Raw genomic sequence first — 121,896 nt, 5'->3', positions numbered from 1 at the left:
ACCAGCTCGCGCGGTGCCTCGCTGACAACTCGGGCCTCGACTTTGAGGGGTCTGCTTCACACACTAACCCTACCATCAGCTCCTACCAACTGGAGTGGGGACTCATCCGACAAGTCCACAACTGTCCAGTTGTCTAGGGTACAACCGATATGACCACGGATCCAGGAGAGGTACTGTAGTCGATGTCATGCTGTTACCAAAGGCACTCACTCATATCGGTCGTCTGCTGCCATAGCCCATTAGCGCCAAATTTCGCCACACTGTCCTAACGGATACGTTCGTTGTTCGTCACAGGTTGAGTTCTGTGGTTATTTCACACAGTGTTGCTCGTCTATTATCAATTACAACTCCACACAAACACCACTGCTCTCAGTCTCTAAGTGAAGGCTGTCGGCCACTGCATTGTTCTCGGTATTCTCAGCACACTTCTGGCACTGCGGATCTTGGAATACTGAATAACCCAACTTTCCCCAAAACTGAATGTTCCATGTGTCGAGCGGAAACTACCATTCCAAATATGAATTCTATTAGTTCACCCTGTGTGGCCATTATCACAGACCCCTTTACACATGAACCACTTGAGTACATATGACAGCTCCACCAATGCACAGCCGTCTTATACCTTGCATACGCGATACTACGCCATCTGTATTTGTTCGTAATGTTGTCCCATGACAAATGTCCTCCCACTGTGAACCTGGAACATTACATTCACACTCACTCTGTTTCTGGTCTCTAATAGGTAGCGCCCCTCTCCCCCCCCCCCCCCCCCCCCCCTCTCCAAGAGAATACTCATCCTGTAAGTCTCTCCTAACACGCATTTCTGGTGACTTTTCCAAAATCTAACCCTTTTCCTAGGCCTGTCCAGTCCTTTTCCTTCACCCCTCTTCCTTACCCTTCAACCCTTTTGCCTGAAGAAGGGAGAACTGGCTCCAAAAGCTTATCTAATTATAACCTTTTTTATGTGTGTGTTCTGCCACTGCTTGGTGAGTAGATTTTTTATCTATACAATTACATCATACTCTTGTTACAGATGATGTCACAACAGGAAAAGCAGAAACACTAAAATGTCTTGTGCCATCACTTAGCAGATAAATTTCACTACAGTTTGTTTCCTTTTTACACCCAATAAATAAATAAATATTCAGTACAAAATCATTTCCAACTGAAGCATTATTTTATTTACGTTACATTAATACAATATGGTGCAAATAAAAGCTTTATTTATTCTACTTGTTTGTAACAGTAATTACAAAAGTGCTTCACAATTCTCAACTTTTTGAGTATAAAAAAACAAAAGAGCTCAAAACATTCTCATAATTACATAAATATTTTCAGTTTTCTGGTAATGAAGTAACAATGCACATTAATTTCATTTCTGATGCCACATAATATTTAATATTAAACGATGATTAATATTTAATATTAAACAATGATTAATATTTAATATTAAACGATGATATAAAAATAAAGAGAAGTAACCAACACAGGTGATACTATTACTGCCTGTTAAGCAGGAGCTTTCGAAAGGATTTCTTTCTCCCTTACTCGAGGGTCACAATGACTCTGGGTTTGCATACCCTACACAAAAAGCTATATAATGTGTCTTTGCCATTTGTTATCTTATATGGCACTACGTAACTTTTCATTTATATTAAAGCACGTTCTAAGCTGCCCAAGCAAGTCAACAATTCATGAAAAGCAGTACATGTTTTGCACCATACTAAAAAATTTTAATAATCTGAATTTCATTGGTGCACACACATTCTCCACCAGATCAAAAATTATAATAAGTACATTAAGCATTTGCTCATATATTTAATACTGTACTGTTCCAGTTATATTTATCAGACAATAATATAGTTTCTTACTAAAACTGTGTTCTTCCTTTGTTGTTTTAATCAGCATTCCTGGAAACAGACAGAAACCTCATTAATGCCAGTCAAAACCATCTCAAAAAAGGAAACAAAAATGAAACATGAAGCAACATTGAGATACTGTATCCGACTACTGAAGGACGCCACCAACATTCCCAGTTTAAATCAATAAACATCACTGAAAGTACTACAAAACAGTTAAGGGCAGTAGGACGTCAAATGGGCCAACTTGGAGCAGGAGAGCCACCGCAGGACATTTTGATTTCTACTGTCTATACTTTTAAAAATAAAATCATAAAACTTTGACAGCATGACCAGGAAGGATTGAGGACTCACACTCATAGCAGTGGAAGATCAAAAACTTAGCAAAATACCTTTTTTTATATGTGAAATGTCATCATTTTTTCACTTGCTACTGTCTGCATTTATTGCTTCCTAAGTAAGAGAGATTCTTCAATGAATTTTGCACAGCATATGAACAGTACTTACAGGTGAATGAAACTCTAGAATTTTCCAAATCTATTAAAAAACTGTGGTAAAAATTGAGATAATTAACTATAAAATTTCAGTTTTTTCTAAACATGAAATTTAAAATGTAACAGTTCATTCAGTTTTTCATAAATTAAATAAATTCTAGAGTTTCATACACCTGTAACTATGGTTTGTATGCTGTACAAAATTCATCGAAGAATCTCTCTTACTTAGGAAGAAAAGTATACCTATAGCGACAAATGCAGCCAGTAGTAAGTGAAAAAATGATGAAATTTCACATGTAAAAAAAATGTATTTTGTTACATTTTTGAGCTGTCACTGCTATGAGTATGAATCCTGAACCTTCCTCGTCATGCTGTCAAAGTTTTATGAATTTATTTGTAAAAGTATAGGCAGTGGAAATTAAAATGTCCTGTGGTGCCTCTCCTGCTCCATCTCAGCCCGTTTGACGTCCTACCCCCCTTAACACCATTAACTGCTCTCACATAGTACCACTAGTATCACAAGGAACAGACTTCGTACATTATGTGATTTGTTGGTAAAAGCATCCAGAGGCAGCTGCATACAATTTGCATTTGTACTCAAAAATGAATCAATTTAGCAACAGTAGTTTTCTCAGTGTCAGCACATTTCACCTAAAACTACATTTTGGCCATCAAACTTTATGACAGTATTACCTGTTTGGCAGATCACACACTTGCCAATCCTATGATAACACCAAAAGAAAGTCCCACATGACAAACTCTGTGACACATAGTGATTTTTTTTAGAAATTACCGAAATGGAAAGCTAGTGTAGTTTCCACAGTTAGAAATAGCACGTGGTTGCCACAAGGTTGTTTACGCCAGTTACAATTTGATGTTCTGAGAGCGTATTACGCACATATTTAAAGACTTTTTGAGATGCATAAACGTTAGATAAGTAAGATAGCTACTCACCATCCTGCAAAAAAAAGAGCATAGTTTGTCCTGATTGCACATCTTCGCCTGGGGCGGGAACCTACAAAAGAGAAAAGTTCTACGTAAAAGAAGTGCACCATTTTTCAAGTGTAAGTTCTTCATAAAATTTGATACAAGTTATTTTATAAAGCTCAACAGTAGCAACTGATTTATTTAATGATAGTAAGGAATTACTGGCTAAGCTACAGTAAAAAACATTTAATGATGCATATCAAGAACAACATGTACACCAAGTTTGTTAAACAGAACTAGAATAGTGATTCCCCACATCAGCAGTGCTATATGAATCTGCCGGGTTAAATTTAAAATGGAACATGACTTTGAACGAAGCCAAACTGAAGACCTCAGTGCAAAAAGAGGCTAAGTCACATTTTACAAATCCGAAGTTCAAGAGTGAGAGTGGTCTCATTACTGCATCTGGACTGTGTACATTCAGTGCAAAATAGGACTATCTGTAGTATTTATCACATTCTTCCAACAAAGTGATAATGGGATATGATTTTGAAGCTTATAGGGTCTGATGCGTGTCGTGGGAAGAAGTGCCTGTTACGGAATAAGCCAACAGTAGCTGCACAGTTTCATTGGATCACCCCCTGAAAATGCTGATGTAGGTTCTATCCTCAAAATAAATAGCCAAAAACTCCTTTGTAAATTCACAACTGGAAGTTTACCAATCTTTAATCACATCTTTAAGATCCTACCAGGTCTCTCACGTTTACAGACAGGTAGGTAGTACGGACTTAAGCGGAGCATAGTAGTTTTTATTTCTTCAAAAAAGAAAGATTTCATACAGTACAGGTGAAGTGATCATTTGTTGCTTCACACACAATTAAATACAAAAAGTCACAGAACTGTTACTGCACTCACAAATATTATTCCTACGAATCAAAATACAAATTTTGAGATATATTCCTAATACCTAAAAAACATCCTCTCAGCTTCAATTAAATGAACGAAGACAAAACACAAATGGCCCCTTGGCTGGGCTTAAAAAACCCAGACTAGATAACCTTGAAGCTGTACCAAAGACTAAGAACAGACGAAACAGACTAAGAATAGACTGGCACTCAACAGAATGAGTGTGAGTGATAGCACAGACCACAGCAAGAGTAAAAATGGAGCAAGCATCAGCCTTATAAAGACTTGATTCATTTATAATAGTTACAAATTCTATAAATAATTACAAATTCTATAGGTCATAAAGTTCATTTTTTATTCACTATCGGTTTTGTTGTCATATTTTGATTGTACATTATGTATCACCAGCAGCATTTATTAAAATACGGAATACTAATTTATGCTTACACAGAAGGGAATCCCAGGTTTATAACCACTGGTCATTAAAATTCAGTTACTGAAAATTTAGTAATTTTTAATTAAACTCCATTGCTCATTCTGGTAACTGGAAACAGATAGGAAACCACAGGCCGACCGGCCGAAGGCACCAATGATCAGTCACCCAAACCCACAGAAAAGGAGCTATGGACGGCAACGAGGATGACGACAACTACGAACAGACACAGTGACGACGACAAGAAGAAGAAGAAGAAGAAGAAGAAGAAGAAGAAGAAGAAAATGGTGAAGAAGAACGTAGCGAGATTCAGGAACCAACACTGATGCGTACGGTACAGAACCAACAATGATGTGTACAGCATGGCTGACTTCTGAGCCCATGCGCTGCAGGCTTTACAGGGCCCCTCTGAGTGGTGACGGGCAGGCATGGCAGCGACAGCACTGTGGCAATGACAGCAGTGCTTGCCGGTTATACGGGCGCCGCCTAGTAGCTGTCATCTACGTCCGTGCCCTATGGTGAGCCATCCAAATTGTCGTACCAGAATACCAGACTCACTAAAATGGGTGTCAACAGATTCAGAAACATCAGGTTATGAAAAGCATATCAACAAATCCCTGAAATTTATAGTATTCTTTTGTAATTGGCGCTGAAAGGTTTGACTAGGTGAAATCTTTAATTAAAAATATCTTTTTAACTAATTATTTGTGGGTTAATGTAAATATGAGGTTCATTCAAATTAAACCTGGTCAGTGCGTCTACCTTTGCCTCGCACATAAGGTAGCGCCACGAAACTGCGGGTATGGTGGCACCATTTATTGGTAGAGAGACTGACACGTGCGCACTGCTCGAAGTTTCAAAGCACCAGTGTGGTTTCACACCGAAGAGAAGGTGGTCACAAAAGTTATCGTCCACTACCAAACACTCAGGCCAGTAAGCAGGAACAACGAGGAGTGATTCGATGTTTGGCGGCAGAAGGAGCTGGAGGCCGTGAAATGTATTGACGGATGAAGGCTGTGTACAGTAAATACAGTCTGAATCGTTCAAGTGTTGTGTGATGGCGGAAACAATTCCTCGAGGGGCGCGAGTCACTGGAAGACGATGCTCGTCCTTGACACACTCGTCGTGTGATCGCACCGGAAATCGTTGCGGAAGTGAATGCTTTAGTCTTAGACAACCGCAGAAACACCGTGGACGAGATCCATCAGTTACTGGGTGTTAGTGTGGGCACCGTATTGTCACGTATTGTCACAGGCGACAAAACGTGGTGTCACCATTTTGAACTAGAAAGCAAGCGTCAGAGCAAGCAGTGGAAACGTGCGACTTCACCACCTACACAGAAATCGAAGGCTGTGCACACTAGTTCTGGTAAGCTCATGACGTCCTCTTTTTCTGACCACAAGGCACTGCTTGTCGGAGGGGAACCAGCATCAATGCCCAGTGTCATCAAGCCACTTTACAGAACCTTAGACAAGCCATAAAGTTGAAACACCAAGGCATGTTGTCCAATTGCATTATCCTCCTGTATGATACTGCCAGCCCACACCCGGCCAATGAGGTGAAGACAACTTTGCAGCAGTTTCGGTGGGAAATGCTCGAACATCCACCGTAATGTCCCGACCTTTCACCGTGTGGCTTTCATGTGCTCGGACCTCTAAAACAAGCTATTCGCGGACATCGATTCGCAACAGACGACGCAGTGTGTGAGTGAGTCCGGGCCTGGATCTGACAGCAGCCTACTAGCTCCTTCGAGGACGGAATCGACCGGCTAGTGTCGCAATGGGATACATAGGCCAACCGTTTTGGCAACTATTTTTGAATATGTGTACTGTGTATATTTTTGAGTTAAAATCATTGCCGTTACTTTACACTAGTGACTGAGTTTCATTTGAATGCCCCTTACACTTTTCAGTTCAGAGGAAAAATAGCTCTTCAATTTGGAAGTGGTCTTTCCTTCTGAATTTACCTATTAGCACAGATTTTCCCCTATGGCTACATGTATGAAATTTTATAACTGCAATAACTTTTGATTGCCATCATTTCTGATGGAACTAATTAGCTCATTGCAGCCAGGACATCAGACTTAATTATCTGAATAATAATGTTTTCTGAGTGGAATTTGTTTCTACCATTTTGGTCATTTTCATACTTTGTGCTTGATGTAGGAACTTTAACATTGGAATTTTGAAGAGAAAGTGGTATATTTCTATAGACCTTAAGAAACAGAACAGAAGTGCATACAAAGGACGATGACGTGCATCAACCTGCTTTGTCAAAATGCACGTAAAGTGATAAAATTCAAAATACTACTGATACACACACTTAAAAATATGTGGTGGTGTCCATAAAGTCACTCTACAATTTCAATAATCTATAACAAAGGTAAATGAGGATGTCTTTATTACTTTTTACTACAAACTCGGTGGTTAACAAATTTTTGAACAGCATTTCATCTGTGTGTTTCAGGTACACTGTTGCTAGATAAGATACTGATAAACACCACACAAAACAGCTACTATTCAACAGAAGGCACAGTTTGTATCACTGTTTACTGACACAAAATCTGACATGCACACTTATTGCAGAGGAGATCCGGTGTCACGTGCACAAATTCGTGTACGGCACAAGATACTCGTGGACAGCGGCAGTGTTTGATAAGAGGACAGCCGAGGGAAATGACAGTCGTGTGGGACTGCCTCTGACTGTGCCCCCAGGACTGCCACACAGCTTCAGCTGCCACATTCCACAGTGCACCAAGTTGTACACGCCCTTCAACCACTGTCAATGGGGTTATGTTAAAACTGTAGTGTTTCAATCAAACATATGGGACATTCACCTCCTGCACAGTGTTACTGATTACTGCTGCCACCACAGAAAGGGTCGCTACAGAGAACATGACGAGAAAACTAGTACCCTAGAGAGGTGTATTAAATAGGAAAAAACTTCATTACGTTTCATTTTGTGATAAATTTTGCATATCTATTTTTTCATCTACCTATGTAACAATTTTTTTTTAAATCTGTAAACAGACTTCACACAGCTCTGGTATAATAACTACCCCTAGCTTTCAGCACTTAGTTCTTTCCCCAGGAAGAAAAGGAAAATAGGCAGTGAAAGGTTAGAACAAATGGGCAGATCGTCAGACCTGAGGTTCACACACGCTCACGTTTTACGAGGACAAATGGAGGGGAGAGGAGGAAGACTGGAGTTTTGCACGCTGCCGGTGATGACGTCGTTAGAGATGGAGCACGAGATCGTGTCGAGGAAGGAAACTGGCCTTACTGCAGTGCCACTTTGCTTTATAAATTACTGCCAAGCATTATGTAACAAAACACTTTGGGATTACAACACATGCCATAATCCATTTTAGTCAATGTTTAACTGTTACTAATGCAATGAGCAAGTCTCGAAGAGCAATGATGTTGAAATCACAGATTTAAAAAGTTATATACGTACCCTGTTCAGTTTCAGAATGGGGTGACTGTTCTCTTTCCACATCAGACCGAGGTGACCTGTACAGAAAATTTAACACAATCAGGTTGTGAGCCAACACATAATCAAGAGGAGTCAAATAACTTCGACCGGTTGTCACTACCGACCTGAGCTAGCAGACATCACCACACTTAACACATGTACCATATCAAAAACGAGAGAACTTCAAATTCAATTATGCATAACACTTCAGTGCAATCACTCTAACACTTTCACAAGCATAGAAACACTAGGGCAGTGTTGGCTACTAGTTACAGGCGACTATGAAATAACCATGAGTGACAAAGTATTTGTTTCAAATACAAATACATTCTGATGATAGAAATACAATTACGGACACGAAAGTTAATACATTTCTCGGATGGCTAATAACGTTCCTAATGCAATGAGGATCACATATACCTGAAGCAATGAAGTAAAGGCTTTACGAGACAAATACATCAGCACAAAAAATAAGAAAACTGCTATAGTATCTAACATACAGTGACTGCTGGGTAACGACTGACGGCACAGCACTCCCCCTACAATACAGCAAGAGAAGTAAGATCAGCGAGACAACGCGCTTTGCAAGAGGAGATGAAATCTACGGTGAATTCTTCGAATGGCAAATGGGCTACATCAATTTTATCGTATTTCAGTTCAGTATCAAGTACAGATTCTAATCATATTTATTTCAATATTACTTCAAATTCTGAATAAAGACCTCTTGTTACTAACTAATCAAAGTACTGAGATCAAACAATGGAAAATCCAGGATGGAATGTCAGAATATTAAAGAAGGAAAACTGCTACTCACCATATAGCGGAGATGTTGAGTTGCGATAGGCACAACAAAAAGATCCACACAATTATAGCTTTCGGCCATTAAGGCATTTGTCAACAATAGACACATATATACACAAGTGTGGTTTCAGTTGCCTGAGACTACAGACGTGTGTGCAAGTTGTGTGTGTGTGTGTGTGTGTGTGTGTGTGTGTGTGTGTGTGTGTGTGTGTGCGCGCGTGTGTGTGTGCGAGCGCGCGCGTGTGTTTGTGTCTATTGTTAACAAATGCCTTAATGGCCGAAAGCTATAATTAAGTGAATCTTTTTGTTGTGCCTATTGCAACGAAGCATTGAGAGCCAATATTTGTATGAAAACATACATGATATCAGAAGATAACCATTATAGAGTGGCAACTTTTAAGACAGAGAACTTCATGTCTTTCAACAAAAATTTTACCGTCCGTCAAAAATCATTACTAAGAGTTGCAAATATATAGCAACAGCTCCTGTCATTGGACAACAAATAGTACGCCTGACATTCTTTTACTTCTTGCAGAGTACACAGTGTCAGTTACATGTGATAACTTTAAACCGCTTTTTTAAAGAAGGAACATGTATAATCAAAATAACATATTTCCTGAAATTTTGAGAGAACTGCCAGATACCTGTCACCTGCCCCCCCCCCAGAATATTTCAGCTCAGGCTTCTGGTGACCTTTACACGGGTAGTAGCCAAACACACTAAGATTCTCACTCCATACCCTGCCAATGCACACATCCGTTCTCTCCAGCAGCTGCACAGACATTACTGGAGAGCGTGCGAGATTTGTCATCTCTAGTGAAAGCTCACTTTACAGACATCAGACTGATAGTGTTCATTCAGTAAAATGAAAAAATAAATTCTTCTTCAGTGCATGCAGTTTTGATTCTGTGTGATATCTGACTGGAAACCGCTCGCCTGATTAATCAGCTTATCACGTAATTATTAGACCAACTACGAGACATTTTCAGAAAATAAGTGTACTAATTTTTATATATTTTTACAAAAGTGTACAAGAAAAAAATTACAAGGTACTGTTGCTACACTTGTTAACCTTTTTTCCACATAACAGCCATCCCATTCGATGCATACATTGTGAGCCGTGGCAGGAGCTTCTTTATGCTTTTTTGAAGAACTCTCCTGCGAGTTCCTTTCTGCACCTGCTTGTCAGTTGAGAATTTAATTCCACTTGTGTTGTTTCAGGGAGGTGAAAATGTGATAATCTGAAAGTGCCAAGCCAAGAGAATACAGAAGGAGAGAAGGGGGAGGGGCTTTAAAACATCCCAAACCGAATATGTCCAAGAGTGCTTCGGCAGCTAACACTGTGTGGGGGCAAGCGTTGTCGTGCAACAAGCACACTCCTTTCATCAGCATTCCCCTCCTTTTGTTTGGGAATGCTCCCTCTGAGTTTTTTTAGGGTTTCACGATATCACTTAGCATTGACGGTCTCCTCCGGAGGCACAAATTAGATCAAAATGACGCCTTTTTGGTCCAAAAACACTTATGCTATTATTATTTGCCCAAAATTCTGGTCTTGAATTTTTTAGCAGATGGGAAACTGGTCTGGCATCGCTGTGACTACTGTATTTTTGTATCAGGTGTGTAATGAGAGAACCACATTTCATCTCCAGCCACAACAGAGCTCAGAAAATTCACATTCTCCAACTCAAGTCACTCGAGAAACTTGTAGGTGCTACTGGCAGTTTTTCCTGTGCTGATCTGTCAGCTGTTTTGGAACACCACAAGTGCACAGTTTCTGGTATCTCAGTCTTTCTGTGAATGTCTAATAAGATTTATGGAAACTTGTGGAAACGTAACAGAAATTTCAGCCACTGACAGTTTCCTTGATTTTCTGCACAAACTCATCAATCAAAACGGAAGGTCATCCTCAGTTCATCATGAACATTTATTTTGCATTCACTAAAATCCCCACATCACTTAAACACACTCGTTCTGTTCACGACACCTTCACCATAAACCAATTCAATTCGTGAAAAAATTTCGAGAGGCATTATCCCTTCTGTGGGTAGCAAGCACACTTGGCGGGGCTTCTTACCAACCTTTCCCACATGTTGCAATGCTTGCTCTGGTCAGGGGATCCCCTCTACCACTAGCGTTGCCAACCAAATTTTTCCGTATACATCAAACTTACAGGACTCCATCAACAAGGAACCAGTGGAAATATTGAGCTCAGTGAGGCATATTTCACTCTCATACAAATGGTAGAGTCAAGGTCAATTTACAATGGATGTCAGCAGAATCAGTCGGCAGCATCAAATGGTGATGTTTCACACTAGACCAAAAAACCAACAGAACAGCATATCACTCAGTCTGATGAGTGAAAGTGAGGTAATATGAGACTATTCTGACTTTTGTGGGGCAGGCAGAGTGTCAAGGAACTCCCAATACCAGTCAATTTTTTTGATGGCAAAAGAAGCATTCATAATGGGTGTTCTTGACAACCTATATGTTAAATTCCACACACTATAAGAATCTGAAAGAACAGGAAATCTATCATACAAAATATCAACATTTAGTTGCTCAAGAAAATACATACATAGAAACACATTAACGAACACAAGGTAGTAAATATTGTCTTTTCACTTTATCCATCCTGTTTTCTTTCTACCTGCAAAACAACAAAAAACACACTCACTTCTGCAATGGAGCTAGATGTTTCACTGTTTAAGTAATTTTCATTAAAACACTTATCGATGCGCATTGGCGGCTTTATTTGCATGCCTGAAGGAACACGGAGTCCTCATGCTATTTCATAATATGTCTTCAAATAAACCAATCAATAATAGCAGAATTAAGAAGTCACAACAGCTTAAATCCCAGTACTATAACTCAAAAGATCACAACAATAATAGGTTAACTTCTGATGCTAGCAGAATACATCACTGGCCAAAATTTCTTCCCAAGAAACAGCGACAATTACATTACATTCGGCAAACTGACTGTGTGAAGATATCTACCTGAAATGCACTGAGGAGTGTTCTGACCTATTCTATGACACCAGTGAATCGAATGTTAAAGCTAGCTAATATTTTTGTCACTATATGTCTCACACAGTAGTATGGCCCACAGTAAGTCAACTGGTGATGCTTTGTGAAAAGGAAGTTAACTGAAAACGGTCAGACAATAAATAGGCAATTGTTAAGAGTGTGTCTGACTTCAACATTTGCGTGGATACCCTACAGCAAAATCACACTCTGTTCCTTAAGCAACAGTGAGCACTAAGTCTAACATTAAGCATCAGCAAGAGCACTCACCCACTACACTTCTCAGGGCTGTCCACAGAGGCAGACGCCTTCCTTTTGCGGCTGCTGGATGGTGTAGAAACTGGATCTGATGGCTCTTCCTGCAAAGGTGAAGCACATGCTTTTCTTATTAACACTTTCAGTTCCAGCCCTATTCTGTCTATCCGGCTCCAAAAACCAGACAATTTTATCAATATTTAGATACCTGCTGTGGTGGCATTTGTTAATATATTTTGATAAATAGCCCACCATTTAAATTCTACTTCCTTCTACTTTTAAATTATGGTGACATGTTTATGGCGTTTTTAATAGTGTTTGAAGGTAATCACATAATTAACTGCCATGTTTTTGTAAATTTAAAAAAGTCGTATATTCAAATAAAACACAGTAAAAATTTTATAAAGTGAAAATATTTTATTTATATCCACTCTTTATTCCTCAACTCAATTCTCACGCAGAATCATAATGTTTCTTTGTGTGGTAAATTTTGAAACACAGTTCCATATACAATGCAACACCACACTGCTCACATTGGTACCACATTTCTTTGCGGGAAGCTTTTCCAGTTCCTTTCTTGCTCCTGGAGCTGCATACATGGCACACACGTGCAACGTACTGCTTGGATGTTGATGGTATGTGCTGCAGAAATGCCTTTGTGATAATCTGCCCACAGTTCCACTTTGAACACTTGTACCAGTGACTTGTTGCACTTCCTCCTGAGTGAACTCAGCTGTAAGTGTTATAAAAAAGTCAGTGATTGTCATTTTCTTCTGGTGCACCATATTGTACAACAAGAATGAATTTGGCACTCCCATAAGCAGCAGGTGAAAATACAGTTTCCTCCACCATTTTACTGTCCTGTGTCGAAACACATTGTACTGTAAGCGTTGGTCTGCAAGGTCGACCCCAGCCTTGTTGCAATTGTAATCTAGAACTTGAAGCGGCTTCAGTAAAATGAACCATTCCTTTTTGTGTGTGTACCAAATGATGTCATTCCTACTTGATAATAAATACACATCCCTCTTGTCCTTCCATTTCATTTCAAACACATTACCTCCACGTCTGTAGGTCATTTCTCCCTTCTGTAGTTTAGTTGCTACTAAATCTTGGGGCATCGATCTCCTTTACTTGCTCAAAGTGCCTACAGCACCAGTTCCTGCTTGAGCCAACTGCTGAAAAAGATCTGGACTTGAATAAAATCTATCTAAGTACACAGTGTGAGCTTAATGCAACAGATTGCCTTCAGACAGGAGCCTCAAGACAACTGCTGATGATGCGTTGTCAAGCGCCTGCTTTCCAGCATACACTTGAAAACTGAGGACATAACCACTGCTTGTCTATGCAACAGTGTACAGCTTCAAGCCATATGAATGATATGCTTAAATACAACATTCCCTCAGCCTGTTGTAGTAAGAAAGGATTTTGAAGAGTGGATGAAATCCTTCTCCTGGCTTTTTTTGCTTACAGTTATCAGTGAGATGTAAGCAACAAAGTATCTGATTATACCGTGAACAACTCATTACATGTGGACAGAAATTGCAACTTACAACGGGATTAGAGCACCAGTGATCTGGCATTCTTGGCCTTCTGGAAACGCACATATGGTGAACGATACCCAAGAAACATCTCATTTCAGTCAACGTAACTGGCTTCCATGAAATCAATAATGAATGATGTTTCAGTTCATTTTTACTGTGTTTCTTTATAATTGTTTGTGCTGAATATAGATTTTCTTCTGCTTACAAGTCTCCGACATCATCATCCGTCAGAAAAACTTTAGCACAGTCAAATGCCAAACTTGCAGAATTTTCTCGGCATTGTGTTGATAGGTGAAGATGGTAAAACATCAGTTGCACTCCAGACATCAGCTTCAGCAACAGAAACATCAAGCAGTGTGTACTGAAATTCCTCGTTGCTTCCAGCCCCTTCTGATGAGCTACTTTCGTTCAGATCGTCAACCGAAAAGAATAATACAGCCTGTGACAGTGTGGTTGAAGCAAAGCCTAACAAAATGCATAACACGGTGTAAGTTTCTTGTGTAAATAGTAACACCACCACGTAATGTATAAGTACTAATTCATGTACCTTCAAAAATGCCATTGTCTTCCTCATCCTCTTCTGCACTCTCTGTATCATCTAAAACCTCTTCCATCATGAGTAAGTCACTTATTTCCCGATTGGATAGTACTCTCCGTGTCATTTCGAACAAAGTTCACAAACTACAATTCGCCCATGTGCCGGCGTTGGTGCGAATAAAGCGTTCCGTGCAAACGTTGGTGTGAAGATATATTATCCTCAAATATCCCTGAGAGAAAGATACTTCTCACACCATCTGTGAACACAAGCCTGGATTAAGATCCTAGGAAGCCCATACCACTGTCCAAAACCATCAGAATAGTGTCAAAGCGATGATACTCAACTAAAACACTGTAGCCCGTAAATTCTATGGGCCTGGCGATTTTCTGAAGTCCCTCAGCCCATTAATTTTAGGGTCTTGGCATGGAGAGTGTTAAGCAGAAAATGACTTCTTTCTTTATAGCAACAAGCAATGAAAATCAGATAAATCAGACATATTATGTTACTTTGGGAAGGAAATCAAAAAATCGATACAGGTATGCCAGTAAGCCCACAACATTCTGAAAAAGAAATATCACAGGTCATTTGCAAGATAATTCTGACTGGAAATATGTGTGTCCACGAGCAAAGTTAAGAATTTCATCAGTGGCTCGTAAACAGAAACAGACGACTAAAATAATTGGCAGCAGACTGACTGACTGAGTGGTTGAGAGCGAGACTAATTCCCTATGAACAAGTAGGAGTGAGACTAAGGGAACAGGACTTGACTAGCATTCAACACGAGTTGCTGTGCAACAAATATGCTCATAAAAAGCAGTGGTACTGATTGTGCTTTTGAACTTTCATCCTCCCCTGACCAGAAAGTTTGTTTAGACTTATAGAGATATATAAAAAAATAGCGAAGGAGGAGGGAGAGGAGTAACAACCCCATAAAAAATGGAGTTCATCTAGCTCTGGACAGTAGCAATCATAAATGGCCTCTTCCTAGGACAACACATGAAGTCCAGCAAATAGTATGTCAGGTGAAAGAGGAATTTGACTTCCCAACAGCAAAGGCAGTGACAGAGAGAGAGACCAAAATGTGTCACTCTGTCTGTACTCCACGTTAAGGGAAGCGACCAAAGGTGTCTTGCGTGTCCACATCAGAGGCAGTCTGAATTCAACTACTGGGGGTAAAAACCTCAGTCTTAAAACTAGATGGGACACTAGCAATCCAACAAATATTCCTTTTAGATCACAGAACGGACTGACAATCCAAATGAGATTATCCCAAGCGGAACAAACCCTCTCAACCGAGGTTGATGTGAGCAAGCATCCTGAATCTGGGGTACTTGCCAGAAACGGCATAAAGGAAGAATAGGAGCTCTCGAGAACCAAGATTAAGGTTAAGTGGATTTTCAAAATGGAGACCATAAACAGGTAGCAGATGGTATGGAAGCAGCAAAGAGATACAGCAATGCAAGAGACAAAATACAGCACAGTCAGAAGGCTTTGTAGTTCTGAAAGGCAAACTAGGAACAGGAGTGAAAAAGAAAAGATACATCCCTACGTACTTTTTTATGGGGTTCATAGTAGGCCAGATGTGGCATAACTGAAGTGAAGAGTAGGACACAACAGATGATCTCAAAGCTGACCATCTGGGCAAGGAACAAAACACACACAACAGAAAACGGACATACAAAGAAAAATGACAAGAACAGGAAGGACCCAACAGAAGTACACAGTTTCTAGAAGTAGGCATATCCCTGCTGAAGAGCCACATTCAGAGTCTGATCCAGTCCTGGAAAGTATCCTGTCACAAGTGGGGCACTTTTGTGGTTCTTCTGTGGGAGGTTCTGGGCTTGAGGGGATGAGGAAGTGGCTCTGGTTATTTGCTTCTGTACCAGGTCGGGAGGGTAGTTGCGGGATGCGAAAGCTGTTTTCAGATTGTTGGTGTAATGGTTCAGGAATTCCAGACTGGAGCAGATTCGTTTGCCACGAAGACCTAGGCTGTAGGGAAGGGACCATTTGATGTGGAATGGGTGGCTGCTGTCATAATGGTGGTACTGTTGTTTGTTGGTGGGTTTAATGTGGACGGACGTGTGAAGCTGGCCATTGGCCAGATGGAGGTCAACGTCAAGGAAAGTGGCATGGGATTTGGAGTTGACCAGGTGAATCTGATGGAACCAAAGGAGTTGAGGTTGGAGAGGAAATTCTGGGTTCTTCTACACTGTGAGTCCAGATTATGGAGATGTCATCAATAAATCTGTACCAAACTTTGGGTTGGCAGGCCTGGGTAACCAAGAAGGCTTCCTCTAAGCGACCCATGAATAGGTTGGCGTACGAGGGGGCCATCCTGGTACCCATGGCTGTTCCCTGTAATTGTTGGTATGTCTGGCTTTCAAAAGTGAAGAAGTTGTGGGTCAGGATGAAGCTGGCTATGGTAACGAGGAAAGATGTTTTAGGTAGGGTGACAGGTGATCGGTGTGAAAGGAAGTGCTCCATCGCAGCGAGGCCCTGGACGTGCGAAATATTTGTGTATAAGGAAGTGGCATCAATGGTTACAAGGATGGTTTCTGGGGGTAACAGTTTTTTCGAAATTTTCCTGAATTTCTCGACCCTTTAACGTGTTTTGGCGGCAACACAACCACCTAACCTTTGTGCACATCGTTGTCTACCAATCCAAGTTCACCACAGGATCAACATAGCCCAGCTTTAACCAGCACTTTTTCGCCTTTTTTCACATCAGATCTCCAGTTGCTTTCTAGTTCACCTTTATCTCTCCCCATATATTTTTATTTTCATTTTCATTTCAGCCTCATGTTACACTTTCCACCTTCTAATACCAAGTCACCCTCACAACACCCCCACAACAACCCCATTAAGTTTTACTTACATTCCCTCCACAAACATGCCTTCGCCCTAGCCAGGTTACGCTCCCATATTTTATTTTCTCAGGCTTGTCTGACATTTGGCATTACCCCCGAAGGCCTCACACTTAAAGTTCCCATCTCTGGCTGTAACCCTTCTTCCCATCAGTCCCTATACCAATTCCAAACTGAACAATCCATTGCCCTCACCCACCTAATCCTTCACCTACACATCAACTCAGCCAATGAACACACCCGTCAACTCCTATCCTTAATAAAAGTCCTCAGTCTTTCCTCTCCCACATCCACACCGGCTGTTCGGAGCACCCTCCTACAGGCCAACCGCAAATTAGAACAGCATGCCACCCTCCACCTCAAAAAACTATCCAATCTCCTGGTTTCCCACCTCCGGAAAGGCAACTCAATCACCCTTCACAACCTTTCCAACAAACCTCAACCTCCTCTCATTGCACACAAACCCAGTCTCTCCCATCTACTCAATCTCCCACTTCCAGCTCCACTCCCTCCAAAACCTCAAAATTCCAATCAACACAATCTGGAACCACAACACCCTAATTCAGTAGTTAACCTTTTCTCGAAACCTCTCTCCCAATCCGAAACCTCTGTCCTATGTAAAGGCCTCACTTTCAGCCCCACTCCCAGATTCAACCAAACAGCCCTTGTCAAAGATTTACTGTCCTACACTCGTACTCTCTCCTGGAAATATCACTTTGCCACGAAGAAAAATGATCCTAATCCTACTCCTAATGATCCAAATCCCCAAGACACTATCCAAATCGAACCCTGCCTGGAACAGTTCCGTCCTCCGTCACAGCGGGCCCACCTCCTCAAAATCACCCTCTCCAAACCTTCCAGGAATTTCTGACTTCCAGCCTTGCCTTTCAATCCTTCTTAAAAAACCTTAATCCTACTCCCAACATCACCACTGCTGAAGCCCAGGCTATCCGTGATCTGAAGGCTGACCGATCCATCGTCATTCTTCCGGCTGACAAGGGTTCCACGACCGTGGTACTTGATCGTCGGGAGTATGTGGCTGAGGGACAGCGTCAGCTTTCATACAACACCACATACAAAGTTTGCCAAGGTAATCCCTTTCCTGATGTCCAGGCAGAGTTTCAAGGAATCCTCAGAACCTTAGGCCCCCTACAAAACCTTTCACCTGTCTCCACCAACCTCCTGACCCCAGCAACACCCCGCACCCCTTCCTTCTACCTAAAATTCACAAACACAATCATCCCGGCCGCCCCATTGTAGCTGGTTACCAAGCCCCCACATAACGTATCTCTGCCTACGTAGATCAACACCTTCAACCCATTACATGCAGTCTCCCATCCTTCATCAAAGACACCAACCACTTTCTCGAATGCCTGGAATCCTTACCCAATCTGTTACTCCCGGAAATTATTGTAACCATTGATGCCACTTCCTTACACACAAATATTCCGCACGTCCAGGGCCTCGCTGCGATGGAGCACTTCCTTTCACACCGATCACCTGCCACCCTACCTAAAACATCTTTCCTCATTACCATAGCCAGCTTCATCCTGACCCACAACTTCTTCACTTTTGAAAGCCAGACATACCAACAATTACAGGGAACAGCCATGGGTACCAGGATGGCCCCCTCGTACGCCAATCTATTCATGGGTCGCTTAGAGGAAGCCTTCTTGGTTACCCAGGCCTGCCAACCCAAAGTTTGGTACAGATTTATTTATGACATCTCCATAATCTGGACTCTCAGTGTAGAAGAACTCAGAATTTCCTCTCCAACCTCAACTCCTTTGGTTCCATCAGATTCACCTGGTCAACTCCAAATCCCATGCCACTTTCCTTGACGTTGACCTCCATCTGTCCAATGGCCAGCTTCACACGTCCGTCCACATTAAACCCACCAACAAACAACAGTACCTCCATTATGACAGCAGCCACCCATTCCACATCAAACGGTCCCTTCCCTACAGCCTAGGTCTTCGTGGCAAACGAATCTGCTCCAGTCTGGAATCCCTGAACCATTACACCAACAATCTGAAAACAGCTTTCACATCCCGCAACTACCTTCCCGACCTGGTACAGAAGCAAATAACCAGAGCCACTTCCTCATCCCCTCAAGCCCAGAACCTCCCATAGAAGAACCACAAAAGTGCCCCACTTGTGACAGGATACTTTCCAGGACTGGATCAGACTCTGAATGTGGCTCTCCAGCAGGGATATGACTTCCTCAAATCCTGCCCTGAAATGAGATCCATCCTTCATGAAATCTTCCCCACTCCACCAAGAGTGTCTTTCCGCCGTCCACCTAACCTTCGTAACCTCTTAGTTCATCCGTATGAAATCCCCAAACCACCTTCCCTACCCTCTGGCTCCAACCCTTGTAACTGCCCCCGGTGTAAAACCTGTCCCATGCACCCTCCCACCACCACCTACTCCAGTCCTGTAACCCGGAAGATGTACACAATCAAAGGCAGAGCCACGTGTGAAAGCACCCACGTGATTTACCAACTGACCTGCCTACACTGTGAAGCTTTCTATGTGGGAATTACCAGCAACAAACTGTCCATCCGCATGAATGGACACAGGCAGACAGTGTTTGTTGGTAATGAGGATCACCCTGTGGCTAAACATGCCTTGGTGCACGGCCAGCACATCTTGGCACAGTGTTACACTGTCCGGGTTATCTGGATACTTCCCACTAACACCAACCTGTCAGAACTTCGGAGATGGGAACTTGCCCTTCAGTATATCCTCTCTTCTCGTTATCCGCCAGGCCTCAACCTCCGCTAATTTCAAGTTGCCGCCGCTCATACCTCACCTGTCTTTCAACAACACCTTTACCTCTGTACTTCTGCCTCGACTGACATCTCTGCCGAAACTCTTTGCCTTTACAAATGTCTGCTTGTGTCTGTGTATGTGCAGTTGAATATGGGTGTGTGTGTGTGTGTGTGTGTGTGTGTGTGTGTGTGTGTGTGTGCGCGCGAGTGTATACCTGTCCTTTTTTCCCCCCTAAGGTAAGTCTTTCCACTCCCGAGATTGGAATGACTTCTTACCCTCTACCTTAAAACCCACATCTTTTCGTCTTTCCCTCTCCTTCCCTCTTTCCTGATAAAGCAATCGTTGGTTGTGAAAGCTTGAATTTTGTGTGTATGTTTGTGTTTGTTTGTGTGTCTATCGACCTGCCAGCGCTTTCGTTTGGTAAGTCACATCATCTTTGTTTTTAGATATATTTTTCCCACGTGGAATGTTTCCCTCTATTATATCCAACATTATTTAATGATATTCTCGTATTGATAATCTGCAGCTCAAAAGCAAAATGAATAAACTTTATGTCGCAATGTCAGCCACAAACTACAGTATGCCCAAAATGAACAGAAGTTTATTCTTCCTCCACATACAAGTGAACAACAGTTAAAAACATAGACACAAACATAGAATCAATCCAGGTACTGATACAAACAGTTGCTGACAATAAGTATGGCCACAACACAAGAGCGAGTGCCTTTGAGACAGAGGGCTCCAGCAGATGTCTCGGCAGATGCTGCGCTATGTGCACGAGTCGTATGGACCGCAACAGGCAGTCTCTCGTGGCCAGGTTGCACAGATGCTGATGGCGAAATATTCAACGTTTACGGTGCCAGCAGGTTCCATGTTGCATATCCGAGTATTATCTACAGGGTGGATATTACAAAATGGGTTGGCAATATCTATCACCTCGCAAATCACAAGTAGCCATATTTACACGTTAATGTTTGCAGCACATCGGTCCACAGATGTCAGGTTACAACAACACGCCTGTCACCTGGACTGCACGATTCCTGGGACTAAGCTATAGCTCGTGCTGAGTGCCCAAATCAGACATCTGCATACAAGTCTAGAAGCAGTATAAACATTCTACACTTGTTGGACCGTACTCAGTGGGTATGCTTGTCAGGTCGATGCACACCTTGTACTGATTACTGTTGGGACACCGGTTAGATCGGTACGCTGTATTTTTACCGTGGCGGCTTCAAGTTAAGTTTTTTTAAATTGACAAAATACACTACTATTACATTCAAAGCTGCATCAGAGTAATGCCTTCGGCACCAACCAGTACTCTGCTCTCAGAACCAGTGGCAATGTGCCTTCACTACTGATAGCACTTTTGGGCAGACATATTTATGCTGCAAAGTAACCAAACTTGTGACCCTCCAATCATCAGAAGCTTGTTGACCTATAGATGCTTCTTAAAACCAGTTACTGTTTCTATTTTGAAAAAAAAAAAGAAAAAAGTGCTCTACTCAAGGTGCAATGCACACAATACAGTGACATACTGTGATCCAGCAGGCAAGGAGCACAGATGCAGCACATACAGGATGTGGCCAGAGCACACTGCAGCAGTGTTGCCACGATACGTTAGGCGTCGCGCTGCGGATAGTGTCAAATAAGTTGTTTCAGACAGATAGTGAACGGCAATTACAAAAAAAGTGAACTACTTTCACAAGAAATGGCTAACATAAGTTTTTTCTAACTTTTTTTTTTCAGGGCCATATGCCCTTTGCTGTATGACTGTATCTCCTAGTCTGAGTGCAGGATCCCAGGCCCCGCCAATGTATTATCTCCTGTCACAGTCACTTAAACTGTCTTCCTGCTGTCTTTATGGATTCTTTTCTGATACGGTCTGAAGTCTGTATCGAAACCACTGTACAGTTGTCTGTGCCACGTAGCCCTGAGAGATAATGCTCTGTAAATGCAAGACTTGCTTTCACACAGTAGTTTAAGATGTCACAAGTGCTTACAGGAATAGTATTCAATAGTATAAACATCATCATACGTGTATCACACTGCGCTGGGATGTGACTATACGTAAGTGTACGCTGAGGTTGCCCTTTACACTACACAGTAGTTACAGTGCAGGAGAAAACTGCTTTAATCCAGAGTCCCTTTAGAATCTGGCAATTTTTTTCCTGATAATGCACCACAACACAGAAGAGATGCAGCAACTACTGTGTCTTCGTGTCCGCTCTTCTTTTCCTCTGGCTGTACTGTCAGACGGGGGCTAGTGCTTGCGGAACTCGGGACAGAGTGGCAGCAGACATGCCACAGGCTCCTGTCAGAGGGGGAGGGCAGCGTGGACATAAAAGACCCATCTTCACCCACCTGCAGTCATTTTATTGGTGCACCTGATGAGGACACATACCGAAACTGTGTGCTCATATGATATGAGAGGTCCGGTCACATGTCTATGAATTTTTCTCTTACCATCAATGATGTGAGAAAATGAAATCCTGGATTTTTACTTGCAAGGAGAGCTGACTATTTCAGGCTCCAGTAAGTACTATACTTGCCTTATTCTGCGGTGATGTGAGAAAATGAAATCCTGGATTTTTACTTGCAAGGAGAGCTGACTATTTCAGGCTCCAGTAAGTACTATACTTGCCTTATTCTGCGGGGCCACGGGCCTCTGAGAGAGTGCTCCACTGCCTTCAGAAGAGTGTGTGTCAGAAGAGGTACGTGGAAAGGCTCCCGACAATTCTGGTGGCGACACCTGAAAGAACTCGCTAATTAGCACACAATTCTGCCCACAGCTTTTACACTACATTGTGTGGTCTTAACAGTACAGTCATGCAGACAGTGACTAATCAATAAAATAAAACAGGTACTATGATTACAGTATCAGAAATGTTTCTCCATGACAGTGACACTACGTCGATGACCACAGCCGGTCACACATAATTATTAATGGGATTGCACTTATTGCTTATGTGGGCAGGGCACTATACATCTGGGACTCATTCATCATCCTTCTTTGCTTCAAGTCTAACACAAAACTATACATTGTAAAATAAAATCTACTACTGAGAGCATTAGTGCCCATGTCATAATCTTAGAACACTAACCAGAAGAATAATTTCAAAGTGACTATACATTAAGCCCAATCGATGGAGGGAAAGAGCTAAATATAAGGAATTCCTCTCTGAGGAAGGTCCTCAAAAAATGTCTTAGAGACAGCAGAGGTCCCAAACCGAAGATTAAATGTTCGACGCCACATAGCTACGATGGTTAAGAAGTTAAATGCAGTTGACAGCTGTGAGTCATTCGCTACAATGGCTGATAACTCAGACACCAAACACACACTAGAAGGAACGGGTTAAAAAAAAAGGACATTCAGTCAGGAAATGGCGAACCATCGAAGGTTGACAACAATGAGGATAATGTGGTGGGGGATCACCATTTAACAAATGGCAATGGCTAAAAGGACAGTGTCCAAACCTTTCCTAATTTTATCTACTAGCAGTCAGTCTGCTGATATTCGTTCGTTCTCTCTCTCTCTCTCTCTCTCTCTCTCTCTCTCTCTCTCTCTCTCTCTCTCTCTATCACCAGCTGTGTAGATTCAACAAAGCACATAAATCTGTTATAGTTACACACACCCAAAACGCAAGCCACGCAGTTCCAATAAATGGGTTCTACAGCAATTCCACATTATTCAAAAAGGAATACCACATCTGATTTTAAGGTGAGATTTTTATCCAAATAAGTCATTCGAAAAATACAGGGTCTTCTTACATTTGTACATTAAACTGCTGCTGCGGAGGTCAACATTTTTATGTTGTATAACAGATTAATATTGGGGGCCATCTCATATTTATAGATAAAGCTTGGCACTGAGGTCACATGCAGATTTATTTTTACGGCTGTACAAGGGATACTCGCACTCAAATTGGATCAAGATTTCTCAATATGTCACAGCTCAGACCATCACATAACATTTAATCATGCAGCACGAGTGAAAGTGAAACTATAAACTAGCCACAAACAGAGGTCTTAACTCAGCTTAAAAACTGACAATTTCATAAAACACGGGAGGAAATATCATTCAGTCCCACCGTTGTACAAACTCTTAATCTATTTCAGCAAATTTCCAATAAGACTTTTCATACATCATTAACGTGTATTAATACATAAACATTTAGGCTGATTTTAAAGTATGGCTGAAGTCAAAAAGGAAAATGCTGTCCTTAGAAAATATTACTTATATCTTAATCCGGTACAATATTTTATTTGGTTACTAGGAACTGTAATAATTTACCAAGAATGTAAATGAGCATTTCAATCACTGTTCACATTTTTTAATATCAAGTAAAAATGAAACCAACTTTTAATGAGTTTGAAAACAAGACTGAGTCATTTAGATGAAACAAGAATGAGTTAATCAAGTTACACTGATAATTGTTTCTTCTTATAACTGGTTTGTGTATCACTCTCCATGTTTTATACCTCCTGATGTAGCCTTGTCAAGTACTAATTTTATTTTATTTTATTTTATTTTATTTTATTAGTTTTGTTTATTAATAGAAACTTATGTAGGCATTCTGCTCCTATTTTGGGTTAATGTTTTTCCCGTTTACTCCATTTTTATTTTTTACTGTTCACTTTTTTACTTTTTCATTGCATTACCACCACACTGTCAAAGGTGTTACTTACTGTATGTTTTTGCTTCAGTGTACACGTATTACTTCTCTTCCAATGTTGTTAGCAAACACTGTAACTTCTTCAGTGACAATACTCAGTAAATGTCTGAAGAGGGCCCAAAAACCGGTTAACATGACCAAAGTAATATTGTAGAACAAAAGCAAACTGGTGTTTTTCATTTATTATAATGTTGTTCCACCAAGAACCGATGGAAGATTCTGTTAACATAGTTACTCAAGTATTAAATCAAAGAAATGAGGGCACATTTTATTTAGTTGTCACTTTTTCCCGATTTTGGTGTTTTTTCTGATGGCTTATTTTTCTTTCTCCCTTCTCCACACTGAGATGAAAAGATTGGCCTCTAAGTGGGAGATGTGGCAAGATACGTCAAAACCAGTCAGACACTGACAAAGGAGTGGGAAAGGTGACAGAGGTGGCAGCAGCACTCTATAAGAGGACAATAGAAGGATGCGACGCAGGCATAGAGCCCCTGGCAGTTACCGTATTTACTCGAATCTAAGCCGCACTTTTTTTCCGGTTTTTGTAATCCAAAAAACCGCCTGCGGCTTAGAATCGAGTTCAAAGTAAGCGGAAGTTCTGAAAAATGTTGGTAGGTGCCGCCACAGCTAACTTCTACCGCCGAATATATGTAGCGCTGAACAGGCATGCTTTGCAGGCACAAAGTTAAATACTGGTGCCAAAACCTATGCGTCAGTAAATAAATTTTAAAAAAATGTGGAAGACGAGCTTTTTTCACTGCCCCGAGTTTCAACCACTGTATTTTCACACATTATCCAACAAAGTAAGTACAAATTCCGTATTGTTCATCTTCGAACGCATCAGCATTTCATTGTACTACGAAAATCCAACTGGCAAGACTGTTTGGTATCTTTGTCAATGTGGCCAACTCTACGTTCTGAATTTTTTCCTACCTGTGAGAAGAGATGGTTGCTAACAAGAACTTTTATGAATTGTGAATCACGTCTAGTATTCTCTTCACCATAAGAATAATACGAATATAAACATTTTGCCATGTATTCTTTCGTGTTCGCTGCTATCTAATTTAAATCCTATCTGCCTAATAAACTACGAAATTAGAGTGAGACAACAGTAAACGTGGAAGAATATATATATCATGTCATGTTTATATTCGTATTACTCTTACGCCTAATAGTGATACAGTCAGAAATAAAGCATGGCAACTGACTACATTTTTAAATCTAAGATGACTAATTTCTGTGCAGATTGTGATGTACTAAAGAGGCGTCTGTAAAGATTTTCAAACGGAGAAAAATTTTCAATAAACTCTCGTTCAGAACATCTTCTATCATACACAGTCTACTATTTGGTTGTTGATATTATCAAAGAAAGCAGCAGTGTAAGTAACAACAAACAGCAGCCTCTTGCCATTGCTTCGCTAATGAGATGCTCTCTCTCTCTCTCTCTCTCTCTCTCTCTCTCTCTCTCTCTCTCTCCTCCCCCCCCCCTTTTTTTTTTAAATTTAATTGTAAGCGGCGGTAGCGTGCACAAAAGCAAGCCATGCCGCGAGCGGCAACAGGACGTAAACACCCATTATCAGAATGCGACAAACAATGCATGACACAGTACAATACTGCATTTTCAGCTTAGAGTGACGTAAACACCTATAACAAAGAGAACGGCATTTATCAGATCAAAGAAAAATAAGCAATCGATTCAAACCAGACGAAGCACGTGAAAAAGAAAGGGTACCCATATAAATACGGACGGAGCGCCTGATGCATAGCAATGGTTGCCTGGTAAAGCTTAACTGCGAAGCTTACGACTCTAACCAAACTACTGTAGCTGTATCGTCATTCATTCGACCTAAATTGTGTCTCAAATTACAATGGACCAACTTTGTTTCGATTTGGAGGTGCGGCCTAAAACTTTTCTCTCCCTTTGAATGTCGAGTCTCAAATTTCAGGTATGGCTTAGACTCGGGAAATTTTTTTTCCCTTGATTTCGAGTCTCATTTTTCAGGTGCGGCTTCGATTTGAGTAAATACGGTACGCATGATCACATTCAAAACACATGGATACACAGTGTCCAATGGAGCCTCTCATCTCCTTCATGTTATAGTGGGCAATGTCCCAGTTTCAGCGTAACTCCATATACCATTAGTGGGTGTCCTGAAGAGAGACAGTCTGTGTGTGCCACAATTCTACAGATAAAATACACCCAAAAACTTTCAGACAAAAAGAAATCAAGCACCAAATGGTTAACAATAACAACAGTTATAAAGAGAGTGTGAGGGGGGAGGAGGAAGGGGGAGGGCGGGGGTGAAGGTGGAGCATGTTTTGTTTTACGACCAATTTCGGCATCCCTTTTTGTGAATTTTGGTGTTATTTTCTCATGGCTTATTTTTTAAGTACTGTACTGTCTGTTATTTAGTTTTGGCTTACTTTATTGTTTTTCAGTGTTAATTAAGATTTACCTACAAGTCACTAATATACACAGAATATTACTCAGCACATTTTGCAGGGAATTCTGGGAGCATAACTAAGCTATTACTACCTAACATATGGAAAGCAGGGGTGGGGTGGGAGTTGGGGCAGGGATAGAGGTGGGCAACATACACTGAATTTTAACAGTATACCAAACCATGATGATGCAGAATTTAGTATCTGCCACTGGAATTGGCTGGCCATTTCTGTGACATTTTCATGCATATTATATGAAGCTGTAAGGAAACAGATTGCTCTTCTTTCAATCTTTCTTATTTGCTCTACGCATCCTAGCTGGTACAGATCCCACACTGTCAAGCAATATTCAAGCATTGATCTGACAAGGGTTTTATAAGTTACCTCTCTTGTGGGTGGATTACATTTACAGAGGATTCTTCCAATGACTCCCAGTCTATCATCTGCCTTACATGGCATTATCTTTGGCGGCAATGTATATTAATGTCAGGCGTGGCCACCAACACTTCACGTTTCACTTTTAAAATTGCAAACTATGGCCATACCCTACTAATGCGCGTTGTTATTGGCTCAGGGAGGCACATTATAGCACGGTCACTATGATTTCCACTTCGAATCCCATTTGGTTACATCTGCCGAATGATGGTTACGCACGTGGTGCACGGTGAAAAAATATTTGTGTGCAGGCTCTATGATGTGCAGTACTGAAGCCCCACAAATAGAACTCTTTACATCAAATGGAAATTATTGTATAGTGGATCCATTTTGTAAACAGATCAGATCTGGGCTGAGTGCAACATTAACAGTTTCTAAACACAAAATGTTTAGAGAGGAAACAGCCAAAAAGTCCAAACAAATCACCACCACCACCACCACCACCACCACCACCACAATGAAATGTTCACAAAAGCATTGCTTCCAATCTTTACCATTTCTGAAGCAGAACAGATCATTGAGCAATGTCACTCCATTATTTCCCTCAATATTGTTCTAGTTCAAAACTCTGAAGCACAAGACACAAAATAGACAGAATAACGTACCTCATTCTGTCCCGATGTGGTTGTATCGCCATTATGCAGATGAGCAGGCTCTGGCTGGGCAACTAAAGTGTCATCAGATGCACTTGCGTCAACACCTACAAAAAATTTACACAAATCTGAGGTCAGCAAATATACTAGGGACAAAACCGATTTCTGAAAAGACGAAAATCTGACTTCATGGTTTTTAAATACATCTTTATTCCATATTTCAGCACACAAACCAGCTAATAACAGACACCAGGAGTTTTAACTGGTTATCTAGATCATGGAAAAAGAGTGAGGCAACCGCACACTCGTAGTACAATGACGTGACAAAAGTCGTGGGATAGTGATACGCACACACACAGATGGCAGTAGTGTCACAAGCACAAGGAAAAAAATAACACTTCACTGGCATAGCTGTCATTTGCACTCAGTTGACCCGTGTGGAAAGGTTTCTGATCTGATTATGGCTGCAAGACTTGAATTAACAGCCTTTGAGTGTGGAATAGTAGATGGAGCTAGAAACATGGAACATTCCATTTTGGAAATAGTTAGGGAATTAAATATTCTAATATTTGTGTCAAGAGCAGGCGCGGCTTGTAATTAAAGGCTCTGAGGCGGAGCCGCCCCAAAATACAAGTTAAAGTAAATTTCGCAAGAGCGTATTACATAATTTAAATTATCAGGACGAATTTCGCACATTTCCCATTCCGATTAAAATAACGACGATCAACGTTTTTGGAACTGTTGGTATCGCTAGATGTTTTCCGAACGGTTAGTAATGTTTAGGCTGGACCTTGGAATGTCTGTAAGCTGCATGTAGTAGCGGTTTGGGGGCGTGGCTTCTACATAGTACTGCTCTTTATGGGTGACCCGAAGGCTCAGAGCTTGCAGCCTAAGGGTGTCATACCAACCATCACACGTTTTTCACGATCCACTATCTATGTAATAAAGGAATGTAGAGTGGCCGAAACTTCGCTATCCAATCTCTGTCTCTGCACATCTCTACTACACTTCAATGCGTCATTAATCGACGTTTAGTCTTATTGTTTTGATAATGTTTTACATAGTTGTTTTGTTTCCGCCATTGGCTATTTTATCTACATTTATAATAAGTTTGCAAATATCCCGCCAGAGTGCACTAAACTACAGTAACATACCAGTACTGCCATCTAGCGAGAGTTTCATAAGTGATTAGAGGACAAAGCGCGCGAAATTTGTCCCCTTTACTTTACTTTACTTTCCTTTCCTTGCTTGCTGATGCTGACTGCTTTTGTTGATATTAGCAAGTTTCTTTTCCGGAGTGTATTTTGCAAGATTTTAGTGATTTTTACTTGCTTGTGAATATCTGCGATGCACCGCGAGTATGAAACCAGCGCAATACGAATTCAGTGTGCAATTTAATAGGTAAAAACTTGGAACACGGCCATAGGATGAAAGTGAAAGAACTTGGTGCACCCAGACCCGATCTAACGATCAATCAAGAACAGAAACAGTGCAAATCTAGGCAAGAGTACAAACACAGTTTTCACAGAGCAGTGTACGATGCAGCTGAGTGGTTGTGAAGTGAAAAATGCATTTTTCTGTTTCACCTGTCTTCTTACAAATAGTACTGATAGTGCCTGGACTGAAACTGGTATCACTGACTTAAAGAATCTTCACGCAAAGGTGAAAAAACATAATTCCAGTGAAAACAATAAATGGGTTCATTGAGTTTTCAATGCTAGGGAAAGTGGACGTTATATGCCAATCAGACAGTGCTTACCGCCGTAATATAAAGATATATAATGAAAATGTATAAAAAAAATCGGTATATTCTGGGTAAACTTATAGACTGTATTAAATTTTGCGGCAAATTCGAGCTTGCCTTAAGGGGCCACGACGAAACAGAAGATTCCAAAAACCCAGGAATTTTTCGAGGCTTAGTCAGTCTTATGGCAGAACTGGACTGTGTCTTGAAGCAGCACATTGAGAAATCAGAAAACCGTGTTTTCTTAGGCCTATCAAAGACAATTCAAAATGAACTCCTGGAATCAATTTATGAGGTATGCCTCAATCTCATCAGGAGTGAACTGTCGAAGGCATTCTTTCTCGCAGTAGAAGTTGATGAAATTACTGACTGTGCAAATTTGTCACAATTGGTCCTAATAATTTGCTATGAGATACTGGGACAAATAAATGAAAGATTTATTTCCTTTGTACGCCCAAAAAGTCACAGTGCAGACGATGTAACTGCAGATGTTCTCTGCGAGCTAGAGAAAATGAGTGTACATGATACACCTGAAAAACTGATAACTCGTGTTATGAGGAGTGGCCATAAAAGTGGAGTTCAAACTAGAATTAGAGAAATGTACAGGAATGCTCACTTTATTCACTGTTACGCCCATCAGTTAAATTTAATTGCTGAACATTGTGTGACGGGAATAAACAAGTGCGGATCTTCTTTAGCAACTTGGAAGGAATTTCCACCTTTTTTCCCGGTCTTCTAGGCGTACAGCCATTCTTGATGATGTAGTGAAGAAGCGTATTCCTACCTGTCCTCAGTCCATCAGATGGAATTTTAAATCACGGAGCGTAACCACTGTGTACAAATACCAAAAGGAAATTGTTGAGTGCCTAGAAAGAATTACTGATGATGATGCCAGTGATTACAAGGCAATAAACAAGGCCACGGGACTGAAGGGTTTCCTGCAAGACGAAGATTTCCTCTTCTGGTTAATTTTTTTTTAATACAGTCATGCCTCATCTCATTGTGACATTCTCTTTAATCAATTGCAGCAGAGGAATATTGATGCAGTGAAAACTGTTGAATATGTATCACACTTTGCAGATTCTGTCCAGCAAATGAGGGCCTCACTTGAAACTGACGATCACTGGGGACAGGTAGAACCAACTGCAAAACGGGGACGTTTCACAGAATCAAGAATAGTATGTGCACGAAACGTTTGCAACCTCATCACAACTCAGATCAGGGAAAGATTCAGTTTCAATTATCACTTATCGATTGCACAGCTGTCTGATTCATCGTTGTTTGCAAAACATCAAACTATTTTTCCCTTAAAATAGCTGTTAATTTGTTCAATTCACAGTCTTCAGATCTACATCATGAGCTGAACATGTTGTACAGCCGAAAAGATTTTATGAAGGCATCAGGTGCTTTGACCTTGTTGGACTTTCTTTGCGATAACAATCTGGCTAAAGCTTTTCCTGAAAGTGTAAAACTTCTGCAAATAACAGTAACCTTCCCTATGACGACTGGAGAGGCAGAACGCTGCTTCTCTACGTTAAAGAGAGTGAAAATATTCATGTGCAACACTAGGAATGAGGACAGACTTTGTGCGTCTGCAATGTGTTCCCTAGAAAAAGAATTACTGAATCCGCCAAATTTCAATGAAATGGTCATAGACCAGTTTGCTCCGCAGAAGGGGAGACGAGCTGACTTCGTCTATATACAAATGAATTCAGGTAGGCTAAGCAAAAGTGCAGTCATAATTGATAAGAGGTAATTTCTTTATATGAAGTCCTACTTAGCCTATTAAGTGAAGTGAGTAAAAAAGGGTAGTGTCATGTTTGGCCAGTCATAAACGTGATGACATTTTCCGAAACAAATCACTTTTGGTGCTGGTACAGTGTGTTGCGCTACAGTGTCACTTTTGTGTACTTTAGCACAACAAACCGTACTAAAAATGACGTATTTTGGAGAGATCTTTAGTGCATTATTTCACATAAATGCATATTTTCATAATACACAATAAATACGAACTGTTCGCTTCTCAAACATGTGAATTAATATGGCAGTTGCACGGATTGCGCATGTCACCCAATCACAGCACAAGACCTGTGACGTCACGAAAACATCACAGTATCGTCATGCAAACTCGTAAACTTCGAGCTTTGGAGGTAAACCACAACAAACGCCTTAAGTTTAGAACTGAAAACCCCAAAAATATTAAGCAGCTGCAAAGTTAACATTCACCGCATTAAAGATCTCTCCGAAATGCGTCTTTTCATATGATTTGCTGCAAAATGTCAGAAAATGTAATGAGGACGTATGAAAACACTAACCAAAGATTTTAACTCGAAGTTAGTTTCTAATGATATTTAATACCTGATTATAGAAGAATTATGGACAGAGAGTGATCTGCCCACCCCCCTCCCCCTGCATTCTTAGTTGTTTATATCAGACTAATCCGTAGCGTAACGCGAGGTCTATGTTGGTTCCGATCGATAAATGCCGCAGCCTTCCCCAGTACAGAAACCACAAGCCGCGCCTCGTCAAGAGTGTGCAACAAATATCTAATTTCAGGCATTATTTCTCACCACCGATAACGCAGCAGATGACAACCTTCCCTTAACGACCGAGATTGACGGCGTCTGTGTGGAGTTATCACTGCTAATAGACAAGCAACATTGTGTGAAATAACTGCAAAAATCAATATGGGACATACAGTGAATATATCCATTATGACAGTGCAGCAAAATTTGGTGTTAATATGCTACAGCAGCATACAACCGACACGAATGCCCTTGCTAACAGCGTTACACCACCTGCAGTGCCTCTCCATTGGACACTGGACGACTGGAAAACTGTGGCCTGATCAGATGAGTCCCAATTTCAATTAGTAAGAGCTTTTGGTAGGTTTCCAGCATGGTGCAGACCCCACAAACCCATGGACCCAAGTTGTCAAGAAGGCACTGTGTAAGCTGGTGGTAGCTCCATAATGGTGTGGGCTGTGTTTATATGGAATGGATTGGGTCCTCCGGTCCAAATTAAGTGATCATTGATCACAGACTAGAAATGGATACGTTCAGCTACTTGGGGGTCATTTGCAGCTTTTCATGGACTTCACGTTCCCAAAGAAACGATGGAATTTTTATAGACAACAATGCGCCATGTCACTGAGCCACAATTGATCGAGGTGGTTTGAACATTCTGGACAATTTGATTGAATGGTTTGGTCGTGCAGACTGCCTGACGTGAATCACATCAAACGTTTATGGGACACAATTGAGTGGTCAGTTCGTGCACAAAATCCCGCACCAGCAAACTTTTGTAATTATGACACAACAGAGACAGCACGACTCAGTATTTCTGCAAGGGACTTCCAACAACTTGTCGAGTCCATGCCACATCGAGCTGCTGCACTGCACTAAGCAAAAGGAAGTCCAACGTGATATTATGGAGTATCCCGTGACTCTTGTCACCTCAATGTATAAAAATGGAAGGTTTGTGTAAAAATCATAAGAGAATAATGTCACTGACAAAAAACTGTTTAGACCAAAACGTTATGCATTTCTGCTTCATAGATGCATCATGTGATTAATAATTACACACAAAGCTGGGAAACTCTCAAGGAATACTGACAAAACATGATGAAGTGTTGGAACATCTAATGTCACTTTACCACCTGCCACTCATACGGAAAATGTGTCAGTATCTTATGAGTATTATATGCTTTGAGAAGCAGATGCGAATAAAACCAGGAACTACTCAAAAAATCTGCAAACAAGCACAAATCACACAGCTACTTGAAAAGATAAAGATAAATAAGAAATACACATTAATAATATACCATTGGTGAAGTTTTGACATCTTCCCCAGGCATAGTGTGATTAACTGATCACTCTCAGATAATGTCTGTGATGATATAGCAGTATAAACACAAAATTCCACTGTGGTCAGTGTCAAACACATTCTGAGATGAAACTTTTTGGCAGATTAAAACAGTGAGCCAGACCGAGACCTTTGCCTTTCACAGGCAAGTGCTCTACCAACTGAGCTACCCAAGCATGACTCACGGCCCATCCTAACAGCTTTACTTCTGCCAGTACCTCATCTAGTACCTTCCAATATCCGTTCTTACAGAGTGCTGGTCTTACAAGTTTCACAAAAGAGCTTCTGTGAAATCTGGAAGGTAGAAGATGAGGTTGTGGCGGAAATAAAGCCATAATGTGGATCAAGGGTCTGCTTGCGTAGTTCAGCCAGTACAGCAATTGCCCGCAAAAGGTAAACGTCCAGAGTATGCATTTTGGTCCAGCACCCAGTTTTAATCTGCCAGGTAGTTTCACATCACTGCATACTCGGCAGCGGAGTGAAAATTTCATTCCAACAGAGCTATTAGTGTTTCCATGAGTTTAAGAACCCCTAAAACCACTAATTTATATAAATTATGCCTATTATTTTTCTTTTTGCACTTTTTGTTATATTTTTAATATCAATTTATTTCCTTTTTAATGATTATGATTAGCAGCTTCTAGCAAAAGCTGAGATATTATGAAGCCTGCAGACTTCCTTGAAAGTCAATGAATAAAATTATTACCTGAAAAATACATACAAAATAAAATAAATGAGGGGAGAAAAGTGATACAAAATTAAAAGGAAGCAAACTAAATCAAAAGTTCCCTTCCACAATTCACCACCCATTCACAATTTAGAGGCTGACTTTAGTCGACCCCTATGTATGTCTTAAAAACAAGGCACGTACTGAACCTAGATATAAAAATTTCAGGCATCTTACGTTTCAGCCATAGTGTTTTGAGCAATGCAACATTTTGTTATTTTTCCTTTTACATGTTAAAGAAGAAAGAGGAAATGTTTTACTTACCTGTTTCACTTTCACTGCTTGGCATTGCTTCCATCTCTGACAGAATTGTCTGAAAAAGCATTAAAGGACCTATTTTTATGTCTATAAAGTAATGAAAAGTCCTTGGTGGAATAGAAATAATGGAAGGGGTGAAGGTAACAACACCCTGTTCAGACAAATCCTCCTCCTACAGATTCAAAGGAGGGATCTTTCACTCCCCAGCAACACGCTCAGCCTCACTTACGTGCCTACCGATAATTTGACACCTCAGCTACATAACGAGTTGTTACCTTTACTCCTCCTATTATTTATAGTCTTCTGTTTCACACTTTTGGAGACAAGATATCTAGTAGTAGTAAAATACAAGTTAATGTTTCACAAGGATCACACTGCTATAAGATATATTTAAATTTCTGCAAGTCTGACAACAGCACAGCAGTCTATATTTGCAGCTGATGTTATACTGTTCAACCTATGGACTTCTAATATTTTTCCCCCATCAACCCCAAATTTACCACTTCACTCTACAGAAATCAGCATTTTTGTCTGATGCACTTTTCTCAAAATTATATAATTTTTTTTTATATGAATTCTTTATAAATCTTATCTTACTATTTATCGAAGTGACTAGGAGAGAAGACAACACAGTTTTATAAGTTTTTGTTGGTGTAGTACACCTGACACATCTAGACACGAGTAATGGCGCTCCATGTTTCTGACACTCATACCGTGTGTCACTCTTCTTACTTGCTTTGCACATTACACAGTGTCTGGCACGATTTCTTAATAGGATTGGGACGGGGTAGATAAACCTAACAAAATTTGACCAATGAGGGAAATATCAGACTGGAGGCGTCCACACCTAGGGTAGTCTGGTAAAGTGACCTGATCTATTACATCCTCAGCCAGCTGAATTATAAACTGACTGAAACAAGATTTTTTTTTCCTTCTTACTTCATTTAATATGACATATGAACTGAAAATACAAATGTCCATTAAGTAAAGGAATTTTTCTTATATCCTTTGGCATATCTTCTCAGGAGAAGAAAAGATGACAACTGTGGTCCTGTATGTAAAATGCGTTCATTGAACTTTTGTAATGTGCAATTCCTTGGGACTTCTGGACTGGGGCTATCAGTTTTTCCTGTTGTGGTCATACTGACATCTGTACAGATAGTGAACTTGTCTGAAAATGATACAAGTGTGGATTTAACAGTCCCTACTGCATCTGTGTCCCTTTCAGTGAGGAGAGATATACTGTATGGCCACCAACCAAGTAAGGCTGCATGAGGTCCTTAACAGGAGTTTCACCAATCAGTGTTCGTTTATTGCTCGGCTCAGGTTTTTTTTGTATAAATATCAAATTCTGAACAGTGGTTCACAAATTTTGAAGAACTTTCTGAAAAATGCCTCTATTTGGGGATTGGATTGGGTATAGCAGTCTAGCTCTAAATTTCATGAGGCTTTTATCAAATGCAACATCATCATCATCTGGGAAATAAACACTTTGGAAATTTTGTTTCATTTGGCCAGTGCAATAGGTTGCAACTTGCTCAGACAGTTTTCAGAATCAGCATTTTCATTATTTAAAAAACGAAGGAACCTAGAAATATGCAAGAATCTACATAGCACAGCGTCAGAAAAGAAAGGAGTACAAATTGAATTTTTTAAGGACCATTATGACTGAAGTGTTGGCCTCTTCACCTGTGCCATAACAACACATAAAGCAAAATATACTTGAATTTCATCAGATATAGTAGTAAACCTAGCATTGTTTGATCTCTAAGTAGCACATTTTTTGTAACCATCTGTTGCATATCTGTTTGGCTCTACTGCTACATCCACCTAGAAAGACATGTGGACCATTTTTCTGTACATATCTAAGGGGGTTAGTTGTTGAGAATGTTGTCTCTGAACTGGAAGATTGATGCCACTAAAAGCAGAAAATGAAATTTTGTAAGGTTTATACTGATTTATTCCCCATTTCCATTTTTCTACCTTCTGTTTTTTAGCAACACAAGCACCTGTTGCTGCAACACATGCTATCTGCTTCATTTGCCTCTCTGTTATCACTAATATTGCAACCTCTGACAATAAAGATCGGTGTATAGTCCTGTAGCATGAACGTAGATGAACTGTGAACTACAGTAACCTTACTGTACTTTGAAATAGTCACCTCTCATAGCAGTGCACCGCTGAGCTCTGTGATACATGTCCTGGAAACTTTGCAAAAAGTCTTCCTTTGGGATTGTGTTCAAAGGCTATGTACCGTTTTGTATGTCAGTAATATCACCAAACCCCTTTCCTTTCAAAGCAAGCTTGAGTCGAGGGCATAGGAAGGAGTTTGGAGGATTGAGATCCGGCAACTATGGTGGATGTTCAAGTTGTGCCGCCTCTTTTTTTTCCAGGAACTGTTTGACAATATTGGCTGTGTGTGGGCAAGTGTTGTTGTGAACAAAAAAACAGGAACCTTGTTGTGCATACTGAAGTCGTACTCTGCATAGACATTGCATGAAAAGGAACAAAATTTCAATGTACTGTGCAGTGTTCAACGTCGTTCCCTCAGGTAGAAATTCCTTGTGGATAATGCCTAAACTATCAAAATCTTTGATGAGCATCGTTTTGATGCGTGATTTTTTGGCTCTGACCTTTTTCAGACAAGGTGATGTCAGAACACCATTCCAGGCTTTGCCATTTCGTTTCAGGGTCGTACCGGAGGCACCAGGTTTCATCCTCAGTGACAATACAGTTCAAGAAATTGAGTGTCACGTCCACCGTTTCGACAAAATCCTGTAAAGCCTCTAAACGTGTCTGCTTCTGATCGCCAGACAACAACACGTTTTCCTCTTCCCTAATTCCTGAGTAAGGATTTGTTGCACGGATTCATGGTTCATCTGCAGTTATCCACTATCATGGGCACAGTTAATCAATGGTCATTTGTGATTAATGTCCTCACTTTCTCAATGCTTTCGTCACTGACAGCAGTTGCCGGTCGTCCACTATGGGGATTGTCAGTAATACGTTCCTGACCTCCTCGAAAACGGGCGAACCGCTCGTATACACACCTCATGGACAGTGCTTGATCCCCATAAACGCATACCAGCAATGGATGTGTTTCCTTTGGTGTCTTTCCAAGCTTAAAACAAAACTTTAAATTCATCCTTCGCTCATTCAGTGTCCTGTTCTCAGTTCAGAACCAACGCACTTCATCCAACAGGTCTAACAACACACGCAATGCTCAACTGAATCACGGTGAGAGCAGGTTATCAACATCGGCTGCTACACAGGTGCAGTGTTTTGAGTCGCCAGTGTTGCCCAATCAACTGTTCTGACTTCATTCACCAAACTTTATTGTCAGAGGTTATATTTCCCTCAGTGTCTTCATTATCTGACCTATCAGAAATGTCACTTTCAGAAACATCACTGTCACTTTTATTTAATGAACTTTCCTCTTCTGAGAAAAACTTTTTAAGGTATGGCACTGATCGCTGCTACAAAGCTTGTGAAATAGCCCCAAAAATGATTGCTCGTAGCTCCCAAAATGTCTAAAGAAATGGAGCATGATATACACCACCAAATAGATCAATTTATCAGCTTTCTGACAGCATGTAACATGCCATGCGATCTATTGACAGAAAAGAACGAACATTAAGAAGAAGCTATAGCTGCTCGGCCCGTCTCACACACAGCAACGTAATAATGGACTTGGAACCTATGGCCAGCTCTGAGCCACATGTATAAGCAACTGTCGCACATGATGCAAATCCCCACCAGTGGCCTTAGGCGCAGAAGATGAAGCAGCAGTACACAGCCAGCATGCAGTACCTCGGGAGGCAGCAGAGCTCCACCTTCATCCTCAGCAGCCGCCCCTTCATCGGCCGCAGCCCCAGCTGGGTGCCCACCACCACACAGTGGAGACGGAGAGAGGGGAGGCGGCGGTGGCTCGGCGGCTTTCTCACCCACTGCTTCTTCCGCACTCACTGTGAATTCTCCTTGCTGAAATCATGATGTTAGTGGGCAATGAAAAATTTGAATTTGTGTCATATGCAAGTACAGGTGCAAATTCTGCCTCAAAATGCGAATAAATGCTATTTTGTAACAAAGTGTGTCCAAATGAATTATTTTATCAGAGTTTGAAATGGCTTTATTTTCTGAATACAAATATCAAAAATGTAACCAATTTGCTGTCGCCAGTACCACACATCACCTGGAGAAGTTCAGTTTGTAAATGATATGTGTAAGAATAAGCATGAAAAATAAAAAGTAAGCGGATGTAATGGCGTATCAGTGCACTCTGACTTCCGATGCCCCCCGACTGTGGGTGATCCGACACAATCAGTACTAGACGTGTACGGTGTAATGTGACATGGGCCTCAGTTAAGGGACCCAGAATCTTAGAACAAAGAAACAAACACATCTGTCTGCCAGCTAAAGTTCAAAACTCAATATCATGCGAACACTTTAACGTCGTAGTTTAGGTGGCCAGTGTTCTGACCACGGGTTGCTTCAAATACCAGTACAAGTCGAGCCTTGACTATTTCGTTTAGGACACTGTGAACCCCAACAAGCTGTTGTGTAGTAGCTATTACCAAACGTTGTGTGTCACTTTCTTATTTTGAAACGAGCTAAGACACTAAGCCCAGTCCACCATGGAGTCCAATTACTATGCTCAACATGAGAATGGATCGGCAACTCTATGACCACGTGTCAATCTGCTTTTACCTAAATACAGAACACTTGTGTAGAATTTCTTGATTCAAAAACTTTACCAACAGCCGTATGTTTTGGTTTATTTTATTTTATATCTCAAATGTCACCAGTTTCGGCAAATCAATATTGCAATCTTCAGGCCGCATACGCTATTGCGTATTAACAATGTTATCAAATGGTTCCATAAAACTGGAATCGTAGATCCGATCACTGACTGAGTCAGTGTCAACCATTCACAGGAATCTGATGCATAACAATCACCTTTACGATTCCAGTTTTATGGCACCATTCGATAAGATTGTTAATACGCTAATAGCGCTTGGGGCCTGAAGATGGCAATATTGAGTTGCTGAAACTGGTAACATTTGAGATATAAAATAAAATACACCAAAACATATGGCTGTTGGTAAAGGTTTTTGACTCGAGAAATATGTACCAGCCGATGTAACATAATGGACCGACAGAGACCTGTGTAGAATGGCCGAGAGAGAGAGAGAGAGAGAGAGAGAGAGAGAGAGAATTTCCCTGCACTGTCCCTCCCCCTCTGGCAGTCTTAATTGTAGTGTGTTTACAATTGTAGCCAAGAACCATTTACAGCCAGTTAGTGTCCATACTATAGTGTCCGGAGAACAAAACTTGTGAACATATATCAATTGTGCTGAGAGTCTTCACCTAACGTGAGATTTTCAGTTCTACATAAACACTAAGTACATCTACATGTTGCACTGTCAAGTACAGGTCACACAACTATGTAGCCTAACAACACAAAAGATTGATTTTGGTATTCAGCAGATTGTATAATCCATCAAATTTAGTGGGAAAAGAAAAATAATGTCTAGAGACACCTTGAATCAGAGAAGTATTTTGTTCACCAGTGGGAAAATGATGCTGTTTCTTGACAGAAACAATAATTTGTTGAAAGCTTAAACAGAGTTAAAATAAGAAACCAAGTAAAGACAACTTCAGAAGAAATGTTCTAGCTTTCTGCAAAAGCAAGCATTCCAATCAAAAAGTTCCCAATTACCACTTCTTTTAACAGTCAATTTACCAAACTCTAAGACTGTCTTCCAGCAAGTGGCATGACACCCTTTCCAATTTGTAAGTCTAATCATCTAATATGAAGCTGCCAATATAAAACTTTCAAAAGTATCAATTTTGATGGGGTTCTTACCAAACTGAAACAGCTGAATTTCTCAAACAGATCAATATAGCTATCTCAAAATCTGTGGGTCAGAGACGCCATGATCAAGAAATGTGCTGCCTGGAGGCCCTCAAAGTTCCATTCTCAACCCACTGCTTTTCCTGGCATTTATCATGGATGCTTCGCTCTTATAACTACTACTTTTATGCTGACGATACCCAGTTGTAGGTGAGTGCCAGCCCTCAGAACACTGCTGCTGCCCTAACAGTTGGGATGATCTTTTCTCTATATCACGATGGGGATGAAACCTAAGTCCTAAACTAGACCCTAACATGTCACAGGTCACTATCAACTCTCATTGAAAGTCAACCAACTGACATTTTCGCAAAACAGTCCCTCTGATACTCCTCAATGGTATCCAATTATCATTTCAAGAAACGGTGAACAACCTTGGCATAACTTCAGCTGCTGCAACTTGCAATTTAGAAGTTTAGAAAAATATTTCCACCTCAAACAAAACAAAAACTAGTTCTGTGCTTTATCCTGCCAAACCCTTACTGATGTGATGTACAATAAAGCAAAAATAATGAAAACTACAGACAACTCCTTGTTTGATTGTATTAGTCCTTCCTACACTCAGTTAGGTTAGATGTGACTAGATAGACGGCACTATTTTCACACTCTTTGCTCCACTTGTTTATCAGTCACTGGTGCTCTCAATACCTTTCCTCACATAAGAAATACCTACATCACTCTCCAACTGCAAAACCAGATCAGACAAGTAGGCGTATCAGCTGCACCTCTCTGCAACTAGACGACTGTGAAACAAACTACCCTGTGACCTCTGTCTTACCCGAAACTACTCTGTATTCAAGATGAGGTTAAAGCTTATTCTTCTACCACTGGTGTAGCTTCCCTCACTATACCTTGCCCATTCTGTTTTATTAATGTTTTCTTCTTTCCATCTCCATTGCTAATCTTACCCTACTGCTCCTTGCTCTTCCTCTGGTCCATTATTTTCTTCTGGTCTGTTACGGTATGTGTCTGTTAGACGTGATTACACTTGTTCGCCAAGAACATAAGGAAATTGTTTAATGTTAACAAGACTGAAAGTCCTTAAATTCTATGTATTAATTAATATACTTATTGAAATCATCCTAATTATATACTGCTCATGAATCACACAAATAGCAATGTTTACTTGCATAGGAAATCTGGATAGATGCAAAGAGGGGCCTGAAGGTCCTAATCTCAGGAGGGAGAAGAAATAAAAACATTGATGTTTCAAACAACAGGAATTCCATGTACGAATATCAACAACGTAGTAGAAGATAAAGACTGCTACTTACCGTAAAGAAAACGTGTTTTTAAGTTGCAGAAAGGCACAATTGAAAGACATTTATACAAGGTTTTCAGTCACAGCCTTCAGCGGCAAAACAGAAAGGGATAGACACATACCATTCATACATACATACAAGCAAGCACACCTCATGCACACACACGACTGCTAACTCCAGCAGCTCAGGCCAGAATTCAATATCACTTGTAATGACAGCAGCACTCTGGAGGGGGGGGGGCAGGAAAGAGGAAGGGACTGCAATGTAAGGGTGGAGTGGTGGGGCGGGGAGGGGGGGGGGCGGCACAGGAAGCTGTATGAAGTAGCGTGCAGGGAGTAGAATGCCAACAGGCACAGTGTCAAGAGATTGTGTGGCTGGGTGGTGGGGAGGGTGGGAGCGTGGGGGGGTGGGGGTGGGGAGGAATGAGAGGAGTGGGAAAAGATGGGTGGGTGCATTGGCAGAGGGCAGCAAACCAAGAGGCTCGAAGATGAGAATGGGGAAGAGATAATAGGACAGAGGGGACAGAAGCTGTTGGATGGAGTGTGTGGGGACTGTGTGTTACCATAGGCCGAGGCCAGGATAATTACAGGAGTGCAGAATGTGCTGGAAGAACAATTCCCATCTGCACAGTTCAGAAAAGCTGGTGGTGGAAGGGAGCATCCAGATGGCTTGGGTAGTGAAGCTGCCATTGAAATCAAGCATGTTATGCTCAGCTGCATGTTGTGCTACATGGTGTCTATTTTGCTCTCGACTACAGTTTGGCGGTGGCCGTTGATCTGGGTGGACAACTGATTGGTAGTCATACCAATATAAAAAGCTGTCCAATGGTTACAGCACAGCTGTTGAATGATATGGCTGCTTTCACAGGTGGCCCAGCCCCTGATGGGGCACGATAAACATGTGACAGGACTGGAATAGGATGTACTGCATAGGTGGATTGGGCATGTCTTGCACCTCAGTCTTCCTCAGGGATATGATCCTTGTGGCAAAGGGTTGGGATTGGGAGAGGCATAAAGGCCGACTGAGATGTTACGGATGTTGGGAAGGCGAGGCATCACCACGTTAGGAGGGGTGGGAAGGATCTCTGATACAATGTCCTCATTTCAGAGCATGAGAATAGGTAATCAAGGAAATGGCAAAGGATGTGGTTCAGTTGTTCCAGTCCAGAGTGGTACTGAGTGACGAATGGGGGCACTCCTTTGTGCCCTGTACTCTGGGAGGGTGGGAGCGCTGCAGCTGCGACGGGAAATGGCATGGGAGATCTATTGTGGACTACCTCTGGGAGGATAGTGCCTATTTGTGAAGGCCATGGTGAGACCCTCAGCATACTGAACAAGGGAGTTATTTCCAGTGCAGATACACTGTTGCCAAGTGCCAGGTTGTACAGGAAGGATTTTTTGGTTGATTTTGGGGAGGGGACCAAACAGTGAGGTCATCACTCCCATCAGATCAGGGAAAGATGGGGAAGGAAACTAGCCATGCCCTTTCAGCCCTTTCAAAGGAACCATCCCAGCACTTGCCTGAAGCGATTTATGGAAATCACGAAAAACCTAAATCAGGATGGCCGGACGTGGGTTTGAACTGTCGACCCCACGAATGCGAATATAGTGTGCTCAGCACTGCACCACCTCACTCAGTGGATTTTTGTTTTTGTGTGAAAGGGATGACAACTATCAAAATGTAGGTACTGTCAGTGGTTGATGGGTTTAATATGGACACAGGTGCAGATGGAGCCATCAGAGGTGGTGGTCAACCTCTAGGTGCATGATGACCAGGTGAAGTGGATGGCAGGAAAAGTGTTGAGGTTTTGAAGAAATGAAGACAGGGATAGAAGTTGGCAGTCATGTATGTAAAAGGTATGCCTGCTTGTGTGTATGAGTGGTTTGTGTGTGTGTGTGTGTGTGTGTGTGTGTGTGTGTGTGTGTGTGTTTTGCTGATGAAGGCTGTGGCCAGAAGCTTTGGTAGGTGTCTTAATTGTCCCTGTCTGCAACTTAACATGTATTCTTTATGGTAAGTAGCAATCTACCTTTTCCTACACTGTTGTTAAACACTGAGGATCACCAGTCTGCAAAAGACTTGGAAGAGCAGTGAGCACAATGCACAGTGACTTGGAGAGAGATAAGATGAATATCAACAACAGTAAAACATCGATTTTTCCCACGTGGAATGTTTCCCTCTATTATATACAATAAAACATCTAATTGAAATAAACCATGTGATGCTGAGGGTAATGGATTAGAAAATGAAATATGGAAATAGTAAATGAGTTTTGTTATTTGGACATTCCAATAACTGAAATGATAACAAGTAAAGAGGATATAAATGAAGACTGGTAATAGTAAGAAAATATTTTCTGAAAAACATAAATTTTTCTAACAAAGTGAAGTAAGCATGAGGAAGTCTTTTTGAAGATATTTATCTGCAGGGTAACCATGTGTGGAATGGAAATGTGGACAATAAGTAGTTCAGGAAAAGAAGAGCCTAATAGTTTTTGAAATGTGGTTATACAAAAAATGCTGAAGGTTAGGAAGTTAGATGACATAATTAATGAGGTGGTAACGAATCAACTCGGGGAGAAAAGAAATTTGTGGTATAACTTGAGTAAAAGAACAGACTGATAGAACACATACTAAGGCATCTAGGAATCTTAAATTTGACAATGAAAGAAATGTGGATGTGGCCGACAACAATGACGATGACGACAACCTGCTGATGCTCCTGCTGCTACTACTACTACTACTACTACTACTATTGTATTGTCCCAAACATATGTGACTGTGTAACGTACTTCAGCAGGTGTGAGAACGGGCGGCAGTTCCTGGCAGGGTCCCACTTCAGCCTCTGGCCCATCTGATGGAGCTGCACCGGTATCTTCCGACTGCGAGCCACCGGTGGCCTCAACAGCCACAGCTACTGTGTCAGCTTCTGTAGGGGCAGGCAGCACGACACCTGCCCAGCCTGACGGCCCTGCTCGGGCAACATCCAGACCCGCTCCGTCGCCCTCCTCTCGGACTGATGGGTCGGCGGTACTCCCCTCTGTGGGCTTCATCTTTACACCTGAAACGTAGTGGCATTCCTAGTAGGCTGAACTGGTGCACAGTGGCCTGTCCAACTACAAACAAATTCACATTTCTTCAGCAGCAATTTTTCAACAAACACTAGAAGGTGGGGTCGAGGTAAGCAGAAAGTGGATTGACAACATCTGCTTTATTGATAGTGTGGTCCTAATCACAGATAGTATACAGTGTGAACCAGAACTCCACCAACAAACTTGCAGAGGTTGTTCAGGGATACCTTCTGAGTATTTTAGTATAAGGGACCCATGGTCCCCAGTAGCTGATTACAGAGTAAGGCTCGTTTCACACTGGGACACTTGTGACGGTCACCGGTGATGGTCACTGATAGAGATACCTTCGTTTGAATTGGAGCATTCACACCGGGACACTGCACTGAGTCACCGAGTCACGGTGACCCAGCAGTGACTCACCCTCGCCACATGTGACGGACACCGACACTGTGTTCGCTGCGGTCACCGCCGTACATGCATTAGCTTGTTGTATTGGAGTGTTCACACTGGGACACCGATCACAGACACAGCAGTGCAGAGTTGCCAACAGACAGGCAGCCGTTGCTGAGCCCAGTGGCTCTCCACACAGTGCAGCCATGAGTTTAGAGTTCATCAACACAGGAGCTTTTATAAGTGAAGTGGAAAGTCGTCCCGTTATTTGGGATATGAAAAGCGATGACTACAGTAACAAAGTCATGAAAATGAAAGCGTGGCAAGAAATTATTACGAAGTTTGTGCCTGATTTTGATGAAAAGAGCATAGATGAAAGAAACAAAATTGGTAAGTTCTATATTCTTTTTTCACTTTAATACCGTATTTTTCGGACCACAAGAATAGCGAAATATATTTTCTACCCCTGTACGAGGCAAGGAGGTTAATAACCTACAAGGAGAATGCTAGTAGTTCATCAAATGAAGTTTTTGACATTCGAAAATACTGAAAAAACTTCTTCTCAGATTGTCTCAGATCGTCATAAAGGGTGTAATACAATCCTTTCTCCAGCCGATCACGTAGCAGTGGATGTATGTGTAATGAACGTTTTGTCTTCATTCTCCTCCTCCTCCTCCTCCTCCTCCTCCTCCTCCTCATTACAAGTACTAACAACAGTTCCTCCTCGCTCGAGTCCATTTCACCAACTAATCAGTTGGCAATAGCTGCAGTGTGGGACACCAGTGACCCAGAACTGTTCGCCACAGTCACCGGTGACCGTTACAAGTGTCCCAGTGTGAAACGAGCCTAATAAAGCAATTAGGATTATTCAGTTTACTACCACAATCCACCTTATTTCTGTGAAAATACCTTCCAACAGTGAAAAAAACCGTAACACGTAACAACTGAATTGTACACCACACAACACAGAGTAATGTAACAACCCTCAGACCAATTCCGAAGTACTGTGACGCAGCTGCCGTCAGAGCAGAGAGTTCAGCACAGGGTCACCGTGCCACTCGAACACCGCATTCCGTGAACCCGTATTTGAGCTGCATATCTCCGTAAGAAAACCCTTCCAAGGTGCCATGTATTGCAACTAACTACACCGGAATATAAAACACTAGACAGAACCGAGCAGTACTGCATGCAAAGTTGAGGGCAGTGAAGTAAGGAGGGCATTACTGTTGTCAACAGCAGGTACCACAAGTTAATAAAACGAGGCACTGAGTACATTCTGTCAATATTTACACTGTTGAGCACTATTTTCAGTGCAATACAGATACAAAGCTAATTGGGACAAGCTCAGACGGTAGAGCACTTGCCCGCGAAAGGCAAAGGTCCCGAGTTCAAGTCCCAGTCCAGCACACAGTTTTAATCTGCCAGGAAGTTTCATATCAGCGCACACTCCGCTGCAGAGTGAAATCTTATTCTGGAAACATCCCCCAGGCTGTGGCTAAGCCATGTCTCTGCAATATCCTTTCTTACAGGAGTGCTAGTCCTGCAAGTTTCGAAGGAGAGCTTCTGTAAAGTTTGAAAGGTAGGAGATGAGGTACTGTCGGAAGTAAGGCTGTAAGGACAGGGTGTGAGTCGTTTTTAGGTAGCTCAGGTGGTAGAGCACTTGCCCGCGAAAGGGAAAGATCCCAAGTTCAAGTCTCAGTCCGGCACACAGTTTTAATCTGCCAGGAAGTTTCATATCAGTGCACACTCCGCTGCAGAGTGAAAATCTCATTCTGGTCAAGCTTTGATTATTTAAAAATTTTTAAATGTAAAATAATGTAGAATAATGTAGAATAAGCTGTGGCCAATCAGATGGACGACTTCATGAAAGGGAACTGCACTAGTCAGTTGAGCGAGTACGTGCAGTGAGCGAGAAGCGCGGCCAGGGACGAGCAGAGGGACATGGCTGGTACAGATGCGAAAGTGGACAGGTCGCCTGAAGACACTGAAGGGTACAGTTCGGACTGAGACGCGAAAGCAGACAGTCGGTCTTTAGGCAGCTAGGAAGTGAAACGACTTAAAAAATTTCGCTTTGTGTGGTATCGTGGGACTTAGACTCTGAGCGGTGTAAATATTAAGGTGGACTTATGTTTCGCAATGAGACTGTTAATGATCAAACTGTGTCAAACGGATATGCGCTCACGTGTAATAGTAATTCTAAATATGACCACTTTCGCTATTAGTTTTCTTTCTGAATAAACATTATTCTAACCAAATCGCAACTGTGTGGCTTACATCATTTATGGGTTGTTAATTTAGTTACCAATATTATTATTAGTACTGTTATATGTTACATTAACTTCGTTTCATACAATTTCGCAAACTTGGCATCAATCAGACAATTTAACCACAGGGTCACAAGTGTCTAATTTAGGGGTGTAACGCGACACATGCAGTTCAACCCCTAGACGAGTTTGATCCAAGATATTTCAATGAAGAGGAACCGCATGTGACCCCGAACACCTTTGGGATGTTCGCTTGCAAGGAAAAATAGAAAGGTGGAAGGAATATTTATAGGATCTATACAAGGGAGATGAAGTTAAGATAATAGAAAGGGAAGAGGATGTAGATGAAGATGAGACAGAAGATACAATACTGCGAGCAGAATTTGATAGAGCACTGAAAGACCTAAGTTAAAACAAAGCACCTGGGGTAGATGACATTCTGTGAGAACTAGCGATAGCCTTGTGAGAGCCAGCTATGACAAAATTATTCCACCTGGTGTTCAAGATGTATGAGACAGGTAAAATACCCTCAAAGCTCAAGAAAAATGTAATTATTCCAATTCCAAAGAAAGCAACTGCTGACAGGTATGAATATTACTGAACTACAGGTTTATAAGTCACAGTTGCAAAATACTAACACAAATTCTTTACAGAAGGAACCAATATTTATGGCATTTGTAGACTTAGAGGAATGCTTTGACTAAGCTGAGTGAAATGATCTCTTTGAAATTCTGGAGGCAGCAGTGGTAAAATACAGGGAGTGAAAGGTATTTACAACTTTTACAGAAACCAGACGAAAGTATAAGAGTCGGCGGCATGAAAGGGAAGCACGAATAGAGAAGGTAGTGCGACTGGATTCTAGCCTGTTCCCGAAATTTTTCAATTTGTACATTGAACAAGCAGTAAACGAAACTAGAGAAAAATTCAGAATAAGAATTAAATTTCAGGGAGAAGAAATAAACACTTTCAGGTTTATCAATGACATTGTAATTCTGTTAGAGGTAGCAAAGGACTTTGGAGAGCAGTTGAATGGAATGGACAGTGTCTTGAAAGGAGGATATCAGATGAACATCAACAGAAGCAAAACAAGGATTATGGAATGTGGTTGAATTAACATTAGGTGATGCTGATGGGATTATATTGGGAAACAAGGCATTAAAAGTAAAAGTAGTAGATGAGTTTTGCTATTTGTGCAGCAAAATAACTGATGGTAGAGAAGAGATAAAAAGCAGACTGGCAACGGCAAGAAAAGTGTTTCTGAAGAAGGGAAATATGTTAAAACTGAAGATAGTTTACCATGTATGGAAGTAACAAAAACAAGAAGAGCATAGAGGCTTTTGAAATGTGCTGCTACAGAAGAATGCTGAAGATCAGATGAGTAGATTGCATAACTAATAAGAAGTTACTGGACAGAACTGGGGAGACAAGAAATTTGTGGCACAAATCCGTCTTTGAATTGAAGACAAGGATGATGATGACAACACTTGTGCATCTACATCTGTCCTGTGCTGCTTTCACTGGTCAAACAGCCAACTGTAGTTAATTACTTACTAATCTCCACAAACACACAAAATAGCTAAATGAATGCTGACACACAGTATAAATTACCATAATGTCAGGTGACACAATTGAACATTTGAAACAGCTTGCACACTTTCCCCCTCTCTCACCACAGTGCCAAATAATGCACAGATGTTACTTACTGGTTGCTGCTGCAGGCTCCTCCAGTTTCGGAGTCACCCTATCCCCAACCTGAAAACAAGACAAACCAATGAATCAGTCACCCTCAGTCATAATTTTTTCTTAAAACAAATTTTTTCAAAAATGCTATCAACGTGCATATCTAACATTACAATTTAATCATAAATGAAATGAGGCTGACTGGGCCTTTATAGGGAATCGGTGCCACCAATTCTAAATAAACAGCACAATAATGGTAACAAAAAGTCTTTTGTCAAATACAGTAGAGACGACAGGAGCCAAAAGCTATAACTGTGTGAATATTTTTGTTGTGCCTATCACGAATCAGCATCTCCGCTATATGGTGAGTAGCAACTTTCCTTCTCTGGTATTGTTACATTCCATCCTGGATTTTCCATTGTTTGATTTTCATCTTTAGAAATGAATGTTTTCATTGCCCAAAAACATGCTATAAGATAGTAAGTGGTGCTTAACCACAAACATCTAGCAGGTGCATTTCTGAAAGAAATTTATGCTATTTGACTGTAAATTACTATTAATTTACTTCACACATCATGATTTCGGCTTTACAGTCATTCTCAAGTGCAAGTTGAAATGTCACAAAATATCTGACATGCCTAAATGATATGTCATCTTCAAGGTAACATAATATCTGTATTTATAAACCTGTCTTATCACAGAATATGAGTACATATCAAAGATACATAATAAGAATGGCATTATGTACAGAAATTAAACATTAACACATTATAATGTGTATTTGACAGCCAATACATTGGTGGGACCTGCATTCATCAAGTCCATACATGATGTCTGTCAAACATGCATTACAATTTGTTAATGTTTAGCTGAGCACAATGTTATCCTTATTACGTGTCTTTGAAATTAATTTTTGAAAATTATATATATATATATATATATATATATATATATATATATATATATATATATATATATATATATATATATATATATATATATATTGTAATTCAATAGATAAAAAATTTACTCACCAAGAAACAGCAGGAAAATACACAGATAAAGCTTTCAGAGCCAGTGACTCCTCCTCCTCCTCCTCCTCCTCCTGGCAGGAGGGCTGAAGGGGAAGAAAGAGCAGAGAAGGAAAAGGGCTTGTGAAGTTTAGGGTAATGGGGAGAGTATGCAAAGATTACCTAGAACCCCCGGGCCAGGGGAGACTCACCGGACATGATGAGAGGGAAATACTGTTGGGGACTGCATCAGATGAGAGCTTAAGGGTGTAAGATAGAGCAATATGCAATACAGAGATTGTGGATTGGATTCTTCCACCAGACAGTAGTTTCTCAGAACTCCACAGGTGGGAACTGACATTACAACAGTCCTCAGTTTTCGACACCCACATGGCCCTAATTTAGGTTAATTTCTTCAGTCTCAGTATTCCTCTCCTTTTAGTTTTCTATATCCTTTCTTTTCCAAATGTGTGTATTTTTCCCTGCCCCCACCTCTTTCACATATAAAAGCACTTAGCTTTCTGTTCTTATTAACTTGTGCACCATGTTTTGACAGTAATCTCTGTATTGCATATTGCAGTATCTTCCACCCTTTAGCTATCAGGATACCAAATCTCGTTCAGTGCAGTCTTCAACAACCAGTCATTCCTTTGTGTCCTGTCCATCAAGTCTCCCTGAGATGGGGTTCTGGGAGAGTTTTCCAAAGTCTCCCTATTCCTAAACCCCACTAGTCCTTTTCTTCACTTCTCTTCCTTCCCTTTCAACCCTTCTGCCCGAGGAAGGAGCCACTGGCTCCGAAAGCACACCTAATTATAACCTTCATTTACGTTTGTGTTCTGCTGCCCCTTGGTTAGTAGATTTTTTTTATCTATCCAATTAAATAATTTTGTCAAAAATAATTGTTTTCATTATTGTATTAGCCCACATCACCATCATCCTTTTACATGCAGTCCTCATCGTCTGTCTCGTTCAAACTGTCATCTGTTTTCTATTTTACGTGCTAATGTGTTTGTTTATTTATCTGTATCACCAAGATTAATTAACATTTTGACCCTACTTCTTTTCTAGTACTGAATTCCGTGCACACAGGCAGGTCCATTTTTATTTGCATATAACAATTCCATTGTTATTTACGAATTTCTATATAATAATTTACAGTTCAGTTCAATACACTGCAGGGCCTTCTCCTGATCGTCTTTCACCAACCTGTCACAACTCCGGAGATGGGAACTTGCCCTTCAGTATATCCTCTCTTCTCGTTATCCGCCAGGCCTCAACCTCCGCTAATTTCAAGTTGCCGCTGCTCATACCCCACCTGTCTTTCAACAACATCTTTGCAGCTGTACTTCTGCCTTGACTGACATCTCTGCCAAAACTCTTTGCCTTTACAAATGTCTGCTTGTGTCTGTGTATGTGCGGTTGGATATGGGTGTGTGTGCGCGCGAGTGTATACCTGTCCTGTGTTTATAAGTAATTCCTTCATGTTTTTTGTGCAATTGTTTTTCACCAGACCACTCTGATCGACTTTCACTGCCGTCTCCCACATCTCTCTAATTACTATGCTAAGTAGTTTACATTTTTATCCTGTGAACCTCTTTCTGTTTACTCCATTTTTAAAATTTTGTCTGTTTTCATGGCTTTCCCAATTTTTTTTCCCCCCCCCTGCTTCATATAGATCATCCCCTCATTACCTCCTTTCTGATTTTTCTGAATTTTTTTCCTTGCTTTTCTTCCATTTTTCTATCTTTTTCCAAACTCTGCTTTTCTTTTTTGACACTCCTACCATTTCCAACACTCCAGACCATTCTTTCTTGCTGTGTTGCACCCCATTACACATCAGTTCTTTTTGAAAACATGCTTTTGCACTATCAAAATTAGTGTCCTACAGTCTATTTCTTGAAAACTACTTATCCCTGGGAATTACTCCCAAAGGGTTAACACTGGAAGTCCCTGTTTCTGAATGTAATCCTGCTCTACACCAGGCTCTTTTACAGTTTCGAATGCAGCAATCTCTTACACTTATCCGCCTATTCTGTGACCTGCATCCCCCATCTGCAAATTTCCACTCCACAAGACTTCACTCCTCCTACAAAATCCTGCAGTTTTCTATACTTCATGTTTCCTTGGATGGTATCACCCACCAAGCCAACTTCAAACTGCATCAACATACCAGACTTCACCTTAAAAAAGCTATCCCACCTTCTCCTACACTACTTCAACAGTGGTATTTCCCTTCCAGACCCTCTGTAGCTCCCCAAACAGCCACACCATCAACCAACACTCCTCTCCTACAAACCGAGCTTGGCCAACCTCCTTAACATCCCACAGCCTTCACCACTGCCTCCTAGACTAAGAACAACCCATAATACCATGAACCAGTCACAGCAGTACAGTGTCCTAAACCTCTCATCTAAAGCACTCTCCCCTCCTGAATTATCTGTATTATCTAAGATCTCACTTTAAGCCCTAAACATTAATTTGATCATGCTGCTTTGGTGAAGGATCTACTATCCTTCAATTAAAATGCCTGGGAAGTCTCCCCCAACTTGCAGTTCTGGGTGAGGAGGAGGAGGAGGAGGAGGAGATTAGTGTTTAACGTCCCGTCGACAACGAGGTCATTAGAGACGGAGCGCAAGCTCGGGTGAGGGAAGGATGGGAAAGGAAATCGGCCGTGCCCTTTCAAAGGAACCATCCCGGCATTTGCCTGAAGCGATTTAGGGAAATCACGAAAAACCTAAATCAGGATGGCCTAGTTCTGGGTGACTTTCCCGAAATCTACCCCTTTCCCTAGACCTCTCCAGTCCTTTTTCTGCACCCCTCTTCCTTCCCCTTCTGCCTGAAGAAGTAGCCTCTGACATAAAACTGAGTACCAGTCTTCTTTTTTTTTTGTATTCATGCAAATATTGTCCATAGGTACTTATTGGATAAATTTCATGTATTTGAGCCTCCTGAACACACAAACCATTGTTTGCAGCTATGGGTACAGATGTGGCAGGAACGCAGAATACTCTTACAAAATCTGAACAGCAGGTACATATGGGAATGTACCTTATCAGCTTCATACACTTACCAATGACATCAGAGCAGTGTTGACAATTTGCAAATTGATGAAGGCTTGCTCATTCTATGAGGACAAGATGCGCCGGTTCCAACACACACCTAATGTGAAATATTGGAAAGCTGTTTTCCAGAAGAACTTGGCATCTTGTCAACCTACCAGTTGCAGAAAGTGTCATCTGTTGTGAAGAACTAATTCTTATCCTTACTCACTGTAAAAATGACACGCTTTAAGCCAAAGCCTTCATCAGAAAAGAGAAACACACACACACACACACACACACACACACACACACACACACACAAAACCACTGTTGCTGGCTGCTTAGGACTTCCCCAAAAGTTTTATGTGTAACAGTCTTCTTCTTGTTCCTGTCTGCAACACAATGTGTCATCCATACGATGAGTACTAATCTATCCTTTCCATATCGCTGAAATTCCAACCTGTACTTCCCATTGTTTAATTCTTTTATACCTTTTTGGAAGGTGCCTGTCAACAGTCGTTAAGTAATGTATGAAACGCATATCTGTACCATCAGCTGTTTTTATTTTAAACCAAAATATCTACCAGTTTCGGTCTTTGACCACCTTCACGGGTGAGGGTTAAAATGGTTCAAGCCACCATACTGTATTAGTCATTACTTAAAATGTGTGCATTTCGTATACTTAAATTGTGCACATTTAGTATTCATACATTTGCTTTTAAAGTCCTGTGTCATATATTTACATTCATAGCATGCACTGTGGATTTTAAGTAATGACTAAAACAATATAGTGGCTTAAACCATTTTACCCCTTTTTATGAAGATGGCCCAAGACCGAAACCTGTAGATATTTGGGTTTAAAATAAAAAAAGCTGAGGGTTCAAATATGCATTTATACATTTAATTCTTACCTTTATTAAACAGTGCTTTAAGAGAAACTTTGCAACCTTATCTAAGCGATAAAAGGACTCATTTTAGGCGATACAGTGAAGAAAGAAAAACCCTCTTTTATAGCAAAAAAATGGTTCAAATGGCTCCGAGCACTATGGGACTTAACTTCTGAGGTAATCAGTCCCCTAGAACTTAGAACTATTTAAACCTAACTAACCTAAGGACATCACACACATCCATGCCCGAGGCAGGATTCGAACCTGCGACTGTAGCGGTCGCGCGGTCCCAGACTGTAGCGCCTAGAACCGCTCGGCCACTCCGGCTGGCCACACTTTTATAGCAGTTGTAGATATTCTACAAGCTTCTGACACTGTCAAAAACCAGTTTTGAAATGCTGAAGTAGTAATAGCAGTAGTTGAAGACTGCTTTGACGCAGGTGGTTTCCATGTTGCTCCATCCTATGCAAGCCTGCATCCATATGTAACTCCTCTGCTATAAATCAAACAATCTAAGATCCAGGATGAAATGTAACAATATTAGAGAAGGGAAGTTGCTACTCACCATATAGCATATAGCAGAGATGCTGAGTCACATTAGGCACAACAGAAAGATTCACACAATTATAGCTTTCGGCCATTAAGGCCTTTGTCAGCAATTTGTTACTGTGCTATAAATCCGTTTCAACCTGCTTACTGTATTCAAACCTTGGGCTCCCTCTACAATTTGTACACCCCACCCCCAGTCTGGTTCATGATGTGGGTTCCTGTAGTCATGTCCTAGTTCATGAACCACGGGCAACGTATGAGTGGCCAAGTAAGTGGTCCCGACAGTCGGGATACCAGTTACTTTGGAATAAGGCTGGGCACCTCGGACATATTCTGAGTCGTGGTCACCTTTGCGCTCATACGGCAAAGACTACGAAATCCACCGGTTAGTCCCTCAACCGTTGGGGGTAAAACCCAATGGGACTCGGGGCAAGTAAGGCTAGCAACCTGCTTCCCTGGTACTTTAAATATGATGCTGGCAACAATCAGAGCAAAATGCCTCGGACCTTTGGAGGTGACGGAGTCCCACCTCTAACTGACAAAGCAGGGACTCCTAAGATACGACTTGGCAAACAAATGGTAATGATATGGGGAGCTATTAATATCAATGGGGGCTACTCTGGAAAGAAGGTAGAGCTGGCAGAGTCTGCAAGTAAGATGGGGCTGGACGTTTTAGCTGTTAGTGACATTCAGGTAAGGGGTGAGAAAGAAGAGGAAGTGGGAGAATACAAGGTCTCCCTGTCAGAAGTCAAAGAAGGAATAGCACAATGGGGTATAGGGCTTTACATCAGGAAAGAAATGGAACCCAGTGTACTTGCAATAAGGTATGTAAACGAACGACTGATGTGGATAGATTTGACAGTGTCTAGCAAGAAAATTAGGATTGTTTCAGTATATTCGCATTGCGAAGGGACAAATCAAGATAAGATGGATAGTTTTTATGAGGCACTCAGTGAGGTAGTTGTTAGAGTAAAGGACAAGGACAGTGTTCTGCTCATAGGTGATTTTAATGCCAGGATTGGAAATCGAACAGAAGGGTATGAAAAGGTTATGGGTAAATTTGGAGAGGATATGGAGGCCAACAGGAACGGGAAACAACTCTTGGATTTCTGTGCCAGTATGGGCTTAGTAATCACAAACTCCTTTTTTAAACATAAGAACATTCACCGGTATACTTGGGAAGGCAGGGGAACCAGATCTGTCATTGACTATATAATAACAGATCAGGAACTCAGGAAGGCTGTGAGGGACACACGTGTATTCAGGGGATTCTTTGACTACACTGATCATTATTTAATCTGCAGTGAAATTGGGTTTGTGAGGCCGAAAGTGCAGGAGGTCAGGTCCATATGTAGGAAGATAAGAGTGGAGAAACTTCAGGATAAGGAAATCAGGCACAAGTACATAACAGCGATCTCAGAAAGGTACCAGTTAGTTGAATGTAGTCAATTACAGTCATTGGAAAAGGAATGGACAAGGTACAGGGACACAGTACTAGAAGTGGCTAAAGAATGTCTTGGAACAGTAGTGTGTAAAAGTAGGAGGACGCGCACAGCTTGGTGGAATGACACAGTCAAGGCAGCCTGTAAAAGGAAAAAGAAGGTGTTGTGACTCGCCGATCATTCAAAGTGCCGCCGCGCAATTACGCGCGTCCTCTACGTGCGGCACTGTCTGCCAGCCATGCAGCAGCTGCGCCACCTAAGCGGCCAGCCGAGCAGCGGCCGCTAGACTGGGACTCAGTGCTTACTCGAATGCTAACGAATACACATGTCAACTTACTCTGTGACTTATATGTGTTGTTGTGTCGTTCCGAAATATATGTGTTAAACTTGAAGTTCTAAAAATTGGTGACGAGGTAGTGGATTTTTTCCTTTTCACCGTTGACTCACAGGGTTCCATGGCTACTGTCGAACAACTCTTGCAAAATCTCCTTGAACAGCAAACACTTCTAACAGCGGCGATTCGTGATTTCGTCGCGGCGTCAAATGCGGGGCGTTTCTCGTCATTGGCTATACCTCCTTTTCCTCCTTACAACGAGACGGCGGAAGACTGGTCTGATTATGAAAAACGTCTTCGACAGCACTTCTTGGCATTTCATGTCACGGACGAACAACCATGTAAGTCTCTGTTCCTCTCCTGGATTTCACCTCAAATGTATCAGTTGTTGTCGCAATTGACTCCTTTGAAGGATCCTGCGTCTTTGTCCTTCGCTGAAATGTGCTCACTTCTGTCTGTCTATTTTCAAAAACAAACGCATGTGGTAGCCTCTCGTGTTGCCTTTTATCGTTGTCAAAAACAACCAAATCAATCCTATCGCGCTTGGGCTGCTGAACTTCACGGCCTCAGTCGAAAGTGTCAATTTGTTACTGACATTCACAAAGAATCTTATGCTGATTCCATGGTGCGGGATGCTATTATCCGGTCGGCGCCCGACAAAGAAGTTCGGCAACGTACCCTTCAATTGGCGAAACCGACTCTAGATGAAGTTCTCTCCATTGCGCAGTCTTTTGAAATTTCTCGCGCCGCTGGGGCGCAAATAGAAGCGTGGGGTGATGTCGGGGAAATACAACCTCTGTGCGCTGTTGACGACGCGTGCGGCACATCCCCGCCGGCCGACGTGGCGGCAGTGCACTCCCACGCGCACCATCGGCCTGGCCGTAAACAACCCGCTAAGAAACTGCAGCAAAACCCCCGGCAACTTCCTTCATGTCCGCGGTGTTTTACGAAACATTCACGCGAGGATTGTCCCCAACGTTGGGCTGTGTGTCACAATTGCAAAAAGAAGGGTCATGTGTCTTCCGTTTGTAAATCCGACTGACATACATGATGTTCATGAACATGACACTGATTCTATTCTGTATTGTCTGTTAATTGCACTTCTTCCCTTTCAGGGAAGTTATTCCTCACTGTCCACATCCTTGGTCGAGATGTTCGCATGCAAGTGGATACCGGTTCTGCTGCCACTATAATTAATTCTCAGACGTATATCCAGCTGGGTTCTCCAATCCTGTCCCCTGTCACTCGGCAACTACGGACGTACAATAAACAGAAGATTTCTCTCTTGGGACAGTTTAATGCTGAGATATCTTACAAATCCGTCGTTCGCACTGTTCCCATATTTGTAGTCAACCAGAGCAACACAGAAAATCTTTTTGGTTTCGATGCCTTTCGCGTTTTAGGGTTCTCCATAGATGACTCTGTCAATATTGTCTCTGACGCTATTCCTTATGCTCAACTGGATTCCTTGTTGACGACATTTTCGTCCCTTTTTTCTCCTGGGTTAGGCCGTGCAAACGACTTTGAAGCTCATATCACGCTCAAACCCACTGCTCGGCCTAAGTTTTTTCGGGCTCGGCCCATTCCTGTGGCCCTTCGTGATCAGGTAAAACGGGAGTTGGATCGTCTCACTGCGTCAGGGGTCTTGCTTCCTGTCACTTCCAGTGAGTGGTCCTCTCCTGTCGTAGTTGCTAAGCCAAATTGTGATATTCGTCTCTGTGGCGATTTCAAAGCCACTGTAGAGGCTCAATGCCTCATCGACACTTACCCTATGCCCCGTCCTGAAGAACTGTTCACTAAACTTGCTGGAGGCCAGTGTTTTACTAAAATTGACCTGTCAGAAGCTTATCATCAACTTCCTCTCTACGCTGCTTCCCGGTAGTTTCTGGTCCTTAACACGCCTTTCGGCCTCTATCAATACCAACACTTGCCATTCGGGGTTGCTAGCGCCCCTGCTCTCTTTCAGCGATTCTTGGAACAATTATTGCTCCCTGTCCCTGGGTGTATCAATTACATGGACGACATTGTTGTCACTGGCTCCACCACTGAAGAACATCTTCAAAATCTCCGCACGCTTTTTCATGTCTTACAGACTGCCGGTCTTAAGTGTAATCTTCAGAAATCACAATTTTTTCAGGCATCTATCACGTACTTGGGGTTTCAACTCTCTCGGGATGGTATTCGTCCGCTTCCACAAACTGTCGCGGCGATCGATGCCCTTCCTCGCCCTACATCTGTTAAGGAACTGCAGGCCTTCTTGGGGAAAATAGTATACTATCACAAGTTTTTACCGTCTGCGGCTTCGGTGGCTCAGCCGTTGCATCGCCTGTTGCATAAAAACGTGCCTTTTCACTGGTCCGCGTCATGTGAAATGGCTCTGAGCACTATGGGACTTAACATCTGTGGTCATCAGTCCCCTAGAACTTAGAACTACTTAAACCTAACTAACCTAAGGACATCACACACATCCATGCCCGAGGCAGGATTCGAACCTGCGACCGGAGCGGTCACGCGGTTCCAGACTGATGCACGTCATGTGAAACGGCTTTCCAGAAATTAAAGACTATGCTGAAACAGGCCCCGTGCCTGGCTACTTATCGACCTGGCCAACATCTTGTTCTTGCCACAGACGCCTCTCAATACGGGGTCAGTGCAGTCCTTGCGCACCGTTTTTCTGACGGTTCGGAACAACCCATTGCTTATGCCTCCAAAACGCTCACGGATGCCCAACAAAAGTATTCTCAAATTGAGAAAGAAGCTTTGGCCATCATTTTTCATAAGTTTGGTGTTTTTCTCTATGGCTCCAAATTTCATCTTGTTACGGATCACAAACCACTTATTTCCTTGTTTCATCCATCAACGTCACTTCCCGACAAGGCTGCACACCGCCTCCAGCGTTGGGCTCTTTACTTGTCCCGTTTCAATTATGAGATTCATTTCCGGCCAACTGCTCAACGTGCAAATGCTGATGCTCTGTCTCGCCATCCCATGGGTCCTGATCAGGCATTCGATAGGGACGAACTTCTGTGTTTCCATCTGAATGTTGCCGAGCAGCGGGTTGTGGACGGGTTCCCCATCACTGGGGACAGGCTGGCGGCTGCTACGGGTTCTGACCCTACCCTCTCCCGGGTTTTACGCTGTATTCAGAAGGGTTGGCCAGATCGCCCGTCCGCTAAGACTTCTGATCCATTGCGGAACTACTACGCTTTACGCTACTGCCTCCGGCTAGGGATGGTGTTATCCTCCTCTCCACTGACAATGCTTCGCCGCATGTTGTGGTACCTGCGTCTTTGCGTGCTTCGGTCTTGCGCCTCCTTCACCGAGGGCACTGGGGTGTGTGTCGCACAAAATCTCTGGCGCGCCGTCATGTGTACTGGCCTGGCATCGACTCTGAAATAGCACACATGGTCGCTGCCTGCGGCCCTTGTGCGTCACAGGCCGCTGCCCCGAAGTCATCTTTGTCACCGTGGCCTTCGCCTGAGAAGCCCTGGGAGCGCATTCATGCTGACTTTGCGGGACCCTTTTTAGGTACTTATTGGCTCCTTGTAATTGACACCTACTCTAACTTTCCTTTCATTGTACGTTGCACATCACCTACCACTGCAGCAACCACCAGTGCTCTCGCCCGCATTTTTTCTTTGGAAGGCCTCCCCTCTGCTCTTGTTACTGATAATGGTCCGCAATTTGCCTCTTCCGAATTTGCGGATTTTTGTGCTCGTCATGGCGTTATGCATGTCACGGCCCTGCCGTTCCATCCACAATCCAACGGTGAGGCTGAACGACTGGTCCGCACATTTAAGGCTCAGATGCGGAAACTTCTGACATCTTCTGCTGCTGATGAGGCACTTCTCCAGTTTCTGGCGTCTTACCATTTCACCCCCATGGGCAACCACAGCCTGGCTGAGCTCTTTCATGGCCGACAGCCCCGCACGCTACTTCATCTTCTGCGGCCTCGCACCTCACAGCCGCGGGTGCCTTCACTTGGCCGGTTCACCGCCGACGACCTCGTCTGGGTACGGGGATATGATAGGTGGCCAAAATGGAGCCCGGGCTGCATCTTAAGACACCGTGACAGACGCCTGTATGAAATGCAGACGGACACGGGTGTTGCAATGCGTCATTCGGACCAGCTTCGGCCTCAGGTGCCAGCAACGCCTGTTCCGAATGCCGTCACACCACCTTTGGCTCTACCTGATGCTCGGGATCTTGGCATCTCTCAATACTCACAACGCAGCCCTCTCATTGTCATCGCGATGCCAGCACCAGAACGGATGCCACCAGGAGACGTGCCCATGCAGGAACCGGAGGACCATCCTCTGTCTGAGCAAATCTACTCGCCTCCTCCTCCAATGGACACCGACACATCGCCCATGTCTCCTGTCATATCAACTGGACTTGCAACAATGGGCAGATTGGTGCATGGGGCCCCAGCAGATTCGACCCCTACGTCTCCTGTCATCTCGACCCGTTATCATTGGGGACACTTCCATCCGTACGGGAAGCCGCCTCCTCGAGACTTTACGGCGAGTCAAACAACGCCTATGGACGTTACCCATCTCCAGGACACCTCCATCAAGACCAGTGCAACAATTTCGAAGGGGGGAAAAGTGTTGTGACTCACTGATCATTCAAAGTGCCACCGCGCAATTACGCGCGTCCTCTACGTGCGGCACTGTCTGCCAGCCATGCAGCAGCTGCGCCACCCAAGCGGCCAGCCGAGCAGCGGCCGCTAGACTGGGACTCAGTGCTTATTCCAATGCTAACGAATACACATGTCAACTTACTCTGTGACTTATATGTGTTGTTGTGTCGTTGTGTCGTTCCGAAATATATGTGTTAAACTTTAAGTTCTAAAAGAAGGCGTATCAAAAATGGCTACATACTAGAACTCAGGTAGACAGAGAAAGTTATGTTGAAGAAAGAAACAAAGCCAAACAGATAATTGCAGCATCCAAGAAGAAATCTTGGGAAGACTTTGGAAACAGGTTGGAGACTATGGGTCAAGCTGCTGGAAAACCATTCTGGAGTGTAATTAGCAGTCTTCGAAAGGGAGGTAAGAAGGAAATGACAAGTATTTTGGACAGGTCAGGAAAACTGCTGGTGAATCCTGTGGATGCCTTGGGCAGATGGAGGGAATATTTTGAAGAGTTGTTCAATGCAGGTGAAAATACGATCAGTAATGTTTCAGATTTCGAGGTAGAATGGGATAGGAATGATGATGGAAATAGGATCACATTTGAGGAAGTGGAGAAAATGGTCAATAGATTGCAGTGCAATAAAGCAGCTAGGGTGGATGAAATTAAGTCGGAACTCATCAAATACAGTGGAATGTCAGGTCTTAAATAGCTACACAGGACAATTGAAATGGCCTGGGAGTCGGGACAGGTTCCATCAGACTGGACAAAAGCAGTAATCACACCAATCTTTAAACATGGAAACAGAAAAGATTGTAACAACTACAGAGGTATCTCTTTAATCAGCGTTGTGGGTACAATCTTCTCAGGTATTGTTGAAAGGAAAGTGCGAGTATTAGTTGAGGACCAATTGGATGAAAATCAGTGTGGGTTTAGGCCTCTTAGAGGTTGTCAGGACCAGATCTTTAGCTGTTGTTGTTGTTGTTGTTGTTGTTGTGGTCTTCAGTCCTGAGACTGGTTTGATGCAGATCTCCATGCTACTCTATCCTGTGTAAGCTTCTTCATCTCCCAGTACCTACTGCAACCTACATCCTTCTGAATCTGCTTAGTGTATTCATCTCTTGGTCTCCCCCTATGATTTTTACCCTCCACGCTGCCCTCCAATACTAAATTGGTGATCCCTTGATGCCTCAGAACATGTCCTACCAACCGATCCCTTCTTCTGGTCAAGTTGTGCCACAAACTTCTCTTCTCCCCAATCCTATTCAATACTTCCTCATTAGTTATGTGATCTACCCATCTAATCTTCAGCATTCTTCTGTAGCACCACATTTCAAAATCTTATATTCTCTTCTTGTCCAAAATATTTATCATCCATGTTTCACTTCCATACATGGCTACACTCCATACAAATACTTTCAGAAATGACTTCCTGACACTTAAATCTATACTCGATGTTAACAAATTTCTCTTCTTCAGAAACGCTTTCCTTGCCATTGCTAGTCTACATTTTATATCCTCTCTACTTCGACCATCATCAGTTATTTTGCTCCCCAAATAGCAAAACTCCTTTACTACTTTAAGTGTCTCATTTCTTAATCTAATACCCTCAGCATCATCCGACTTAATTCGACTACATTCCATTATCCTTGTTTTGCTTTTGTTGATGTTCATCTTATATCCTCCCTTCAAGACACCATCCATTCCGTTCAACTGCTCTTCCAAGTCCTTTGCTGTCTCTGACAGAATTACAATGTCATCGGCGAACCTCAAAGTTTTTATTTCTTCTCCATGGATTTTAATACCTACTCCAAATTTTTCTTTTGTTTCCTTTACTGCTTGCTCAATATAGAGATTGAATAACATCGGGGAGAGGCTACAACCCTGTCTTACTCCCTTCCCAACCACTGCTTCCCTTTCATGTCCCTTGACTCTTATAACTGCCATCTGGTTTCTGTACAAATTGTAAATAGCCTTTCGCTCCCTGTATTTTACCCCTGCCACCTTTAGAATTTGAAAGAGAGTATTCCAGTCAACATTGTCAAAAGCTTTCTCTTAGTCTACAAACGCTAGAAACATAGGTTTGCCTTTCTTTAATCTTTCTTCTAGGATAAGTCGTAAAGTCAGTATTGCCTCACGTGTTCCAGTATTTCTACGGAATCCAAACTGATCTTCCCCGAGGTCGGCTTCTACTAGTTTTTCCATTCGTCTGTAAAGAATTCGCGTTAGTATTTTGCAGCTGTGGCTTATTAAACTGATTGTTCGGTAATTTTCACATCTGTCAACACCTGCTTTCTTTGGGATTGGAATTATTATATTCTTCTTGAAGTCTGAGGGTATTTCGCCTGTTTCATACATCTTGCTCACCAGATGGTAGAGTTTAGTCAGGACTGGCTCTCCCAAGGCCGTCAGTAGTTCCAATGGAATGTTGTCTACTCCGGGGGCCTTGTTTCGACTCAGGTCTTTCAGTGCTCTGTCAAACTCTTGACGCAGTATCGTATCTCCCATTTCATCTTCATCTACATCCTCTTCCATTTCCATAATATTGTCCTCAAGTTCATCGCCCTTGTATAGACCCTCTATATACTCCTTCCACCTTTCTGCTTTCCCTTCTTTGCTTAGAACTGGGTTTCCATCTGAGCTCTTCATGTTCATACTAGTGGTTCTCTTATCTCCAAAGGTCTCTTGAATTTTCCTGTAGGCAGTATCTATCTTACCCCTAGTGAGATAAGCCTCTACATCCTTACATTTGTCCTCTAGCCATCCCTGCTTAGCCATTTTGCACTTCCTGTCGATCTCATTTTTGAGACGTTTGTATTCCTTTTTGCCTGCTTCATTTACTGCATTTTTATATTTTCTCCTTTCATCAATTAAATTCAATATTTCTTCTATTACCCAAGGATTTCTACTAGCCCTCGTCTTTCTACCTACTTGATCCTCTGCTGCCTTCACTACTTCATCCCTCAAACCTACCCATTCTTCTTCTACTGTATTTCTTTCCCCCATTCCTGTCAATTGTTCCCTTATGCTCTCCCTGAAACTCTGTACAACCTCTGGTTCTTTCAGTTTATCCCGGTCCCATCTCCTTAAATTCCCACCTTTTTGCAGTTTCTTCAGTTTTAATCTACAGGTCATAACCAATAGATTGTGGTCAGAGTCCACATCTGCCCCTGGAAATGTCTTACAATTTAAAACCTGGTTCCTAAATCTCTGTCTTACCATTATATAATCTATCTGAGACCTTTTAGTATCTCCAGGGTTCTTCCATGTATACAACCTTCTATCATGATTCTTAAACCAAGTGTTAGCTATGATTAAGTTGTGCTCTGTGCAAAATTCTACCAGGTGGCTTCCTCTTTCATTTCTTAGCCCCAATCCATATTCACCTACTACGTTTCCTTCTCTCCCTTTTCCTACACTCTAATTCCAGTCACCCATGACTATTAAATTTTCGTCTCCCTTCACTATCTGAATAATTTCTTTTATTTCATCATACATTTCTTCAATTTCTTCGTCATCTGCAGAGTTAGTTGGCATATTAACTTGTACTACTGTAGTAGGTGTGGGCTTCGTATCTATCTTGGCCACAATAATGCGTTCACTATGCTGTTTGTAGTAGCTTACCCGCATTCCTATTTTCCTATGCATTATTAAACCTACTCCTGCATTACCCCTATTTGACTGTGTGTTTATAACCCTGTAGTCACCTGACCAGAAGTCTTGTTACTCCTGCCATCTAATTTCACTAATTCCCACTATATCTAACTTTAACCTATCCATTTCCCTTTTTAAATTTTCTAACCTACCTGCCCGATTAAGGGATCTGACATTCCACGCTCCGATCTGTAGAACGCCAGTTTTCTTTCTCCTGATAACGACATCCTCTTGAGTAGCCCCCGCCCGTAGATCCGAATGGGGGACTATTTTACCTCCGGAATATTTTACCCAAGAGGACGCCATCATCATTTAATCATACAGTAAAGCTGCATGCCCTCGGGAAAAATTACGGCCGTAGTTTCCCCTTGCTTTCAGCCGTTTGCAGTACCAGCACAGCAAGGCCGTTTTGGTTATTGTTCAAGGCCAGATCAGTCTATCATCCAGACTGTTGCCCTTGCAGCTACTGAAAAGGCTGCTGCCCCTCTTCAGGAACCACACGTTTGTCTGGCCTCTCAACAGATACCCCTCCGTTGTGGTTGTACCTACGGTACGGCTATCTGTATCGCTGAGGCACGCAAGCCTCCCCACCAACGGCAAGGTCCATGGTTCATGGGGGGGGGATCTTTAGCTTGCGGCAAATAATGGAGAAGTGTTATGAGTGGAACAGGGAATTATATCTATGCTTTATTGATATAGAAAAGGCATATGACCGGGTGCCTAGGAGGAAGTTATTGTCTGTTCTACGAGATTATCGAATCGGAGGCAAACTTTTGCAAGCAATTAAAGGTCTTTACATGGATAGTCAGGCAGCAGTTAGAGTTGACGGTAAATTGAGTTCATGGTTCAGAGTAGTTTCAGGGGTATGACAAGGCTGCAACCTGTCTCCACTGTTGTTCATATTATGTATGGATCATATGTTGAAAACAATAGACTGGCTGGGTGAGATTAAGATATGTGAACACAAAATAAGCAGTCTTGCATATGCGGATGACTTAGTTGTGATGGCAGATTCGATTGAAAGTTTGCAAAGTAATATTTCAGATCTAGATCAGAAATGTAAGGACTATGGTATGAAGATTAGCATCTCCAAAACGAAAGTAATGTCAGTGGGAAAGAAATATAAGCGGATTGAGTGCTAATTAGGAGGAACAAAGTTAGAACAGGTGGACGGTTTCAAGTACTTAGGATGCATATTCTCACAGGATGGCAACATAGTGAAAGAACTGGAAGCGAGGTGTAGCAAAGCTAATGCAGTGAGTGCTCAGCTACGATCTACTCTCTTCTGCAAGAAGGAAGTCAGTACCAAGACTAAGTTATCTGTGCACCGTTCAATCTTTCGACCAACTTTGTTGTATGGGAGTGAAAGCTGGGTGGATTCAGGTTACCTTATCAACAAGATTGAGATTACGGATATGAAAGTAGCTAGGATGATGGCAGGTACTAGTATATGGGAACAATGGCAAGAGGGTGTCCACAATGAGGACATCAAAGAAAAACTGGGAATGAACTCTATAGATGTAGCAGTCAGGACGAACAGGCTTAGATGGTGGGGTCATGTTACATGCATGGGAGAAGCAAGGTTACCCAAGAGACTCATGGGCTCAGCAGTAGAGGGTAGGAGGAGTCGGGGCAGACCAAGGAGAAGGTACCTGGATTCGGTTAAGAATGATTTTCAAGTAATAGGTTTAACATGAGAAGAGGCACCAATGTTAGCACTGAATAGGGGATCATGGAGGAATTTTATAAGGGGGCTATGCTCCACACTGAACGCTGAAAGGCATAATCAGTCTTAAATGATGATGATGACGATGACCCCCAGTCTCCTCTGTTGCCGAACTGATGACTCCTTGATGCCTCTGAATGTGTCTTATGAGCCTATCCTTTTTTCAGTCAAGTTATGCCACACATTTTGAGAAAGCTTTAGGCAATGTTGACTGGATTACAACCACTGACATTTTGAAGGTAGAAAGTATAAAACACAAAATGAAAGATTATTGACAATTTATACAGTGACCAGACATGAGTTATAAGGATGAGGGGCATGAAGGGAAGCAGTGGTTGAGAAGGGAGCACGACAGGATTGTAGTCTACCCCTGGTGTTATTCTATACACAACACGAGCTAGCAATAAAGAACACAAGAGTAAATTCAGGAAGGGAATTAATGTTTAAAAAGAAGAAATTAAAAATTTGAGAATTGCCCAACAGCACTGCAGATCTGTCGCGAGTGGCAAAGGACTTGGAAGAGCAGTTGAACAAAAGGGATAGTACTTGAAAAGTGATTACAAGATGTACATCAACAGTAGTATGACAAGGGTAGTCTAATTAAAGCAGGCCATGCTGAGGGAATTATATTCGCAAATGAGACATTAAAAGTAGTAGATGGGTTCTGATATGTGGGCAGGAAAATAATAGATGATGACCAAAGTATTCAGAAGGTGTAAATGCAGAGTGTCAATAACTAGTAATGCATTTCAGTAACTCCTGTAAGTTACACATGTTGCTGGGCAAGATTCAGTACTTGCTGATAAATAAAAATATTTGCAATCAAGATTGTGAGTTTAAATTTTTTTTTCTCCGTGACCAGTATCGACAGTGTCTAACTGTCATCTTCGGATTTTCTGGAAATACGTATAATTATTTCCAGAACCAAAGGGGACCAACTCTGTCAAAACTGGTCATTGAGGAAATAAAAATATTTCAAAATGCGATCTTTGCTCCAAAACTTCTTATCTCTCACTAAACATGCTATTCAATTTTTTTCTTTGGTAAGATGATTTTTTAACTTCCTCTATCCTCATATAGATCTAATTCAATAAATACCTTATAAAGATGACTTATACACATCCAGATCAGTCACTGTGAGAGGGTGCCCTTTCATTTTCTGAATCACTAAATCTTACAGAAAACTGGACTTTAACCTGAATCAACACTACAATAAACTATATTTGGAAATGAGGAAAAAACAAAGGAAAAACACAAACTTCATGAAAAGCATATCATTTAAGTTATTCGTAGTCACACAATAAAGAAACAACTTAAAAATATGAGTGGGAGCTGTGGGCCTGGGGACTGTAGAAGATGTAACGAGCTGAAAGATAAGTTTATGCATGATAGTTGGGGATTAGTCAATCCATGTAATCAATTGTACTGAAGGAAAATTGGGTTAACGGAACTAATAAATAACGAGACAGAATTGCCTGCCAGTACTTATCCTCACGAGATGAAACGTTTTAGAACTGCTGACAGACCTAGCTTTGGGAGCTGATAGTTCCTTCCTCAAGGAGCAGAGAGTGATGGGTCGGGGAAGAATTAAAGGTAAGAGCGAGTCACCCAGACTGCAGGATGATCAGGACTCACCTGTACTGAGGACGGGGGGAGGAAAAGGTGAAGGGGGAGGCATCAGACTACAAGGTAGTGTGTCACTTGCACTTTTATAGGCGTGTATCAGCAGCACTACATATTCCATTCCTAAAACTAATTACTGCTCAGAAATTCTGTCTCAGATTTTATTAATCTATTCACCGAGTGTCGAAATGTTTGTGAATAAATTGTTAAGTACACTGCACAGCTGCACTATGAGCAACAGTTCATCACAGATACCTGCCACTACACAGAAGCTGGAGTGTCTCAGAAATTCCTGAGCAACCGCACCCCGATCGCATCCACCTTCAGAGGAGCTCGGTACCTCATGGTAGGTTAAACATCCCTATGAGTAAGAAACTGTATGTGTACTTCAGTAAATGCTGAAGTGTCAGACATTTCTGAAACACTACTCTGCTGCCTCCAACTTTCAAATTAACTGATGTGCCAATGCAGTCCCTTTACCTGTAAAGGTTTGACACAGTGACTGAGTGTTTAGGACATTGCAGCAACAGAATAGTTCTCAACTCCTCATCCAATCATCCTGCTGTAAGTTTACCACAGTAAACTTATATCATTTCCAGAAAAACTTACAGTTTCAACACTGCACAGATAATTTCGTAACCTGTATTCCTTTAATGAACAACAGCATTCTCTCTCACTCCTACACCCCAAAAAGGGAAGAAAAGGAGATAATTTGTAAAGAGAGGGGAAATTCTTGCACCTGTGTGTATCATTAAGACACATCCTCAGTGCATTAGGCTGCATAATAATACGGATACTTCTTGCGCAGTTCGAACACAGATCGGTTTAATAAGTAGGTGAGACCTGAGAAGTGTGCTAATTTTGACTCACGAACACATACCTGCACAGTTGTCGAGATGTCTCTCAGCATTACGACTGGTGTGCGTACGCCGTCTGCTTGCGAGGGCTGAGATTCCTGCTCCCTTCTCTGCTGTTGCTGCTGCTGGTGCTGTGTTAAGGACAGCCGCTGCAGCAAAACAACTGCAACGAACCGTATATTTAAATTAAGTTAAGGAAACAACAAAAAACTTGCCAACTATTCTCTAAGTCTCATATACTAAAAAGTATATGTTACTCTATCATCAAAACTATTTTCAGAAATCCTAGACGGAGTTTTAAAGCCTTAAAACCTATGGAGGGGAAGGTGGGGGTGGATGGTGGAAGAACAACACGTAATGAAATTTACGTTAGCCTCTAATGGGCTGTTTGGCTCTAATGCAGATAAACTAAAACAAAATGTAGTTCAACTTAACAGAGCCAGCTTGAAAATGGTACTGAAAATCAATTATGATAGAACTAAAATAAGATATCACAAAAACACCAAAAAGAAAATATTACAAATTAATGGTGAAATTGCAGGACCAGTTTGCCATTTTTTTGTAGGTGGGAGGTTGGCAGGAAATGCACCCCAGTGAATGAATGGAACATGCACCGAGGAAGTTCTTTGCTGGATTCCACCACATAAGAAAAGGGAAAGGCAATGACCAACTGGGAGGTTGGTACATGACATCAGAAAACATGCAGAAACAACAATATTTTTCCCAGTATATAGAAATCACACCGAGAACCCACTTTTACCATTACTTTCTAGATTCCTGGAGCGTGTATGTAACTAAAGGCAATAAGAATCGAGCCTCCACTCACCTGCCTGCAGCATCTGGTGAGAGGAACCGCCCCTCCGGTTCTGAGCACCAGCCCGCTCCTGCCGACAAACATCACAAATACCGGTCATGCGAGATTCCCACCATCTGCGCACTGTCGAAGAGATCGAGAGGAAGAGACAAGACGAGACTGTTACCAACTAGAGGCATAGCTAACTAGAACAGTTACACTTGCCACGATTCCACTTCTTATATGGTTTTTTCCCTGCAATGCATGTACTGTGAGCACCTAAAATTGCTGACTTCTTAACCACACGGTCTTTACAGAGTGCTGATGACAATACTTCTAGTAGAAAAAACTTCTTTAAAGAAATATTCAAAATTTACGATTAACAAAACTCTTGTGCTCTTCAAAATTTGACCCCACTGATAACTGTTTGTTTCAAGACCAAAACAGCTTAGTTGAAAACCTTCATTCTCTGCTTTGCAAGAAACATCTTACTTTTTCCAAAATCTATTTCATTCAAAAGTTAGACTTACTGAAATTTATCATTTTCTGCAAGACACAAACCTAAAAAACGTAACCCTGTCAAAATTTTACTGTTACAATTTAGCAGACTTAACTTTCCTGTTTTCAAAAATATATAACTTTCCTAGAACAATATGACTGACAGCATATTCAACTTAGCAAAATTAACTTTAGAGACAAGTTATGGAAAACCTAGTGCACATTAAAACCTCCACATCATAAAATAGTGACTGTAATTTTGTCTTTTTGTTTTATTATACAGCTTTCCTATGCAAACTGGTGAACCACAGGAGACTTTCTTCAGTGGAGATGTGGTTGGATGACATTTGTGTGCAGCAATGAATTTTTTCCCACCGTCTTGAAGCATCAGTTGCTGGTAGTAAACCTGCAAGCAAGGTCCATAGTGAGCCAGATTCCAGCAAGTTGTAAAATGAAGGAAAAATTGAGCAGTGATATGGCATCAAAATTTACCAAAAGCTCTGAGACACCCAAATAGAACCCTTTTACAAGATTTAATAGGCTTTTGGGGACAGTGTCACAGGTGACTCATAGGTAAAGCAGTGGTACCAGCTCTTCGAAGACTGCTGCAAACAGGCAGATGGCAATCCACTTTCAGGCAGACCCACACCGAACCAAAATGGCAACCCACTCCTGGAAGGCCTTTGTATCGTATTACAATAACTTGTGAACAAGATACGGGTAAGCCCTCATCACCCTGTGGGGTACGAACTACCTGACCTCCAGAAACTACTTGGCAGCACAATCATGACAACATAGCGCCCTGTTCTACTCATTCAGTTCAAACTTTTTTCACCAACACAACATTCCTGTTGTATGTTGGGTTCCCTACTCCCCTGAAATGACTCCATGAGACTTTCGCCTATTTCCCCAGATGAAGATGCCCCCCTCACCCCACCAAATGCAATTTGAGTCAACAGAAGACATCACGTGGAGTGCAACAGCCCAGCCTATCACGGTTCCAAAAGACATTCTCGGAAAGTGTTTTCCAAGAGTGGTAGAAGTAGTGGGAATAGTGTGTGCATTACCAAAACTGCTATGAATGGCATTACAATCCTGTATCTCCAAATAGAAAAACTGTTTGTGCCTACTGAAGGTTCAATACTTTCAAATACACCTCGTAATTGCAGCTGTAACGAAAATGCAGCAGAGGTGTGTGTGGGGCACGCAGCTGACGAATGAAAGGCAGGTGAGCCGAGGAAGTTTCTGCCAGATTCTAGGAGAGATGAAAAGGCCGAGACAATGATCTAAGGGACGACAGGCAGATAATGTCGAAGTACAGGACTGACGCAGGTGAAGATTGCAATATGTGAATTAGTAGACGCAAGTGAGAACTAGCAGCCGAAGTATGCTTAATGTACGATGCTTTTCTGCAGCATCTGAGCAGATCTTGTGCGTCGGGTAGTATGAACTGTGAGAGCAGCAGCCGGCTACAGTGGGAGAAACACTTCACACATATCAGATAACATAACTCATGGAAAACAGTACATCTACATTGGAGCTTTGAAAACTTCCAACAGTACATAATACCTGAAGCCACTGCCCTTCCCTCTCAACCCCATCAACATTTCCTTTTGGTTAAACCACCTGATTATCTAGCATGCCAGGTAGCTTATTTATTCCAATCTTATGTCAGATAAGAAAAAAGAATTAAACCTATTTACAGTGTTGAACAAACAGTTTCTTGCATGTGTCCCCCCACCCTCTGCCCACACCAGCCATTACTGTGGGTGAACTGCCATTGTGGTTGTCACCAATCCACCTAGAAACATTGAAGTCTTTGGATTCCACAGGAATTTCAATCAATTGCAATTATATTTACCAAGTGTGTTCTCCTGCCACCTCCTGGTGAACAGATTTTTTTATCTATCCACCTACAATATACTTCTTCTGCTTGTGAGCAGCTGAAATATTTAACTGTGTGTCTTATTCTACACAGCTTGCATGTACCAAGATATGAATTACTTCAAAAGCAGTCAAGTGTGGTATAAAATGACAACATTTTCCAGGACACCACCGTTCCGAGGTACTTTCACCACAATAAAAATAGCCTACTTCACACACACAATGTAAGCCTTGTGTCATTTTAAACTTTAATATCAATCTGTCCGAAACTGGCAACATTCCAACTTCTTCTTAAGAAAAGGATTATTAACATAGTCGTTATCAGTTTTTTCACAAGAATTGACACACATTTTAGCATACTCAGTCTTGCTATGCCGATTTTTGAGAAAACAGCCTTCCATTTTATTAATCCAACAAATGTCACTGCAATCTGAGTGATACATTTAGAATCCCACCATGCAGCTCGGCTTACGAAACGTGTCACACTCGACAAATCAAAGTTTAGCGACCAGTTATCGTCATCCACAGAGGCATCGAAGCAGGCCATAAAGCGACTTTGCACACAGAGCATTACCACGACGGCAGCCTCCTGCCGCCTGCGCGCACCGGGCCGGGACCGCGGCCGGACGACGGCACGGTGTGGGCGCCGCTCCACCCTCTGCAGCCGCCGCACTGGCACCCGCTGGCCGTGGCCCGGCCGGTGGGGGTGGGGGTGCGTCTCCTGCAGCGGCTCCGGCGTCTCCGGCTCTGTCTCGCGCCACCACGGCTCTCTCCTGTGCCCTAAAACCAGAAGCGCCAACACGAATCGACATCACAGAATGAACTGCGCAGACTAGTGAGCACCGCTACAATACACTCCCAGATATTAAAGATGCAACACCGTGCAGACGGCACCTGACAAATGGAATACATGGCTTTACGTGCAACTGGTTTCCAATCGTATTTAACAAACTGAATGCAAAATGTTGTGCCGAGTAGTCCGAACAATACTGAAATGAAAGAAAATTTTAGTTAATGGGGGGAAGGGGGGGGGGCAACATCAAGGGAGTCCCACGAGATTCAAATCTAGGCCCACTCCTTTCCCTTACATACGTGAATGACCTTCCATTTAACATTCACCAAGCAGAATTGGTACTTTCTGTGCTCAACACTAGTGTTATAATAAACCCCATTAGAGAGAATGCAATACAAGAGATTGTTAATGATGTTTTTCAAAGAATTATTACGCAATTCTCTTAAAATGGACTCTCTCCAAATTTTAAGAAAACTCGCTATACTCAGTTTTATATAACAAATCATATCAACAATTGACGTAGCACATGAACAAGAGTCCGTAAACAGAGTAGAATGCTGGAAACATCCCCCAGGCTGTGGCTAAGCCATGTCTCTTCAATATCCTTTCTTCCAGTATTGCTATTTCTGCAACGTCTTCAGGAGAGCTCCTGTGGATGGATCGTGAGTCTTCTTCAGGTAGCCCACAAAAGGCAAAGTTCCCAAGTTCTGGTCTCGATCCAGCACACAGTTTTAATCTGCCAGGAAGTTTCAGGTTGGAATGCTATTCATCGTTTGATATACATCATGATGAAAACAAACTGGAAGAAGCATATTACTGTGCTGCTCAATTAAGTTAAGCTATTTTGCTCTTTGTATAATTGGTAGTCCCAGAAACAAATAATTCAACTTCTTGACATATTTTGCTTAATTCCTTTTAATAATGTTTTATGGAATAATTTTCTGGGGTATGTCAATATTTAGAAAGTACTGATTACACAAAAGCTAGCAACAAGAAAAATATACTGCAATTTTAAGGTCAGCAGTGCAGACACAGGATATGTGGAACACAGCCCATTTCTCCAAATACGGTGAAACTAATCGGAGTGACGTGCAAGCCAGAAAGATGGAACGTGACGCGTACTGTGTGGAGACAGAGACGAGAGAATACTCTGTGATATCGCCAGTGTGCTCACATCTTCATCTGCCTCGGGCCATGCACTCCAGCTGCAGCATACTCCAGTAACCGACAGTGCCGGGTAAGCGCTGCATCGCACCGCTGTTTTTGCTTCTGACTGACTAGAAAAACTTACATGCTCTGGACTATTGCTGTCACTCGCTAACATAATACTTTACATGTTTGATTTATGCTGTCCGTAATAAACACTGCAATTGCTAAATACCCTCAACGTGCCTAACCTGAGATGTAAACTGACACTAAATACTACCCCGAAGCATGTGCCACAGACAGCTGCAGTAGAATGATGCTGTCGACTGGAGAAGCACACTGCTCTTTTCTACTGCGCACCATAGCACCACCTGCCTTCTTACATGTGCACAATTTTAGGAGACGCAAATGAACAATGCTTTACACAAACTAGGACCAGGAAAATCATGCCATTTTAATACTATCATCAGTAACGACAGGTCTTCAGCCAATATGAAGTTTCTGAAAGGTAACATTGTTCTATCACTGGCTCAGTTTTATAACTATATACTCAAAAAATGGAAACTCCAGGACAGCATAATGGCAATATTATAAGGACAGGTTGCTACTCATCATATAGCGGAGATGTTGAGTTGCTGATGGGCATTCTCGGCTAAAACCAAGAACCCAGAACTGGATAAAGAGGAAAATGTGCCAGCTAAGTCCCTAGCTTTTCTTACCATCGTTGGAAACATTTCCTTCAAAACAGCAAGAAGCTTAGTTATTTTCAGGTGAAAGTGAATTTCCGCCCAGTATCTAAGATTTCAGACCTGCTGGGATGAGTGAAGGATAATTTGTTATTGTGGAAGGCAAGAATTTATAAAATAACTTGCCAGTGTGGTACAGCCTATATAGGAGAAACACCACACACAGTGAAAGAACGTTGCACGGAACATAAACATTGCACTTGCTTCTGCAACCCAGCGAGTCTGCAGTTCCAGAACATTGTACCTCCAATAGATATTCAATGAAGTATGGCAAAACATCAATTTTGGTCACAGCAACAATCTTTTTGGGGCTCCATTATAAAAAAATTCATTGAAATATACATTGCGGAAAATCTAATTAACTGTGACAGCGGCTACCAGCTGGATAATGCATGGAGTCCCATCATCTCCGAGATTTGCTCCAGATGAAGATGCCAGAATACTCCACTGACTGCAGCTAGCAGCAACACCAAGTACAGCTGATCCTTGCAGTTCCACCACCGAGAGCACTGCTGCCGGGCAGTGCACTTCTCCTGTCACCGTCACTCTGACGCATGCACAGCAACACTATCAGCGGACTATGTAAGGTGGAGCAGATAACGTCATTAGTCTTCAATAGCTCACCTGAAGATGACTGCCACGTGTCCAGCTGAAATATCGTGGAGTGAAGTTTACAACGACCACTTGCAATCCTAATATCTCTTTGAACAATATTATAGTGTTATTTGATCTGTCCCAGTGAATATGAAGACAAAGCTACTAAAAATACCAGAACTGGTAATCGTCCAAAAATTTGCATTGTGATCCTGAAGCTGAATAAACACTCTTGTTAAAAATGAAAAATGGAACAGGGTTTTGTAAGACAAAATGTCATTTTGCACCACAAAATATATCAGGCCATTCCACAAAACTACCTATAACTTTCACAATTTTAACATGCCTACTTCCTTCCAGGAAACCATCACATAATTTGTGACCAACAATGCTGGTTACATCATTGTAGGTTAATCAATTTTTCCATCATGCGAAGGACAGAGTGAGTTAGTAAGCAGAAGTCTGATTTGTAATGCTCGACACCACAGATTATAAATTATAAACGGTACTAATGCAACTCAGAATTCCTTAGAAACACTTGATACCAGTACGTACCATGAATTCTGTTTGGCCGGTGCCTGTGGGAATTGATATTTAACCTCTGCAGTGGCACAATTATGCGCCTTATGGGAAACCCACGAACCATGGGCAGAACAGAAGCTGTCTGCATTTGTTTCTTTGCTGAAACATAAGAATGGAGAGAAATACATGTACATACATACATACATTTTGCTGTTAAGTAAAAACTGTAAAACAAATGCTAGTTCTGAGAAAACCTTCAGACTACTTGTGTACTTCTCCTCCTTTAAAAATCTCAAACAATAAATTACTTTGAGTACATAGTTTTCACAGTCAAAAACAGACAACTGTCACAGTAAACCATGAATTTGCAATGAAATGCTTCTGTGTAGCCTAAAACTGAAAAGTCATTACCAGGTCTAATTTGTAGGAGCATCCCACAAAATCCACCTATAATGTATTCCACTATATAATAGATAGTAACTATGTTTCCAAAGAAAGTACTGATATACCATCAGCTAAAGTAACAGAACACTTACCAGGGGGCAGCGGACAAACAAGTGTCAGCTATAAGGTTGTTACAAATGAAGAGTGGAAGTGGAACACATTTTAAGTGTAATTTTTTCACAAAATGCATTTTCAGTGTTGTGTTCTCAGTACACTGTTGCACGTCTCTAGGCTTGGGGAAAATGTTTCAAATGTTTGTTACTGGATGGAGCCCAACAGTGCTTCCCAATGGAATTCTAAGTGCTATGTATCAAGGTCTCCTCCATTTAGCCTGGGATGGTTTGAAGAGATAACACACAATTTCTTGGTGAGAACGCACAGCTTTTTCATCTGTGGTAAAGATTTTGGAATTATAGAAAAATGAAGAAAAGTAAGAAAGCATTTGCTGTGCAATATTTACACAATATTGTTGCATCAGCAAAAGTTGTGAACCCATTCCACGCAATTCCAATGCTTACAACAATTTTATTTTAAATATGCTGCTGAAAGACTGTTCTCGATGCAGGTGTGAAATATCTGCAAGTGCAGTATGATCAAAGTGTCTCATACTCACCCATTTCAAACAGCTTGATAAAAGACCTTTATGTTGCCTTTTCTTCCTCAACAGCACATGGTGTTCTACAGTACCTGTGACTCCAAGAATGGAGTAGTGTAAGAAGCAGAAGTCAAGACTAGGGGATATTTTCCTTGAATTGAATTATATTATTCTTGTCTAAAAAAATTAAAAGAAATGTGAAATGGGATTTGTTGACTACAGTTCTATTAGTTAAAATATTGCTATTTCTTTCTCTGTGTTATCACAAATGAAACTTTCTGCCCCTGTATTAATGGAATTTTAAACAAAAACTTTCTTATTGGCACTTAGAGCCAGTCAGTTTCCTGGTACAGCACCTACGACGTTCTTAATAAATTACTTATTTTCTCATTTGTCTCACTATCTTTGCAGTTCTGAGGTGGGCATTGTTATTCTGTGGTATTAGAATATCTTCTCAATTTCTTTGTATACATATAGTTACGTACAAAAAGATATGCATTGCTCATTTGATTCTGCTGATAAATGTGAGATTCAGCAGTTGAAACCTTTTACATTCCCATTCTTCAAATTATTTGCACTATATGGCACTACTGACATGTGACAGTACTATTCTAAAATTTGTCATTTGTTGCTGTTAATGCAATGGCAGCTCAGGATTTTCAGAATTATTTCGTTTACAGTAAATATTTGAAAATGGTGTATTGTGAAAAATGGAAATTTCACAGGAGGTTTTTCATAGGATTTCCCTTCCCCCACCTCCCCCCCCCCCCTTTCCAAAGTAAAGACCTAACTCAAAGGCATGTGTCTAATAGCTTTGTTTACATTCAGAAAGGACTATTTACAATTGCTATGCAGAATTTTACTCTGGTCAGCAACCAATTGCATAAAAGTTCACCAGCTTCAATTGTCGTTTCAAAATAATAATAATAATAATAATAATAATAATAATAACAATAACAATAACAATAACAATAATAATAATAATGGCATGTGACTTCCTGTGAGATGCAGCCACCTTCATATTTAAGACTGCTCCAGATTCAGTTTTCCATAAACATTTAGCTGTGAAAAAGATCCATCAGCACTGGATTCCCCACAATGTGGCTGTAGCTCAGAAATAAGCTCATGTCAGTTTCTGGAAGAAAATACTCAAAAAAATTGAGCAAGGAAATGTAAAATACATGTAACAGACCGTAAACTCTGACATGTTTCTATGAGCTGTAAACTGGGCAGCAATCAACTGCCTGGGTGTACCGAGATGACTAGTGGTTCATTCACAAAGCACTTCTGAGAAATTGACTTCTGTTTCTTCGGCTACACTCCATACATTTAGACCATTGCTTTCGAGTGTTGAACTGTTAATGCTGAAGAGAGACAATAATTTTTTTGAAGAAAGTCAATCGCAAAATCTGGAGAAAATACTAAAAAGTTAACATTCTTCACCACTGCAACGACAGCTGTCACAAAAACAGTTGATTATTTGATGGAAAGAAACATCTAATGTCATGTGTCCCTTATTTATTACAAAATGACTCTTTTTTTGTTCCCGTATATCAAAAATCCCCCCCATGAACCATGGACCTTGCCGCTGGTGGGGAGGCTTGCGTGCCTCAGCGATACAAGATGGCCGTACCGTAGGTGCAACCACAACGGAGGGGTATCTGTTGAGAGGCCAGACAAACGTGTGGTTCCTGAAGAGGGGCAGCAGCCTTTTCAGTAGTTGCAGGGGCAACAGTCTGGATGATTGACTGATCTGGCCTTGTAACAATAACCAAAACGGCCTTGCTGTGCTGGTACTGCGAACGGCTGAAAGCAAGGGGAAACTACAGCCGTAATTTTTCCCGAGGACATGCAGCTCTACTGTATGATTAAATGATGATGGCGTCCTCTTGGGTAAAATATTCCGGAGGTAAAATAGTCCCCCATTCGGATCTCCGGGCGGGGACTACTCAGGAGGACGTCGTTATCAGGAGAAAGAAAACTGGCGTTCTACGGATCGGAGCGTGGAATGTCAGATCCCTTAATCGGGCAGGTAGGTTAGAAAATTTAAAAAGGGAAATGGATAGGTTAAAGTTAGATATAGTGGGAATTAGTGAAGTTCGGTGGCAGGAGAAACAAGACTTTTGGTCAGGTGATTACAGGGTTATAAATACAAAATCAAATAGGGGTAATGCAGGAGTAGGTTTAATAATGAATAAAAAAATAGGAGTGCGGGTTAGCTACTACAAACAGCATAGTGAACGCATTATTGTGGCCAAGATAGACACAAAGCCCATGCCTACTACAGTAGTACAAGTTTATATGCCAACTACCTCTGCAGATGATGAAGAAATAGATGAAATGTATGACGAGATAAAAGAAATTATTCAGGTAGTGAAAGGAGACGAAAATTTAATAGTCATGGGTGACTGGAATTCGTCAGTAGGAAAAGGGAGAGAAGGAAACATAGTAGGTGAATATGGATTGGGGGGAAGGAATGAAAGAGGAAGCCGCCTTGTAGAATTTTGCACAGAGCATAACTTAATCATAGCCAACACTTGGTTCAAGAATCATAAAAGAAGGTTGTATACCTGGAAGAATCCTGGAGATACTAGTAGGTATCAGATAGATTATATAATGGTAAGACAGAGATTTAGGAACCAGGTTTTAAATTGTAAGACATTTCCAGGGGCAGATGTGGACTCTGACCACAATCTATTGGTTATGACCTGTAGATTAAAACTGAAGAAACTGCAAAAAGGTGGGAATTTAAGGAGATGGGACCTGGATAAACTGAAAGAACCAGAGGTTGTAGAGAGTTTCAGGGAGAGCATAAGGGAACAATTGACAGGAATGGGGGAAAGAAATACAGTAGAAGAAGAATGGGTAGCTCTGAGGGATGAAGTAGTGAAGGCAGCAGAGGATCAAGTAGGTAAAAAAACGAGGGCTAATAGAAATCCTTGGGTAACAGAAGAAATATTGAATTTAATTGATGAAAGGAGAAAATACAAAAATGCAGTAAATGAAGCAGGCAAAAAGGAATACAGATGTCTCAAAAATGATATCGACAGGAAGTGCAAAATGGCTAAGCAGGGATGGCTAGAGGACAAATGTAAGGATGTAGAGGCTTGTCTCACTAGGGGTAGGATAGATACTGCCTACAGGAAAATTAAAGAGACCTTTGGAGAGAAGAGAACCACTTGTATGAATATCAAGAGCTCAGTTGGCAACCCAGTTCTAAGCAAAGAAGGGAAGGCAGAAAGGTGGAAGGAGTATATAGAGGGTTTATACAAGGGCGATGTACTTGAGGACAATATTATGGAAATGGAAGAGGATGTAGATGATGACGAAATGGGAGATAAGATACTGCGTGAAGAGTTTGACAGAGCACTGAAAGACCTGAGTCGAAACAAGGCCCCGGGAGTAGACAACATTCCATTTGAACTACTGATGGCCTCGGGAGAGCCAGTCATGACAAAACTCTACCATCTGGTGAGCACGATGTATGAGACAGGCGAAATACCCTCAGACTTCAAGAAGAATATAATAATTCCAATCCCAAAGAAAGCAGGTGTTGACAGATGTGAAAATTACCGAACTATCAGTTTAATAAGTCACAGCTGCAAAATACTAACGCGAATTCTTTACAGACGAATGAAAAAACTGGTAGAAGCCGACCTTGGGGAAGATCAGTTTGGATTCCGTAGAAATGTTGGAACACGTGAGGCAATACTGACCTTACGACTTATCTTAGAAGAAAGATTAAGAAAAGGCAAACCTACGTTTCTAGCATTTGTAGACTTAGAGAAAGCTTTTGACAATGTTAACTGGAATACTCTCTTTCAAATTCTGAAGGTGGCAGGGGTAAAATACAGGGAGCGAAAGGCTATTTACAGTTTGTACAGAAACCAGATGGCAGTTATAAGAGTCGAGGGGCATGAAAGGGAAGCAGTGGTTGGGAAAGGAGTAAGACAGGGTTGTAGCCTCTCCCCGATGTTATTCAATCTGTATATTGAGCAAGCAATAAAGGAAACAAAAGAAAAATTTGGAGTAGGTATTAAAATTCATGGAGAAGAAGTAAAAACTTTGAGGTTCGCCGATGACATTGTAATTCTGTCAGAGACAGCAAAGGACTTGGAAGAGCAGTTGAACGGAATGGACAGTGTCTTGAAAGGAGGATATAAGATGAACATCAACAAAAGCAAAACGAGGATAATGGAATGTAGTCAAATTAAGTCGGGTGATGCTGAGGGAATTAGATTAGGAAATGAGACACTTAAAGTAGTAAAGGAGTTTTGCTATTTAGGGAGTAAAATAACCGATGATGGTCGAAGTAGAGAGGATATAAAATGTAGACTGGCAATGGCAAGGAAAGCGTTTCTGAAGAAGAGAAATTTGTTAACATCGAGTATAGATTTAAGTGTCAGGAAGTCGTTTCTGAAAGTATTTGTATGGAGTGTAGCCATGTATGGAAGTGAAACATGGACGATAACTAGTTTGGACAAGAAGAGAATAGAAGCTTTCGAAATGTGGTGCTACAGAAGAATGCTGAAGATAAGGTGGGTAGATCACGTAACTAATGAGGAGGTATTGAATAGGATTGGGGAGAAGAGAAGTTTGTGGCACAACTTGACTAGAAGAAGGGATCGGTTGGTAGGACATGTTTTGAGGCATCAAGGGATCACAAATTTAGCATTGGAGGGCAGTGTGGAGGGTAAAAATCGTAGAGGGAGACCAAGAGATGAATACACTAAACAGATTCAGAAGGATGTAGGTTGCAGTAGATACTGGGAGATGAAGAAGCTTGCACAGGATAGAGTAGCATGGAGAGCTGCATCAAACCAGTCTCAGGACTGAAGACCACAACAACAACAACATATCAAAAATGTGTATCTTAAAGTCTTTTATATTTTTAAAAAAAATTGTCGGGTTTGCGTACACTGCAGAAGATTAAAATTTGATGATTAGTTTCTGTTGAGTAAGCAAATTAGGCATCGTGTTGACAATGTATGTGATTTAGACTATTATAAATATCTTTTTTAACTTAAATTTTAAGAAATCTAAATTTGATCATTTTTGTATTTCTGACAATGTCTGATATAACTAAAAATGAGTAGATAGCCATTTTCTTCACCCTGAGAAGTTGTTAAATTCTTCCAAAACAACGCTCTTGAGGTACCAGTGTCAACAGTGGAAATATTATTTCCGTAACTGGTATTATTCCATGAGCAAGTGTATAAACTTTAAAGTTAAGCACTTTCAGAAACACCAGAACAATAAAAAAGTTTTTGTTACACTTTTTTTGGTAAGACTCGAAAGGGGAGGCCTCCCTAAGCATGCAACGGGTGGTACAGTCACAGTCAAATAGTTATCTTTTCCCTTTGTGGAACATCTATAGTAACAAATGAAAGGGGAGGAGGGCAGACGGTTTCGGCAATAAGGGATGGGACGCTTTGTTGGACCAACTCAAACTTCCAGTTTGTCACTGTTAACTCACTCCCTTTACCCTGCACAGCCTCTAACACTAATCCCAGAGCCAGGAGACTGAAACTGTAGGGGGGGGAGGGGGGGGGGGGGGAAGCTAGTTTTGAACAATGGCTTTGTCAAAAAGCTCATCAATAATGCTTCCAATACTGTTAATGCACCATTCGAATGCACAATGCCTGAATTACAGCCAGATATCATTTCAGAATCAGAGACATGGTACTGCATCTGCCCTTAAAGTATTTTGGATGCAAATTTTTTTCAGTTTCTCAAAATATCTCCTCTTAAAATTTAAACACTTTTACATGCATTCAAATCAATTATCTACACATTCCTTACACTCAGATGGTACCTTAAAAAAACAGCCTGGAAGGATTCAGCAACTTATTCAGGTGGTGACAATCACTGTACATGAATTTGTTGTTAACATAAAGAGAACAAAAAGAAGTTATCAGCAAATAGGCAAGAATCAGGTGAATACAGACAATGAGACAACACAATGAAAGAGGGCTTGTAGAGTACAGATGCAGAATTCAGTATTTTTCTCCCTCAGTCAGTCAGTCAGTCGTTTGGCACATTTTGTGACAGGTCGCAATGTTACACTGACGAACGATGTGACATTTTAGATTATTTTTCAGGATTTTGTGAATAACATTCACCTTTAACTGTTCTTTGATTCTCTAATGCAATGCTAGCGACATGTACTCCGTTTCCTGCTCATGCAAATAAATTGAAATTTCATCTCCTATCGTAATCTTATAAGACAGATTACACTAACTGATATGAGCCCAGTTTTGATCTTTGGTAAAACTGTGTGGACTGTGTCAAGAAGAGAGCCATCTCACAGCTAAACATTCACACAAAATTAACTGTACTGCAGCTGTCACCTGCCCCTCATGGTAAGTCACCCACTGGTCTTCTTTGATCATGTTGAGCATAGTACCACTATTTTTTATTTGGAATGATAAAGAATTATGGCCAATGCCCACAAAGTTTGTCATCGACAGAATCACAAGTGTTAAAAATTTCAGCAAAACTGTTACAGAAAGTCTTTTCTGTAGGGGACTGATCACTGAAAGTTGGACTACGCCAGGGCTTGACAACTTGCCGGTTTTGAGCGCGAATACTCGCGTCTGCTCAGGCACGTGCTCGCGAGCAGGTGCAAGGTCATAGAGCAGGGAGGGAGGGGAAATGCGCGCGCACGTTTAAATAGGGCCGCAGCGTGCCTATTGAATTCGTGCTGACTGTGTGACGTTTAAAGCACTACGATCAGCTCTAACAGTCATTGCGCTGGTTAAGAATCATGTCAAGTCGCCATTGTGTAACTAACCATGCTTTCGCAGTTCAACTCCCATTGGGAGGAATTGTATCTGTTCACAGAAAAAGATGGTGTTGCAAAATGTTTAGTATGTCACAAAACGCTGAATTCTTTCAGGAAATTTAATTTGCAGCAACATTATATGTCGTACTACACGAAAGACTACGGAAGTGGAAAATGTGATGGACCAGATCGTGCACAGGAAGTTATTAAACTTAAAAGGAAGCTATCCGAAGAAGATCTGGACGAAGAAGAAAAATCAACTGAGGCAGCTCTCAGAGTGAGTTACAAAATTGCTTTGCTTTTAGGAAAATCCCTGCGCCCCTTCACTGATGGCGATTTAATAAAAGAATGTTTGGTAGTTGCAGCGGAACATATGTGTCCATCTCAAGTTGAACAGTTTCGGACTGTGCCATTATCTAACATGACCATTATGCGTCGCATACAGGACATGGCAGAGGATGTCCAGAGCCAGCTTGCAAATATCTGTAAAGATTTTATGGCGTATTCTCTAGCTCTGGACGAAAGTGTTGTTACCACTGGAACAGCGCAGCTTGCCATATTTATTAGAGGTGTTAATAGAGATCTTCAGGTGAGGGAAGAGCTCCTCGATGTAGTAGCCATGAAGAACACTGCAACCGGAGGTGATATATTAAGTACTGTCGAAGAAAGTGTTGAAAATATAGGATTGTCATGGAATTCGTTAGTTTCAGTGTCTACAAACGGTGCGCCAGTGATGACAGAAAATATCAGGTTTCGTTGCGCTGTTGAAGGAGAAAATGAAAAAACTGACCATGCCAAACGCATGGAAAAAATAAGGTTTTGTTGCCCTGTTGAAGGAGAAAATGCAAAAACTGACCGTGCTGAATGAAATAAGGGGCGTTCACTGTGTGATCCACCAGGAAAACTTATGTGCAAAGAGTATCACTCTCAAAAATGTGATGGTGGTTGTTGTTCGTACAACCAATTATATAAGGCAGCATGGACTACAACACAGGCAATTTAAAAGCTTTCTTGAGGGTGTAGAAAGCCAGTATGGTAGCCTGCCTTATTACAGCGAGGTCCGCTGGCTTAGTCGTGGCGAATTATTAAATTGATTTTTTTGCCTATTAGATGAGATAAATGTGTTCATGGAAATAAATAACATGTGTGTTCCTGAATTGAAAGAGCCTTCATGGAAATGTGATCTCCCATTCTTAGCAGATTTAACTAGCCATCTGAATGCTTTGAACATTTCACTACAAGGTAAAGATCTGCTAATTACTCATTTCATAGATCAAATACGAGCTTTTAAAATGAAATTGTCACTTTGTGTGAGTTAGCTGGAAACAGGAAATCTAGCTCATTTTCTTAAATTATCATCCATGAAAGATGTTCACAAAGACTGTGAACGTCATTCACATAGTTTAGTTGCCTTTAAGGAAGAATTTGATCAACACTTTCAAGATCTGACAGCACTAGACAGAGATTTTGATCTGTTCGCCTCTCCATATTCAGCGAATATTGAAAAGATTCGTCCTCACTAGAAATTATTGTCCTGCAGTATGTCAGAGAATAGAGACAAATTTCAGAACAAGAAAAACATTTTGTAATTCTACAGACACTTCCCTCAGGATAGATTTCCTCGTTTGCACAAACTGGCGGCTACAATAATATCAATGTTCGGTTCCACGTATGTTTGTGAACAACTGTTCAATGAAATGTAACAAGACGCACCTGAGAAACGCATTGTCTGATCGAAATTTAAACTGCACGCTGCTTCTACAATGCACAAGAACAATTACTCCGAACATAAACGCAATTGTAAAGGACAAAAAGTACAAGATAAACGAGAATCCCACACTTCAGTGACACTTTTTATTGTGTAACAGTTCACAAATTAATACGAATGTAGAGGCATACACTAAGCTAATAAAATTATGTGTATGTGGCACGTGTACATTCTCCTTTATTTGTTTCATTTGTCACAGTAATAATTCGTGAGTGATATCCCTGCAGGTGGCCGCGGATTTGCATTGACTGGCGGAAGCTGTTGTGTGCCCCACATGACTCTCCCCACTTTCCGCTCTGGTCCGGTAGTGGGGGTAGCGTGCTCGCGCCTTGCTGCTCACAGCTTGCTCCGCGAGCACGTATGTTGTGAAGCCCTGGACTAAGCGAACAGAGGCACTGTTGTCAAGGTATACCTTTATACAAAGTCACACAAATCATAAAAAAAAACTTCAACAGCATTTCTTTAAATACTCACGAAAATTATGACGAGAAAACTAATGAATTATGAGATGGAATTAGAGGTCGGTACTTCCTCACGACAGGCAAAATGTGTAAAACTGCCAATAAACATGTATACAAGTGAAAGTGTCTCACTTTTACTTTGACGCATTTGTATCAGCAGTATTATACATTTCCTCTTTTGAGGTTAAGTGGTTGCGGCAGTTCTGCCTAAGAGTTTATTAAATTTCTGAACTGTCGTTGTTTTAACAATAATGAATGACAAATTCTAGGACAACAGTAAAGCCACACCTCAGTAGCCGCCATTCGTAAAAACGAAAATGGTACCTTCATAACCTTCATATAAAGAGTGTGGGGGCAGACCTCGCAGCACACAGCAACACTTAGCACGGCAGCGACTCACCCTGGATCTGCGGCTGTTCGGGGACGACATTTTCTTCATTCTGCTCACTGTTCTCGGCCTCGCAGCTGTACGACAGGGCTTCACCGATCAACGCACTCTGGCCCGCGAGGCCGTCTATCGAGCCCTTCAGCTTCCTCAGCATTGTGCACAGGCGTTTGGTGTACTCCTGTCGACAGACAGACTGTGCAGTGAGGAATTGTAGGAATTCTCCCCCCTCCTGCCACAACCTTTTTGTTTCCTAAATCTGTCAAACTTTACGTTTATGGAAACTAACAAACCCCCAGACCACACAGAAGCATCCCCTTTCTCACCCAATATTATCCTGGCCTCGAATACATCAACCAATTACTCCTCCAGGGATATGACTTTCTCAAGTCAAGCCCTGAAATGAGATCATCCCTTGACAATATTCTCCCCACACCACCCAGAGTTGCCTTTTGTCGCTCCCCTAACCTCCATAACATCCTTGTCAAACCCTACAATGTTCCCAGACCACCTTCTCTACCCAGCGGTTCCTACTCCTGTAACCGACCCCGCTGCAAAACCTGCCCCATGCATCCCCCCCCACAACCACCTGCTCCAGCCCCACTACTGGTAAAACATACACAATTCAAGGCAGGGCCACATGTGAAACAACACATGTCATTTATCAGCTGACATGCCTGCACTGCACAGCCTTTTACATCGGTATGACGACAACTAAACTGGCTGAGTGCATGAACGGGCACAGACAAACTGTCCGCCTAGGAGATGTCCAATACCCAGTAGCAGAGCATGCTGTCCAGCATAATTCTATGGACCGAGGAACCTGCTACAATGTACGTGCCATTTGGCTTCTCCCACCCAACACCAGTCCCTCGGAACTGCAGAGATGGGAACTTGCACTCCAACACAGCCTTTCATCCCGCCATCCCCCTGGACTGAACCTACGTTAACCAACCTCACTCCCATTTACTCTTCAGTCTTCTTCTTTTTCCCTCTCCTCTTTAGCCATTCATGTATCTTTTCATCCTGCATAGTTGTGTTTATCTTTATACTATATACCTCTTTACTTCTGTATGCATCCTCTTTGGTTTGAAGCTGGCACAGAACTTAACAGTAGAATATCTTTGGCTTCCCTCTGACAACCATTTCTCCATCCTTGCTACCCTCCCTGTTTACCTTTCCCTGTTGCTTCATAACCTGGGTTGTGAGTAACTAAATCCACTTTCCCTTCTTCCCCTTTTTTTCCCTCTCTCCTCTCTGATGAAGAAACAAAGTTCCGAAAGCTAGGAATGTAAATTTTCTGTTCTGTTTCGTGTTATCTATCGGCTGTACTGAGCTGAGGTAAGTACTGGCCAGCCCCTCTATCTCTTTGTTAGTACTTGTTTCACATCTTTATATGAGATTTTCCGTTAATCGTTTATGGAAACTGATCGCTAAAACAAAGTCTCTGTAGGAGATATGGCAAATAGGCTCTCTGATTTTCTTCAAACTTTTAACACTAGAGACAATGCTGGAATATCAATTTCCTAAGGTGATATGACACAACTCTTTAAAAAAAACATCTAAAAGGTATGTTTCCGAGCTTCAAAGATATCTGAGCGCTGTCAAGAACAAAATATTTGGAGTGTCTTAACAGTGAGTGAGTGGCAGAAGTCTCTTATTTGTTCAGTCCCTGGTCCAGTTTACATTTAGAAAATGAGAGTATTCACAATAAATTAAAATTCTGTAAAAAATGTGCAATATCAATAAGTAAGTCTTATTTCTATGGATTGAACAGTATTACTGAAGTGCAGATTTTTTAAATTTAATAATACAAACTTTTCACACATCTGTATCACATTTTAGTTTATTTTGACACGGTTTGAAATTAAACATAAAGACTGAGGAAAACTTGAACAACGTAACCATTCAGGTGAAACAGTAGACATGTATGCTGTCATATCAATGTGTGTATTTGTTGCTCTCAGGCTTTCTTGTATGAAGCATTAGCTCAATTCCAAATACAACATAAACAAATATAATGGAAGGAGTTAACGCAACCATCCACCACATAGCTGAGACACCGTGTGGTCAGCAAGCACATAAACCAGCAGCTCTGCTTCCTTGGAGACATATCGTGCAATACTGTTCCGGAGATAAGCAGAGTGTTCAATAAGCAATGAAACACACTTTTTCTCAAAGCAGGTTAGTTTTATTCAGGATTCCTGTACACCATTTTATTCGCCACTCTTTTGGCTACAAACACCTACTTTTCAACATAATGTCCTTCCAATTCAACGGTCTTACACTGCCTTTCTGGGAGAGCCTGTATGCCCACATGGTACCACTCTACTGGTTGACATCTGTGCCAATGTCTTGCTACATCAATAACCTCCCCATCATCCATATACTGCTTCCTGTAGGGTGCATCCTTCAATGGGCCAAACAGATTGAAGTCGGAACATGCAAATCTGGGCTGTAGGGTGGATAAGGAAGATCAGTCCTTCTGGGTATGCAGACATGTGTGAGGTCTTGTGTTGTCATGGAGAATGAGAAGTCTGTTTGCATTTTTAAGGCAACAAACACAATGAAATTGTTTCTTCAATTTCCTGGGGGTAACAATACACTTTCAAGTTGATCGTTGCACCAAGAGAGAACACCGTACAGAATAGCCCCTTCAGAGGCTCGAAAACTGTCGTCACGATTTTACCAGCTGAGGAAGCGGCTTTGAAATTTTTCTTTGGAAGAGAGGTGGTGTGGCGCCACTCAATGGATGCCGTTTTGCTTCTGATTCAAAATGATGAAACCCATGTGTGACGACATTCGACAAACAATTGTCCCGATCAGCCCTGTAAGTCACAAGCAATTCCGCACAAATGGTACTTCATTGCTCTTTATGGTCTTCTGTCCGGCAGCAAGGAACCTAGTAGCCACAGACCTTTGAGTACCCCAACTTGTTGACGAGCGTATCAGCATTAGCAACAGAGACGTTCCGTTGAGCAGCAAGGTGTCCGATTGTGATCAATCAATCATCTCAATGAGTGTGCCCCCACGTTCCAACACTGCACAGTCACAGCTGTGTGTGGCCTCGCAGCACATGGGACAATGGACAGGTTTTCATGACTTTGTTGCGATGATGACAGGTGCAGCACCCAATGTTCACTGTCCAGTCTCTGTAGATATTCTGCAAGTGCCTATGAGTAGCTGTGATACTCTGGTTTTCTGCCAAAAGAAACTCAATGGTAGCTCTCTGCTTGGAATGCATCTCTGTTATAGAAGCCATTTTGAAGGCTGCGTACAGGGCCATCACCTAAATGCCAAAAGAAACTCCATGGCAGCTCTCTGCTTGGAATGCACCTCTGTTATAGATGCCACTTTGAAGACTACATACAGGGCCATCACCTATCATAACTTCATGAAACTATGGGGACTGGAGTGTGAGTGGTGAAGGATGATGAATGTGAGTCACACATATGGAGGGGTTTTGGGGAGGAGAGCAGGGGGGGGGGGGGGGGGGGGGGGAGCTGGATGGTAATTATAGGACAGAATGTGGGAGGAGATGGTAGTGGTAAATAGAGTCTGTGGTTATATGTTTATATTTAACGTTAAATTAAGTGGTCAATATGTTTAAAGAGTGGGTGGTTTGTCAGGTTAGTCTGTTGTTTCTTTTCTGTTATGGTTTTCTGAATGTGTAGTTTTCTTGTAAGGTGGGGAGGTTTCTTCCTTCCTTCTCTCTCTCTCTCTCTCTCTCTCTCTCTCTCTCTCTCTCTCTCTCTCTCTTTTTTAAAAAAATCCTTTTGATTTCCACATTTGTGTGTCTCCCGGTTAGTGTAAGTGTTCCGCTGAAGTTGAATGATGTCCTTTACTTTCATATCTTACATGTTATTTGTGTCTGGTATCAAATGTCCTCCTGATTTGACCTATGTACTTTCCACAACAAGTATTGCATTTCTGTTGGTATACTCCCAATTTCAAATACAGATCAGTTTTTCCTAATGTTTTTGGGGAGTATTTCTTAATTGAATTGTTGGTTTGGTGGGATATTTTTATGCCTTGTTTTTTGACAATGCTGGATATTCTGTGTGTGTATTTGTGGTTGTATGTCGTTATGTAGCATACTCTGTCCTTTTGTTGATGATAGCTGGGTGTTCGTTCTTTTCTGTTTCTTGATTTTACTGTTCAGCTTTGTTACTAAGTTTCCTTTGTGTCCATTGCTTGTGGCTATTTGTATTATGGTATTCACTTCTTTTTTTTGTAACTGTCTGTATCTAATGGTAGTGTTGTTATTTTGTGGAGCATGTATAAGTGCTACCTGCTTTTGAGAATGAGGGTACTGTGGTGTCTCCCGTATAACTACGTCTGTCATTGTCAGTTTTTAGTATATGTCATACATGCGTTGGTTGTTTTGAAAAACAGCAGAATGGCAAAAATTGCCTAGTGCATATGTGAAATGATTTCTTTCTATGTCAATTGGTGCCAACGAGGAGGGAAGAAGTGGTTTGGAAAATATGTAAAGAAACACCGTAAGTAACTTGCACTCCAACTTTATAAACAAACCACTTTTTTAATCTAAAACAACCACAAATGTATGAACATATGTATCCAATTTGCCAAATTTCCTCAGTACCTCTCCTAATAAACCACAATTTCAGAATTCTCTCATAGTTTGGTCTGCACAACAAGTTAGTGAGGTGACACCGTGTAAACTCCACTGTCTCTGGTAAAAGAAGCAAATTTTAACAAGGCAACAAAATTTGTCACTCATGATGCTTTTCTGAAAGTTATAAACGCTGTTAACAAGCCAGGCAATTTGCAGCAGAATTCTTTTTAGATACTAACCGAAACAGTGGTGGCAGATCTTTCTGAATGATCACCACGCAAGTGTGGGCACGGAGGGGCCCCACTCAACACACTGCCGCCTGACGGCACCTCAGTGGCGTCGTGAGCGAAACAGCGGTCGACGGCCGGAGACACCAGTGGTGTCGTGTCGTGTGCATAGTATCACTCAGTGGCCGGCGACACCACAGTGGTGTAGTCAGCACAGTGGCTGGCGACGGCACTTCAGTATCGTTTGCATTCTGTTAGTGTTTTGTTCAGGTAGCAATAACTTACATATGTCAACAAGTATTTTGTTTTTGTTAGTACTTGTGCACCAAGTGAATAAATTTGTACGAGACATGCGGACGGCAAAGTGTAATATTTGCACCAAAAAGAAAGGGGGGAAGGGGGACACATGCTTGACTTTAGAATGGCACTTCCCCTCCAGCACTCAACATTTCCCCTACAGCACTTGCCAGTAAACCCCACCACTACCATTCTGCTCACGTGTGCCCAGCCGACAGAACATCTCCTGACCACATTATCTGTGCGGACTCTATTTGTAGTTAGGAGTGGCGTGTACAGGAACTGTGTCTAGTCATTTAGTACTTATCTTAGGCAGACGGACATGTGTGTGGTATCGATAGCTACGATGCCACAACATAGGTCCACTCTGCTAAGTTGGCACTATGAAAGACACTGACTACAGCACCCTCTAGCCGGTGCTGTCGAGGTCTACGAGCTCCGCGACTGCTTCAGCCCATTTCATCAGGTGCAGCCAGCCAGGACACTTCGCTTCAACTTCACACCACCTTGCAAGTTATGTAATATGTTTGCAAGTGTTAGTCGCTAGTAAAGGTGCCTTAACTGTATCTGCAGTACCGAGAGATTAGCACCTTCTCCTGTTCCTGTTCCTTACCCACAGGCCGCCCCCCAGGCGGTGTACAAAATATGTTTATGAATTTCCATAATTCCGAGGCAGTTCACCTTCCTTCCTTTATGGATGTGACATAATACATTTCATTAGTTAATATAGAACATATTTTATCTAAGTAAAATCATCTTACATTGCATTCTCACTGAAATAATTCCTCTCCATTTATTCCTAAAGCTAACGTTGTAAATTTTCACCTTTGGAAGTGGAGATAGTCTATCTGCACCAATTTAAAATATCTTTGATCCTACAAAAAATTTACTGCTTCACATATTTACCTTTGTATCTGACGATAAGACAACAGCCGAAAACCGGTTCGTGAAATCAATAGTTAATACTGTAGAGTATTATGCCAGTGTCATGTGTGTTTTCATTCACAATGTATAAAATATTCTACCAAGAACCGAAGGAACAATCAATCAATATAAAAATATTTTGTTAATATCAGTTACACAACAAAGAACAAATCTAAAGGCTGTTGAGTCAATTAAATCCCTACAGATTATAATTAAGAATAACTTATAATTAGAATAATCACATAAAAAATATTGTGGGGAAGGGAAACCAGAGACTGTTTTGTTGGCAGAACGTTTTGTATGATGCAACAAATGCAGACCACTTAACACCAAGCGTGTGTGTGTCCTCTTTTGGTGCACTACTGCGCACTGTGGCCTCCTTACAAGGGCAGCTCGTTTGGCATTATAGTGAAATATGGGACAGAGTGTCACAGATACAATGAGCGAGTTGAGGGGGCAGTTATCAAAACAATGGCATTTTTTGTTGCACCGAAATCTTTCAACTTTCTCTTCCGAAAGCAAACATTTTCTTGAGCCCACCTATAAAGGGAGATGATATCAGTGTGTCAAAAATAACAGAAATCATATCTTGCATGAAAAGATTTAGGTTTTAATTTTCCCCACATGCTGTTCAAGATGGAACACTGGAGGAAGTCTGAAAGTGGTTATACAAACCTCTGGTAAGAGCTTAAGTGTGAATCGCAGAGTAATTGTGCAGATAATTTTATTCCATTAATGACAACTGGTGTTTTTTGGAAGACTGCAACTGTGTCATTCATGATTTAAATAATAAAATGCTGCACCAGTTAAGATTTTTCATGCAGAGCACAATGCATTTCGATAACTTTGTCATCATTATCAAGTGCAAATATTTACAGTGCTTTTCAATATGAACATACTGGTTTTAATGTGTTGTAGCATTTATTACGTTCCACTTACAATTGTAAATAATACACCAAATGAAAGAGCAACTCAAACAGTTTTGTTTGTATTCCTGTGCACAATGGGAAGAATACGGAATGACAATGAGTGACTGAAAAAAGTGTCGATCGATTGTGATTCTTTCACACTTAGCCCCAAGAAATATCCCCGAGGAAAGTTTATGAGCCTTTCTTTTTTTTTCAGTGAATCAACTGTAACTGATGTTTTCTTATCTTGATATGCTACAGCTATGGCCTGTGCCTCAATGGGAAGAAGCTGAACAACACATCTTTATTTGGGAGCAAGATGGTGCACCGCCTCACTGGCGAACGCTTAAACGACATTGTATCCGACTGGAGGATTGGGCACAAGGGGCCGGGTAAAACAGCATTTTATGCACAACCTCCATGTTCACACACGATCACATGTGTGTGCCTCCGATACCAGCCCATCTATCTGACTTTAAAAATAGTGTTATCGCAACAGTTACTTCTGACACACTGATTAAGGTTTCGGAACAATTCACCTATTGACTATGTGTGATCGGTGTTCACACTGAATAATTGTAAGAAAAACTGTTTCTGTTTCTGTTTCTCTTTCATTTGGTGTATTATTTATAATTGTAAGGTGAATGTAATATGTGCTACAAACCCTTACAACCTGTGTATTCATTTTGAAACACCCTGTACATTGGTTTTTTATGTGGTGCCCATGTGTGGTGTCGTATATCTCTTGCGCAGCAGTCGTCTTTTTGTGGTTTTAACAAACTGTGTCTCCCCCACTCACTCACGTACCTCATAGTGGGTCACCTTGCGCAGCAGCTCCTCCTTCTCCCTGCTGAGCTGGGCCACCTTGTTCTCCAGTCTGGCATTCTCAGTCAATAGCGACTCTCCGGTACTCGAACTTTGCGGTGCCTCTGCTTCCAACACTGGAAGAGAGGAGATCGGAATATCAGCAATGTAGGAATGCAAAGGCTTTCTTCTTTAACAATTAGATTACAACTGGGTCCATAAAGAACCACAAAGACACAAAGTTCTGTTGTAGAAATTTAAAAAATGCTGACTTCAGCCTACTGTGGCAGATTATAACTGGACAGTGAAAGCTTCCAGCTGTACAAAGATGTGTCTTCAAAGATATGTGACAATTTGAAAAATACAAATTTACATGAAAAATTTTCCCATATGCTTGGAAAGTACAGTCTTTGGACAGCTGGCTCTCCATGATAATTGCAGATTGTCTGTCCAGTATAAAGTTGTTTAACAATAGCCCATAGAAACAAAATATAAAATAAATATTATTGTAGAACAGTAATACTGTGTGATGAAATATCCTCTGTGTTCAGACGTTTCGATAAGTGTCTCTCGTCTCCTTTTGATAAAGTTTTTGACGAGTGTCATTCTCCTCACCTTCTGGAGAGGGTGACTTCACAGAAGATGAGAAGGGTCGAGAGGAGGACGTGAAGACGCACATGAGGCACAGTTACGCACCTATGAGCCTCCACGCCAATTTTCTGAAAAATCTCTGGAGTTGATGAAAAGAGCACAGCAGCACATTTGTTGTCCAGGAGTTACCGGTAACTGCTCTTAGTGTGTGCAGTGGTGAAGTGCAAAACTATATTTTATAAAATAAGTTATCTGGAATACATTTTGTGTGTATCTAGCAATGTTCTACAACAGGAACTGACCAAATGAAGCAATTTAATTGTCAAGTCATATTCAGAAAGATACGAGTTTGCTCTGTCCAACCATCCTGAATTAGGCTTCCTTGGCTTTCCCAAAATCATCTGAAGGCAAGTGCCAGGATGGTTCCTTCATCAAGGTCACGGCCAACCACCTGTGCTATCCACATAACAGCACACTTATGTATTCTGTACATTTCTATGTAGAGTTTGAGCAATTTATTTTCATTGTATTATGATGACAAATCCTGCTTCCTTTCAAGATCATCCCTATATGAGAAAATAAATAAATACAATTACTAATTGCACTTATTAGGGAAACTCTCCATCGTGGCCCCGCTCAGATTTAGTGGCGAGGTGGCCCGTGGATAACCCATCAAAAACTGAACACAGATCAAGTGCGTAAACAGGAAGGTGGTGTACCAAACTGTGAAAAAAGAAGCAAAATAGAAACAGTGAATGGTCCAAGCTCAAGACGCAATATCAAGTAATTTATGATAGCCACGGCATCGTGGTTACGTAGTCATGATGTTGAATTGTGAAGGGAGAGATCTCTCTTCAAATCTCTCTCATATCTCATTTTTTTCCCACAAAATTATGGACTGTCCATCTGGTCATTGACATATCTGTTCACTGTATTCAAATTTGTGTCTGTGTCGTGGTATACTCTCTGTTCGCAACAGTGAGATGTAAGGAAGGTGCCTCCAGACATATGTACCTCCTACTTGTTCTATACAAGCACTACATGTTACAACTCTCGCATTCCGTTTTGGAAGTTTTGAAACCATGAGCATATAATCACAGCCTCATAGTTCTTGCTATTCCCTTGATCCTGCACATCTTGGGCTTGGACTTTTCACTGTTTCTATTTTGCTTCTTTTTTACAGTTCAGTACAGCTTCTTCCTGTTTTCATGCCTTGTCTTTGTTCAGTTTTTGGTGGGCTATCCACTGGCCCATTTTACCACTAAATTTGAGGGGGATGTGATGAGGAGTTTCCCTTGTTAGAATTCTCCACAATTTAAACAAACTTCTGGAATGAACTGCACACTTATTCTTAGTTATTACTGCAAAGTTAAAACTGCTAATTAATAAAAAAATACTTACTGGTGATCCACTGTTCTTCCTCCTTTATCTGAAAAAAAAGAAAAGAAAACCACATTCAGTAATGCAATTCAAGCATCAGGTACATACGTAACTAATTCACTACGGTAATGACGCAGGAGCCAAGTGACTACGACTGTTTCATATGGCATAGAAGCAGTACACTAGCACAGTAATATTGTACTCAAGTTATAATCTGCAAGGTGAGTGTGGGCAGAATACTCTGCGTAACACATTACACCCCATATGGAAAGAAAGATTAATGATTCACACCCTGCTAAAAATGTGGCCATTAGAGACAGAGATAAGAGCAGATCAGCCGAGGGTAGGGAAGAACTGACTCAGAGACCCAGTTGACTGTCACACGCAGGCAGGGGCACTACAGAGGTGAGTCTGGAACGGGTGCCGAGTGTGACAGTGAGCCTGGATCTCCATTATTTTGATGTATTTGAATGAGATCACTTATGTTTCAGCCACGACAACGTACTTTCATTACAGGAAGAAATAAAAGGACTTCATTTTCTTAAATTGTGCTATTAGGAGCATGAGAGTTGAACTGAACTGATTCTGCAACCACTAACAGTAATTTGTGCTGTCCATCTAACTACTAGTAATGGAACAGTAGGACATTCCTGTTCCTCTCTTTCATAGTTTTCTTCCTTCAGAGTCTGTCAGTAACAGAGATTTCTTTAGAGGTGTCCCGCACCAATTACTGATGCTGCCGTCTTCAGTTAGAAGACTTGCTTGAAGCTGTTTTCCACACTAGTCTATCCTGTGCAAGTTTCTTCACCTCTACACAATTACTGTACCCTGCTTCCACTTTAACGTGCTCACAGTATTTAAGCCTCGGTCTCCCTATAAAATTTGCACCCGTTACACTTCCCTCAACAAGCAAATTGACAATTCCATCTTTCAAATTTATATCTGATGTTAACAGATCTCCCTTTACAGAATCTTTTCTCAATCGTCAAGTGGGTGCACCCGCGTATAAAGTGCACCAACTGCAAACAATATGGTCTCATACAATTCTGTTGACACTTTACAACTGTGAGCCTATACCTAACACAGTGCAAAGTTGAGCTGTCATACATGCAAGTGATCAGCAGTAATACAAAATAAACAGTACACTTGGTGAGAAAAAAAAAAATGTACGATTGCTGCAAGAAGAAAATAATAAAGATTCTGAGCTAGTGACACAATACACAATGTGGCAGTTGTACACGAGATAAATAGCAATCGAACAAGCTGTTGGCTGTGATCTGACACAACTGCATTGTTTAACGTTTCGAGTGTGTCATTACTGTGGGATAACACCAGTACGCAGCATCAGAGTGATATAAAGAAAGTTCAATTAGTCAATGGTTCAGCTCACGTAAAGTTAAGTTTATTTTATCATTGTTTAACTAAACTAAATTAAACTACGCCTTTGCTTACACGTGGCTACCTCGAGGGTTAATCGTGCCTATCTACCTCTCGTACACTCTTTACTTCCACCACTTCCATTTGCTGCCTTCAGACTCAGTTCCTAATCTATTTCCCCACACGACCACCTGACTTAATTTGATTACACTCTTGTACTGCTTTTTTACATTTGTTGACAATCATCTTCTGATGTGTTTTCAAGATGATACCACCACCACCACCACCACCACCACCACCACCACCACAATCGCCATGACTGACCTCCCAAGACTCAGCCAACTGTGATGAAACTATAAAGTCACTGGCAAATCCTGAACTTTAATTACTTTTCCAATATTTATTCTATGTTCAGATCAAAAAATATATGAAATAATCCTGTCAGACGCCCTTCTCAGTAGCAGTCAGACACTTAGTTATGGAGGTGCACTTATTAACATCACGGTTTGGTAATATTTGAAAAGCTCTTCTTTAAAATTTGAATTGTTACATTCTTCTTAAAGTGTGAGGTTATTACACCAGTCTCATATATCCCAATTACAAGGTGGAGGAGTCTTTACAATGTCGGTTCTCTCAGTTATGAGGAAATGTTGAAACCACAAACCTTGCTTTGACCTGACACTAAAAAGGGGACAAACAGTCTACAGGGCACAACTTGTGAGCGACCCAGTAAGGAATTTTTTCCTTCACACAGATTTCCTGGACTGCTTGTTCATCGATATACACTCCTGGAAATTGAAATAAGAACACCATGAATTCATTGTCCCAGGAAGGGGAAACTTTATTGACACATTCCTGGGGTCAGATACATCACATGATCACACTGACAGAACAACAGGCACATAGACACAGGCAACAGAGCATGCACAATGTCGGCACTAGTACAGTGTATATCCACCTTTCGCAGCAATGCAGGCTGCTATTCTCCCATGGAGACGATCGTAGAGATGCTGGATGTAGTCCTGTGGAACAGCTTGCCATGCCATTTCCACCTGGCGCCTCAGTTGGACCAGCATTCGTGCTGGACGTGCAGACCGCGTGAGACGACGCTTCATCCAGTCCCAAACATGCTCAATGGGGGACAGATCCGGAGATCTTGCTGGCCAGGGTAGTTGACTTACACCTTCTAGAGCACGTTGGGTGGCACGGGATACATGCGGACGTGCATTGTCCTGTTGGAACAGCAAGTTCCCTTGCCGGTCTAGGAATGGTAGAACGATGGGTTCGATGACGGTTTGGATGTACCGTGCACTATTCAGTGTCCCCTCGACGATCACCAGTGGTGTACGGCCAGTGTAGGAGATCGCTCCCCACACCATGATGCCGGGTGTTGGCCCTGTGTGCCTCGGTCGTATGCAGTCCTGATTGTGGCGCTCACCTGCACGGCGCCAAACACGCATACGACCATCATTGGCACCAAGGCAGAAGCGACTCTCATCGCTGAAGACGACACGTCTCCATTCGTCCCTCCATTCATGCCTGTCGCGACACCACTGGAGGCGGGCTGCACGATGTTGGGGCGTGAGCGGAAGACGGCCTAACGGTGTGCGGGACCGTAGCCCAGCTTCATGGAGACGGTTGCGAATGGTCCTCGCCGATACCCCAGGAGCAACAGTGTCCCTAATTTGCTGGGAAGTGGCGGTGCGGTCCCCTACGGCACTGCGTAGGATCCTACGGTCTTTGCGTGCATCCGTGCGTCGCTGCGGTCCGGTCCCAGGTCGACGGGCACGTGCACCTTCCACCGACCACTGGCGACAACATCGATGTACTGTGGAGACCTCACGCCCCACGTGTTGAGCAATTCGGCGGTACGTCCACCCGGCCTCCCGCATGCCCACTATACGCCCTCGCTCAAAGTCCGTCAACTGCACATACGGTTCACATCCACGCTGTCGCGGCATGCTACCAGTGTTAAAGACTGCGATGGAGCTCCGTATGCCACGGCAAACTGGCTGACACTGACGGCGGCGGTGCACAAATGCTGCGCAGCTAGCGCCATTCGACGGCCAACACCGCGGTTCCTGGTGTGTACGCTGTGCCGTGCGTGTGATCATTGCTTGTACAGCCCTCTTGCAGTGTCCGGAGCAAGTATGGTGGGTCTGACACACCGGTGTCAATGTGTTCTTTTTTCCATTTCCAGGAGTGTATATGGGACAATATTGGGAAGAAGCGGCATGGTCACCATTGCATTCATACAGTGGGTAGGAGGAGGAAGACAATCGCCCCCGTGAGCACCGCTACCACAGGTTACACATTTGGCTGGGTGTCGACAAGACATTCGCATGTCGTTAAAATGACGGCACCGGTAGCAGCACACTGGGCTTGGAATGTCTGGTCGGACTGTGGTAACTTGATAGCCGGCTTTGATCTCTGATGGAAATACCACTCTATTTAAAGCAAGAAAAAGAGTGCGTTGGACACTAAGGATGCATCTCTCTTTTTCATCACCTGATGGAAAGCAATGACGCCCTGATCAGATAGGTATGTTTGGACTTCTGCTTGGGTCAGACTCAGTAGTTGTGCTTGAGAATCAGAAGTTGTCTCCAAAAGCAAACTCCATTGCGCGAATGAGAGCAGGATTTCATAGGGCTGGCAATTGCATCAGCACCTACGGATTTACCATAGCGAGGACTGACCGTCTTCAGCATGTGAAACCACGAGAAACCGTGGTGCAGCTGGGAGGGTCTTTGAATCGTTAGCCTCCTTCCGTTTACGTTTAATAGTTGTCGACTGTGAAGATGATGATTGGCTCATTGTGAAAAAAATCCCCACGATAGCCAAAGCCTCCAATGGCGCACTCCTTCCAACTGGGGGACCCCTCAGAGGGGGCGGGGGGGCCTTCCTTAGATGACTGCTCACACCTCAGGTCACACCTGCCAAACACCAGACAGAGGGACCAATTGGCAATTTGGAAAGGTAGCAGCTCAGGCAATCACCCTTCCCAGGGCCTGGCCTGTACCAGGGGGTACATACGAACCCGGCCTATCGACACAGGGCTGGGAAATACACAGTCACCTGTTACATGTCAAATGCGTGGGTTAGCCATCAGGAGTGCACAGGGAGGATGAAGGAAAAGAGGAACCTCAAACGCCGAAGCGGAGGAAGGATAGGAGAAGGGGAGTGAAGAAAGAAAAACGGTACGAAAAACAGTGAGGCCGTTCTGAAACGGCTACTGAAAGTGCAGAACATTTCCAAAAACATCCTAGACATGTTCCACAAGAGAAGGGGAAAAAGAATAGCTAGAGGACAAACATGCAGCACGGAACGGGAAAGATGCTGCAAAGGCTGGGATGCTGTGGCAGCCGAGCACGAAGCAAGCGGCAAGCCTCCTGAGGGGACTGAAACATGCCACTGTTTAACACCTCTTTACGAAAAGTGATTAGAGATATGTCAACAATTACCTATCTGTTTCACTACTTGCATCATATTCCAAAATTTTTGAGAAGGTGGTGTATTCTAGAATAGTATCTCACCGAAGCAACAGTAATATCCTCAACAAATCACAGCTTGGGTTTCGGAAGCGTTGCTCTAATGAGAACGCCATTTACATGTTCACTCACCAGTTTTTAACACCTTAAATAATAACACAGCACCAACTGGTAATTTCTGTGACCTGTCTAAGGCATTTGACTGTGTGAATCACAGTATTCTCCTAGATAAATTGAAGTTTTATGGGACTGGTGGTGTAGCAAGCCAATGAATGGGTGATGTCATATCTAACCAAAAGAATGCAGAAGTTGGGCTCAGTAAGTCAACCAACACAGTCCAGGGATGTAATTCTGACTGGGAAGGAATCATGTATAGGGTTCCCCCAAAGCACAATCTTAGATCCACTATTGTTCCTCATATGTAAACAATCTTGTGTCTCATATAGAACAAGCAGAACTAGTTCTTGCAGATGACACTAGTACTGGGAGACTCAGACGTTCATAACGGGTGGCAGGGACAAAGAATCCAGTGAAATTTTTTTAAGTGCTTTATCTGAAAACTACCTTGAGCACTTAAACAGAGAACCGACTCGTGGCGATAACATATTAGACCTTCTGGTGACAAACAGACCCGAACTATTTGAAAAAGTTAACGCAGAACAGGGAATCAGCGATCATAAAGCGGTTACGGCAGCGATGATTTCAGCTGTAAATAGGAATATTAAAAAGGGTAGGAAGATTTTTCTGTTTAGAAAAAGTGACAAAAAGCAGATTTCAGAGTAACTGTTGGCTCAACACAAAAGTTTTGTCTCAAGTACAGATAGTGTTGAGGATCAGTGGACAAAGTTCAAAACTGTCGTACATAATGCGTTAGATAAGTACGTGCCAAGCAAGATCGTAAGAGATGGAAAAGAGCCACCGTGGTACAACAACCGAGTTAGAAAACTGCTGCGGAAGCAAAGGGAACTTCACAGCAAACATATAAACATAGCCAAAGCCTTGCACAGACAAACAAAAATTACGCGAAGCGAAATGTAGTGCGAGGAGGGCTATGCGAGAGGCGTTCAACGAATTCGAAAGTAAAGTTCTATGTACTGACTTGGCAGAAAATCCTAAGAAATTTTGGTCTTATGTCAAAGCGGTAGGTGGATCAAAACAAAATGTCCAGACACTCTGTGACCAAAATGGTACTGAAACAGATGATGACAGACTAAAGGCCGAAATACTAAATGTCTTTTTCCAAAGTTGTTTCACAGAGGAAGATTGCACTGTAGTTCCTTCTCTAGATTGTCGCACAGATGACAAAATGGTAGATATCGAAATAGACGACAGAGGGATAGAGAAACAATTAAAATCGCTCAAAAGAGGAAAGGCCTCTGGACCTGATGGGATACCAGTTCAATTTTACACAGAGTACGCGAAGGAACTTACCCCCCTTCTTGCAGCGGTGTACCATAGGTCTCTAGAAGAGTGTAGCGTTCCAAAGGATTGGAAAAGGGCACAGGTCATCCCCGTTTTCAAGAAGGGACGTCGAACAGATGTGCAGAACTATAGACCTATATCTCTAACGTCGATCAGTTGTCGAATTTTGGAACACGTATTGTGTTCGAGTATAATGACTTTTCTGGAGACTAGAAATCTACTCTGTAGGAATCAGCATGGGTTTCGAAAAAGACGGTCATGTGAAACCCAGCTCGCACTATTCGTCCACGAGACTCAGAGGGCCATAGACACGGGTTCACAGGTAGATGCCGTGTTTCTTGACTTCCGCAAGGCGTTCGATACAGTTCCCCACAGTCGTTTAATGAACAAAGTAAGAGCATATGGGCTATCAGACCAATTGTGTGATTGGATTGAGGAGTTCCTAGATAACAGGACGCAGCATGTCATTCTCAATGGAGAGAAGTCTTCCAAAGTAAGAGTGATATCAGGTGTGCCGCAGGGGAGTGTCATAGGACCGTTGCTATTCACAATATACATAAATGACCTGGTGGATGACATCGGAAGTTCACTGAGGCTTTTTGCAGATGATGCTGTGGTGTATCGAGAGATTGTAACAATGGAAAATTGTACTGAAATGCAGGAGGATCTGCAGCAAATTGATGCATGGTGCAGGGAATGGCAATTGAATCTCAATGTAGACAAGTGTAATGTGCTGCAAATACACAGAAAGATAGATCCTTTATCATTTAGCTACAAAATAGCAGGTCAGCAACTGGAAGCAGTTAATACCATAAATTATCTGGGAGTACGCATTAGGAGTGATTTAAAATGGAATGATCATATAATGTTGATCGCCGGTAAAGCAGATGCCAGACTAAGATTCATTGGAAGAATCCTAAGGAAATGCAATCCGAAAACAAAGGAAGTAGGTTACAGTACGCTTGTTCGCCCACTGCTTGAATACTTCTCAGCAGTGTGGGATCCGTACCAGATAGCGTTGATAGAGAAGATCCAACGGAGAGCAGCGCGCTTCATTACAGGATCATTTAGTAATCGCGAAAGCGTTACGGAGATGATAGATAAACTCCAGTGGAAGACTCTGCAGGAGAGACACTCAGTAGCTTGGTACGGGCTTCTGTCGAAGTTTCGAGAATGTACCTTCACCGAAGAGTCGAGCAGTATATTGCTCCCTCCTACGTATATCTCGCGAAGAGACCATGAGGATAAAATCAGAGAGATTACAGCCCACACAGAGGCATACCGACAATCCTTCTTTCCATGAACAATACGAGACTGGAATAGAAGGGAGAACCGATAGATGTACTCAAGGTACCCTCCGCCACACACCGTCAGGTGGTTTGCGGAGTATGGATGTAGATGTACTGTTATCAGACCAAGCATATATAGAGAAATACAAGAAATGGTAAACAAAGCCCTTAAAAGTATCATTGAGTGTTTTCTGCAAATGGTCTCACCCTCAATTTTAAATAGTGACAACATATTTGGTTTTGCACATCTAGGGGTACTACAACAATGATAAGTGTAACACATGGTGAGGAAATAATAAGTAGGACGGAAACTTCAAAATCCATACGGTCCATATCGATGAGAATTTAAACTTGATAAAGCACATTTCCGAAATCCTGAAACCACTTAGTTCAACCAAATTTGCACTTAGAATCATTGTAAATCTTGGGAGATCAGCAAGTTGACAATTTGCATATTTTTATCCAATACTGTCATAAGGAATAACGTTATGTGATATCGCATCTTTAAGGAAAAGTCCTCATTGCACTGAAATGTGCTTTAAGAATATGTGGTGCTCACTCATGATCATTTTGTAGACATATGTTTAAGGAGTTGGGCATTCCAAACTATCACTTTGCAGTGGATTTATTCCCTCACAAAGTTTGTTGTAGATAATCCACTATGGCTCAAATGAAACAACGATATACATCATTAGAATACCAGAAAAAAAAATTAACTCATTACTCCACATCAAGGTTGTCTTAAGCACAAAAAAGGGGTACACAATGCTGCGACAAAATTTTTGATCATTTACCCAGTGATACAATTTTACAACAAAGTAAAATTTACAAACAAACGGAGAAAGCTTCTCCTTGACAAGTCCTCTTTCACAGAAGAATTACTATCACTGTAGTGTGTAACATGTGGTGGGTAAGAAATAAAAATATTGGAACTGTTCAGAATGTGACAATATGCACAAATTAATTTGTGATGTGAATGTAAAATGACTCTTTCCATAACATGACGCTCTATCATGCAAAATGATCCATGGAACAGTATAATGTGTGTGTGTGTGTGTGTGTGTGTGTGTGTGTGTGTGTGTGTGTGAGAGAGAGAGAGAGAGAGAGAGAGAGAGAGAGAGAGAGAGAGAGAGAGAGTTCTGCAATGTGACGATTGCCATGTATATCTATTTATTGTCAATAGTAACAATGACATAAGAAGGAAAATATCAAACAACTGTGAGAATTATCAATAGTTCCATCCACAGTTTCCTGACTATCGAGAAGACTGTCTCCATTCTGCAAATCAGACATAAAAGAGACAACATGTGGGCACAAGTTTCTCAGGCTTGCTGTGATATGTTATGCTGGAAGTTGAAATAAATAAAAACTGGTCATACTATATACATTGAAAAGGGAAAGTATGGACCAGTATAAAAAGGATGGACATTAATAAAACCAACAAACTGCAGGGATGGATTCCTCACTTGAAATGGCGGAAATAAATCCTATGAACAAGTGTCTGAAAATGAACAATGCAATGGTAGATGGCACTAACGAATGAAAGTTCCTCCTACCAAGTGCCGTGTGTTCCTTGTGTGTTGTAGATTGTATGATTGACACAGCGCACTGTAAGCAGCAGAATGGTCCGGTATTCATGTCAGGAACAAGATGAGATGCTGTTTGTGTATGGCCAAGCAAATGGAAACGGTAAAGAGACAGCATGGCTATACCAAAAAGGTATTACCCTCACAGACACCAGCGATCTATCATGCCAATCATGCATTTCCAGGCACGTTCATTGGACCTTTCTTTCCTCAATTTCCAGCCAAGAATCCGTGCCTGCAGTTTGTCAGTTTTATTCACATTCACACTGTAAATTGTAAGGAAGGTAGACACCCGACTTGCACTATCACACTCTTGCCTATTAATTACATTTTGTTTATGAAATTTTGCTGCTTGCTGTTAATAGAGTTATATTCAATAAGTGTAATGCATTCAAGAGCTTAATAATGCAAGTTACCCTCTATTCCTGAAAATAAATCATAAAAAAATAAATGATGTATAGTCAATACACTGACAAGAAAGTAGTACAATTTAACAATGAAATCACAGAATTGGTTGATTTATTGTTTTTAAAGCAGCTGAATATAAGTCAACTGACAGTAAATAAAATAAACATAGTTAGAAAGTCACAAGTGTTTTGATGAAACTAAATTAACCTTCTCATTTGTTTCAGAATCAATGGTTACAGTCAATGTGTGTTACCAGTTTTGATTTATGATTATAGAGACATGGACTTTTCACACAAACCATTTAGAAATTGAGGATTGCTTAGCAGCAAATGGGATGATCTATAAGGCAAAGACACTGAAGTAGCAGCACCAACAGTGGCACTAGTAGTAGTAGTATTCATTTGTAGAGCATCACTTTTACAAGGATATTGGCTATGTCATTTGGTACAGTTTAGCGTGTTGCATGGTTCATGTCCACAACTCATCATGATGTGACATATTAGTAGATTCACAAATATGATACATTTTCCCTGAGAAAATCAACATATTCGCAATTTACATAATTGATAACCTGTAATGAAACTTGACAAATGTAACCCATGCACACGTGTGCTATATTCTCAGGAATTTATATATGGAGTAGTTATTCTTATGACACATTAATGCAATTTGAAAATTATGTCAATGTTTTGCACATTTGAATCCCAGATATGAATTTCATTACTAAGTATATAGTGAACACAGAAGCAGTATGTCACCTTGAGGCACTGGTTGTTACAAAATGATAAGAGGACCCTAAAGGAATAATTTTTTGGTATTCTATTTGACAGTGTCTTTGTGCGTTAATTGCAGTTGCCCTCCAATATGCATTCTGTGTTTGCTATGCTGTCTACACATTTAACATTTTTGTTTTGTATGACAATTTTCCTCTTTAAGCATAAGTTCATGCTTTTTGTTTTCTTTCTGTTCAACGTTAATCACATTCATCCCTTTGGCTTCTAGAAGACACTTCTATAGTAAAAAGAACGAATAGAGAGAGTTATGGACACTGAAGAAGTACTAAAAAATGGAACTGATTAAAGATTATGCTGACAGTTTTAAGATTTCCCTATTTATTTCATGTTATGCTGAAGGCAAGTGCAGAACACTTGCTGCAGAAAATGAGAATGTTTCTAGCAAATCATCTAAAAGGTTACGAGACGGTAAAATAAAACACAATTCTGTCATTCAATTATCTATAAAATTACAGAAAAATCATACAGCACTGCCTGTTTTTGGGGCTATCGTCAGATTAAGGAACATGTTGCTCATTGATACGCAGAAAACTAGGAAATTTCTAAATGACTTGAGAACCGTTTCATTTAACGATCTGGTATATCTTTATTCATCAATACTAATTTCCAGAATTCTTACATCACAATACGACTGTTACTGATCAACGATGCTCAAGAGCACTGTAGAATGGTGATGACCAGATCTTATTTCACTGATACATCGATATACCACAAATCAGCTTTACAACAGGTTTATACGACAGCAACATTTTCAGACACGTATCGATACAAAGAAAATGATACATGGTAGTTGTTTCTGCACACTCTTGGAAAGAGGAGACTTACGTATACATACACAATACCAAAAAATATTTTGTTAAAACAATATAGAGCAATTACACTTACCTCGCACAATTAGAATCTAACTTTAACTGACAATCACACAGTACCGCGAGCCAAACCAAACGCCAACATACATATCATCATGAAAGACCACAAAAAACGAAACGAGTACAATCACAAAACAACTTAAAAACCACTTCCATTCTACCTGCTCGAATAGGCAAATGTCACTTTTCTTTTCACGGCTCAAAGATCAATAAACAAAAAGTTGCAATACACAAGGAGATAATACGTAACATAGGAGTAGAACCATCTCGATTGCAACGCAGTACAAAGACTATACACATGTACTTACATATTATTTTCCTTAATACTAATTAAACATAATTACTTACAAAACAGTAAAACTGGTGCTAGCAACACTGAGTTAATTATCAGTGTTGCCACGCAACTGACGTAAGCTTGATAATTAAGAACAGAAATGGATTCTATTTGAGAAAATAATATTTTAAAGGGGAACCGTAGCTTACTTGAGAAAGTGATGCATTTAATAGCTACAGACAGAATCTAGTTCATTTATAGAGTGAAAACTGATGAAGTATTCCATAAGTTCCTATTATACCTATACTAAGCAAACCATCGTGAATGAATGGCAGTGAGTTCTTGACATGGTACCACATGGTAAAGTATCTTCCCGTTAAAATATCGTTTGGAGTGCGGTAAGAATAACATCTTCAATGCCTCTGTGCGTGCTATAATTAGTAGCCTTGCTCTATCTTCGCGACCCTTATAGGAGCCATTTGTAGGTAGCTGAAAAATACTTCTAGATTCTTCACTTAATACTGGTTCTTGAAAATTTGTGAGTAATCTTCCTCTAAATATATTACTTCTATTCTCAAGAGGGTACCAATGCATGTTTTCCACCCATTCCGTGACATTTTCCTGTCAGGCTAAGAAACTTGTGAGCGTTAGAGGTAGTATATTGCTATTTCCGAAGTCCCATTTTATTTTTCTTGCTGTTATTAACCATCAAAGCAAATAAGTAGCAAGCACAGCTGTAACTTGTATTGTTAGGACAGTTAATTAACCCATTTTCTGCACACAGCTTGCTCTGAACAAATAAACATACATATTCCTTAAAACTATCTCGTAGTAACAATGGACCTCAACAATTTCATTATTGCATCACACAGTAGTTTATTCTAGCCCTCTTTAATCAAATACAATCAGTTTACTGAAATTAAATTAATGGATAAAGTCGATAATATATCACCGAACTTTGTTAGCCAATGATGAATCTGCACTTTAAAGAACATATAAACAGACATTAATTTCTTTTTAATGTTTATGTATGGAACACATTCATCATAACACCCCTTTTCTCTCATCACACTGACAGTTACCTGTTCTGATTTTACTTTCGTTGTTGCTCCCTCTTTTTAGTTTTAAGAGTCACCATTTTCGCGAATTGATCCCTGTGGTCTTTCTAGGATTAATAGTCCATATCTTTGTGAAACGTCCGTCATAATTCGATGTAATTTCACATTTCCTATTCCCTCTTTTTTTTTAGAATAGTCAGTGTCATGTTCACCATGGGCACAATGCAGAGTTATTTTTTTAATTTCTATGTAGTCTAATTCTGTACTTGGCCTATTTGGTTTTATAGCATCACATTAGTCATATTCCATGGATCCTTAGGATGAGGAAAGAAGTTAAAATGTACATTTAATTTAATTATATATAAAGATACATTTCAATAAGGTAGAAGACGTTTCTCAACAGTAAGTTCTTTAATTAAACCGTAAAACTCCTTCACATGATTTATATCAGTGTTCTGCACCACAACGTGGGAAAGTGTGGTACAAATAATTGTAAGAAATTAATAAACTTCGAATTTATACTTACCACGAAATTTTATGTTTTTAAAGAATTTAAATTTATCTATTTTTCTCCATTTTAATAAGAAGGCTGTTGTTTATTCTTTCATAAATACCTTAATATATGCTAATAACTATTATACTTTCATAGAAATCACATGCAGTTTATGTACTCAGTATGGCTGTTATACTTTACTTATCTTCAGTTAATGGTATTCTCACCTGCACCATTGCACTGATTCCCCACTAGAGTGAGAGTACTTTGTAACACTACTTCTTTTGTGTACAGCTGGCTGTCTGTGCTTTTCCCTAAAATTCTGGGAATTAAAGAAAATGTTCCTCTCTTATTATTTTTATTACCTTGTTTTGAAAATTGTTCCAGTTTGCAACCACTTCTTAAATTTCATTGCTCTTTTCGTTCACCACCAAACGAATTACACAACGTCAGATGACAATACAGTATTTCAGATCAATAATATTGTTGATATTCCATTGAGGACTTTCTATTGTTTGAGTATTTCAGTCCAGTTCTAACACAGCTGGGATCTGCGACAGTGTGAATTTTGTAATTGTCACACCAGTATTTTCTATTATAGCGATACTAAACTATTTTTTAAATGTATTTAAGTTCATTGTATGGCGTGATCCATTCTCGAGTGAAATTAGTGAAACCATCGAGCCTGGACAAAAGAAACAGAAAAGTAGTGCAAAGGGAATGGAGTCATAATTTTTTATCTTACTCTTTTTGAAATTGTTACAAAATATGTCCAATCCCGAAGTGAGTTGTGTGTGGTGAAAAATTCAATGACGCTGCTATGGTTCCCAGTAAATTGAAATGCTGTTTGCATTGTTTTCGTCAGTTGCTGGAACAATATAACAGACAAATGAAGCTCGTGAGTACATTGTTACGATTTATGCAAAAAGTGTAGGAAGCTAGCTATAAGGTAGCTGCTGACCATAAAGCGAAAAACCCACACACAACAGCAGAAACGTTGTTTATGCCTGCATGTAAAGAAATGGTAACATGGTCATTGGTTCAGAAGCTGCAACTGAAATTTCAAAAATTCCACTCCCTACTGAAACAATCAGCCAGTATGTCACTAACATGTCCAGTGACATCTAAGACACTTTGAAGGAGAAAACAAAGAGTAGCCATAAGATCTCACTTCAGATCGATGAGTCTACCAACACTGGTGATCACAGGGAACTTCTTTCCTACATATGGTATGTCAGTAGGGATATGAGTGCAATGAATTTAGTTTTTTGCAAAGAACTATCTGAACAGGGAACGATTAAGGAAAAATTTTATGTAACTAATGAATATTTTGTTCTTAATGAATGAATGAATGTAGGACTGCATTAGTGTTTGCACAGACAGAGTAGCTTCTATAACAGGCTGAGTGAAAGAATGCCTTGGTAAAGTAAGCAAAGTAAATCCCAACTTACAAACTGACCATTGTTTCATTCAGACCAAAGCCATTGTTGCTAAGTTTTTACCATCTCCTTTGAAAATTGTGATGTATGAAGTAGTAAAAGCCATGAACTTAATCAAATTGTGCCTCCTAAATATGTGATCGTTTAATGTTTGCGCCATGAAATGGGATCACAGCACACTATGCTTCTGCTGCATACAGAAGTGTGACGGTTATCATAAGGTAAAGTGTTAGTGCATTTATTTTAACTTAGAGATGAGGTACTTGCATTTTTTCACTACTGAGTGACATCAGTATGCTGATTTCTTTGCATATTATGAATGGGTATCCAAGCTGGCATATGTTTCCAGTATTTTCGCACATTTAAATGAAGCAAGCAGACAAATGCAAGGTATAAACTAAAATATTCTGACTGTTATAGATAATATTCAAGTGTTTATTAATATATTAAATTATAGATACAGATAATTGCAAATGGGTTGTGTGAGATTTTGCCAACTAAGTGGCCCCTTGCTGAAGATGATAAAGTGTCGATGAACTTAATTAAAGTAAATTTAGTACTCTCGCATCAGAATTTCAAAAAATATTTTGAGAAAATTGTTAAAGATTTTGACTGGGTTAGTCATCCATTTGTGGATTCGAAATATTTCCTGAAAAATTTATGTTTAGGATTACAACAGGAACTGGTGGCTTTGAAAGCAGACAGAACATTGAAATCAAAAATTTGTGAAGTGCCTGTGGACACATTTTTAGTATCAACAAGCAGTGAATACCTGACTATGTCCAAGAGGACAGTAAGTGATTATTAGCATTTTCGACAATATAATTGTGTGAACATATTTTCTTTACACTGACTAAAATTAAAACATCGAAGAGAGAGGGATGAAAATATCAGGTTTTCTTTGTCAACGATTCCACCACAAAGCACCCATCCGTATGCAGCTAAGCAGGCTAAACATGATACACACTGAATGTATCAGTAGAGTCAGTTGCTCAAACTTCATATTAGAAATGTCTATTTTCTACAGTTAATTAAAGTTAATAAGTTGTTAATAAATGCACAAGTTCATACTTGTTTTATAATAATAATAATAATAATAATAACTGATTACCTGATTATGTAATAATTCGTAATTATATTAAGATTCACACGATACTGAGGGGCAGACATTTTGGTGTGTTGTGGTGAGTCTAGACCCAACTGGTTGTACTGTGAATGTGAAGATGTTTCAGAACTCTGATGTACATGACATTTGCTACTTCAGGTTTTGAATACATTATTAATCATCATTTTCATAAATTAATCACTTCACTCTATTTAGGATTAATAATATACCTTATAGAACAATTTCCCACACAATGTGATATAACTCCACTTCTCTCATTTCCTTTTCAGTTTGTCAGCATAGTGTTCAGCACGTGTAATTTCGTTAACAGAGTGCACAACGCACAGCTAATTTTCGTTTTCGATTTCTGTGCAGTATTATTACATAATTGGGCTACTTATAACATCACATTTCATGGATCCTTAGGATATGGAAAGAAGTCAAAGATGTCCCTTTTATCTAATTACATGTAACGATACTGTTCAATATGGTAGAAAAACAAAGAGTGCTGATGGAATAGAAAAGTATGACAGAAAAATTGCATGTGTATCTAGCACATCATTTTACAATGATACATAAGAAAAGCCTAATTCGGCTTCTTACTACTGCTAGAAGCTTCAAATAAAAATGTAATGTGTGAAACCTGCAGAACTAGTTGCAATTTTAATTGTGTAAACATAAATTCTAATTTCAATATGCCAATGATAATCTCACTGACAAATTAAGTAAAAAAATGATAAGGAAGATGTAATTCCTGTGTTCTTAGATGAAATACATACGTTAAAAAAAAGGTTCAAATGGCTCTGAGCACTATGCGACTTAACTTCTGAGGTCATCAGTCGCCTAGAACTTAGAACTAACTAAACCTAACTAACCTAAGGACATCACACACATCCATGCCTGAGGCAGGATTCGAACCTGCGACCGTAGCGGTCGCTCAGTTCCAGACTGTAGCACCTAGAACTGCATAGCCACTAAGGCCGGCCTACATACATTAAAGAAAAGAAAAATGTTGGTAAACTTTTATACATTGAGGTGACTCGACACACTCGACCTCAAGATAATGAAATTTTTACAAAGGACCTAACCATGTTTAGAAAGGATAGATTAAATATAGTTGGTGGTGAAGCATTTATTGCTATCAGAAGTAGTATACTTGTAGTGACATTAGAGCAGATAGTTTCTGCAAGGTATCATGTGTGAAGGCTATACTTCACAACCAGAATAAATTACTAACTGGTTCATTTTACCGACCCCCGACTCGGACAGAGTGATGCTCAAAAGTTCAAAGAAACGCAAGTCTCATTTCAAATATCTACCCCACCCATATAATTATAGTTGGTAATGACTTCAATCTATCCTCGATAGTCCGGCGAAAATTCGTGTTTAAAGTTGGTGGTAGATATAAAACGTCGTCCGAAATCGTACTGAATGCTTTCTCAGAAAGTTATTTTGAATAGTTAGATCAGGACTGCCCTCGAAGTGGAAATGGATATGGAAACATCCTTGACCTCTTAGAAACACATCATACTGAGCTGATACGGAGCATCACGATGGATACAAGGATTAGTGGCCACAAGATTGCTGTAGCAACACTCAATACCATAACACACAAATCCAACAAGAATAAACGCAAAATAAAACAAGTAAAAAAAAACAGATAAAAATGTTCTGGCGCCTTCCTAAGAGACAGCCTCCACATGATAAATTTTCAGTTTCTCAGCCATAAACAATGCTCACAAATTGTTAGAGACTATTATCAGTTGCTTTAATTAAATAAGTGAAGACAACTGAGCACAGAACAATGACAGCAGCAAAGCTTTTTATCTTTGATGTTACCTTATATAAATCACAGATATAATCATTGAAATTGCACTTTTAACACTCCTCTTCAATACATCGGTTTAACATTTAACATTAACAAAAATTAAGATAAATCCAATGAGCTTCTCAAAGCGATGAATCTAGGAGCTCGTAAGCCTTTGATAAATATGCCTGCAACCTGGTTCTCCTATTGTACATGCTCAGCGATGGTGAAGCTGGTGCACAAAGTTATATTTAGCATTGAGATGTATCAACCAACGATGTTCCCATTTCTTCAGTAACATGTACAGGACTGATTATCCACAAATATTTGAACTGGTAGCTGGAGTGGAATTTGAATGCTGTCCAGCAAGTATTTCAGCCAGAGTAACTCAGCAGCAGCTGTTGCCAGAGTAACATATTCTACCTCTGTAGAAGACAGAGCAACACTAGGCTGTCTCTTCGTTACCCAACAGGCAGTATTTCGAAACAATTGTAACAGATAACCTGAGTTAGATCTTGCATCTTACTTTTTGTTCCAGATTGCATCAATGTAGGCCGTAACAGTTTCTTGATATCCTTTTCGATATGTACTTTCATATAGATGTTCCTTTGACATATCTCAAAACTCTCTTCAAGCATCCCCAGAGTTCTTCCGATGGCATTTTTTGGTGTTTGCTGAAGAAGTTGACCCTAGCACACAAAACAGGAGTTGTTGCTGGCGCTACATACAACAATCAACTCTCTGCATGGATAATCGATCCTTTTTCCTTTCTTGATTTCCAGTTTAACCTCCATATGGGTCTTGACTGGGTTATTATCTTGCATGTTGAATCGTTGTAGCAAACTCTTCAAATATGACGTTTGGTCCAAATACATTTCTTCCTTCTACTTTGAAATCTCGATTCCCATGTAAGCATTTAAAGTCCAATCTTCCTTGTAGAAAACGATGTTCCTTTCTGTGACCAGTTTTCCTTCCTCTGGATACCAAAGTCTGTAGCCATTAGTACAGTATGCCATGAAGTAGTGCTTCAAAGATTTGCTGTCGAACTTCCCTGTTCTCAATTCATTTGGTACCAAGCAGATAGAAAGTGCCAGTCTCGAAATGAAAGTGCCACCCACGAAAAACAGACAGTTATGGACCATTTTATAATAAAAAATACGCCCAATGAGCCGGCTGGTGTGGCCGTGTGGTTCTAGGTGCTTCAGTCTGGAACCGCATGACCGCTACGGTCGCAGGTTAGAATCCCGCCTCGGGCATGGATGTGTGTGATATCCTTAGGTTAGTTAGGTTTAAGTAGTTCTAAGTTCTAGGGGACTGATGACCACAGATGTGAAGTCCCATAGTGCTCAGAGCCATTTGAACCATTTTTTTTAACGCCCTATGAAAGTTATAACAACACGCTTACTAGGTCGAATTTCAAGCCATAAAATGCAGCAACAAGGCAGTCGTTAAAGACAGATGGGTGAGAAAGGACGGAAAAAGTGATAATTGGGAACATTTCGACAGCAGAAGAAAGGCAGGAAGCCACAAACGGTGAACCAGCAAGACACAGGGCTAACACCATGAATCCCATCCCTGCCAAACATGAGAATTTTTTACCACTAAGCACACTAGCTCAAACAGTGAGGTAAGTGGTCAAGCAAGAAATGATTCCCTCCCTGTACCTAATTTTAAATTACTCCATCAAATAATAAACTAAATGAAATAGAAATAATATTAAATGATCCAAATGATATTTCTGTACTATGCTTTACAGAAAACTGGCTCAAACAAGATATGTTAGAGCAAACATACCTTCCTCAGTTCAAACTTGCAAGCATATTTTTGTAGGAAATTGTCGAGTCATGGGTGTACTTGTATATACAGAGGGGTCCAAAAATGTATCCACTGTTTAAAAGTCCATAACTTCAAAACTAATTGATGGAGTTGTCTCATTTTTGGTGAAAGTGTAGCTTAAAGTCCAACTTAAGGATATCACTGTAGGTGTTCGAAATGGTCACCATTAACATCCACACACAAACGATGCCGCCTAACTGCAGCACCAACTACTGACTGCAAAGTGTTCAGTTGGATATTTGCACATGAATGTACGATGGATTCTCGAAGTTCATCCAATGTAAGTGGCTTTTGTCGATAAACTACGTCCTTAAGTGTTCCCCACAGGTAAAAGTCCAGAGGAGTTAGGTCTGGGGAACGTGGTGGATACTCCACAGCACCTTAACGGCCTATCTATCTTCCTGGTAGATTTTCGTCGAGATACGCCCTAACACGCTTTTGGTAGTGGGCTGGGGCACTATCTTGTTGAAAGTAAACTCTTCCATCTCCATACAAGTCTCGAATGGCAGGTAAAGTGGATGTGTGAAGCTTCTGAAGGCATACCTCACTGGTAACTGTGCCGTCAAAGAAGAATGGCCCAATCAAGCCCCGGTAAGACAACCTACACCACACATTAACTCCTGGCAAATTCACGGCTTAGTCTACTTGGACGTTCGGATTTTCGGCGGCCCAGTACATGCAATTGTGGCGATTTACTGTACCATTGAGTTTGAACTGTGCCTCATCAGACCACGCAATCATCTCTGCAAACTCTTCATTGTTGCGCACCATGTTAGTAAACCACTCGCAGTACTCCATTCTAAGATCTGGGACGACCTTGTTCATTGCGTGACGCAATCGTGGGATGTAGCACTTCCACTTTGCTGCCTTCATAATTCGCCGACGCTTGAGCGACTCACTACTGTTTCATGGGCACACTGTCTCACAGACTTCTGTGGTGAGCGAGTGACTTGTTGTAACAGGAGTTAGCTGGACTTGTTACTGTTACAGGTCGCCCAGATCGTTGTTTGTGTACATCTTTAACACAGCCTCCGGCTTCAAATTTGTCTCGAATGCGACGAATCGTTAAACGTTTCGGTGGCTCTGGATGCTTCTTCTGCATCAAGAAAAGGAAACGTGTTGTCACCGCAGTGGAAAGTGCAAGGTGCGTTGCTTCTGCAACGAAGGAAACGTTTCATTCCTGTTGATGACTCTTTGCTGCAAAACTTTTATTTCCATGTTGTTTTGTTCTTTTTTTTGTTTCTTAACTTTTTTTAATATACAAAAAAGGTTTTTTTAAATTGTTTGTTTCCACTATTCTTTGCGTGAGACATCTCGGCTTTTTGACGGCACTCAACGCTCGTCTTCTCGAGGGTTGCCTATTATGGTATACCCCAAGCATATTGCTTGGTCTCGTTTCTTGTTCCCCATTTGTATGTGATCTCCTATGTCTCTTAGCACTGAGTGCCCAATTGCCGGACGCCACACACTCCACATACTGGTTGTGATGTGGAGTATATGGACGTGGGGAAAAAAAACCACTGCCATCAGCGTTATTAACAGTCGGACGCAGTGCATAGATCTACTTCGTCGTTCCTTGTTCGTTTTTTTTCCCATCTTCTTTGTCGTTCATAGTGTCGTTATTCTCAATGCTGGTATATAGTTCGCGAACTTTTGTCTGTATTTGTCATCCTTCATCAGCAGTTGTGCTTGCGTGGCTAGATATACTCTGTAGCCCCGGTAAGATGGTGCATCTTGGGCTTGAATTAGGTAATGCAGAGTATGTCCTGTCAGCCATGTCGATATATTTTTCTTCGTGATGGGGTAGTAAGTGCCATCAGGTTGCAACACCAATGTGATGGAGATTGTCTGTCTAGCTGTCCTGCAGACAGAGGCAAGGTTCATTCTCCACCATTCTCAGACCAATTTATTTTCTCCGCAGACACATCTGTGTTGCAAGTTATCTATGAGGGCACACTCCCCACATCTGTCAGTTGCCGACAATCGTATTCTGTGTAATTTTTCTTTCGTAGGTATGGTCTCATTAACTACTTTATACCACGTTGATCTGATATTTGTGCCGAGCACTTTGTTGTGGATGTTCTTCCAGATTTGAGCCAAATCCTGTGGGGGATATTTCGTTTCCATACGGTTCACTCTTCCACCAGTATTCATTATCCGGTATAGTTGGGCGGTTGTAAGGTCCTGTAGTGGTGCGCTCAGTTTCGCTCGGGCGTAACTAACTTCGAGCAGAAACGTCCTGATGTGGTTGGCTTTGTAGTGGGTTTCCCCCAGGTTTATCGTTATTGCCATATTAGTAGGTGTATATATCTGTAGGGCCATATGGAGTGCGCTGTCTGGGTAGTCTTGAAACAGCTGAATAGTTCTCTGTATAAGAAGAGCCTTGCATTTAATTTCAACATCTATTTGCCCTAGGCCCCCTTTCTCTGGTGGGAGAGAATAACATTAATTCCCACTTTGAACATTTCGCTCCTCCAAATATACCAACCAATTGCCGTCATTATTTGCTTAGAAATGCTGTTGACCACAGGGATTGTCTGCCCTACATACCATATTTTCGAAAGTATCGTTTTATTGATAAACTGTACTCTTTGTAGGAGGTTCTGTTCTCTGCCTTTATTTTGCTGGAGACAACCTCTCGTCTTAGCCAGAAGCTCCTGCCAGTAGTCCGTGGTAGTTTTCAGAGGGCAGCGACTCATTCGTATTCCCAACAGCTCGACACTCTCGTGTACTACATATGGGCAGTTATCATCGGTTCTAAACCCTCTGCCGGTCGGCATTAGTTTAGTCTTTCGATAGTTGAGCTTTGAGCATGAGGCTCGTTCATACTCCCGAACACTATTTGTGACTTCTTGTAGGTTTCGCTCCGAATGTACGATGACACTTACGTCATCCGCGTATGCCGCACATTTCACAGTCGTCGAATACAGGGTTAAGCCCTCAAGTGTACAGTTCAGCAAACGGACAAGTGGCTCAATGGCAATGACAAAAAGAGGCATTGACATGGGGCACCCTTGTCGTACAGATCGCTCAATAGTTATTTGCCGGGAGTGTTGCCCATTGATGACGATCATAGAGCATGCAGAGGTGTACATATTTTTGACCGTCGTAATAAAACCGTCACCAAAACCTAAATGGTTTATAATTTGAAAAAGGTAGCTGTGCGAGATCCTGTCAAAGGCTTTGCATTCATCTAGAGCTAAAATCGCAGCCTCCGGTTGGGTAATAGCACTAAAGGAGATGATCTCCCTATAATCTGCGAGACTTTTAAAGACAGTTCGACCCGGGACGGCTGCTGTCTGCCTATCATGTATGATTTTATGTAAAACATGTTTAATTCCTGCTGCTAGAACGCGGGCCATAATTTTGTAATCGGAGTTGAGGAGGGAAATAGGACGAAATTTATTGACATCATCTGGTGGGTATTCTTTGAGGACGAGTACAATTAGACTATCACTGAATCCTGCTGGTAGTTGCCGACCTGCTTTAATTTCATTACATATGTTCAGAAAGCAATGTTCGAGTAAGTACTAGAATTGTTTGTAGAATTCAATGGGTAGTCCATCTTCCCCGGGCGATTTATTACCCTGAGCCTTCCTCAAAGCCTCCCGAAGTTCTTCCTCAGTGACGTCACTTAGCAATAGTTGTCTGTCCGTCTCGTCGAGGGTCGCTGTAAGGTAGTTTTTCATGGTCGTAATTCCCTCGTCATTCGTGGGCTCTGACATGCACAGCCGTCGGTAATAGTCGGTTATATATTCCTTTATCTCATTCTGGGTTGTGGTGACACTGCCATCTTCTGTTTTTAATCTGTGAATCAATTTCTGTCTTGCGCGGCGTTTCTCTTTCGCAAGATGGAAGGAGGATGGGCTTTCGTCATAGGCTCTGTTACCATCGCGAGAACGTATTTTAATTCCTTCCAGTTGTCTTCGTTTCAATAGTGTTAGCTTCACCTTAATCCTTTTGATCTGTACAAAGTTCTCCTGTGTGACATGAGGAGCAGAATACAGCTCACTGAGACATCGAAAATAAAATTCGAAAAGCTCTTTCTGCTGCCGGCTCCTTTCATAGCTGTAACCTTTCAGGCAATTAATAGGTTTGGGCTTTGCGCAGCGGCACCACCACAGCGTGACCGACGGGAACGTTTGTTGGCGCCGCGCCGTGAGCAGAGATCCCATACTTCCTGCACCCGTTCTCTTAAACCTTGATCACTGAGTATTGAAACATTCAGCTTCCAACCTGCTCTGCCACGGTACGTTCCCTGCCGTAGCATTCGGATTGTACAGTGATATGCCTCGTGGTCGGAGAAGTAAAATGGCCACGTCTCCGTTGCAGAGATCTTGTCACGCGGGCGTTTACGTACATAAATTCTGTCTATTCGGCTGGCAGTTTGAGCGGTAAAATGCGTAAAACACTGTCGGTCCCCGTTCAGGATTTCCCAGGTGTCTTCTAGGTCCATCAGTCGAACAGTTTCGGCAAGTGTCGCACAACCGTTAAAATTGGGCCATTGGTCTTTAGGCTTTAAAACACAATTAAAAGCCCCGCCGACGATCGCGTCCTCCTCATTCCTCCGTAAAAGATACGATAAGTCAGTAGCGTAAAAATGTGCTCTGGCAGCTCTATTTTGATTCCCCTAGGGAGCATAGATGTTTATCAATCGAACTCCATTAATAAGGCACGAGATTCCTCTGCCAGACTCTAGTCTTTCCACGTCCGAGACAATAATACCCTCTTTGAATAACAGAGCTGTGCCTGAGGAGCTATCTGAGATGGTATTTGTCAGTACGTCATACCCAGGAAAGTCAGGTAGGAAATGGTGAGCCACCTCTTGCAGCATCGCGATTTCAGCATCACAGCTATACAAATAATCGAGGAGACTGTGTATCTTCTGCTCTGAAGTTATTTTGTTTACAGTGACTATCTTGTAGTCCTGAAAAGGAGGCATGATGTTCTCTATGTTAAAAGTCGCTGACCAGACAGCACAAGCATGATGCCGGTGAGGAAATTAATACGTATCCGAATCATCATCTTTTCTCAGGTTCGTTGAAAGCTGTCGTGTCGCAAGTAATTCCGCTCTCCCGGCTGGCATAGCCTCATTTGGTGGTTCAGACGTAGTCAGTCCTCGATCCACCGACATGTCCTCAGTATCATCAGCCCAGCTGCCTGCATTCGACATGTCCATCTTCAGATCTGAGCCCTTTCCCGTTGCACACTGTTCTTTCCGCCCCCCTCTCAGAAGCTGCTGAGAGACCCGATCCTCGTCTGCTGCAGCGTGGTTTCCGACCCCAGAGTTGGGCGTGGTCACTGTTACCGCCTGGTCGTGGCCACTCGATCGCTTCGCATCTGTCCTGCCAAGAGCTGCGTCCGTCAATTCGCGGGCAATCTGCGCACCTTTCTCGCGCAGCAGTGGAGCTGTTTTCTCAGCATCCTTGTGAGCGATCCGTCGCTTTTTGTGTTTTTTAGGAGAAACGTCAGCCCTTTCATTTGCCACAGTCACTGAGGAAGAGCTGCAGATTGGTAATCCGGTGTTGTCGTCGCTTCCTATTGATTTAGAATCCGCTCCTTTGTCGGTGCTTGGATCATTCTCAATATCTTGGATTTTCTCGCCAACCTGGGCGCTAAACAAAGACGTAGCCTCCGGATCGTTCAGTTTCATCGTCACGTCGGGGGTGGTGTCAGCGTTGCCCTCTGGGGTGGCAGTCTCCACTGGTGTCTGGTCAGATTCGGTGGTGTTGACAGTTGTGTCCATGTGAGTGACCTCCGTCGCCGCCATGGTCGAACGGATTGCCGCCACATAAGTTAGAGGCATTGATGACATCTTGTTACTAGGAACACTTTCGCCTGGTGGCAACTGTGTCACTCGTCTCTGTACTCATTGTGCGCGAGCATGATCAGTTGCACCACACCCAGAGCAAGTGCAAGGCTGTCCATCGATATAACAATGACCCTGTATCCACAGATCGTAATATATGATGGAATGTGTTTCTCCAGTTCTATTTTCACCTGTCGAACACCGTTCAAGACAGGAACTTCGAAGGCCATCCACTTTTCCGCAATATTGCTGATAACCGTGCCATAATTTTTCAAAATTGCGTTTATTTCGCCGGCAGGAACTTCAAAAGGTAGTTCGAAAATTCTAACTGTGCGGACACTAAATCCTGCACGAGATACCTGAACTTGGCCAATATTAACATCGCTGTGAGTAAATTTAAGGTTACCACCGCATGACTGAACAATTTGATCGCATATTTCAGCAGATTTAAACTTTATGCGCGCAGTACTGCTAACGATCGAAAGATGTACACCAATTATTTAATCAAAAGATCGTTCCATGCGTCGAGTTCGTAAGCTTTAGATCGTGCACATTTCGGATCAAAACTTAATTTCAAAGTATCTTTTCGTGCTAGTTCATTCATAGTCAATTCGTGACATTTTTCACACAATAGCCCTCCACTGTGTTCGCTACAAGAGCGTCAACTCACCGTGCACAGCGCTCAGCCTGCAGCGGCAGAGACGTAAGCACCAGCGCGCGACCGCTCGCCACGGCCGCCGAGGGCCGACTCGGCAACTCAGC

General features: G+C 41.5%; 1 protein-coding gene across 2 annotated transcripts; it reads right to left on the bottom strand.

The window, feature by feature from the left end:
* Positions 1 to 1,158: 1,158 nt before the first annotated feature.
* On the bottom strand, positions 1,159 to 107,728 carry LOC126106343 (uncharacterized). 2 transcript variants are annotated; one of them, XM_049912594.1, is made up of 18 exons: positions 107,662 to 107,728; positions 96,102 to 96,129; positions 94,113 to 94,246; positions 86,386 to 86,551; positions 75,967 to 76,092; positions 72,707 to 72,912; positions 69,784 to 69,841; positions 68,981 to 69,120; positions 49,224 to 49,272; positions 44,588 to 44,856; positions 38,437 to 38,607; positions 34,633 to 34,681; positions 28,046 to 28,140; positions 22,528 to 22,639; positions 12,188 to 12,272; positions 8,076 to 8,131; positions 3,308 to 3,368; positions 1,159 to 1,910 (listed from the first exon to the last, which is right to left on the bottom strand). In XM_049912594.1, coding segments are annotated over exons 2-18 (1,791 nt in total). In that variant the 5' UTR covers positions 96,103 to 96,129; positions 107,662 to 107,728; the 3' UTR covers positions 1,159 to 1,897. The 2 variants fall into 2 exon arrangements, with proteins under 2 accessions (XP_049768551.1, XP_049768550.1); XM_049912593.1 differs by lacking the exon at positions 107,662 to 107,728 and adding an exon at positions 107,330 to 107,589.
* Between the last annotated feature and the right edge of the window lie 14,168 nt (positions 107,729 to 121,896).

Source organism: Schistocerca cancellata, chromosome 10, assembly GCF_023864275.1.
Source record: "Schistocerca cancellata isolate TAMUIC-IGC-003103 chromosome 10, iqSchCanc2.1, whole genome shotgun sequence".
NCBI classification, from domain to species: domain Eukaryota; kingdom Metazoa; phylum Arthropoda; class Insecta; order Orthoptera; family Acrididae; genus Schistocerca; species Schistocerca cancellata.
This window is presented reverse-complemented; position numbering and strand designations above follow the sequence as displayed.

What these genes read in the sequence shown, in the direction of transcription:
- LOC126106343 (XM_049912594.1), bottom strand. An exon ending in GCAAGGTGACCCACTATGAG is followed by an intron (nt 86,552 to 94,112) that starts GTACGTGAGTGA and finishes GTCTGTCGACAG; the next exon opens with GAGTACACCAAACGCCTGTG. An exon ending in GGCCCCGCAGAATAAGGCAA is followed by an intron (nt 12,273 to 22,527) that starts GTATAGTACTTA and finishes CTTTGCAGGAAG; the next exon opens with AGCCATCAGATCCAGTTTCT.